Source organism: Mixophyes fleayi, chromosome 1, assembly GCF_038048845.1.
Source record: "Mixophyes fleayi isolate aMixFle1 chromosome 1, aMixFle1.hap1, whole genome shotgun sequence".
NCBI lineage: Eukaryota > Metazoa > Chordata > Amphibia > Anura > Limnodynastidae > Mixophyes > Mixophyes fleayi.
In genome coordinates, this window is record NC_134402.1 from 994,898 (window position 1) to 1,100,661 (window position 105,764).

The following is a 105,764-nucleotide window of genomic DNA, read 5'->3' on the forward strand; positions in this document are numbered from 1 at the left end:
ACTGTACAATATTAATTGACATGGAGAAAGACAGTTTGGGGTCACTCTGTCTCTCTAGGCCCCCCTCCACTTGTATAAAATACCAAAAAATTCAGCCATTATAGACTGTACAATATTAATTGACATGGAGAAAGCCAGTTTGGTTTCTGTCTCTCTAGGCCCCCCTCCACTTGTATAAAATACTAAAAAATTCAGCCATTATAGACTGTACAATATTAATTGACATGGAGAAAGACAGTTTGGGGTCACTCTGTCTCTCTAGGCCCCCCTCCACTTGTATAAAATACCAAAAAATTCAGCCATTATAGACTGTACAATATTAATTGACATGGAGAAAGCCAGTTTGGTTTCTGTCTCTCTAGGCCCCCCTCCACTTGTATAAAATACTAAAAAATTCAGCCATTATAGACTGTACAATATTATGAAAAATGGACAAAGCCAGTTTAGGGTCACTCTGTCTATGACACCCTACCCTTAAGGATAAATTGCCCTAACAGCAGCCTTTCAAGATGGTATGTGATATGGAAATGCCACAAGTCCCTTTCCTCTTTGGGGGTAGATTGCACCCTACACTTACATAGAAAGTTTTAAAAAGATGTTATCGGCATCATCTTCAGCTTCATCCTCACCCTCATCAGTGTGTACGTCATCATCACAGACTATCAATTCATCGCCGCTTGAATCCGCCATTAGAGAACAGTCAGTGCTTGGATGTCTTGGATGGTGAAGGCCTTCCTCGTGGAAGATGTAGTTCATTTTTATAAACATCATTTTCTCCACATTTTTGGGAAGTAACCTTCTACGGCGATCACTGACTAAGTTCCCTGCTGTGCTGAACACTCGTTCAGAGTACACACTGGAGGGTGGGCAGCTTAGGTATTGCAAAGCAAGTTTGTACATGGGTTTCCAAATGGCTTGCTTTTCTTCCCAGTAAGGAAAGGGACTGTCTGACATTTCCATATCAACTACCTCTTGAAAGTAATCCTCCACCATCCTTTGCATGTTTATACTCATATTGGATGGACTTATGGGCAAAGTGACACTTTTTTTTGAAAAATCCTTCAAACCAGCCCAGATGTTAAATTGTTCTCGTCTGCCCCCTGTGTCTTCCCTGCTTCTTTTTTGGAAATTTAATTTTTTACGAGCAACAGCTTGAGAAAGTGAAGGAGGACACGTCGTCAAGCCGAGGCCCAGTTCAGCGGCCAACTTGCTGAGCAATAGCTCCTTGCAAAAGTTCACATCTCGCTCATTTACAAGTAAAGACTCAATGTAGGTTTTAAACCTTGGATCAAGCACAGTGGCCAAAACGTACTGATCCGAGTTCAAGATCTTAATAACTCGAGGATCATTGTGAAGCGAATTAAGTACTTGATCGACAAGGCCAACATACTTTGCTGAATTGCTTGCTTTCAGCTCCTCCTTCATTTTCTCAAGCTGCTTTTCCAATAGTCTAATTAAAGGAATGACTTGGCTCAAACTAGCAGAGTCTGCACTGACCTCACATGTCACAACTTCAAATGGTTTCAGCACCTTGCACAGCACTGAAAGGATTCCCCACTGTGCAAGAGTGAAATACATCCCCCCTCCTTTCCCAATGTCATGACTTGTGCAATATGCTTGGATGGCTTTGCGCTGTTCCTCCATCCTCTGAAGCATGTACAGGGTGGAATTCCACCGAGTTACCACCTCTTGCTTAAGTTGGTGGCAGGGCAAGTTAAACTGCTCTTGGAGCTGCTGTAATCTCCTACATGCTGTGGCTGAATGCCTGAAATGGCCTGAAATTTTACGGGCCACCGAAAGCATCTCCTGCACCTCACGGTTATTTCGTAGGAAGCTCTGCACCACCAAGTTGATGGTGTGAGCAAAACAGGGAATATGTTGGAAATCACCCAGCTGTAATGCTCGCACTATATTGTTGGCGTTATCTGAAATGACATACCCTGGGGAGAGTCCGAGTGGTATAAGCCATGCATCAATCACATCTCTCAGTTTGCGTAACAAATTGTCAGCCGTATGCCTGTTAGTGAAGCCGGTGATACAAAGAGTGGCCTGCCTGTGACAAATGTTACGTAGTGGTGTACATGCTGCTGCTGTTCCTGCTGGTGAAGGTGAATGACCAACCCAGTGGGCTGTCACAGTCATATAGTCTTTGGTTTGGCCACTTCCACTTGTCCACATATCTGTGGTTAAGTGAACAGTGGGCAGAATGGCATTTTTCAGCGCAATCTCTACATTTTTACACACTTTTTGGTATAGTTGTGGAATAGCTTTACGGGAGAAATGGTGTCGCGATGGAATTCTGTAACGCGGACACAAAACCTCAATTAACTGTGAAAAACCAGCTGCGTTTATTGTGGAGATTGGACGCAGATCTAACACTAACATTGCAGCCATGGCGTCTGTGATTCGCTTGGCGACTGGGTGACTGCTGTCATATTTGCTTCCCCTCGCAAATGATTGTTTCACAGTTAATTGCTGAAATGTAGGACTGCTCATTTTATTCACCTGCCTCTGGGATGACGATTCACCCCCAGCAGCAGCAACAGCAGCAGCAGGACTAACGCTTTCTTCAGAGGAATCAATAATAGTGCCGGAGTCATCCAGCCTTAAGTGGGATGCCGGGCTAACTCCGAGCGCTACTGAGGATATTGATGAGGATGGTGTGGTGGGTGTATTTTGTAGCCGTCGGTATGTCGGTGAGCGGAGGGTCTTAGCTGATGAGGGAGTGCTTGTATTCTTTTGGGAAGAACTTTCAGCTTTTCCCAACACTTTGCCATGAACTCTCGTTAAATGGCGTAACATAGACGAGGTTCCAAGATGGTTAAGGTCCCTCCCTCGACTGACTGTGGCTTCACATACACTACAAATGGCTATACAATTGTTGTCTGGATTTGGGTAGAAATAATTCCACACATAAGAAGTGGATTTTTTTGTTTTATGCCCAGGCATGACAATGGCCTTTTTCTTGTCACGTGCCAGAACTGCTGCCACTGGTGCAGGACTTACACAAACAACCTCATCCTCATCAACATCCTCATTAGCGCCCTCGTCGCCTACACAAATCTCCCCCTCATCCTCTTCTAATTCCAAAGTGGCATCCTCAATTTGGGTATCACCGGCTACACTCGGGCTATTAAGGCACACATCAGCAGAATGCTCACGATTAGACATCCCACTGTTGGATGGACTCTCCACAGGGATTGTTGTCATTTGTGAATCAGAGCAAATATTCTCCTGTAATGCCTCACTGGTATCTTGCAGCTCAGCTTTGACGCGTAACAGTAGTTGTGCACCAATTGTAGCCTGGGTAACTTTTTGGGATCTGCCACTAATAGCCAAAGGTGAAGGCCTCATTCTCTCTTTGCCACTGCGTGTGTAGAATGGCATGCTTGCAATTTTTTTTTTATCGTCACTTAACTTTTGCTCAGTTACACTTCTTTTTCGCTTCAATACAGTAAATTTTTTTTTGGTTTTTGTTTTTTGCACTAATTTGAAAACACTCTGTTGTTTGACATCGCCTTGGCCAGATGACGTACTGGGAACACTAACATCAGGACTGGTGACAGAACCTGGTTGCTCATTTAGATCATATGTGGACTGCTTTGAATCCATTCTGAGCGCAAACCACTGAGGAGTGCTAAAAATTATTGAGTAGATACTGCTGACAGATATGACTTTTGACAGCCAGAAATATTAATGCACAATTAGGGAGGACACCCCAAAAACACTGAGGAGTGCTAAAAATTATTGAGTAGATACTGCTGACAGATATGACTTTTGACAGCCAGAAATATTAATGCACAATTAGGGAGGACACCCCAAAAACACTGAGGAGTGCTACAAATTATTGAGTAGATACTGCTGACAGATATGACTTTTGACAGCCAGAAATATTAATGCACAATTAGGGAGGACACCCCAAAAACACTGAGGAGTGCTACAAATTATTGAGTAGATACTGCTGACAGATATGACTTTTGACAGCCAGAAATATTAATGCACAATTAGGGAGGACACCCCAAAAACACTGAGGAGTGCTAAAAATTATTGAGTAGATACTGCTGACAGATATGACTTTTGACAGCCAGAAATATTAATGCACAATTAGGGAGGACACCCCAAAAACACTGAGGAGTGCTACAAATTATTGAGTAGATACTGCTGACAGATATGACTTTTGACAGCCAGAAATATTAATGCACAATTAGGGAGGACACCCCAAAAACACTGAGGAGTGCTAAAAATTATTGAGTAGATACTGCTGACAGATATGACTTTTGACAGCCAGAAATATTAATGCACAATTAGGGAGGACACCCCAAAAACACTGAGGAGTGCTACAAATTATTGAGTAGATACTGCTGACAGATATGACTTTTGACAGCCAGAAATATTAATGCACAATTAGGGAGGACACCCCAAAAACACTGAGGAGTGCTAAAAATTATTGAGTAGATACTGCTGACAGATATGACTTTTGACAGCCAGAAATATTAATGCACAATTAGGGAGGACACCCCAAAAACACTGAGGAGTGCTACAAATTATTGAGTAGATACTGCTGACAGATATGACTTTTGACAGCCAGAAATATTAATGCACAATTAGGGAGGACACCCCAAAAACACTGAGGAGTGCTAAAAATTATTGAGTAGATACTGCTGACAGATATGACTTTTGACAGCCAGAAATATTAATGCACAATTAGGGAGGACACCCCAAAAACACTGAGGAGTGCTACAAATTATTGAGTAGATACTGCTGACAGATATGACTTTTGACAGCCAGAAATATTAATGCACAATTAGGGAGGACACCCCAAAAACACTGAGGAGTGCTAAAAATTATTGAGTAGATACTGCTGACAGATATGACTTTTGACAGCCAGAAATATTAATGCACAATTAGGGAGGACACCCCAAAAACACTGAGGAGTGCTACAAATTATTGAGTAGATACTGCTGACAGATATGACTTTTGACAGCCAGAAATATTAATGCACAATTATGGGGGACACCCCAAAAGCGCTGGGGAGTGCCAAATATGAAGAAAAAATAATAAACCTCTATCCTCCTCTCTGCACTAGCGATTTTGGTTAGAGCAATTGCAAGAACAATATGGTATTCTCTGTCCCTGCTCTAATTAGCCTATGACTACACCCTGCTCTCTCCCTCTGTCAAATGGCGATGGATTGCTGTGGAGGCGTGTATTTATAAAGTTGAAGTATCGCGAGAACCGAGTCCCGAGATCCGACGACGTCACAATGACGTTCGGCCTCGATTTGGATTCGGAATGGGCGGGAGAGTACCGAGCTGCTCAGCTCGGTACTCGGATACCCAAAGTTCGGGTGGGTTCGGTTCTCGGAGAACCGGACCCGCCCATCTCTAGTATAAACACATAGATGGTAATATTGACTGTCACTGAAACTACAGACATAACAAAACAAACGTTTAACTCTAGTTCTCCATGTGGACTGCACAGGATTTATAATAAAGAAAATGCCCCAAGTTAATGTGTCACTGTTACACTCAAAAGACAATGATCTGGTGACTTCTGCCCAAATGTTTTGTCGTCATGTCCAGCGCTCCCATTCTTACTGGTGCATACAGGGTCTTCTGTCCAGTATGCCGGATAACGCAGCTCCAGCTTGCTGTGCTTCCTAATATCCGCACACATCACTTCTTATTCCTCCACACCACAGTCCAGCCCTGAACCTCCTGTGTCACTTCTTCGGGATCCCTGCTGTGCCCATCAGCCCCAGATACACTGGGTGCAGCAGGAACAGTTGGTGCAAAAGAAATGTTCATACTCGTCTCACAGTCCATTGCTTCATCCTCACATCATCAAGTCGCACAGCTGGTTAGTAGAACTGGCGCTGCGGGACGACTCTTTCATTGTGTGGCAAATAAGAATCAGCAACATAACGTGAAGTCTTGTGTGTTACTACCTCCATTTATGTGGAAAATTATTCTAGATGTGTCTGATGATGGAACCAGACATTACCAGTCCATCTACTTCTGGGTGACTTCGATGCCGAGTTCCTGGTGATTTTGGGGTCTGTCCTTGGGCACTTTTCTCTCTTTGCTATTCATGAGTTGGTGGGGATCGTACTCTTGTTGTGGACGTTCCCTTATGACACCATTAACATTCCCTTAATGAGGCCTCGCTGCTTTGTGCTGGAACAGGTAGATGGTGGACTTAAGTCCTTTTTTGACTGCACGGCACTTGATCCAAAATTCCTGTGACATGCATTGAGTTTAGGTGCATGATGCACAGTGGAAGGTTTTATTACAGGTGACCCTTGTGTGTTACATAGCTCGGAGCGCACCGGGATAATGGCTTCTTGGGCACAGCATAGAACAGGTTTGATGTGACTATATTCAGTGATAAATGTTCTTCTGATTGGTAGGAGGTGGTATAAATGTCAGTCCTTCCGTGCCGTGTGCTGTCGCTCTACCAAATCTTCTCACATTATTGTCTCTCTCTTCATAGGGTGTCTCTCTGAATACTACAATGGCGTAGAGTTTGTGGGCAACGTGCTCTCCTTCGGCTTTGTTGGCAGTCGTGAAGAGTGTGAGGCGTCTTGTACCCGGAACCCAGGGTGCCAGTTCTACACATACTATCCTTCATCGCCCCAGACTGATCCCGGCATGCAGTGAGTTCTTGGAATATTGATTATAGGTCAATAGTTTGGCTACAAGGACACAGGTACAACTCCTCCAAAATTGGGGCAGTTTGAGCAAGATTCTAGTATCCCAGAACAATGACTTATAGCCATACACTAGACCCATATATCCGTCCTGTCTCTCCGTTGAGGGTGTACATTACAATTAGGACAGAAGTTGGTTTACATGACTAAGGTGCTTTGGGGGAATGGCTGGCCAATGCTATGAGTTGTCATTCAATTACGTCTCAGTCAGTGACTCAGTAGATATTGTAACTTTATATAGAAGTGTGCTAGCATTTGTTATTGAGTTGGAGTTAGGGACTGTTATTGGGACAATTCTTACATTTTAGGAGATTGTGAGTGGCTGGATTACGTAGAAATAACATATTGTAGATATTTATTTTAATTAGGGGTACAGTGCATCCATGTATATCAGTGCAAATGTACTGATTTCTTTCTGATAATAGGGAAATAGAGGAAATTAGATTTGTTTCTTCTGAATGCAGACCTATCAAACTAATTAAGTATTTTCCTGTGAAGTGACCAACAAAGCAGGAGGTCGTTCCCTTTTGGTCCTGTGTAGATTTTTTTCTTGTATCTTAGAACCTGTCTGAACAATGTAGGATACAAGTAATTTAGGATATCATAGAATGCTGCGAGTTTTATAAGTTAAATTGTGTTAAATGCAAGATAATATTACATCCTGAACGGGAAACACTCAATGTAAAAAGGTGTTAAACCCCTCCAGACTGATTTATGTGGAGATTGCATGAAGCATCCTGGATTGATTACATAGTAACATAGTAACATAGTTGATGAGGTTGAAAAAAGACATCAGTCCATCAAGTTCAACCTATTTTGGATCTCCTGCGATCCTGCACTTATATTTGAAATTAATCCAGAGTAGGCAACCGCCAATCTGTTTAAATTTTGAAAATCCCCCCAGACTCAATATTGCAGTCCAATTTTTACCCTATATCCACTACTATCCTTTATTTTAAATTAACGGTCATATCCCTGGATACACCTTTCCGCTAAAAATTTGTCTAACCCTTTCTTAAACATATCTATTGAATCTGCCATCACAACCTTCCCTGGCAATGAATTCCATATCTTGACTGCCCTTACTGTAAAGAACCCCTTCCTTTGCTGGTTGTGAAATTTCCTCTCCTCTAACCTTAGGGGATGACCACGTGTCCTGTGTATGGTTCTTGGGGTAAAAAGTTCCCATGAAAGCTCTCTGTATTGACCCCTAATGTATTTGTACATAGTAATCATATCTTCCCTTAGACACCTCTATTCTAAAGTAAACATACCTAAACTGGCTAACCTTTCCTCATAACTTAATGACTCCATACCCTTTATCAATTTTGTCGCCCTTCTCTGAACCCTTTCTAGTTCCAAATTATCTTTTTTATAGAGTGGTGCCCAGAACTGTACTGCATATTCAAGATGAGGTCTTACCAACGATTTATACAGTGGCAAAATTACACTGTCTTCCCTTGCATCTATGCCCCTTTTTATGCATGCCAATACTTTGTTTGCCCTTGCAGCTGCTGCTTGACATTGAGCACTATTGAGAAGTCTACTATCTACGAGCACTCCCAAATCCTTTTCCATTATAGATTCTCCCAAATTAATTCCATTTAATTTATAGATTGCGTTCTTGTTTTTGATCCCTGAATGCATAATCTTACATTTATCTGTGTAAAACCTCATATTCCATTTAGCCGCCCAATCCTCCAGTTTATTTAAGTCCCTCTGTAGATAAGCTTCATCTTGCTCTGATTTTATTACCTTACAGAGTTTAGTGTCATCTGCAAAAATAGAAACTTTACTCTCTAAACCATCACCAAGGTCATTAATAAATATATTAAAAAGGAGTGGCCCCAGCACGGAACCTTGAGGTACTCCACTTAAAACTTTTGACCAATTAGAAAATGTTCCATTTATCACAACTCTCTGTTCCTTATTCTCTAACCAGTTTTCGATCCAAGTACAAATTTTGATTTCTAGACCCAGTTCCCTTATTTTGTAAACCAACCTCTTGTGTGGCACTGTATCAAAGGCCTTTGCAAAATCTAAGTAGACCACATCTACTGTCCTGCCCTGGTCTAAGTTCCCACTAACTTCCTCGTAGAAACTAATTAGATTAGTTTGACATGACCTATCCCTCAGAAATCCATGTTGATTCCCACTAATAATCTTATTGCGTACCAAGTAATCCTGAATACTGTCCCTTAAAATACCTTCCAGTAGTTTCCCCACTATTGATGTCAGGCTTACAGGTCTATAATTCTCTGGTTGTGATCTCATCCCCTTTTTAAACAACGGCACCACATCTGCTATTCGCCAATCCCTTGGTACTGAGCCTGATGAGATTGAATCTCTGAAAATTAAGAATAGCGGTCTAGCTATTTCCGAGTTTAACTCCATAAGGACCCTTGGGTGTTTGCCATCTGGACCTGGAGCTTTATTTATCTTAATATTCTTCAGTTGCCTTTGGACTTCTTCCTCTGACAACCAAGTATTAATTAATGGTACGGTTTCATTTCCATTTTTATGTATTACTCCTACCATTTGTTCCTCTCTGGTAAATACTAAAGAAAAGAACGTGTTTAATACCTCTGCTTTTTCCTTGGTATCATTTATCAATTCACCCATCTCACTTCTTAGGGGTCCTATATTATCTTTTTTAATCCTTTTGCCATTTATATACTTAAAAAACTTTTCGGGGTTTGTCTTACTTTCTTTTGCAACGTGCCTTTCATTTTCTAATTTAGCCAATCTAATTTCCTTTTTGCATGTTTTATTACATTCCTTGTACCTACGGAAGGACTCCTCTGACCCTTCAGACTTAAACAATTTAAATGCACGTTTCTTCCTTTGCATTTCTTCCCTTACCTTTTTATTTAGCCACATTGGTTTAGACTTAATTCTTTTACATTTATTTCCCATAGGAATGAACTTATACGTGTATGTTTCCAACAACATTTTAAAGACAGCCCACATTTCTTCCGTATTTTTTCCTTCAAAGGCTTTGTCCCAGTCTATGCTCTTTATAGACTCCTTTAGCATATTAAAATTTGCCTTTTTTAAAGTTTAAAGTCCTAGTTGATCCCTTATACTGTTGTTTCTGGAAACTAATTTCAAATGAGACCATATTATGATCACTGTTTCCCAAGTGCTCCTTTACTTGAATATTTGATATTACGTCTACATTGTTTGTTATTACTAGGTCCAGTATAGTCCGGTTCCTAGTTGGTTCCTCAACTAATTGGGACATGTAATGGTCTTTTAGCGTGCTCAGAAACCTATTTCCCCTAGCTGTACCACAGGTCTCAGTACTCCAATCAATGTCCGGATAATTAAAATCCCCCATAATTAAAATTTGACCTAGTTGTGTAGCCTTTTCAATTTGCTGTAGAAGTTGGGCTTCCTCAATCGTACTAATATCTGGCGGTTTATAGCATATCCCTATCAGAAACTTCTCTGAACTTTTTCCTCCGCTGGATATTTCCACCCACAATGCCTCTATATTATCACCAATATTCTCGTATATAACTTCCTGAATACTTGGTTTTAATTCTGGCTTAATATAAAGACATACTCCTCCTCCCCTTTTATTTACCCTATCCCTCCTGAAGAGAGAATAGCCTTCCAAGTTGACTGCCCAGTCATGTGTATCATCCCACCAGGTCTCCGTAATACCTATAATATCATACTGCTCATTCATTGCTACTAGTTCTAACTCCCCCATTTTACCTGTCAGGCTTCTTGCATTTGCAAGCATACACTTAAGTCTATTGCCTCCCTTAGGTATTTCTTTTTGCTTTAAAAAGGGCCGCTCCTTATCGGCTATGCTTCCCTTTCCCCCCTCTCCACCCCCTTTACTCTTGTTAAATTCCTCCTTACTACTCTCAATGTCTATCCCATAAATACTTGCTTGCCCCTCCCCCCCGGAGCCTAGTTTAAAATCTCCTCCAACCTTCTAACCATCCTCTCCCCTAGCACTGCAGCCCCCTCCTCATTCAGATGCAATCCATCACGACAATAAAGATGGCAACTGACCGAGAAATCAGCCCAGTGCTCTAAGAATCCAAAACCCTCCTTTCTACACCAATCTTTTAGCCACGCATTAACCTCCCTAATCTCCCGCTGCCTCCCTGGACTAGCGCGTGGCACAGGTAGTATTTCCGAAAATACTACCTTGGATGTCCTTGCCTTAAGTTTGCGACCTATGTCCCTGAAATCATTCTTTAGGACACCCCTTCTTCCTCTAACTCGGTCATTGGTGCCAACATGCACCAAAACCGCTGGGTCATTCCCAGCCCCTCCCAACAATCTGTCCACCCGATCCGCAATATGCCGAGCCCGAGCACCCGGGAGATAACACACTGTTCGGCATGCACGGTCCCGGTAACAGATTGCCCTATCTACCTTCCTAATAATTGAATCCCCTACCACCACAATCTGCCTGGGTCCCTGAGTAACTTTGGTCCCCTCTATGCTGGAGAGACCATTCCCCTGGTTGCTAGAGGAAGCAGTGTCATCCAACTCTACCAATTCTGAACTGCTTTCCACAGTATCTTCATCCAATCTGGCAAATCTGCTGGGATTGCCTAGCTCAGAACTAGCCTGCCTCTTCCTCCCTCTGCTACCCCTAGTAACTGTTACCCAGCTGCCTACCTGTGCATAATCCCTGCTCAGATAACGCATCAACGGTGAGCTGTAAACTCTGCTTCAGCTTGGCAATGTCTCTCAATGTTGCAATGGTCTGCTTTAGATCAGTTACCTGGGCTTCCAAAGAGACCAATTGCTCACATTTCTCACAGAGGTATAAACCTTGGAACACTTGCTCCAAGTGTGCATACATATGACAAGATATGCATTGAGTGAGATCATCAAGTCTGCTACTACTCATCTTATTATGGCTAACCTAACTTCTTATAGCCTACAGTGAACTTTAGTACTAGCCTTTCCTAGCCACTTACCAGATTAAACCCCTTCCTGGATTCAACTCCTTACTGGAACCAACTCCACACTTTAAACAAAAACAGCACTTGAAATCAAAAAAGCAGTGAAATCACAAGCTCCAATAAAGGGGCAGGAGGCTGGATTACCTCCTGCCAGGGTATGTGTGTAAATCTGTATAACAAGGAGCTCTGTTTGACCATGTAATATAGCACTATTCCATCTGCACCTTCTGGGATCACTAGTACTACTAACTAGTTTAACTGTCCTTATTAGGACACTTGTGCTAATAAACATCACTGCTTCAAGATCCTGCTTTGACGCCTACTTACCTGCTGTAATTCTTGTGACCTATAAATTAGACCAATGTAATCCGTTATCCGGCTGTTCTGAGGTTTGGACCCAGCATCCAGTACCAACGCTCTGCCCGCTACCCTGCAGCTCTGGCCAGTGTGATAGGTCAGGGGGGAACATCCACAGCACCCTGATCTGAAGGCAAGAGGTCAGGGGTACCAGTCCATGTGTACCAGCAATGGGGTACACTAGCAGCGACATTTACCCAGAAGGAAACGGTTCTAGGCGCCGGTGAATAAGCCTAGTGGTGGCAGCAGGGGCGCAATTTGGGATAATGAAATGGGATGGTGGCAAGGAAAGCCCAGCTGGTCCCCAGCAATAATGGACAGGGGGGCATAGGAGGTCCATCCTGTCACTTTGGGCTATTGGTGTGCTCTGTGGTACATCAGCTAGATAAAGGTCAGAGTACAATGAATCCTGCTCCATCTGCATGGAGGTAAAGTTTCTGTTTACTGATCAGCATGAGTGACTCGGGATGTGGGGAGGACGATCACAGAAGTATCAGTGAGCAGCTTCCAATGACCTTTTTGATCAACCAGAAATGTTCTAACAGTCGCAAAATAAACCCTGCTCTGCATTATATGAAATGCTTTTAGGATTAGTTCTGTTGTAGCCCCCTCTTTTTATTTCTATTTATCTCTTATTCCCAATATTTCTCTTCCTCTCTATTTACACTTTACTGTTTTATCCTTCTTGTCCACAGACAGCGCTGTTATCTGCAGTACTCAACATCCCTTCCCTCTCCCACGAATATCACTGCTACGGAAGGAGCGCAGTCTGGAATGAGCCAGAGAGATTGCTGTACCGGAAGTCAATGTGAGTAACCTGGTTACTCGGCCAGATGGGTTTTCTATTTGTTTCCTAATATATATACCAGGCACTGAGTGCCCACATTTGTATATTCACATTTATGCCAGGGACAATGGAGCAATTGTGTTTGGGGGAGAAGGAAGGGAGAGGTTTTGGGGAAGGGTTGGGTAGAATGAAGGCAGAGTCCAGATGGGGAGAGGTTGGGGGGAGAAGGAAGGGAGAGGTTTTGGGGAAGGGTTGGGTAGAATGAAGGCAGAGTCCAGATGGGGAGGGGTTGGGGGGAGAAGGAAGGGAGAGGTTTTGGGGAAGGGTTGGGTAGAATGAAGGCAGAGTCCAGATGGGGGAGGGGTTGGGGGAGAAGGAAGGTTGAGTGTGGGGGTAGTCGGCTTGGGGAGATGAAAGGAAGAGGGAGAAGTGTGTGGGGGGGCTTTTGTGTAGGTCTTGGCTTACTCTTTAGTTCCCTTTCGTTTCAAAGGATTGACCAGTTCCTATTAGAGATGTTCACTAACCCCCATGTTTTGGTTTTGGTTTTGGATCTGGATTAAGTTCGTGTTTTGGTTTTGGTTTTTGCAAAACCTCCAAATTTAAGAGAGCTTGTACACGAGAGATACACTGCGCTTTAGAAGAATAATAGAGAGGAGGCCCTGAGGCAGGATGATAAATATGTCCAGATTAAAGAACAGCTAAGAGACCTGAGAAAACAAATTTTTGATTGAAAAAGTAACTTTATTTGTATGAAGGTACTAAAAACACACATTACATTGCATTCAAGTGTACGCAGTACACTGTAAAGTATAATCATTCATACATTTAGTACAATACAAGGCATAAAGTACAAGATATGGCATCCTACACTATACATCGAGTACTGCATTAACCATGCAAACTCAAACAATATAACATTTAAAAAAACAATGGATGTGAGGGGGAGGTAGGTGAGATGGGTAGGATGGGGAAGTCACAAGCCCAAAGCTTTATTGGGGACAGACACAAATATAGGGAAGGGTGCATAAATAAGGTATGACATTGAATAACACTTCAAACAGTGATAGTGGAATGGGTTGGAGGGTGTAAGGGAGGGGAAGCACAAGCCAAAGGTTTTAATGATAAAAAAACACACATAGGGAGGAGAAGGAGAGGAGGGAGGCAACAATCAATCATCTTCCTCTTCCTCAGGACTGTCAAGGGTGTTATAGTCTCTTAGCATGCTGTGGATCAGCCTGTGACAGTCCTGGATGGTCATCTTCTCCCGCTTTAAGATGAGGCGATTCCTGGCAAGCCACATAGTATCCTTAAAACAGTTCATAAGATGCCAGGCCTCCTGGATTACCCCAATGGTGTGGACCCAGGAAATAATCCATAAAATACCGAATGGTATGAAAGGCAAGTCCTGGGCACACTGTCCTTGTGTTCATGTTCCAAGGCATCCAACAGTGCCTGTGCAGTGGGGCAGTCCCAAAAAATACGCTGTGCTGTTTCCCTTCTGGTGATACAAAAGGGGCAGTGGACATATCGGCACAGGTTCTGGGAGTGCATGAATGTTCTGAGAGGCAGACCCCCCTGGATAGCCATCCATGCAATGTCTTTGTGCCAATTAGTCAGCCTCTTAGAGGCCACATTCTCTCACACATGTTTTGCTGTAGCAACAGGGAGCCCTGGAACAGACTCCAGCTTTGATGAACTTGTGGACAGTTTTTGGCTTCCACAAGTCTGGTTTAAGTCCCTCCAGATGGTGCTCTCTCACAAATTGTCCAACATCCAGGTAAAACCAAGGTGTAGTCCAGTTGTAAAGGAAGGAGCTGTCCCACTCTGTCCATTTTGGAGTCCCAGATAAAGTGGAAGACTGTCCTCATGATGGTCTTGCAAACGACAACAAGACATGGCAAAGCTTGGGCCTTGTACTGCAGAACGGGACGAATCTCGTTGCGCAACACCAGTGCTTTCCCTTCGATGGTGAGGTCTCTGAGGCTCCACAGGCCAATCTTTTGTCTGACTGTTGCCAGTCTCTCTTCCCAACACTTCAGGGCCGCCTCCGCTCCACTAAAACTCCAAGAATTTTGATGAAGTCCAACTTGATTGTGAAGGGAAATGCAGTGGGGGATGACAGGTGCCACTGTCCGAACAACATCGCCTCTGACTTCCCAAGGTTGACCTTTGACCCTGAAACTCGAGGAAGTTCTCGCAGGTCTAGACGAGTGCTGTCACCAAATGCTGGTCAGAGCAGAAGACAGTGACGTCATCCATGTAGAGAGAACACTTCGCCTCTAGTAGGTCTGGACCTGGTGCAGTGATGCCTCTTATCTCTGGATTTCGCCTCATGCACATCACGAAGAGCTCTATACAACAAACAAAAAGAAGAGGTTAAACTTCTGCCTCACAGCACTGGGGTCATGAGTTCAATTCCCGACCATGGCCTTATCTGTGTGGAATTTGTATGTTCTCCCTGTGTTAGCGTGGGTTTCATCGGGTGCTCCGATTTCCTTCCACACTCCAAAAAACATACTTGTAGGTTAATTGGCTGCTATCAAAATTGACCTGTGTGTGTGTGTATATTAGGGAATTTAGACTGTAAGCTCCAATGGGGCAGGGACTGATGTGAATGAGTTCTCTGTACAGAGCTGTGGAATCAGTGGCACTATATAAATAAATGGTGATGATGATGATGATGAAAGAGGGCAGATTTGTCTGACCCCAGACATTATGGAAAAGGGATCAGTCTTCCAGCCATTCACCAACACCGAGCTGTAAAAATCAAGGTACATCAGGTTAACATAAGAACAAAACATATCACCCAATCCAAACCTGCACAGAACCTTACGCATAAAATCATGAGAAACACGATCAAAGGCCTTCTCCAGATCAAGAATGACCAGGGCCACGTGTGCATGGTGATCTTTGATGTAATGGATCGTGTCCCTCAGCAGCACAAGGCTGTCTGCGATCCTGCGACCAGGAATGCCACAAGTCTGATCCGGATGAACAATCTGCCCAATGACAACCTTTCGTCTGTTGGCTAGTACCTTGGTGAGGATCTTGTAGTCCACATTCAGGAAAGAGATGGGACACCATTTTTCAAGGTCACATCTCTCCCCCTTGCGCTTATACAAGATCATAATCATTCCATCTCTCAGAGTAGGAGGCATTCTGCCCTCCACCACCATCTCCTCATACAGCTCAAGCAGGTCCGGGCCAATAAGGTCCCACACGCTACTGTCACGGAATTTAAGAGATGGCTGCTAACCGGTATTAGTGCAACTGAATAGGAAGGTTTGGTGTCTAATGTACCCCCGGTATTCACCAGGGACCCCCGCAAGGGAGTTTGGGCTTAGCTGCAGAGGGTACGCAAGTCGCGGTTCTGCAAGACAGTCACCGGTGTAGTGACAGTAGTAGACAGGCGTAATCAGGCAGTCCAGGTCAAAGCCAAACGAGCGGTGTAGTATACAGGGAGGTTCCAGAGAGAAGTCAGGTCAAGCCAAATTGTCAAACCAGCCGGGCAGCGAGGTACCAAAATGAAACACAGGATAATAGTAACAGGAATCCGAATCGGAATCAAAGAACACTGGATCAAAAGTTCTAGAAGCGCTGGAGCAGAAGTAAACCAATACTCTGACACCCAACATGTGTCAGAGGGTGCTTAATATACCATATGGTGCATCCTGATTGGGTGTTGAAGATTTGGCGGTCAGCCACACTGATCGCTGACTGGTGAGCGGAGATATCGTCCCGCTGCTAGGCAAGGGGACGCGACTGACGAGAAAGTGCAGGCGTCTGTCTCCTGCACCAAGTGCCAGAGTGAAGACGGCTCCTGACAGCTACAAAGAGCTCCATTGGGAGACCATCACTGCCTGGGGTCCTACCTGGCCTAAAGGATCTATCGACAGAGTGCAGCTCCCCCAACATCAGGAGGGTGTCCATGGCTTTTTTACCTGCAGGATCAATAGTGTTAGTGTTAGACAGGAATTATTGAGAAGCATCAGTGTCGATTGTCTTAGGGGAGTAGAGGTTGCTGTAGTAGTCCCATGACGCCCTGTTTCCCCTTTCTGGGAATGCCGGACTCGTCCTGCAGCTGAGTCAGGGGGTGTGGCCGGAGTGAAGTTTTGTGAAAAAGAAAGAGTTACATTTCTCACCCTTTTCCATGTTCTCCACATTGGAACGGAAGAACGATGCGCCTGGACTCCTCCTCGAAGTGCCTTTTCAGGCTCCCCTTGGCCTCCACCAGATCATCCTTCATGTCCCAGCCGCGAAGTTGGAGATCCAACAGGAACTACAGCTGATGCTGCAGCCTCCTGAAGTTTCTCTTCCGCTCACACGCCTGTTGTTTTCCCTTAGCCTAAAAGAAACTGCAAATCTTGACCTTAACATATTCCCACCAGTTAGACACACAGTCAAAATACAAATTGTTGTTTCTCCAAGTGATGTAGGCATCCCTCAGCTCCTCCAACATATCCTCCCTCTCCAGCAGAGCACAATTCACAATTCAAAATGTTGTGCTGAATCATGTGCATCATCCTTGGGTCTCTTAGAAAAGCTTAGTTTTTTCCTAGCAGTAGTAGCCTGAGAAACTGAAGGAGGGGGCGCCGTTGTGTCATGTACCACTTGAGCTGTCAGCTTGCTCACCAGTAGCTCATTGCATCTCTTGAAATCTGGGCAGTTTGAAATAAAGTGAAGACATAGATCTTAAACCTAGGATCAAGCATAGTCACCAAAATGTATTGATACAGTTTTCAGAAGTTGATAACTCTTTGATCCTGGCAAAGCGATTAAAGTACTTAATCTACAAGTCCGACAAATTTAGCGTAATTTCTTTGTTTCATCCCTTCCTTCAATTTTTCAAAGTGCTTTTCCAAAAGTGTAATTAAGGGAATCACTTTGCTCAAGCTATCAGTGTTTGAAATCCGTTCACAGGTGACTACTTTGAATCGTTTCAGCACCTTGCACAACACGGAAAGTAATCTCCACTGTGCTGGACTAAAATACATTCCCCAATGTCATGGCTTGTGCAGTAAGCGTGGATACCTTTTCGCTTTTCTCCATCCTCACAAGCATATAAAGTGTTGAACTCCACCTTGTTACCACCTCTTGCTTCAGTTGGTGGCAGGGCAAAATAAATTGTTCTTGCAGCTGCTGCAATCTCCTACATGCTGCTGCAGAATGCAGAAAATGTCCCGAATTTTTTCTCCTGCACGTCCCTGTCATTTACCAAACAGCTCTGTAACACCAAGCAGATTGTGTGAGCAAAACAGGGAATGTGACACAATTCCTCCTGCTGTAATGCTCTCGCAATATTGGTGGCGTTATCATAAATAACACATCTCAGGAGAGTCTAAACGGGATAAGCCGTGTAGCAATGACATCCCTTAGTTTTTCCAACAGGTTGTCGGCTGTATGCCTCTTAGTGTAGCCAGTGATACACAAATGTAGGATACCACTTTGTATTTGCAACAGGATGAGGGTGATATCATTCTGGGATGTCTCACGCTGGTCTGACCACATACTAATGATCTACTTGTTTTTTTGGTTTGTTTTTAAAACATATTTGATTAGAATTTTTGCAGCATTTTTACAGTATAAAGATAAAATTGTATGAAACAACCTATGGTTAGAGAACCAAACATTTGAGGTTAGAGGAAAGAAAGAAAGGGATAGAGAGAGAGGAAGAGAAGCGAGGACTAGAAGTGTAAAGAAGGACGTATTCGTCCAGAGTGCTTCTAGGCACTTGATCCGTAGTAAGGGAGCCATTGGCTCCAAATGGCATGAAATTTGTTGGGGCGGTCATTAATGATACTCATGAGATACTCACATCGATAAGTCTGCCAGACCCTAATCGTCACTTCAGGAAGAGCAGGGAGCTCAGGTGATTTCTAGGCAGCTGCTATCGCGCACTTTGTCGGCATTGAATATATGGCCCACTAGTGCCATTGTTTATTTATCAACGTCCGTTACCAGTCCATGTAGGATGGAAGGGACAAGGAGGTAGTAGCATGGAGGTAACGTTTCGGATCAGATTATGAATAATTTGCTAGAACCTCACGATCTTGGGGCACGTTTGCGAAATGTGATGACGTTACCGTCAAGTTCACAGAGCCTCCAGCAGAGCTTAGAGGAAGCAGGTGATATGGCTTGTTGGTGACTGGGGACCAAGTACCAGCTATAAAGTAGTTTATATGAATTCTCTTTAGTGCGCACATAGGGGCACATAGTGCTCTTAGCTGATCTTGGACCATCGTCTATGGCCAGCTCCTAGCACAACTCTTCTTCCCATTTCAATTCGCAGTGATCTTTGGTTGGTTGACGAAATGCCACCAGTACACAATAATAGGTGGATATCAAGCCTTTAGGGGGGGATTTGCTCATACAGAAGGACTGTATTGCTGAGAGTTGATAAAGCAGCTGAAATGCAGGCGTAGATGAAGATATTGGTAATAACGGTCATGGTATATGCTAAAACGTTATTGGAGGTCTACAACTTATGGAAAAATTTGCATGGGCGCTATAACTGGGAGAAACTGAAGACCCTGTTTGGACCAATGCTTAAAGTTGGTGTGTTGCAGCCTAGGGGAAAAAAGTGGGGTTATCTCAAAGGGGGAACATAATATCAGGATTCTTTGGATTCTTCAGTAGATTGAATGCTATAGTCCCAGATCTAAAAAGAAAAGCGGGTTATGAATGAGAGTAGGGGGAGGGGTGGGTGGTGCTTAAGAGATATCCACAGTAGAGTGTAGGGGGAAAGTAAATGCAGAAGATTGTCGACCAATAGTCTCGATGCAGATGGTGAGTGAAATAGAACCAGCTGAGTGAGTTGAGTGGCCACATAATATTTAGAAATGTTTGGGACCCCAGACCCCTGTCCGGTCCTGGCAGCAGAGTGTAGAGGCTTGTACTCTGGGGCATCTACCTCACCAAACAAAATGGGCAATCTGTTTCTGCAGGATCTGAAATGTTAGGGAAGGAACTTAAACCAGCAAAGTCTGGAACAATTAGAGAATCTTTGGGAACAGATGTTTGTGTTAATTTTAAAGTTGGATACCACGCAATATGTAGAGAGTTTGGTCTGAATGGAAGGGAGGCCTGTAATGGTGGTTGTCAAAAGGATGTCATACACATACATGTAAATTATGCAAAACATGTAAAACTTTGTAGTTAAAAGACTCGCCTGGATCCCAGTGATGGCTGGATTATTACGGATACAGGGCAAAGAGCAGAGGGGAGAGCAGGCAGCAGTGTCGAGTGCTGTTTGCAATATTAAAGGGAGGTGATGCAGCCCCAATGATAGGAACACTAGCTGGGTGATTAAAATAAAGGGATGCCAGGCTGCATAAAAATCAGCCTCTGAATCCCATGGCAGCAAGGGTGGCCCCCATAAAAAGTCAGGAGACCCTGTCAAAGGCCTTTATGGCATCGAAGGACACTACCAGAGCAGGAGTCCAGCAATGATTATCTGCATTGATTAAGTCAATGGCCTGTCTTGTGTTGCCAGCCACCTAACATGTAGGGAAAAATTTGACCTGGTCCGGATGGACCAATGGCGGGGATCCCCAATATAAGCTTATTGGCGAGTAGCTTAGTGAGCTTTAAGTCCACATTCAAAAGCAAAATCGGCCGATAGCTCTCGCAGCGACTAGAATCACTTCCCTCTTTGGCAATAACAATAATGTCTGCTCTGGTGGGCTCCTCTCAAGTTTCTTTCACCTGAGAATCGCATTAATGAGGGGGAGAAGCATAGGTGTGAGAACAGGGGCAAATTTCTTGTATACAGCCATAAAACCGCTGAATTCCTAAGGGATTTAATGGTGTTCTTGATCTCCTTAGCTGTGACATCAGCGTACAGCGCTATTATCTGAGCTTGAGAAAGCATTGGAGGTAGTCGGTTTTCTGAGAGTATATGGAGTCTAGAGGGTCGATAGACGGAGGGAGGTTATATAGTGAGATATAATAGGAGCGGAAACTGTTAGCTATGTCGATGGGGTTTTAAAGATACAGTTGGGCTGGGTCCTTGATGGCCACTATACGGTTGCACTTATTTTGGAATTTGCGAGGAAGTAACTTACCTGCCTTATCTCCTTTTTCATAAAAACACTGTGTTAGGATTCGTAGTGAATTCAGGGCACAGCAATAGCAGTAGAGAAACCAAGTGTCTTTATTTAGGCAAAATATGTAAACAAGAATTCAGTTCATGGAATATGCTGATTTCAGGTAGCAGAATAGACAGGTATATTCCAATACACAAGTATGAGCAGGTGTGATGATTGGCAGGAATACTCCAATACACAAGTATGAGCAGGTGTGATGATTGGCAGGAATACTCCAATACACAAGTATGAGCAGGTGTGATGATTGGCAGGAATACTCCAATACACAAGTATGAGCAGGTGTGATGATTGGCAGGAATAGTCTACAGAAGCAACAGGTTCCAAGAAATGATTCAAATGGCAAATACAGTTCAAAATGCAGGAACAAGTAGATTAAGTTACCCAATTGCAAGGAGGCATGAGGCACCAGATTAGGGAGGCCAGGGAACACGATTCCAGTTAGCCAGAGGCAGGAGGCAGTCCAGGAAGGCATGACTAGCTGAGTCCACTGACCAGTCAGAGGTCAAGGCAACAAGCGTACAAGCAGAATCCAGCAGCCAGACAGAGGTCAGGGCAACAGGCAAATAAGTAGAGTCCGGTAATCAGGCAGAGGTCCAGAACAGGAGATCAGACAGCAATGAAGCAAACTGCAACAGGGTATAAACAGGCGACAAACAGCAGCCCGGTATGAACAATGAACTGCACAGAACACAGTGTTAGGAACCCCTCCAGCCAGTACATCAAAACCCGGAGTCTGCTCTGAAGTCAGGTGTTCACTGGAGCCCCTAGTGGTGGGGACAGACTTGGCCGCAGACAACAGAGAGAGAACCCAGCAATAGAATCAAACGGCAGAGTGAAATCCAGGCAAGGGTCGAGCAGCAGAAAACGAATCCAAGAACGAGCCGAGGTCAGACGTCACAGGCAATACAACAGGGTCCAGAAACAAGCCAGGGGTCATACACGGGAGATCAGGTCGAGCAAAAACAATCAAGGAGCAGAAACAGGAACAGGGAGCCTAGCTACACTGGGAGCTATAGCTGGCAGTGAGGCTCTGTCCTCACTGCCTTAAATAGTGAGGAACACCAATAGGAGTAGAGTGCCAGCGAGACTCCTCTCTGAATCTCAATAATACCTATAGCCTGTTAGAAATTAGCCATTGCTAAGTTGTTAGCCAGTGTGGGTTGTTACAAATGCATATGCAGATAATAAAGAAAGGTAACAACAAAAAGAGTCTAAATACCTCTGCGCGCATGCGCCCGACGGTGGGACCACTGGCCGGGCGCTGTGGCAGACGAGGCAGAGCTTAACTCCTACAGGAGAGGTGCAAAGTTCAGGGGCAATCAGTCCTAACACACTTTAAATAGGCGCTAATGATAAACACTTATATATGATATATAGTCTTTATATTCCAGGGAAAATGTTTACATCAATGAAGTGTTCTCACAGAAATAGTTCATCACAATATAAGGGATTTCTTTCCTGTAAATATTTTCACTCCTCTTCCACATTCATAGCATCAAGGCATATAGAGGGAAAGAAGAAAACATGGAAAATCCCATAGTGTGTTATCCTTTATAAAAACATTTATTGGAAGTACATAGTGCATATAAAAACAGAAAAGAGCATGGATCCTTGCAATCTCTGTTACTACAGGAGTGAGTCTATATGTGATTTTATCCCCTCCAGAGGGTGGAAATATTATACCAGTAAGAAGACATTTATTCCATCTCTCCTTGGACTGCTATGGGACATTCAGACTACCTAGGGCTCCCAGGATACAGACAAGCAGCAACCGAGCTAAAGAAACCAGCAGCCACAGGTGGTGACAAGAACACGTAGGAGAGAGCAGAACAGTCTGACAGCTGTCCTGATGGAGACTGTCCCGCTTAGTCAGGATTTGACTGCAAGAACAGTTGGGAGTTTGGTACTTTGACTGCTACAATAGGTGTGGGGCTGTACTATCCATCGAGAGCAGGGCCATCTTTTCCATTGGGCACGATGGGCAGGTGCCCGGGGGCCCCACGTGCAAGGGGGCCCCATAGGCAAGGCTCTTAAGAAGAATATATAAGCCTGCAAAAAAAAATCCTGCAAAAGAAAAACTTCAAGGGTCACTGAGCGAGTACATTTAAAAAAAGCAGTGCATCGGGGCCCCTATATATATATATATATATATATATATATATATATATATATATATATAGGGCCCTGATGCACTGCTTTGCCCGGGGGCCCGTAATGTTGTTAAGAGGGCCTGATCGAGAGGTGACCAGTTCAAAGACCCTATTATATGTGCAGATCGCCAGCTGGCTCTGGTAGGCAGACAATTTATACCTTTACAACCCATGCAACCCAGGATCCATGCACTTTTCTGTTTTTATATGCACTATGTACTTCCAATAAATGTTTTTATAAAGGATAACACATTTAATCTCCATCTGAAAATGTGTAGAAGGCGGCATAATGTCAATGTATACCATCACAGCTGATTGATGAGACCAGGGTATCGAGGCGACGGCTGCTGAGGTCAGAGCCCGGGTTGCGCGAGCATCGACAAAGAGCATATCTAATCTGCAGTATGTCCCGGGTGGCACTGAATAATGTGGATAGGTTCTATCGTTGGAGTATAAGTTCTGCCATGTGTCATAGAGATTGGTTTTTGGAGAGCAAGGATTGCAATTAGGATCTCTCGCGAACATTCTGACTGCTGCATGGTATGGATTGTAAGCGGTCCTGTGACTGGATCACCTATAAGTAACTTATGGTATAAATGTATTTAAAGGAAATAGCTCAGGGCGCTTATTTATATAATTGCAAAATTACTTATTTTTGATATTGTGTATATTTTGGTATAGGAAATCCTTATTTTTGAAACCAGGGACGAAAATTAGTTTTTTTTCTGTTTAACCTTGCTAGAGGAAATGCATTATTCCTGATATATATCTGATACAGTAAGCCCTTGTTTAGAAAGTCTTTTGTATATCTTGGTGTAAGGAAATGCCTTGTTTGGGGTTTGCATTTTTTTTATCCCCGGGAATTCTTTTCTTTGGAGGAAATGTGTATTCTGCAACTGTTGGAAGAAAGCACACATGCTAATCTCATGTTAGTTAGACCTTTTGACGTGAGTGTCCAATACCCCTTAAGGGAAAAGAAGGGGTAATTAGACTTGCTGTCAGATGTACACTGTGTCCAAAATAAGACGCAGGGAATCACAGCAAGGTTTTAGGAAATCACAGATCATAGATAAGCATAAAAATTGTTAGCTTTGCATTACATGTAAATCCATGTTTGGGTAAACAGGTTGCATCCTGATTCTAAAAATAGCCTGTAAGGCTGTGTCTAAAACTGTATAAAAAGAGAGCCCTTGTAAACTGAAATTTATCATTCTGATGTTCCATCTGACCTGGCCACTGATACCTTTAATCAGTGGAACTGTCTTTGTCAGGACACTTGAGCGAAATAAACATCACTTTATGCTTCAAGACTCTGCTTGACAACTTCTTCAATATTGCTGTAATCCTGTGACCTACAGATTAGACTCAAAATGTAATGCGTTTCTGGCTGTCTAAGGCTTGGACCCAGTTTTCCAGTACCAACTCTCTGCCCGCTACCCAGGCACTCTGGCCAGTGTGAAAGGCCAGGGGGAGCCATCCACAGCACCCTGATCCATAGTAAGTGGTCTGGGGTACCAGCCCAAGTGTACCAGCACGGGAATACACTAGCAGCGAGAATTATCCTGAAGGAACATGGTTCTGGATGCCATAAAGAAGTCCAGCGGTGGGAGCAGGAGGGGCATATTCTGAATAACGAAAGGGAACGGTGGCAAAGTAAGCCCAGCCGGTTCCCAGCAACAACAGACAGGGTGGCATAGGCGGTCCATCCTGTCACAGATATAACTGGTGGCAAGCAGTGGGATAACCCCAGGCGGTTTTTCGTGCACCAGTCGGGAGAGCCGAGTTATTCAGGAGAGCAATAACTACAGCCAGGGGAACGCACAGGATGTCTGATTACACCAACATGTCCAGGGTGAACCTCGAGACTCTGTGCAGTGCCAAGGGCATTTACATCAGCCATTCGCCAAACAGGGCAGAGATTAGAGAGGCGCTGATGGAATGGCACCGACAGTATGGTACCCAGGTAGAGGAAACTGATGGCGGCAGTGGCCAAGGTGGTGGTCCAGTTGATGACCGGGAATGAGGTGAACCAGACCCTCAGACAGCAGCGACCTCTACCTATCAGACTGCACCTGCACAACCAGTCCCTCTGTCCTATGATGATTGCAGGACTGCCGGGTTAAAAATCCAGATGGTGGCCTTAGGCGACAATGCATCTGCAGCTGAGCGGGCACAGGTCATCGAGGCATGGTGCCTAGAGGGAAGGGCACAAGCTATGCAGCCCAGATGGGAGGCGCCCCCTAGAGGATCAGGACTGTCATCTCTACCTTGCTCTAAATTTGAGGAATGTGTTGGGAATATTGATGAGCACCTGCAGGTATTTGAAAGGACCTGCAGTCAACACGCTGTACCCAGAGAGGAATGGGTTAAGCATCTGGTGTCCACACTGCAAGGACGTGCAGTGGAGGCCTACCGTGGGGTGCCCACAGAGGACTGTGCGGACTATGATAGAGTGAACAGGGCATTCCTTAAAAGGTACACTATTACCCCAGAGACCTATCGTCTAAAGTTCCGGGACCTTACCAAGAACCTCCACGACACCCATGAGGTGTTTGCCAACCGGCTGCGGGAATCTGACAGAAGTGGGTGCGCGGAGCAGGAGCCCAGACTGTGGAGGAGGTAATAGATTTGATGTGCCGAGAACAATTTCATCACTGGTGGTGACAGAATGGGTGCTGGACAGGAAGCCAGGGACTCTGGAAGAGGCCGCCCAGCTGGCGGATCAGTATGTGGCAGTGAGGCCACATTCACAGAAGCGCCAGGTTAACAGTCGGAAGGAGGTCCTGTTATCCTTCTGCTGCCATCGGAGATCTGTACAGTCGTTTTTAAGGTACGTCTGACAATATACCTGTCATTTTTTCATGAAATCGTTTTTTTATTGCAGCTGTGCTCTGTGTCGGTGTTATCGTCATCGGCTAAGCGATTACCACCGATGACATCACGCCCCGGCAGTCAGTGAGAACAGTGAGGAGGAGGATCCGACGCTGGATTGGTAAGTTCTTTTTTTTTTTTTTTTCTTCTTCTTTTGCAAGGGCGGGCGCGGCACCCCTGGGAGCCACGGCACACACTTTGGGAACCGCTGGATTAGACCCTAAATCTAATCCATCATCTGGCTGTTTCTGAGGTTTGGACCCAGTTCTCCAGTGCCACCACTCTGCCGCTACCCAGCCAGTGTGATAGGCCAGGGGGGATCCATCCACAGCACCCTGATCGATAGAAAGCGGTCAAGGGTACCAGCCCAAGTGTACCAGCATGGGAGTACTCTAGCAGCGTCAGTTACCCCGAAGGAACGTGGTTCTGGGCGCCATAAAGGAGTCAAGTGGGGGCAGCAGACTCCTCCTATTGTGGCAGGAGGGGCGTATTTGGAATAACGAAAGGGGATGGTGGCAAAGTAAGCCCAGCCGGTTCCCAGCAACAACAGATAGAGTGGCATAGGCGGCCCATCCTGTCACAGGTCCAATTTAACATTTAGGATGGTATTAAAATCCCCGCCTAATATCACCCGTCCTACCATAGAGCGTGAGCGTCTGGCAAAGAAGTGGGTAAAGAAGGAGCTCTGGGGGGTATTAGCAGCATAGAGTGAAGCTAAGGTAATGGGGGTGTACAGGAGGGAACCAGTCAGAAAGAAGAAGCGATTGTCAGTGGCAGGGAGTGGTAAAGGAGAATTTTATTGCCCTTGATCTTCTGTGGAGATGTAGAATACTAAGCATGAGGATAAGCGTTATGAGATCTGATGTCCACATATGATGAGAGCCAGCACGAACAGGAGCACTCTAGGACTGGTGTGGAGATAGAGCCAAGAGGCCAGTGTGAGGCCGAAACAGACCCACCGCCTGGATTACTTTATACAATTGGAGGGTCCACCCATTGCCGCTTTAAAAGTGCCGTTTTCACTCTGACCATTAAAAGTGAAATTATTTGTCACTGTAGATATTTGGGAAAGTCGCTAATTCAAACTGCCGGAAATACTGCCGGTCTCTTATCTCATAAGCCCATATTTCCAGGTTGTCGCCGTTAGTGCAATCATTATTTTTGCATTTGTGTAAAGTGTGACGGCTTTATAAGTGCCAATGAAATGACTACCACCGAACTGGAGGACTCCATACTAGTGGTATCATTATTATAGGCTGTCTTATGCTGGAGGACTCCATACTAGTGGTATCATTATTATAGGCTGTCTTATGCTGGATGACCCCTTACTAGTGGTATCATTCTTATAGGTTGTCTTATGCTGGATGACCCCTTACTAGTGGTATCATTATTATAGGCTGTCTTATGCTGGTGGACTCCATACTAGTGGTATCATTATTATAGGTTGTCTTATGCTGGATGACCCCTTACTAGTGGTATCATTATTATAGGCTGTCTTATGCTGGATGACCCCTTACTAGTGGTATCATTATTATAAGTTGTCTTATGCTGGATGACCCCTTACTAGTGGTATCATTATTATAGGTTGTCTTATGCTGGATGACCCCTTACTAGTGGTATCATTATTATAAGTTGTCTTATGCTGGATGACCCCTTACTAGTGGTATCATTATTATAAGTTGTCTTATGCTGGATGACCCCTTACTAGTGGTATCATTATTATAAGTTGTCTTATGCTGGATGACCCCTTACTAGTGGTATCATTCCCGATTTTTGCGGGGGCGCCGATTTTTTTCAAAATGCCTAGGGCGCCATGGACCCTAGCACCGGCCCTGGGTATCATTATTATTGGAGTAGTGAGACCTGATCTCTGCAGCTGTCACCATAAATGCACAATGTGACTACACCCGGTGAATACAGACAGTCCCACGTGTCCTCTCACTCTCCTGACTTATATAAGCTATAAATGAGGATTTTAGGAGGAAAATAGAAAAGTGTATTTAATTAAAGGAGGTTTTGACGTTAAGGAGGTTGGACTTGAGTGTGATAATTAACTCTCTGCCCATTGAGTGCTGTTTTAGTTTGTAGATGACACTCCCGAGTGCAGAAAGGAGATGTAGCTTGATGTATAATGCTGGTATTGTGCAGTGTGTCATGTGTGCTCTTTGTAAATGACCTACGTAGTTTATAATAAAGAGCCTGTGCTATTACAAACACTAGCAGACAATATGGAGAATATGACCTAAGGCCCCAATGGTTTAATGTAATTATAAGTTCTGTCACATGCTGGGGTTAGACCATAACACATTCTTCCTTTTCTGCAAATTACATTCCTTAGTATAGTAAGCTGTAGTTTTATAAGTTCCTCACCTGCTGGCACACAACTACCCCATACTCCACTTCCTCCATCTGCCAGGGACCAGTTACCTCCATAGGGTAAAACTCTTTCCACCATCAGATAGGAGATGTCTATATTACACCATTATAAAAACAAATGGACAAAAGTTATCTATAGAAAACAGGATTCCACATCACTCCCTGAATACGGAGCCGTTGTCTACGTTAAATAATGGTAGCGTGATAAGGACACAGTGACTGAAATTCCTTGTTTAGTTTCTCCCAGTTATATACAGACATCTCCTCTTTCTGGTTTCAGGTTTGAATGGATGTGCAGATTTTATTTTTCAAGACACCTTGTTTGTTGGGACAATCATTACAAGCGTGAAGACGTATGATCCGACCATCTGCCAGCAGCAATGTAACCAGAATCCTCTCTGCCAATTCTTCAGCTACTCTCTGCATGAGAATCTCTGGTAGGATTTGTTCCATGAGTTTTATACAAATTCATATCTCTACTCTGTCTTTTTTCAAGCATCTATAACTCCAAACATCTGACTTTCCAATTCCATGTAACCAGCCCTTTCCTCCTTCAATCTTAGCACTGTTTATTGTGTCATCTTTTTGTGTCTCCAACCTCCTGACACATCACAAAACGTCTAATACTTCCAAACTTCCCATCACTCCACTCATTCTCTTCAATCCTTCCATGTCTCCAATCTTCTCTCTCAGTTCACTCATCACTTAATGTGTCTCCTCTTTCTGGATCCTAGATCCATTCAATCCTCTGAAGTTCTAAACTTCCCATTCTTCATACGCTCCTTGTATCTTAAGAGTCTTAATGAGCTGCTGATATAAGACCCCATCTATATCTGTTGGCTACTTTGCTGCACTGATGTCTTCACTCTTCTCCATAAGAACTCTTCTGGTTCACTGCTGCCATGTGCTCATACTTTATTACTAAAATGAGTTACCCCACGAAGGATGTCACCTTTACTACCTTATAAACACGTCCTTTAGTTACTGAATATGTAGTTGTCATGTTCTGCTTTATCAATCACCTATAATGATAGCCAATGTATAATCAATGTATAATCAGTGCAGATGAACCTTATGGGACTCGATCCCTGGTCCTCTGGCCTTGGGAGCAGTAGTACTGTCTGGCGAGTGACTGTGTGTCTCAGGCCTCATTCTAGAGAGCTTGTACCCTGTGCATTTGCCTGGAGTATTTTCAGATCAGCCTAACACCAACTTCCTGTCTGCCGCGAATCCCCTGCATTCTGGGGGTTTATACGTCTGGCAAATATTGTGCTTCCAAGCCTAGCTCCAGCATTGACTTTTTGTGTATTACCCTGACACTCATTCTTGCTAAGAACATTCCTGATTCTCTGAACCATCTATCATGGATCGTCCTGGCTCTAATATTTGGACCACTATTGTCACCCTGCTCCCTGACCTCTAGTGAACTCTGGAGGAATGAAAAGTTCTACATCTCCAGAATGCACCAGACCTGACGGTGATCATGAGATGTGTAAACTCTCATGTAGTATTGTACATCCAGATGCTATTTAGAGCTTGGTTATAAAGTCATCCATTCATCATCATCATCATCATTTATTTATATAGCGCCAGCCAATTCCGTAGCGCTGTACAATTAGGAACAAATAATACAATACTGGGTAATACAGACAGAGAGGTAAGAGAACCCTGCTCGCAGGCTTACAATCTATGGGACAATGGGAGTTAGAAACACAAGGGCATGTGCTACATCATATTGCACAATGGACCAGCTAGAATGCAAAGGTAAAAGTACTGAGTGGGCTGTGTGATCAGTCACACTAAGTGAGTGGGCTGTGGGATCAGTCACACTAAGTGAGTGGGCTGTGGGATCAGTCACACTAAGTGAATGGGCTGTGGGATCAGTCACACTAAGTGAGTGGGCTGTGGGATCAGTCACACTAAGTGAGTGGGCTGTGGGATCAGTCACACTAAGTGAGTGGGCTGTGGGATCAGTCACACTAAGTGAGTGGGCTGTGGGATCAGTCACACTAAGTGAGTCCATTAAGCTGTAACAAAGGCCAGATGTATTTATATCTCCCTATTACAGGTAAATCCTTTTTAATGACGCAATATGTATTGTGGCTCCATTATGATTTGGTTTAGCACTGTCGTTGTATGACCCTCTCCTTCCTCCTCAGCTGGCCCAGTGACCCATAATATGTACATACTACCAGAGCCCTGAGAGGCTCATGAGGTGCTGCTTACAGCATGGTGCCTATGAGGGATGTTATATGCCCCTCTCCTTCCTCCTCAGCTGGCCCAGTGACCCATAATATGTACATACTACCAGAGCCCTGAGAGGCTCATGAGGTGCCGCTTACAGCATGGTGCCTATAAGGGATGTTATATGCCCCTCTCCTTCCTCCTCAGCTGGCCCAGTGACCCATAATATGTACATACTACCAGAGCCCTGAGAGGCTCATGAGGTGCTGCTTACAGCATGGTGCCTATAAGGGATGTTATATGCCCCTCTCCTTCCTCCTCAGCTGGCCCAGTGACCCATAATATGTACATACTACCAGAGCCCTGAGAGGTGCTGCTTACAGCATGGTGCCTATGAGGGATGTTATATGCCCCTCTCCTTCCTCCTCAGCTGGCCCAGTGACCCATATGTACATACTACCAGAGCCCTGAGAGGCTCATGAGGTGCTGCTTACAGCATGGTGCCTATAAGGGATGTTATATGCCCCTCTCCTTCCTCCTCAGCTGGCCCAGTGACCCATATGTACATACTACCAGAGCCCTGAGAGGCTCATGAGGTGCTGCTTACAGCATGGTGCCTATAAGGGATGTTATATGCCCCTCTCCTCCTCCTCAGCTGGCCCAGTGACCCATAATATGTACATACTACCAGAGCCCCGAGAGGCTCATGAGGTGCCGCTTACAGCATGGTGCCTATGAGGGATGTTATATGACCCTCTCCTTCCTCCTCAGCTGGCCCAGTGACCCATATGTACATACTACCAGAGCCCTGAGAGGTGCCGCTTACAGCATGGTGCCTATGAGGGATGTCCGCAACTTTACACCACTTTGAGTCCATAAACCTGGAGCCTGAAGAAAAGACTCTCACGTCTCTATGGGCATTCGGATGGGGCTATGGCCAAAAGAGCCAATCATTAGACCCTTTCCACTCCTCCTATCCATGTTCTGGGCCTTATCCTTTCTACATATGGACTTATCTATTGTGCTGTGGTGGACTCGCCCCTGCACCCGGGACTCCATGATGGGACATTAATCCTTTTACAGCTGCCTACATCAGACCATATCCAACCTCCTTCATCACATGCCTCATGCCTCCTCCCTCTGACACAATCTCCTGACACTGGGACATCTCTCACCAGTCAGCTCATTTCAAATCTTTCACTGCTCATTGCTTCATTCCCCTGACACAAATCTCATCTGTATTTGACCCTCACATTACAATCCACAATCCACATCCCGAACTTTACCTTGATGACATTTATCTTTACACTCTTTTCAAACCACATCCATGTTTTTACACTGCTTATATGCCCTCCACCATGTCTTCATGTTCCTGATACACCCTCCACCATGTCTTCATGTTCCTGATACTCCCCTCACCAGGTCTTCATGTTCCTGATACACCCTCCACCATGTCTTCATGTTCCTGATACACAATCCACCATATCTTCATGTTCCTGATACACCCTCCACAATGTCTTCACCTTCCTGATACACAATCCACAATGTCTTCACCTTCCTGATACACAATCCACAATGTCTTCACCTTCCTGATACACAATCCACAATGTCTTCACCTTCCTGATACACAATCCACCATATCTTCACCTTCCTGATACACCCTCCACCATGTCTTCATGTTCCTAATACTCATCTCACCATTTCATGTTCCTAATACTCATCTCACCATTTCATGTTCCTAATACTCATCTCACCATTTTCGCTCCTTCCTTATACTCATCTCACCATGTTATCCATTTTCCATATCTTTATCCTGATGGTCAGACGTTTAGTATTAGATTTTTAAAAACAGATACAATGTTACCTAATTCTGTATGCTGAAGCTAACATTTCTCTTGTCTTTCTGCAGGTGTGAGTGTTACCTGAAGCGTTCAGCATCTGGGCTCCCGGACAATATAACATCTGTGGCCACTATGTTCTCTGGTTTTGCAAAACAGGCAACAGAACCAGGTAAATGGTAAACGTTAAGAAGGTGCTAATCCTACGACACATAGAAGAGGGGCATAGTTGAGAGTATTTGGAATGGGTTGGATTCACAATTCAGCAAAGTTATGTGAAAGGAGGAAGTAATGTACATGGGATTGAATAATCAGCGGATACCAGAATGTTTACATGAAAGCACAAACTTCCGTGCTCATATAGAGACTGTAAATAAATCAAATTCCTCAACAGAAATTCTAAAACCACAGTGTCTCCAAGAAAGATCTAAGTAGCACATTCAATTCAAACTTTATTATATCGATAGATATTATAAAATTAAAATCAGCGCAGTAAGATAAAGATTAATCTGTTATCATAAAAACGTTCAATATGTTACCAATCTGAGCAGTTGTTGGCACATGCACTCAGTCCTTTGTTATAGTTAGATTTGTGCTCAGGCTTGGAACAATTGCATAATGTTAATTATAACAAATACACAGATACAAACATACATTAATTCATAAAGATCATTTTGATTAAAAGTATACTAAAATATGTAAGCATCTGCCAATCGTAAACAAAAGTTTTGAAGATTTATATCAATGATGGAGGATTAAATATATAATTTATAGTAGAGGTCGTCATGAATATGACTGAGTAAAGCTGTTCCAGGAGAATATATTAAGTCACCAGATATCACTGTTCGTACGGCTATATCTCCCTGATAAACCCCCGCCTCAGGTCATCCAGGTAGTTAGAGATTGTATAAGATTTATCTATTCTTCTCTTTAAATAATTATTGAGATGAGCAGGTTTCCAAAGTATAATATTTATATTCTTTATTTAAAGATATTATGCATAGATAAAGCTATTACTGGATGAAGCAGACATACGCACATGGTCTGAAATGCCAATAGACAGTTTATATTTGATTAAGTCATTCTTTTATAGAAAATGTTACTCATCATTACTTAAAACACATCTTCCCAGCTTACATCACTGCTGACACTATAAGTCTCTATCATTGCCATAAACATTACTTGTACCAAACCTCTTGGCCCAGGTCACAGGTGACATTTCATCATTAAAGTGACATGTTCTTGGAGGGGTCTTCTTGACCTTATTTGGAACAAATATTTCCTTTGGCCTCATATTGTGAAATGAAGAACATGTGACCATTATATAACTTGTTGTTCTGTATGTGCAATATGTAAGAGAAAGGTCAATACTTTTCCTTTTAAAAGCACAGACACATAAAATTAGATTAGTTCTGTATTAGTAATATATAAGTTTTTATTTGATATATATATTTTGTTAATTATGACTTTGACAAGACTTAGCAGCCAATGCTAGAATTCTTCCATTATGGGAGTAAAAACAGTTCAGTCAGCTAATAAAGCAGCTGACAAGTGTTAGGACTTTGATGTAAATAGCACAACCAAAGTTATGGAAGCAGCCAGTCGTGGTAAACTGATGACTGCAGGAACATGTATGTAACCACTGGGACGATTCCTGACAAACAGCTCTTTCTTTCCCTGGTCTGACCTCCCCTTTATCGCGTCACCTTCCACCTCCGTATCAAACTTTCATTTGTTTGGTGGCAAACAATTAGTTCAGCTGGAACTGTGTAGATCTCCTCCAGTCTACACACCCTGTTCCTCTGTTATATATCACTATGTAATAATGCTCAGTATCTGAAGAGAAAGTCTTAACTTCTCCGACTACTTTATACAACATGACTCGTTTCTTCTCCGATGCTGAGAGTCCCAGATTGTGCATATAAACCCTCTTCAGCCAATCAAAAAGCAAAAGCAATTACTTTGCTGAACTCCCAGACAACTAGCAGCTAAGAAATAACATCATTGTATAAAAGCAAAAATGTAAATGAATCAATTGAACCAAACCAAATTATCCAACTGTGACTGGATCACTATTAAATAACTTTTGGTAAAAATGTATTTAAAGCAAATAGCGCAGGGCACTTATTTATGTAATCGTACGTGCACTTATTTTTTAATATTGTTTATATTGTGAGATAGGTAATCGTTATTTCTGAGACCAGGGGAAGAAATGTGTCTCTTGTCTAACTTTGCTATAGGAAATTCCTATTTCTGATGTATATATCTGATATAATGAGCCTGTGTTTACCAAGCCTTTGGTGTATTGTGAGGTGGGGAAGTAGTTTGTTGTGGGTCCTTTTGCTGTTCTGTGGAAATGTGTATTTGGCGACTGTCTAAAGTATTAAGACCAGTGAGACCTTTTGACTTGCTAGTGAGTCTCCTGCCTCTGAAATGGGATCCAGGATGTCACAGCAAGGTTTTTAAGAATTTCAAAGCTAAGTATAAATATTAGTGGCTTTGCAATGCATGTAAATCTATGTTTGTGTAAATAGAGTATATCCTGATGCTAAAAATAGCATGTGTCTGAAAGGTATAAATATTCTGACTTGTACACTGAAATGTATCATTTTGATGTTCCATCTGACCTGACCACTGATACCTTAAATCAGTGGGACTGTCCCTGTCAGGACACCTGAGCAATAAACATCACTCTGCTTCAAAGACCTGCTTGAAAACTTCTTCAATATTGCTGTAATCCTGTGACCTGCCGATTAGACCCTAAAATCTAATCCGTTCTCTGGCTGATTCTGAGGTTTTGACCCAAATGTTCCCAGTACCACCGCTCTGCCTGCTACCCAGCCTGGTCAGTGTGATAGGCCAGGGAGGATCCATCCACAGCAACCCAGATCCATAGTAAGAGGTCCGGAGTTACCAGCCCAGGTACACCAGCAACAGGAGTACACTAGCAGTGACAGTTACCCAGAAGGAACGTGGTTCTGAGAGCCATAAAGGAGCTCAGTGGTGGCAGCAGGCCCCTTCCACTGTGGCAGGAGGGGCGTATTCGAAATAACGAAAGGGGAACGGTGGCAAAGTAAGCCCAGCCGGTTCCCAGCAACAACAGACAGGGTGGCATAGGAGGTCCATCCTGTCACACCGACCAATAGTGTTACCTCCCCATAAAATCTATATAGAAGAATGTTAATACAGCCAAAGCTTCTGAAGAGATAAATAATGAAACTATAAATATCTCTCGGGGTCTTAGTATCATACATTCGAATGTTAATATCTTCATACGTCTCATATACTCACTGAGTCATTAAGGCACAAATCCTGGGTGCAACGTGTGTTTAACACTGAGCATAACTCTTCTCTGCATACTCCAAAGTCAACAAGGAACGGATCTCAAGATACGTGTGGGTGTGGGTGTAGGTCTACTCTGCTGTACTAGACCAGATACGTATGACACGTGTGCAGGACACGTATGATACTTTTATCATGTGTACTGTACATAACAGATAGTTTTCTGATTGCAGACACATGCATACGATACTGACATAACTAGGACTCAGGACTTAGACTAGTCTTATAGCTGGTGCAAGAGATACGGCAGAAAGCCACCGTACTTCTGTGTGCGCCTGACTTAGACTTGGAGGTGGCTGTATGGGATCGTCCTTACTGTACATTCCCCCATAATCGTAGTCTGTAGTAAGTATCGTTTGCACTCGAAGATGATTTGGACGTGGCTGCGTTCTGTTGTGTATCTTCCATGCGCAGATTGATTTTGTGGACGATTCGCAATATCGTCAGACACGTTCCTTAATGACCAGACCCAAAAAGTCCTTGAACTAAACAGTCATAGGTCATTCCATTCTATTATCTCATCTAACCCTTCTGGGGATAAGTAACACAAACAGACAAAGTGTCATATACTGATCACCCCATGGATAATTGTTGTAATCTGTTCTATATTAAGCCCTTGAATTGTCCATTCTGGCAGACATTAAAGCGATGTGACACTGTTTCAAAACAGTAACGTGGGTTTTTTTTTTAAAACGCACATACATCAGTTATATGTGTCCAATTTCATCAAGGAGCGGATGTGAAGAGACGTCAGTTCTGTGTAGCAGACACCGCAGGATACATCCAATATATATGTCGAATATTCCAAACGAATGCACAGAACAAAAACTATTCCATAAATGTCATCTGTTAATAATATCGTCATTAATGACAAAACATTAAAAAATAAAAAAGTTGTTAAACATTTTTTCTCATAAAATACATTTATTAGGATATTATTAATATTATACTGTGCATGAAATAAATGTTTACAGTTGTTCCATACATACTATACACAGCCGTCATCACTAGTAATCAGCACTTACACCAGACCTGTAGGTGGTGCAAGTGAAACGACTAAAAATCACACCCCTTAGAGATGCCCAAAGCTTGAATTGGAGGCTGCTGTGTGCACTGGAGCTTGGCGCGCTTACTGTACACTGACTATGTGCATACGCCCTTACTGTACACTGACTATGTGCATACGCCCTTACTGTACACTGACTATGTGCATACGCCCTTACTGTACACTGACTACGTGCATACGCCCTTACTGTACACTGACTATGTGCATACGCCCTTACTGTACACTGACTATGTACATACGTCCTTACTGTACACTGACTATGTGCATACGTCCTTACTGTACACTGACTATGTGCATACGTCCTTACTATACACTGACTACGTGCATACGCCCTTACTGTACACTGACTACGTGCATACGCCCTTACTGTACACTGACTATGTGCATACGCCCTTACTGTACACTGACTACGTGCATACGCCCTTACTGTACACTGACTATGTGCATACGCCCTTACTGTACACTGACTATGTACATACGTCCTTACTGTACACTGACTATGTGCATACGTCCTTACTGTACACTGACTATGTACATACATCCTTACTGTACACTGACTATGTGCATACGCCCTTACTGTACACTGACTCTGTGCATACGTCCCTACTGTACACTGACTACGTGCATACGTCCTTACTGTACACTGACTGTGCATACGTCCTTACTGTACACTGACTATGTGCATACGTCCTTACTGTACACTGACTATGTGCATATGTCCTTACTGTACACTGACTACGTACATACGTCCTTACTGTACACTGACTATGTGCATACGCCCTTACTGTACATTGACTACGTGCATACGTCCTTACTGTACACTGACTATGTACATACGTCCTCACTGTACACTGACTATGTGCATACGTCCTTACTGTACACTGACTATGTGCATACATCCTTACTGTACACTGACTATGTGCATACATCCTTACTGTACACTGACTATGTGCATACGTCCTTACTGTACACTGACTATGTGCATACGCCCTTACTGTACATTGACTACGTGCATACGTCATTACTGTACACTGACTATGTACATACGTCCTCACTGTACACTGACTATGTGCATACGTCCTTACTGTACACTGACTATGTACATACGTCCTTACTGTACATTGACTACGTGCATACGTCCTTACTGTACACTGACTATGTGCATACGCCCTTACTGTACATTGACTACGTGCATACGTCCTTACTATACACTGACTATGTGCATACGTCCTTACTGTACATTGACTACGTGCATACGTCCTTACTGTACACTGACTACGTGCATACGTCCTTACTGTGAATTGACTACGTGCATACGCCCTTACTGTACACTAACTACATGCATGCGTCCTTACTGTACGCTGACTAGGTGCACACGCCCATTCTCCTCCCTGTTCCACCCCTGAAAGTTAAGGCCATAATAAGTGTGGAAGCTGCTGTGTTTTGTGGCGTATGGTCCAGTTCTGGGCATGCGCAGAGTAATAGTGCACATTAGGTTGTAAGCCTGTGAGCAGGGTCCTCTTACCTCTCTGTCTGTATGTATTACCCAGTACTGTTTTATTAATGTTGCTGGCGCTATATAAATAAATGTTGAAGATGTCGATGATTATACGCAACGTATCGCCATTTACGTTCCTTAATGAATTAGGCCCTCAAAGTTCTAGTTGGACGTCCCACACAGTGTTTGCCACAGACACAATCCAATAGGTAAATAATATACTCACATTGGCAATTAATAAAACTCTCTATCCTGTATTTATCCAATGTAGTATGTGATACAAAACTCTTGCAACCCTGTACCATGTATCTACAAGTAATAAAGACATTTATAGCATCCAATACTCTTCCACAAGATTCTCTCTATCGTTCTCCTCCTAAACAAACTTTGCACCAATTTTGTCCTAAAATTATCTGCCCTTTTAATAATAATTACAGGTTTATTAGGGAATATTGGTCTAAGCATTTGATCTAATCCAAGTAGGAAAATCCAGTTGAATTTTTTTTATACACAATCCTGTTGACATCATGCGAGAAGGAGTTATATTTGGATATATAGGACATAGAGATCTCTTTCTTAAAAAATAATTCTCTCTATTTCTATCTTTGTCCTGTAAAAGGAAATCACTGATCATTGATAAAACTTTTACAAGCACAACATTAAAAACTTCCTATGGATATACCGTCTTTCTAAATGAATTAACAAGCTCTTAGCTTGCTGTTGGAAGAGGATTTCATTAGAGCAATTTCTCTTAACTCTCATCAACTGACCCTTGCGATTATTCCTCTTCCAAGGGCCATAATGATTGCTGGAATAATTTAAGAAGGTACTACAAATGACCTCTTTGTGGAAGTCTTAATAACAATCATTCCACTCTCGTTTTAGAGGGTGATATCCAAGAGCATTATGTCAGTGGGTTGAGAAATGCTAGTGAATTTTAAATTAAAATCATTGCAATTAAGGTGATCAGCAAAAAGTACATATTCATCCCAAATAATAAACAATGATCAATGCACCTGCTGTAGAGCACTAAGTTTGCATCATAGAGGTCATTCCAGTTATACGTCTGTTCAAATGCCTCTATATAAAGATTTGCAAAATTTGGGAGCAAACCTAGTGCCCATGACAGTCCAGCCTGTCTGTAAATAATAAATCAAATAATAATTTTTAGAAAGTATAGCATCAATACCTCATAAAATAAACTCATGTTGTGTCCCTTTGATGGACACATCTCCCCTCAGACATTATTCCACCACTTCTGTTCGTATACAATGACGATGCGTCACAGGTGAGGGACAGATAATGATGTTTCCATTAAATTGTAGTAAAAAGATTTAAAAAATGAGTAGTGTCCTTACTATAGGACTTAAGTGACATGTGAGTTTGTAATTATGATCATCATGAAAAGACAAATTAGTATATAAGAACCCCACACCAAAAATTATAGACCTACCCGGTGGAGTGTCTGTTGTACTTTAGGCAAATAATAATAATAAGTTGGTATAATAGCGTGATTAATAATGTGCCAATAGTTCTTGACATTAACCCTACTTCCAAGGCCCAATCCAGTAGTGGTTTTATTTCTTTTTGGGATTTATATAGTCATTGTAGTTTGCGCTCTCATTTCACTATTTTGATTTACAATTTTTTGGTATTTCCAGGTCCCCTTTTTAGAGCTTTTGAGAATGGTGACATTTAAGATCATTTTTCATTATCGATTAGTAATTCTTATGAGTTCATAGCCATAGACTCTAACCATTTAGGTAATTTACCTTTTTGAATGTCTGTGTATATGTCTATTGAACACTAGCAGGTCTTCCATTAATTGCATAAGTTTGCTAAACCCTTTTGCTTTAAATATCTAAATTACTTACAATGAATATATATATGAATATATATATATATATATATATATATATATATATATATATATATATATATATATATTATCAATGCTTCTATGAAAACCAAAACGTGCTCGGAGCAGTGGAGCCAATGGTCCAGCAAGGCTGAAATCCCGTCATCTCTGGGCTCTATAGCTACAATAGTTGTCCCACCACTGCTAAGGAGCAGGCTTTATTGTTCCCAGTAATTAAGCACATGAAATGAAATTTAAAATATATTGATGTAGCTTATTTATGTATTTATTTATTTATTAAACATGAAAATATGTAGCTATTGTTTTTGGAAACAGCACATTAACCATCCTACGATTGATATCATAAAGACTCTATCTCCATTGGTTCATTGGTAGAGCCAACAACCTCACTCCTGACTGGCTACACTATCAATGCACCTTCTGTCAACCAACCTGATATTGTCCACAAAGAGGTCTAGCTGCTGGATAATGCATTGCATTGACTTTCACTGTTGATATTGCCCTTGACATGGACAACAGGTGTCCAACCTTTAATTCATGGACCTACTATTTAGAGGACATTGTCATATGAAGTCTCTGTGTCCTTTACCAACAGAGAAACAGGTCTCCAAGGCATGGCCTTCCCATTTTTCTCTCCTTTGGCTTTCAAACTGGCATTTCTATTTGCTTCATTTTCCAATTCAGCTGAGACCATCCTGGGCTTCCTCTGTTTAGTCTTGTCTGTGCTTTACAGGTGAGTTCTTATTGGATGTCTTTGTAAACAATAGATGGTGGGTCTTGGAAAAGTGCAGCAGGTCTAGAACAAGATTGTTGGTTCTACCAATGGAATCTCTATGATATCGCACATCTCTAACTCAGTAATTAGATATTTAGGGCCTTGGCGTGGCAGCTCTTAAAGTGTAAATAACTGTTAATATCAACAGGTTTAATAAAGTTCTTAGTGATAACACTATCATTCTGTGTTATGAGTATAAGATCAAGGTATTCAACGCTAATAGGGTCACATTTCATTGTAAATTTCAAATTGTAGTTATTATCACCAATATATTGAAAAAATTCATTAAGGGATTGAGTATCACCTTGCCAAACTATTAGAATATCGGCAATATATCTTTTAAATACAATAATGTTATCTGAATATGTGTTGGCACTGTAGATATACTGTTCTTCCCATACGCCCATTAGTAAATTCGCAAAACTGGGCACAACTTTTGAAGAAATGGAAGACAAACATCCCCTATTCCCAATTCTACCGCATCAAAAGGAATTGCAGTGTGGCTACCCATTGTAAAGAACAACTCAATACTTATTCTGAAAGATTTTTAAAGAGAGGTTACCCCCAGGAACTACTAGATAATGCGATGGTAAAGACAGAACAACTTAATAGACAAGAAATTATATCCTACTCAAGAAAGATGGATAATAAAAATGATGATGTCTCATTCGTCACCACATTTTGTAGTGAGGATAGGAAATTTAAATCAGTGTTATCTAAACATTGGAATGTTTTAAAAAAAGACCCTATTTTACATGACATTCTTCCCGCATCACCAAAAATTATTTTCAAAAAGAGTCTTAGTTTGAAAGATATGCTGCCCCTAGTCATTTGAAAAGTATTACTTCTACCAAGAACTCCTCTACTTTTCTAGACATTAAAGGGAGTATTAGATGTAATTAATGCAACATTTGCAAATATACAGCTCCCATGAATAAAGAGTTCTTTAACTATGATAAAAAGAAGAAATTTATAGTCAAACAATTAATGAACTGTTTAACCACTTCAGTTATATACCTTTTGGAATGCCCTTGTGGCTATAAATATGTGGGCAAAACTAAAAGACAGCTGAAAATTCGAATACAGGAACATGTAAGAAACATTAAAAGCCAAGTAACCAGCCACTTAGTTTCTCAACACTTTAAGGAGGTTCATCAATCGGATCCCAAATATTTAAAATTTATGGCCATAGAAAATGTGAAATTAGGAGATAGAGGTGGTGATTTGCATAAACTTCTCTCTCAGAGGGAGATGTTTTGGATTTACTCATTGGGCACCCTCACGCCTGTAGGGTTTAACGATAACTATGAAATAGCTCCTTTCTTGTAGTTTTATTGTTATCCTATTTAACCACTCGTATGAGGGTGGTATTTATATATATATTTTCTTAGCTAAAGGTAATTTTGGGCAATTTGCTACAAATTAATTTTTTTTGCATTCCATGGTGCTAGTTATGGGGCACAGTGTCTTATGTGTGTATGTATATATATATATTGTTGCTTTTTATATATATATTTTCTATATTCCTAGGATATGTATTTGTTCAATGTATGTGCATTTATATTATATATTCGGGTTTTCTACCAAGCTTAATGTATCATATGTCTTCTCTTTATGCTACAAATGCATCTATATTATATTTGCTGTTTTATATGTTATATAGCTGATTTAATCTGTATATATTGACGTTATGTATTTGGGTCTTGATATTGTCAATATGTATATTATTGAGAAAGAAGATTATGTTCGATTTATAATTATTACAGAATCCATTATACCACTTGTCATTCCATATACTCGAATGCCATTCTGCAGCGTTATCGCTGCTTAGTAATGAAAGAGTGTTCCGCTTGTCTCCAAAATATGTTGTGCATAAAGTTGGTTGATTGAGAAAAAAACAATCAGCTCTGACGTCTTCGACGTCCCCACGCTCAACGCCGGGTGACGCCACGTGTGCGCATGCGCAAGATGGCGCGGCGCATACTATTTATATCTGTGACATAGATAGTCACATATTCTTATTCCTCCTGGTGAAGTCTTAATTAAATTAGACGAAACGCGTTGAGGACCTTTTCCAATGAGCCTACTGATTCTAGCAACATGTTGGTGAGATCTCATCGATGTTTTTAATGGTTTGGCTCGGTGTAAAGAGACCCAGTTAAGCTCTTTTTAAAGTGTTTTATGTAAGTGTACATCTGTACTGTTTTACCAATAAATGTGTGGATATACAGTATCACACTATGGGAGTTTCTTCTATTTCTCACCTTACAATCCTGGTTATTACTGAGAATATATGAAGTGTCAGCTCTGTACGCTGTTTGAAGTATCCTATTGTCCTGAAGGGAAGTCTGAGCTCTTGTTGATGCAGGCAACTACCAGCTAACTCCACAGATAAGGCTTATTGGCTTGGTGCTTGTATTCCTGAATGCACTCTTTCTATAGATTCACCCTACATCTGTGTGTTTGTACCCACGTGGTGATCTCTACATTTGCTATTTTGCACATCAGTCTGTATTGTTATATACAGTATTATACTATGTGGCGCCCCCCCCCCCACCCGCTTATTTTGTTTTAGATTTATTCCAGTCCACCATCTGGCCTTGCGGGGATTTGGCAGCCGCCTGAACATAGGACTATTGTTATCCCAAAGGGACATTAATTGAACGTGATCATCTGCTCAGAGTTACGCGCTGTACTATCTATTTTTTGTTATCTATCTATATATATATATATATATATATATATATATATATGTGTGTGTGTGTGTGTGTATATATATATATATATATATATATATATGTGTGTGTAAGTGTGTGTGTGTGTATATATATATATATATATATATATATATATGTAAGTGTGTGTCTGTGTGTGTGTATGTATGTATGTATATATATATGTATATATATATATATATATATATATATATATATATATGTGTGTGTGTGTGTGTGTGTATATATATATATATATATATATATATATATATATATGTGTGTGTGTGTGTATATATATGTATATATATATATATATATATATATATATATATATATATATATATATATATATGTGTGCAAGTGTGTGTCTGTGTGTGTTATACACATATCTATCTATCTATCTGAGGTGTTCACTGACCTCCATGTTCTGGTTTTGGCTTCGGTTTTGGATCTGGATTAACTTTGTGTTTTTGTTTTGGTTTTGACAAAACCGCCCTTGCGTGTTTTTGTTTTAGTTTTGGTTTTGCATCCCTATTTTTTCTAAAATCCCTATTTTGTTTTGCTAAAATCACACAATTTTGCTTTTTTCCCCCCTACATTATTATTAACCTTAATAACACTAATTTCAAATCATTTGCAGTCAACTTTGACCACCTCACAAGTCACAGTATTATTTTCATACAAACAAAGACAGCAGCAGTTTCTGCCAGTGATAAGAAGGCCATTGTCATGCCCGGGCATAAGACCAAAAAATCCACCTCTTATGTGTACAATTATTTTTACACAAATCCTGACAACAGTTGTCTAGCTATTTGTAGCATTGTAAATCCACAGTCAGTAGAGTAGGGACCTTAACCATCTAGGATCCTCATCCATGTTACGCCATTTGAGGTGAGTTCATAGAAAGCTTTTGTGAAAATCAGAAACTTATGCTAAAAAATAACAACAAGCAGCCCAGCGTCAGCTACCTCCCTTCTCTCAGCTAGATCCCAGCACCTGCAATCTACACCGCCAACATCTTCATCATCAACATCCTCACAAGTGATCGGAGTTAGTCCTACATCCAAGTTTCTAAGGCGAGATGACTCCTCCCCCTCCAGGACTCAAGAATCCTTGAGCATTAGGCCCACTGCTGCTGTTGACCAAGCAGATCAAGAGGAAGACTACTAGTAGTTTAGAACAATTGACTTTTAAACAATCCTTTGCAAGAGGAAACAAGTATGAAAGGTGTCCCCCAGTTGCAAAGCGGATCACAGACACCATGGAGACTATGCTAGTATTAGATCTGCATCCAATATCCACTATTAATGCAGCTGGCTTTATACAGTTACTTGAGGTCTTCTGTCCCCATTACCAAATTCCATCACACCATTTTGCTAGAAATGCTATTCCTCACCTCTACCAGAAGGTTCGTAAACATGTAATTATTGGGCTACAAAATGCCATTCTACCCACTGTACACTTAACCTCAGATATGTGGACAAGCGCAGCTGGGCAAACTAAAGATTATATGACTGTGACAGCCCACTGGGTTGGTGATTCGCCTTCACCAGCAGAAGCAGCAGCATGTACCCATGGTCACACAATCACTTTGTGGTACAGAACTTTTTAAAAAATGACAATGACATGCTGGAGATACTGTCTGTGTCCCGAAATATTTAGAGTCATTTTTGGGATTCTGCAACAGCATGTAGGAGAATGCAGCAGCTGCAAGAGGAATAGAATTTAGGGGGAATGTACTTTAGTCCAGCGCAGTGGAGAATACTTTCTGTGTTGTGCAAGGTGCTGAAACCACTCGAAGTAGTCACATGTGAACAGATTGCGGATACTGTTAGCTTGAGTCGAGTGATTCCCCTAATTAGACTTTTGGAAAAGCAGCTTGAGAAACTGAAGGAGCAGATTAAACAAAGCAATTCTGCTAATGTTGTCGGACTTATGTTGGTAGCTTAAGTACTTTATGTGCTTCGCCAGGATCCAAGAGTTATCATCTTGAAATCGGATAACTACATTTTGGCAACTGCACTTGATCCTAGGTTTAAGAGCTATGTCTTCTCTTTGTTTCCAACTGACCCAGATCTGAAGAGATCATCATCATAATCATCATTATCATTTATTTATATAGCACCACTTATTCGGCAGTGCTGTACAGAGAACTCATTCACATCAGTCCCTGCCTCATTGGAGCTTACAATCTAAATTCCCTAATATATATACACACACACACACACTAGGGTCAATTTTGATAGCAGCCAATTAACCTACCAGTATGTTTTTTCAGTGTGGGAGGAAACCGGAGCACCCAGAGGAAACCCACGCAAACACAGGGAGAACATACAAACTCCACACAGATAAGCCCATGGATGGGAATTGAACTCATGACCCCAGTGCTGTGAGGCAGAAGTGCTAACCACTAAGCCATCAGGCTGCCCCTGGTCAACAAGCTGACAGCTCAAGTGGTATATGACACAATGTTGTCTCCTCCTTCAGTTTCTCTGGGAATTGCTGCTAGGATAAAACTTAGCTTTCCCAAGACACCCAGCGGTGCTGCAGATGAGTCTGCATAACATTTTGAAATTTGGTCTGGTCTAAAAGAATTGCCCAAAAATCGTGACAGTTCTTCCGTAAAATGAACTACAAATTCTATAAGGAAGGCTATTACCGGCAATTACATCAAAGTACACAGACTTCTGTGATGGTGGATGACAGCAGGGATGAATTAGTATTGTTTGAGGATGATGAGGGTGAATATGATGACAGTGTACATTGCAGGTGCTGAGATCTAGCTGAGAGAAGGGAGCTACCTGATGCTGGTATGCCTGGTAATATTTTGGGTAGAATAGCATGTTGGCAATTTTATGTTTTTCTACAGTAAACTTTCACCTTTATTAGAGAGGTGTTTTTTTCTTTAAAAAAGTACAAGTTTTTTATTTACATTTTTGTTTCCCTGACTTAAAACCACTATGCACTTGAACATAGGCTTTAGCACATGAGGTAGAGGGATTAGTATCATCATGACTGAGACTGGAGAGTGACAAGAACAATGTCAGCCCTCCTGTTTCTGTATGAGCTATGGCACAGTACAATGTCGCTGGAGACTTTGAAGAACACTGACAGCCCTATTATTACAATTTCTGTTTCAGCACTGAACCCTGCCACCTCTCCTGTTTCTGAGTGAGCTATGGTACAGTAAAATGTAACTGCAGATTTAGACCAAAACTGCCAGCCCTATTATTTCTATTTCAGCAAACACAATTAGCAATGGAGCTCTCCTGAATATGACTGGAGACTTTGAAGAACACTACTACCCCTCCTCTATCTTTTCTACCTATAACGCTGCACAACTACACTAGAGACTGCCAAGAACTGTGCTACCCCCCTTTGTGTCCCTCTGTGAAATGGCGCCCGATTGCTGTTGAGGGCGTTATTTGTAGAATCCAAAACTTGCAAGATCCAACGACGCAACAATGAAGTTTTTCCTCGTTTTCAATTCCGAGGGTGCGTGAAAGTACCGAGCCGACTCGGCTCGACACTTGGATCTGCTAAGTTCGGGTGTGTTTGGTTTTCTGGGAACCGAGCCTGAGCATCTCTAATATGTGTGTATATGTGTGTGTGTGTGTGTGTGTGTATATGTGTGTGTGTGTGTATATATATATATATATATATATGAGCCAAATGTCAACAAATATGGCGCTCAGTTCGAGATTGTGTAGAGACAGTTCAGTAATAGTTCACACCCGACCACCTCCTCCCTTCAAACTTCAGGTGGTAACACCGACAATAAGCAAATCTATAAAACAAAACAGAGGAAAAGGCAACTAGGGTGTAGTATGTTAAAGCAGTATAGGTCCCAATTTATGGAAGTGGGCATCAACATTTTTAAGTATTGGTTCTAGTCTATAACCTCTCCGTGGGGTCTCCTCATGCCAGGTTTTTAGAATAGCGACATGTTTAACTTGTCGTTCTTAACTTTTATTGTTATACAAGAATGGGGCCCTGTAATTTTCATCACAGATCTAAATGCAGTTTCCAGGTTAGCAACATTATGTTGATTCCTAGCAAAGTCCTGCAATGAAATGAATCTTGGAACTGGGAAACAGTTCTCAGCTTCCTCTGCTGGCCCCAAAGTCTCCATGACAGGGTCACTGGTAAATGATTGGCTCATTTTCCCTTTTCGTTTCCTTGGGTGAGGCTTGGGACAAGTAGCGGTCATGGTCCTGTATTCATCATCCATGGGCAACAGTTCTGTTGTCTCTTTTCCTGGGCCCAGTGAGAGATGGACAGGTTCCTTTAAGATTGGACTTTCGGACGGTGTGTCAGTTGCCGATATGTCAGCCGGATCCGGTCACTAAGAACCTCCTGTGTGTATATATATATATATATATATATATATATATATATATATATATATATATACATACACGCACACAAGCTTACACATATATATATTTTTGGTAGAATACAATTATTAGGGTGATCTTAATGTGGTGTCTATGTATAGTGTATTGTGACCTGTGGTGTTTCCTTTACTTCTATTCTCAGTTAGCTCAGTGCCTCCACCTTGGTCTGAGTGCAGTGGGCTCTTCGTTGGGTAGTGTTGTTGACAAGTAACACCAGAGGGGGACCAAGGACTAACAAAACCACAGACACACGGACAATTTTATTGGCGTGTTCTCTCAAAGGATTTTTATGTCTAATTAGACTTTATATATATATTTCAAAATAGAATATTTCTTATTTAAACTGTATTTTAAAAGTATCCCTCTAAAACAGGTGAAATATAGTGAATGTACAAGAATACAATGTAATAACTTACCCTTTCTTTCCCTAGCTAAGAGGTACCTCTACCTTAAATCCTTACTTGTCATTATTCTCCAACTGTAATAATGTCTAACAATAGTACATTCTACACTCAACACATTTCCACTAACGTAACATGTTACACATCAATATATACATATTTAGCAATAGAATGCAGTTAAGTGGTCTTATAAGGAAATTAATGACAAGTAAATATCTCTCCACTTCTCTATCCCAGAAACAGTGGACTATGGTAGAAAAGGCTCCAGAATAAGGTGGCCGCTGGTGTCAGTGTCCCTTAGCTTTGTCATGGTGACACTCTGTGGTATCCCTTACTTTTCTCTAGTCTGAATATGAAGAAGTTAGACCTGTACACACTTTCCTCCTGGTCTCGTCCTATTACACAGGCCCAGTCATGCAGTCAGCTATCTCTCCTCTGTACTTCACTGTAACTAATGTCACTGGTCTGAGGTAAATGTTGTTTAGTGCAGATTCTCACAATATATCTCAGTCTCTGATCCCTATCTTTCCCTATCACTATCCCTGATAATTTATACACCCCTTTGCAGGACTTTTATGAACTATCTACAGGTCTCCCCATCAAGTCCCTATCTACTTAATATCAAGATTCACAATACACAGTCCCATCAAATAATAAACAAGGGTTACTTATCCATTTAGATTTGGTTTTCTCCTCAGACCTAAACAAGGAGATTTCAGCTGTTTCTCTCACAGGACAGATGACCAGTCTGACCGGGCTCTCCCTCTTGTCAGAGCTGATACTCCTCTGTTCCTCCAGGCTGTTTCCTCATGAGATGATTTTCTTCAGAGACTCACAGGGCTTCTTCACTTTTTTTTTTTTTTTTAATTATTTTTTACCATTTTTTTTTACCACCAGTTTTCCCATTAATGCTTATATTTTTAACAGGTGACTTTTGGGTGTTCGCTGTATGAGGTCACACAATTCCATCCCACAGTCTATCTCTACCTATCACACAGGTTATAGACCTACTAAATCACCCCCACACAGCGCTCTTACACCCCTACACACTTCAGGTTCTGCCATTACCTATTGAATACGGTCAATAGGACCCCAATATACTGTCCCACACTGGTACACAAGGCTTCTAGCTGCTCACAGACTAACAAGACCCACACCAGCGAGCAAAGGGTTAATTCTTCACACCTCCAGACTGTTACACAGATGTACATACAAGCACACACAGCTTGTTAATCAAATGTATCAACAAATCACACACTGGCATTCAAAAGGATAACTTGGTCGAGCTATCTTCTTCTTAACAGGCTAATGGATTTGTTAGAGTATCAAGGATGCCACTTATTAATTTATAGATTTAATATACAAAGTGCATTCAAATATAAAAAAAAACAATTAATAACAATTGACATAACATACACAAGCAAAATAATTTAAAATTAAAAGGATTAGATTCAGAGTATAACTTACATCGAAGTGACATATTCTAACCCAAGGGAAATTGGCTTGGAGATGAACAGCTTATCTATGAATGATTGATTTCCCAAAAGAACTGACAATTTGTTGTAACTGGTCTCAGCTTTTTAAAGACACTTCCACAACTGTCCCCACCCCCAGGGGTTGTGGTTTGTGAAAATTTTTTCAATCACCATTTGCATGTTGCCTGGTTTACTACCCAATTCTATTATGTAACGTAACTTTTCTGTGGAGCGTCACATAGACCCAAGTTTATTATTAATATGTCCCCTATGAATTTACTCATCTATTGATACCAAACAGGCCTATGTACAGGGTATCAGCTTGCACTCATTTCCTTATCTTCTCTGTGTGGCAGAATTCTTAATTTGATATATGAGCTGCCCTTCATAATGCTATTGTGGTTGATCACTACTTTTATTGATTTTAAGGGGCAATTTTAAAACTGACTTATTTTCATATATATAAAATTATAGCCAAGTCAGCACATGGTCTCCTTGAGCCAGACACCATGCTGAACGGTTCCTAAAAGTCTATTCAGGTGTCAAAACTCCATCCTAGGCCAGGATATATCTGACCGCAGGGGCCTATTGAAGCTGCTACAGGTGACACTGCTATCTTCTAACACTGGGATGTGCAGAGCCACAGAATACACACACAACAGACTCTCTGACTTCACACTTTACACTTTAGTAGCTCAACTTATCAATGGATTCATTTGATATACCATATTAACACTGCAGTTATGATATAGGCCTTATTCCCCACAATTATGTGATGGGTTATCCTTATAAATAACTGTAAGTTCTCTCTGTTCACGACAAGTGACATTAATAGTTTTTCTGTGCGCTCCTTTGTGAATTTACAATTCACAGAGGTATTGGACTATCCTGCAGGGTCTTGTGTTGTAGAGCACAGCAGACTTACACCCACATCCATCAGCGCACGTAACCTCAGATCTGCTCCTTGCTGTACACAGAGCTGATTCACCTGCACTTTACAACAAACGCATGTAGTGCTCAGTATGTTTATCTTGATGGATCTGGCCCATGGCCTCTATGATGGCGGTAGTAAGTTATTTCCTCCATGGCCGGTATATGCCTGTAACGGACTTACCTGATCCCCTCCGCTCCGTCCAGAAGCCGCACTTCCGCATCCAGGACCACGTGACCGCACCCGGAGGCGGTCACATGACCGCAACCCAGAGGCGGGTGATTTTGAATCCCCTTCAACATAAAAACCTCACTCTGACACTCGCTGAGTGTCAGAGCAACACTTACCTGTTCCTGGCTCCTGTTCTTCATGGATTGCAGTGTCTTCCAGTTTCCAGTGTCTTCCTGTGTGCTGATCTCTGCCTGTTTGACTTCCCTGGCTCTCCTATCCCTGTGTACCGACCCGGCTTGCTGACCATTCTTCTATTCTTGTGACCCGTGTACCGAACCTGGCTTGTTGACTCCGAGTTGCCTTCTGATTCTGCCTGACTCCATTCCTGTGTACCGAACCGGCTTGTTTGACTTCTCTACCTCCGCTTCACTCCACTGTACTACATCTTGGGGCGAACCTGGGGACCGTGACCTGCGACTCCTGGCAGCGAAGCCCACCCCGCCTTGCGGCGGTTCTTGGTGAACACCGGGGAGATCGTTAGACTCTGCACCTCAGGTAAGCCAGCGCTAATCAAGATTAGTAATAGAAGTATCCAGAATCTGTTACAGTTTGCTCTGACCATGGATACCACAGCTAAAGATCTGTTGGAGTATTTAGTAGGAAGGATGGATAAGCAAGAAACTAACCAAGAGCAACTTTTAAAATTCCTCAATAGTCTATCTACTCGGTTGGATGTTGTCCAGAACACCCTAGTGGCTGGTGGACCACCTGGACCGGCAGTGGCCCTTGTACCTCAGGCTGCAGCAGCAGCTTCTTCCTCACAGTTACGGTTACCTAACCCACCCAAGTTCGATGGAGACCCCAAGTATTGCAGAGGATTTTTAAATCAATGCTCCATACAATTCGAGCTTCTACCAGGGAACTTCCCTTCCGAAAAGACGAAAGTGGCCTATGTGATTTCGTTATTGTCCGGTCAAGCCTTAGCATGGGGTTCCACCTTATGGGAGAGGGACGACCCCATTCTACATAATTTCAGCGTCTTTTTGTCCACTTTCAAGAAAATATTTGATGAGCCAGGAAGGGTGTCCAATGCCGCTTCCGGCTTATTACGTCTCGGCCAGGGAAACCAGTCTGTGGGACAGTCTGCGGTCCACTTCAGAACTATGGCCTCTGAACTTCGCTGGAACGATGAGGCCTTAGTAGCTATGTTCTGGCAGGGCCTTTCAGACCGAATCAAAGACGAGCTGGTATCTCAGGAACTCCCTACATCTTTGGATGATATTATCTCCCTCTGTGTCAAAGTTGATTTGCATTTCAAGTAACGTAATTCCGAGAAGGAACAGTCTCGGCGTAGTATGATTCGCTTGGCCCCCAACTTCCAAACACCTGTTCTTCCTCCTGAAGAGCCCATGCAACTGGGGAGGACCCGCCTATCAGCCGAAGAAAGGGAGAGGAGATTTCGGAACAAGTTGTGTTTATATTGTGGAGAGAACGGCCATCTTCTGAGTTCTTGTTCTAAACGCTCGGGAAACGACAGGGCCTAACGAGTTCAGGAGCTGTATCGTTGGGCCTCTTTTCTCAGTGTCAGTCAGTTCCCAGTAGTAATGATTGCCTGTCTATTCCCATTTCCCTTCAGTTAGGACAAAAGACTTTTCCGCAGTCGGCTCTTCTTGATTCCGGAGCCGCAGGAAATTTCATCTCTGCCGCAGTAGTTAAACAATTTGCTATTCCCACACAAGCTTTGGAACAACCCATCTCTCTGATGGCCATTGATGGGGGAAGAATTCCTGAGGGGTCCACTCTGGTACGCACTATTCCCCTACTGCTTCAGATAGGAGCGCGTCATCGGGAGAAGATTTCTTTTCTAGTAATTCAGAGATCTACCAACCCAGTCATCCTAGGACTTCCATGGCTTCGTCTCCACTCCCCCACCTTGGACTGGAAATCAGGTCACATATTGTCCAGGGGACAGTCCTGCTTCTCTCACTGCCTACAGAGAGTGGTTCTTCCGAATAGTCCCAGACGTTCCCAAGAATTTCCTGTGACTCTTTTGCCTGAACCATACCAAACCTTCTCTGATGTTTTTTGTCAACAAGAAGCCACTAGACTTCCCCCTCACAGAATCTGGGATTGTGGCATTGATCTGATACCTGGTAAACCCATTCCCAGGGGCTGTGTTTACCCCCTTTCCCTCCCGGAGTCTAAGGCTATGGAGGAGTACGTCCAAGAAAATCTACAAAGGGGCTTCATCCGCAAGTCTGCCTCCCCAGCTGGGGCTGGCTTCTTCTTCGTAAAAAAGAAAGATGGGGGCCTCCGCCTTTGCATTGATTACAGAGGCCTGAATGCCATTACCCTTAAAAATCGGTATCCACTGCCACTGATTTCCGAATTATTTGACCGGATTAAGGGTGCCACCATCTTTTCTAAACTTGACCTCAGAGGAGCGTATAACCTCATACACATTAAGGAGGGGGATGAATGGAAGACGGCGTTCTACACCCGAGACGTCCACTTTGAATACCTGGTCATGCCCTTCGGGTTATGCAATGCCCCGGGCCATCTTTCAGGGCTTTATGAAAGAGCTGTTTCAAGACCTCTTGTACCAATCCGTAGTCATCTACTTGGACGACATTCTCATCTTTTCTCAAGATCTAGTATCCCATCGCACTCATGTATTGGAGGTCCTCTATTGTATCCGAGAAAATCATCTATTTTGCAAATTGGAGAAATGCACCTTAGAGCAGAAACAAATTCCCTTCCTGGGATATATTATTTCGGGCACCGGTCTACAGATGGATCCCACAAAATTGAAAGCCATACTTGACTGGCTCCAACCTTCGGGCCTTAAGGCCACTCAACGCTTCCTAGGATTCTCCAACTATTATCGTCAATTTATCAAAGGGTACTCTTCTCTCGTGGCTCCCAGCACAGCATTATCCAATAAATCTGCTGATGCTGGTATTTGGTCCACTGAGGCTATCCAAGCCTTTATATTATTAAAGTCTCTTTTTTCATCTGCACCCATTCTTCAACAGCCGGATTGTTCACGTCCTTTTGTCCTGGAGGTAGATGCCTCTTCTGTTGGCACAGGAGCCGTACTATCACAGCGAAGCCCTTCTGGAAAACTTCATCCCTGCGAATTCTTTTCCCGTCGCTTTTTACCTGCTGAGAGGAATTATGGGATTGGCGACAAAGAGCTCCTGGCCATCAAGTTGGCTGTCTCCGAATGGAGACATCTACTAGAAGGAGCGCAATTTCCTATCACCATATATACCGACCATAAGAATTTGCTTTACTTACGCACTGCTCGATGTCTAAACCCTCGACAAGCAAGGTGGTCCTCATTCTTCTCACGCTTTGATTTCAACATCACTTTTCACTCGGGATCCAAGAATACGAAGGCAGACGCCTTATCTCGCTCTTTTGATCCAGCCGACATGGAATCCTCGGAAGATAATAAATTCATTGTAAATCCATGTCAAGTATTGGCAGCTACACACCTGAAAAAGGGTTGTCCTCCGGGCAAAACATTCATCTTGCCACATCTACGCACCCGGCTCCTTAACTGGGCTCATCACTCACTCTTCTCTGGGCATGCCGGCATTCGCAAGACCTGGGACTTATTGTCCCGAAGTTACTGGTGGCCTTCCTTGCTGGAAGATGTGAAGAGATTTGTTGCTGCTTGTTCCAAATGTGCTCAACACAAGACCTCTAGGAAGAAGCCTTATGGATGCTTGCTCCCATTACCCATTCCTGATTACCCGTGGTCACAGATCTCCATGGATTTTATCACAGACCTTCCTCCTTCCAAATCCTGTACTGTGGTGCTTGTGGTCACGCATCGCTTCTCTAAAACAGCTCACTTTATTGCTCTTAAAGGCCTTCCTTCTTCCTCCTCCTTAGCCGATATTTTTATTAAAGAAATATTTCGCCTCCACGGCTGTCCTCAACATATTGTCTCCGATAGGGGATCACAATTCATATCAAAATTTTGGCGGTCTTTTTGCAATAAATCCGGGATTAAGCTTGACTTCTCTTCCGCATATCATCCCCAGTCCAATGGGGCTACTGAGAGAACCAACCAAGAATTAGAGAAGTTTCTAAGAATATTTATCTCAAGTAACCAAGACAACTGGGTGGACCTTCGCCCTTGAGCCGAGTTCGCCCATAACAACCATTTCCATGAGGCCATCTCTAACTCCCCCTTTTTTGTTCTTTATGGCTGCCATCCTAGGCTACCCACCTTCTCTCAAATCTCATCTTCTGAAGTTCCGGCGGTGGACTCTCGGTTTCGTAACTTCTCCGCTATTTGGGAACAGACCAAGATAAATTTAAAGAAAGCAACCATTCGTTCCAAGAAATTCTATGATAAAAAGAGAAGAATGACTCCAAGTTTTTCAGTCGGTGACAGGGTATGGCTATCCACCCAGAACATTCGTTTAAAGGTTCCCAGTAAAAAATTTGCTCCCAAGTTTATTGGCCCATTCCCTATTTCTGAGATTATTAATCCCGTAGCCTTTAGATTGAGTCTGCCTCCCTCTTTACGCATACCCAATGTCTTTCATGTCTCCTTGTTAAAACTGATGGTAACCAACAGATTCTCCACCTTGTCCAGAACTCCTCCTCCTGTTGTGGATCGGGATCAAGTCGAATACGAGATTAAAACTATCCTAGATTCTCATAAAGTTCAAGGTGCCATACAGTTCTTGGTGGATTGGAAGGGTTACGGCCCTGAGGAGCACTCATGGGTAAGAGCCATTGATCTGCATGCTCCCCGTCTACTTAAATCCTTCCATAAAAAATTTCCTTTGAAACCCTATTAGGTGTTCGGAGTCCACCTTTTATGGCAGGGGGTACTGTATTGGACTTACCTGATCCCCGCCGCTCCGTCCAGAAACCGCACTTCCGCATCCAGGACCACGTGACCTGGATGCGGAAGGCGGTCACATGACCGCAACCCAGAGGCGGGGATTTTGAATCCACTTCAGCATAAAAACCTCACTCTGACACTCGCTGAGTGTCAGAGCAACACTTACCTGTTCCTGGCTCCTGTTCTTCGTGGATTGCAGTGTCTTCCAGTGTCTTCCTGTGTGCTGATCTCTGCCTGTTTGACTTCCCTGGCTCTCCTATCCCTGTGTACCGACCCGGCTTGCTGACCATTCTTCTATTCTTGTGACCCGTGTACCGAACCTGGCTTGTTGACTCCGAGTTGCCTTCTGATTCTGCCTGACTCCATTCCTTTGTACCGAACCGGCTTGTTTGACTCCACTACCTCCGCTTCACTCCACTGTACTACATCTTGGGGCGAACCTGGGGACCGCGACCTGCGACTCCTGGCAGCGAAGCCCACCCTGCCTTGCGGGGGTTCTTGGTGAACACCGGGGAGATCGTTAGACTCCGCACCTCAGGTAAGCCAGCGCTAATCAAGATTAGTAATAGAAGTATCCAGAATCTGTTACAATGCCAAATTATTTTTTTAAGTGCAGATAGAGACAGAGGGTAAGAGTTCTTCCAATTTAGAGCTAAGGGGCATTTGGCTTTTCCTAGAACATGTATCTAGATCTTAGGGCAGGTAACACAGCAAGAATACCCGAGGATCCTTATCTACCGGTGCTTCAAAGAGGGTGTTCAGGAGTTTATGTACTTTTTTCTAAAAGTGAGCGATTACAGACATGTCCACCAAACATGTACCATGGAGCCCCTACAAGCACAATCACGCCAAGAGTTAGGTGAGGAACTGGGAAACATTGTGCTGAGTCTTGCTGGGGTATAGCACCATAGATAATAGATTTTGTAGGAAGTTTCGATTACCATGGTTGAGATAGAACTTTTAGCAATTTCCAGTCTCATGTCCTCCCAGGCTTCTACTTCCAGGGATTCCCCAGTCCATCTCCCACTGTCACACATCGGAGTCCGGTTCTTACTTTTCCAACCCACTGTACGGCACGTTCCCTCAGCTCCAGGCACAGAACCTTGTGACACAATAATAATACTTTGTACAATAGAAGGTACATGGCCCATGGAGAGCTCCGAACCTGTAATCATGTGTTCTGTTCTGTGACCCTGTTCAGCTATTAACCTGCAGTGTGCACAGGCCTGTACCAGAGTATTACGTTCTATACCTTTACTCCGGCATTCCAGTACTTGTGGCTAATCTCTGCTTCTGATTATTGCTGACCTTCCTTGTTCTTCCACTCCTTCTGTTTGCTGATTTGGCGCACTGCAGTCTGTTTATGTACCAGTCCCGGCTACGTTGACCAGTCTCTCATTGCTGTTTGATACCAGCTCATCAAACCTGGTCCGAGACCTGTGAACCAACCTGCAGCGAAGCACAAACCTCCTTGCGGGGGTTCCTGGTGAAAACCGGGGGTCATTAGACTTCGTGCCTCTATTACTACCAGCACTAATCCAGGTTGGCGAAAGGGAATCCACGTTATCTGCTAGATTTGTGACACCCACTTGGCTTTGTGTTTTTTTTTGTGAGGAAAATGTATGTATATAATGTTAAAAATATACTTTGTTTTAAAAAAACACATAATTTTGGTAATGATTCTAGCATTAAGAGTTGTTCATTTGTTTTATAGAATATATATATATTTTTTCTTGCATGTGTTCTCATATTGGACATATGTTTGTATCCTGCACTGTGTTCTGTCTGTCTACATACAAGAAGTAACGTTTAGGCAGAGCGTACCCAGATTCAAATGGAAATGTATATTGAGATCCACTTGGTGTATGTATGTGCATGTTTTTAAACGCATTTTGTGTTCAGGTTACATCTGAAAATGATTGAGGCCCTAAAATATTGCGCTTTCTTACAGGGTAAGGGTACAGATATATTGGGGGCAAAACTTATACTTTGTAAATGGGCTCACTACAATACTCACGGGAAGTATAAACATCTGAAGACATTCAGCAATGAGGAAGAAGATATTTGGGAGTGAGGGCGACACCGGCTGGTTCTTTAGGAAACACCCAGGGTTCCTTAGCCTGGTGCCTCTTGGGTTGTGCTCAGGAGATGTATTGTACAACAGTTACATGTAGAAATACACCAATAAGCCTTAATACATTTCTAACAATATCCCAGAACCTTCCAGATATAAAGGATGATCAGTGACAGAACTGAATGCAGAAATGTCAGATATGGACAATATTCTTCTCTCTCAACCATTTTTAATGACTCTAATCACACAAACTGACGTTTACAGATGTTAGCAAATATGGTCTTTGAAAACGGTGGCTGAAATCCGGTGGGTAAAACACATTGTGTATTTGGGAGTAAAGCTCTACAAAGGACCATATGTTGCAGGCTTCCTTGGTTGTGCTGACCTTGTCCTTCCGGACTCTGAATACGCGGGAATCACGGTGCTGGACGTTGAGGTGCAGAGCGTGGAGCAATGTCAGCAGATGTGCACTAGTGACGGTCTGTGTCAGTTCTTCACTATGCTTCCCGGGGACACAAACACAGCAAATGGCATGTAAGTGACTTACTGGGATGTCCTCTATCCACATATACCCTATATGCCTCTATATAGCCACATCAAGTCACCTGTCACATACCTTTCCACTCCCTATTGTTGGAACACAGATAATTCCTGCTATTCATTAATTAAGGAATTACATATAAAATTAATGTATTATACCATTCAATGAACAGAGCTGCCACCTCTGTTTTACTTAATGGACTCTTGCTCTTGTTTTCCCAGGAGTATTTGCCGTTTTAAAAATGCTCCAGGAAACATTCCCACCATGATGACATACCTGGAAAATGCTGTGTCTGGATTCTCCATGCAATACAACACAGTGCAGAAAAGTGGGTGAATGTGAATCAGTATAAGTTTGGGTTTTGTATTTCATCTGTTCCCCTGCACCATACACTTCTGGACACAAGTCTCCGCAGGTGGACAGTGCATAGAAATCTTCTGTAAATATTGTGATTAGGTGAATCCCTGTGGGTGTCCAGTGCCTGGACATCTGGGTGGTAGATAGAACCTCTGATTGGTGTGGATGGATTGGAGAGTGATGTGACTCAACATCTGGGGAAGCATATAGAAGCCTCTGTAAGTGATGTGGCCGAATATCTGGGTGATAGATAGGTCAGCCTCTATGGGTGGTGGCTTGATGTCTGACTAAAGGATACGAAATGTTGTAAGTGGCATGGCTGGATATCTGGGTAAGGAATAAGAGGTGTGGATGGACAGAAGAACCTCTCAGTGGTGGGGCTGAATGATGGTTAGAACTTATTAGTGTTGCTGATGATGATGCACAGAAGAACACCTATGAATAAGAGCACTATAGAAGGTGTGGCTATATATCTGTGTGATGGATAGGTGAAGCAATATGTGGTAAACATGGAAAGCTCTATAAGTGGTGTGGCTGGATATCTGTGTAAGGAATAAAAGCCGCTATGCTAGGTGTGGATGAACATAGTGGCTGAATGATGTATAGGAGATCTTCTAAACAGTGTGGATAAATAACTGGATGATGGGATAGGTGAACCTCTGATTGGTCTGGATAGATAACTAGTGATTGGGTAGGTGAACCTCTGATTGGTCTGGATATAGAACTAGTGATTGGGTAGGTGAACCTCTAATTGGTGTGGATAGATAACTAGTGATTGGGTAGGTGAACCTCTGATTGGTCTGGATAGATAACTAGTGATTGGGTAGGAGAACCTCTGATTGGTGTGGATAGATAACTAGTGATTGGATAGGTGAACCTCTGATTGGTGTGGATAGAAAACTAGTGATTGGGTAGGTGAACCTCTGATTGGTGTGGATAGATAACTAGTGATTGGATAGGTGAACCTCTGATTGGTGTGGATAGATAACTAGTGATTGGGTAGGTGAACCTCTGATTGCTGTGGCTAGATAACTAGTGATTGGGTAGGTGAACCTCTGATTGCTGTGGCTAGATAACTAGTGATTGGGTAGGTGAACCTCTGATTGGTCTGGATAGATAACTAGTGATTGGGTAGGAGAACCTCTGATTGGTATGGATAGATAACTGGATGATTGGGTAGGTGAACCTCTGATTGGTGTGGATAGAAAACTAGTGATTGGGTAGGTGAACCTCTGATTGGTCTGGATAGATAGCTAGTGATTGGGTAGGTGAACCTCTGATTGGTCTGGATAGATAGCTAGTGATTGGGTAGGTGAACCTCTGATTGGTCTGGATAGATAACTAGTGATTGGGTAGGTGAACCTCTGATTGGTGTGGCTAGATAACTAGTGATTGGGTAGGTGAACCTCTGATTGGTGTGGCTAGATAACTAGTGATTGGGTAGGTGAACCTCTGATTGGTCTGGATAGATAACTAATGATTGGGTAGGTGAACCTCTGATTGGTGTGGCTAGATAACTAGTGATTGGGTAGGTGAACCTCTGATTGGTCTGGATAGATAGCTAGTGATTGGGTAGGTGAACCTCTGATTGGTCTGGATAAATAACTAATGATTGGGTAGGTGAACCTCTGATTGGTCTGGATAGATAACTAATGATTGGGTAGGTGAACCTCTCATTGGTGTGGCTAGATAACTAGTGATTGGGTAGGTGAACCTCTGATTGGTCTGGATAGATAACTAATGATTGGGTAGGTGAACCTCTGATTGGTGTGGCTAGATAACTAGTGATTGGGTAGGTGAACCTCTGATTGGTGTGGCTAGATAACTAGTGATTGGGTAGGTGAACCTCTGATTGGTCTGGATAGATAACTAGTGATTGGGTAGGTGAACCTCTGATTGGTCTGGATAGATAACTAATGATTGGGTAGGTGAACCTCTGATTGGTCTGGATAGATAACTAATGATTGGGTAGGTGAACCTCTGATTGGTGTGGCTAGATAACTAGTGATTGGGTAGGTGAACCTCTGATTGGTCTGGATAGATAACTAATGATTGGGTAGGTGAACCTCTGATTGGTGTGGCTAGATGAATAGATTATAATTAGGAGGAAAAATTCTATGAATTGTGTGGCTGCATATTTGGGTGATGGATAGAAGAACCTCTGAGTAGTTTGGCTGGCTAGATAATAGCGTTGAGGATAAAAAATGGGAATACCTCTAACAGAAGTAGCTGGATGAATGAATAATGGGTCGAAGAAACTCTGAGTCATGTGCTGGATGAATGCATGATGAATAAGAAAATTGGTACAAATAATATGGCTTAAAGAATAAATGTATGACTGTGGAGATGGCCTAGTGATTAAGAGCAATCAATTATGCTGATGTAGATGTAAAATCCACCTATTCATCTACCAGTCTTCCACCTAACTTCACCCTTGTCCAGCCTTCCTCCACCCACATTGTCATTCCATGGCACCCCCTCCTGTATTAGATTGTAAGCTCTCACAAGAAGGGCCTTCTTTTCTCTTGTCTTCTTGTCTGCTCCTACTTGTCCTCCTGTGTTTCCTTGGATCATGCTTCTTGCATGTTCTTCACAACACTTCGTTATATACCTTGCCTATTACTGCAGTACGGTATAATGCTACTTATAGTCTCCAGTACTCTGTCAGTTGATCCCCCTACGTCTTTGTTCTATGATTTACTTCCCCATTGCATGGTACTGTGGATTTCTTGGACACCTTGATAAAGAACTTGATTCGAAACGCGTTGGAGAGAGTGTGGATCCGAGAGCAGTTGTAACAGTTCTGTGTGAGCAGAGAATGTTGTTGTATAACATCCTATCTGAGTTATAACATCTTTATACCCGGGAGTAAAAGAAGAAATCACACTTCACAAGAAGAAAAGAATTTTACTTCAGAGACATTATTATTGTCTGTTTATTTGTTAATGTCACATCAGCACAATTGTTGCACTAGTGTATTTATTGTACCATTTAGTATTTACCACGTGTGGGTGATGCTGGTATAGGGCTGGGAAGCGCGGGTTAATTAGTAACTTATTTTCTTTTTTTTGGATTAACCTTAGGATCTATCAGAATGGAGGTCTCTGACTGAGCTACACAAAAAGGATATTGCAAAGGGTTAATAGATCAGGGGAAATCTTGGTGTAAACAAGTCCTTGTAGAAGATAAAGTCTGGGGGTACAGGCTGATTAGAGAGCTGTGTATGGCTGAGGAAGAGGCAACAGTGCCACTCCGAGAGGATAAAGTGAAAGATCTAGATGAGTCTCATACAATTAAATTGTACAGATCGCAGTCTCACATAAATTACATGAGAAATTTGTCTTATATGTATCTTCTAAGTTTACGCTACACTTATCCAGCTTTACAGAATTGCTCCGATCTCTTATATCCCGACATTGAGTTTTCCGGTGTGGATGTTGTCCAAGTCCTCGCTGTAGATGCCGACCGCTGCCGTATTTCCTGCACTCAGAATCTAGACTGCAAATATTTCACTTTCCTCTGGGATGAAACTCAAAACAGGTAAAATCTAAAAAAAGACCTTCAGTAGAACACAATCTTCTACCATACCCGGCATAATAGAGACCACAACACCACACTATCTGTTGATATCTCCTTCTAGCACATACACAGGATGAGGCCTTATATAAACACATATCCACAACCAATAATTATCAACAGTATAAAGGTGACAAAGATATAGCACAAGCACACAATAAGCTCACGATTATTTCTTAAATCTATAATTGTCTAACTAAATGCTCTTCTGGGCTCCACAGCTTCATCTGTAAAATGCGAACAAGCTTCCTTGGGATTCCAGATAACATATTTCTGTTACCAAATGCTACATCTGGATTCAGTCTGAATGCAGAAAGTAAGTGAAGTATAAGACCTGGCTATTATTATTATTATTATTTATTTATAAGGTGCACAGGTTCCGTAGCGCCGGATACAGAAGCAAATAACAATTAGATGAGGAAATACACATAACTAGCACAGATTAGTGGAGTGAATTCTGAAATGGATCGGTAGCCAATTAAGGGATTTACTCAGAGGAGTAGAGGAAGAAGAGCGACTGGAGAGGAAGATGAATCTAGCCGCAGCATTCTGTATGGATTAAAGGTCAGAAAAGTGAGAGATAGGAAGGCTAGTGAGAAGGGGGATGTAATAGTCGAGATGAGAAATGATTAGTGCTGATAATACTGAGGTAGGGTGGAAAGTAGGAAGTAAGTAGGGGGAGTAGAAGGGCTGGGAATTGAGGTTACTCTGAAGCATAAAAAAGTATTTTAAGATGTAGGTAGTGAGCAGGTGTCAAAAGTATTCCTTTAAAACCAGGAAATATGTGTATTTCTACCATAGCCTAAAGCCCATGGATTACTACTGGGTGTATGGCACCATTTGGTGGCAAAATGTGAGTGAGGCAGAAGATGTTTTCAGGGTTGAATTTACTATTAAACGTAATGCATTGGTTTAGGGGTAGATTGTTAGTGTGGGAGAAAATGGTCAATGGGTCAAAGTCACAGGATCAGGATTACTGCAGTAGTTTGTAGAATGTAAGTGCAATAGACGAAGGCCTATGGGTTGGAGATACTATTGGGTATGACATTAGTTTAGGGATAGAATCTAAAGATGGTAGAGGATGGTCAATGGGTTGGAGATACTATTGGGTATGACATTAGTTTAGGGATAGAATGTGAGTATGGTACACTATGGTCAATGGGTTGGAGATACTATTGGGTATGACATTAGTTTAGGGATAGAATGTGAGTATGGTAGAGGATGGTCAATGGGTTGGAGATACTATTGGGTATGACATTAGTTTAGGGATAGAATCTGAGGATGGTAGAGGATGGTCAATGGGTTGGAGATACTATTGGGTATGACATTAGTTTAGGGATAGAATGTGAGGATGGTAGAGGATGGTCAATGGGTTGGAGATACTATTGGGTTTACTGCAGTAGTTTGTAGAATGTAGAATAGTTTGTAGAAAGGGCAGCACAGTGGCCTAGTGGTTAGCACATCTGCCTCACAGCACTGGGGTCATGAGTTCGATTCCCGACCATGGCCTTATCTGTGTGGAGTTTGTATGTTCTCCCTGTGTTTGCGTGGGTTTCCTCCGGGTGCTCCGGTTTCCTCCCACACTCCAAAAACATACTGGTAGGTTAATTGGCTGCAATCAAAAATTGACCCTAGTCTCTGTCTGTCTCCCTCTCTGTCTGTCTTTGTGTGAGTGTGTGTATATATTAGGGAATTTAGACTGTAAGCTCCAATGGGGCAGGGACTGATGTGAATGAGTTCTCTGTACAGCGCTGCGGAATTAGTGGCGCTATATAAATAAATGATGATGATGATGATGATGATGAATGTGAGTGGGGCAAAAAAATGGTCTCGGGATTGGAGATACTATTGGGTTTGGAATTAGTTTGGGGTAGAATGTGGGTGGGGCAGAAGATGGTCAGTGGGTTAGAGATAATGGGCCTGATTCATCAAGGGATGTAAACGTATCATCCAGAAAATCACTCTGCACATGCCACAGAACCGGACCGGACCATACAACACAGAACACAGCAACATTCAATTAATCTTTGAACACAAAGGAAACTTAGTACAGTCTACAATTTAATGGAGGGAACGGTTAAGGGTCATTTGGACGTAGCCAATGTATGGTAAAGGCATACGGGTACGGGAGCACGTAGCAGCGTCTGATCCAGGCTCTGGGCAACTGAAAAGTATCTTGCTTCAGCTACAGGTCTAGTCTCAGTACCACTTACGAATGATGACGGCAGTGTATGCATGCTATTACATGTGTATGCATGCTATTACATGTGTATGCAAACAATAGTAATTGTAACAATGCATTGTATGTACAGTAGCCATTCATAAAATCTAATAAATGTATTTAATGTTTTATTAATAATGCCTATATTACAGGAGACCTTATTTGAATAGTTTTGGGGATTTTTATGTGTGTTCTTTTTAAAAACTATGTGTATACTGAAACAAACGCACAGTGAGCCTGATTCATTAAGGAACTTAGGCAAGAAATTGAGTAAGTTTTCTTAACTAAGTTGTCTGGACAAAACCATATTGCTATGCAAGGGGTGCAAATGAGTTTATTATTTTGCACATAAGGAAAATACTGTCTGTTTTTCATGTGGCACACAAATACTTTATAGCTTGTACGCTGAAATTTAAAGTTGATCTAGGAAAAAAAAGCTAGTATTTTTCTTATGTACAAAATAATAAACTAATATACACCCCTTGCATTGTAACATAGTTTTACCCAGGAGTAAACTTAAGTAAAAAAAATGAGTACTTTCCTTAATGAATCAGGGCCACTATTGGATGCATGGCAGCAATTTGAGTTGAGATGAGTTAGTGTTATTAAAGGGTGGGGTTGGTATTTTGAGCTACATTAGCTGGTGACACCATGCACCTGACTCTCAATCTAGTGATTTAATCTTTATTCCAAGTTTATATTCAGGACTCCAATAAATAATTTAATTATTTATCTTGTAATCTTACCCTAATTTTGTAACAGTGTCCTTCACCCAATTGTTATGTTCCTCTCTCCCATAACGTCCTGTTTCTCCATATACACTACACCCAATAACCCTGTCTCTTCTGCACCTCACCTATTTCTCCCAGCCCCCTCTTTATGTACTCCTCTTCTCTCCCCTCTGTATGTACTCCTCTTCTCTCCCCTCTGTATGTACTCCTCTTCTCTCCCCTCTGTATGTACCTCCTCTTCTCTCCCCTCTGTATGTACTCCTCTTCTCTCCCCTCTGTATGTAACTCCTCTTCTCTCCCCTCTGTATGTAACTCCTCTTCTCTCCCCTCTGTATGTAACTCCTCTTCTCTCCCCTCTGTATGTACTCCTCTTCTCTCCCCTCTGTATGTACTCCTCTTCTCTCCCCTCTGTATGTAACTCCTCTTCTCTCCCCTCTGTATGTAACTCCTCTTCTCTCCCCTCTGTATGTACTCCTCTTCTCTCCCCTCTGTATGTAACTCCTCTTCTCTCCCCTCTGTATGTAACTCCTCTTCTCTCCCCTCTGTATGTAACTCCTCTTCTCTCCCCTCTGTATGTACTCCTCTTCTCTCCCCTCTGTATGTACTCCTCTTCTCTCCCCTCTGTATGTACCTCCTCTTCTCTCCCCTCTGTATGTAACTCCTCTTCTCTCCCCTCTGTATGTACTCCTCTTCTCTCCCCTCTGTATGTAACTCCTCTTCTCTCCCCTCTGTATGTAACTCCTCTTCTCTCCCCTCTGTATGTACTCCTCTTCTCTCCCCTCTGTATGTACTCCTCTTCTCTCCCCTCTGTATGTACTCCTCTTCTCTCCCCTCTGTATGTACCTCCTCTTCTCTCCCCTCTGTATGTACTCCTCTTCTCTCCCCTCTGTGTGTAACTCCTCTTCTCTCCCCTCTGTATGTAACTCCTCTTCTCTCCCCTCTGTATGTAACTCCTCTTCTCTCCCCTCTGTATGTACTCCTCTTCTCTCCCCTCTGTATGTACTCCTCTTCTCTCCCCTCTGTATGTACTCCTCTTCTCTCCCCTCTGTATCTACTCCTCTTCTCTCCCCTCTGTATGTACTCCTCTTCTCTCCCCTCTGTATGTACTCCTCTTCTCTCCCCTCTGTATGTACTCCTCTTCTCTCCCCTCTGTATGTACTCCTCTTCTCTCCCCTCTGTATGTACTCCTCTTCTCTCCCCTCTGTATGTAACTCCTCTTCTCTCCCCTCTGTATGTACTCCTCTTCTCTCCCCTCTGTATGTACTCCTCTTCTCTCCCCTCTGTATGTAACTCCTCTTCTCTCCCCTCTGTATTTACTCTTCTTCTCTCCCCTCTGTATGTACTCCTCTTCTCTCCCCTCTGTATGTAACTCCTCTTCTCTCCCCTCTGTATGTACTCTTCTTCTCTCCCCTCTGTATGTACTCTTCTTCTCTCCCCTCTGTATGTAACTCCTCTTCTCTCCCCTCTGTATGTAACTCCTCTTCTCTCCCCTCTGTATGTACTCTTCTTCTCTCCCCTCTGTATGTACTCCTCTTCTCTCCCCTCTGTATGTAACTCCTCTTCTCTCCCCTCTGTATGTACTCCTCTTCTCTCCCCTCTGTATGTAACTCCTCTTCTCTCCCCTCTGTATTTACTCTTCTTCTCTCCCCTCTGTATGTACTCCTCTTCTCTCCCCTCTGTATGTAACTCCTCTTCTCTCCCCTCTGTATGTACTCCTCTTCTCTCCCCTCTGTATGTACTCCTCTTCTCTCCCCTCTGTATGTACTCCTCTTCTCTCCCCTCTGTATGTACTCCTCTTCTCTCCCCTCTGTATGTACTCTTCTTCTCTCCCCTCTGTATGTACTCTTCTTCTCTCCCCTCTGTATGTACTCTTCTTCTCTCCCCTCTGTATGTACTCCTCTTCTCTCCCCTCTGTATGTACTCCTCTTCTCTCCCCTCTGTATGTAACTCCTCTTCTCTCCCCTCTGTATGTACTCCTCTTCTCTCCCCTCTGTATGTAACTCCTCTTCTCTCCCCTCTGTATGTACTCCTCTTCTCTCCCCTCTGTATGTAACTCCTCTTCTCTCCCCTCTGTATGTACTCCTCTTCTCTCCCCTCTGTATGTAACTCCTCTTCTCTCCCCTCTGTATGTACTCCTCTTCTCTCCCCTCTGTATGTAACTCCTCTTCTCTCCCCTCTGTATGTACTCCTCTTCTCTCCCCTCTGTATGTACTCCTCTTCTCTCCCCTCTGTATGTAACTCCTCTTCTCTCCCCTCTGTATGTAACTCCTCTTTTCTCCCCTCTGTATGTAACTCCTCTTCTCTCCCCTCTGTATGTACTCCTCTTCTCTCCCCTCTGTATGTAACTCCTCTTCTCTCCCCTCTAATCACTATCTTCCCTCCACCCACTTCTTTTCATCTGCCCTGCACCAAATAATCAATGTCTCCCTTCTACCTTCATCTTCATTTACTTCTTCCTGTTTCACCATCCAATATTCTCCCAATCTTTTCTCCGCCTAAATCTCCTGCCTTCTCCACCCAGGTTACTTGGACTGCTCTGCCCTTCTGCTTCCACACACAACATTTTCTGGTAGTCTGATTGGATATATGATGGCACCAGATGTTGACCAATGCCAGCGACTGTGTACCCAGAATCCACCATGTCAGTTTTTCACCTACCTTAGTGCAGATTGGACTCTAGATGAACGGAGGTGAGTGTAACCCTTCCTCTATCAGGCCATGTACTGCACAGGTTTGTAGGACAGACACAGAGGTTTGGGATTCAAATTGAATATGACATCTGCACATTGGGTTGTGTTGTGTCACAAAGACATTCAGTTTAAGGCAAAATAAGATGTGTTCCAGAACTTGGGAATCAGGATATTTCCAAAGATTACCTAAAAATCCAAGAGCCAAACTTCACCTTATGCTTTCACGTGTGGTTGTGATGCTGGACATCGCCAGAACTTTAGTCATTTACTGGAATAATATCCAACAGAAATATCAGGCACTGTTAGGGCACAGAGTCACATGGTTGTCCATGTGAGCAGTCTCATCAGATAAATTGTAGAATATTGCAGCAATAATAACAAATTACACTTTTCCAAACACTTTACAATCAACCAAAACCAATATGCTAAGGTAGAGCTCGCTCACCAGATAATTGATAGGAAATGTTATGACTGGGATGCTGTGTATAATGTAAGGGGAATAGTCCAGTTATTAGAGATCTGGTGAGGGAGCTCTGCACTGGTCACATGTCCACTTCTGAGGGAGCTCTGCACTGGTCACATGTCCACTTCTGAGGGAGCTCTGCACTGGTCACATGTCCACTTCTGAGGGAGCTCTGCACTGGTCACACGTCCACTTCTGAGGGAGCTCTGCACTTGTCACACATCCACGTCTGAGGGAGCTCTGCACTGGTCACATGTCCACTTCTGAGGGAGCTCTGCACTGGTCACATGTCCACTTCTGAGGGAGCTCTGCACTGGTCACATGTCCACTTCTGAGGGAGCTCTGCACTTGTCACACATCCACGTCTGAGGGAGCTCTGCACTTGTCACACGCAGGGCCATCTTTTCCATTGGGCACGATGGGCAGGTGCCCGGGGGCCCCATAGGCAGGGCTCTTAATTAGAATAAATAATCCTGCAAAAGAAAAAACCTGCAAAAAAAACCTTCAAGGGTCACTGAGCAAGTACATCTATCTATCTCTATCTCTATATATCTATATCTGTATCTCTATACAGCTATATCTATCTATCTATCTATATATATATATGTAGGGGCCCCGGTGCACTGCTTTGCCCGGGGGCCCATAATGTTGTTATGATGGCCCTGGTCACACGTCCACGTCTGAGGGAGCTCTGCACTTGTCATACGTCCACTTCTGAGGGAGCTCTGTACTGGTCACACGTCCACTTCTGAGGGAGCTCTGCACTGGTCACATCCACGTCTGAGGGAGCTCTGCACTGGTCACACGTCCACTTCTGAGGGAGCTCTGCACTGGTCACACGTCCACGTCTGAGGGAGCTCTGCACTGGTCACACGTCCAAGTCTGAGGGAGCTCTGCACTTGTCACACGTCCACTTCTGAGGGAGCTCTGCACTGGTCACATGTCCACTTCTGAGGGAGCTCTGCACTTGTCACATACACGTCTGAGGGAGCTCTGCACTTGTCACACGTCCACTTCTGAGGGAGCTCTGCACTTGTCACACGTCCACTTCTGAGGGAGCTCTGCACTTGTCACATCCACGTCTGAGGGAGCTCTGCACTTGTCACACGTCCACTTCTGAAGGAGCTCTGCACTTGTCACATCCACGTCTGAGGGAGCTCTGCACTGGTCACATGTCCACTTCTGAGGGACCTCTGCACTGGTCACACATCCACGTCTGAGGGAGCTCTGCACTTGTCACATCCACGTCTGAGGGAGCTCTGCACTTGTCACACGTCCACTTCTGAGGGAGCTCTGCACTTGTCACATCCACTTCTGAGGGAGCTCTGCACTTGTCACACGTCCACTTCTGAGGGAGCTCTGCACTGGTCACACGTCCACGTTTGAGGGAGCTCTGCACTGGTCACATGTCCACTTCTGAGGGAGCTCTGCACTGGTCACATGTCCACTTCTGAGGGAGCTCTGCACTGGTCACATGTCCACTTCTGAGGGAGCTCTGCACTGGTCACATGTCCACTTCTGAGGGAGCTCTGCACTTGTCACACATCCACGTCTGAGGGAGCTCTGCACTTGTCACACGCAGGGCCATCTTTTCCATTGGGCACGATGGGCAGGTGCCCGGGGGCCCCATGGGCAGGGCTCTTAATTAGAATAAATAATCCTGCAAAAGAAAAAACCTGCAAAAAAAACCTTCAAGGGTCACTGAGCAAGTACATCTATCTATCTCTATCTCTATATATCTATATCTGTATCTCTATACAGCTATATCTATCTATCTATCTATATATATATATGTAGGGGCCCCGGTGCACTGCTTTGCCCGGGGGCCCATAATGTTGTTATGATGGCCCTGGTCACACGTCCACGTCTGAGGGAGCTCTGCACTTGTCACACATCCACGTCTGAGGGAGCTCTGCACTGGTCACACGTCCACTTCTGAGGGAGCTCTGTACTGGTCACACGTCCACTTCTGAGGGAGCTCTGCACTGGTCACATCCACGTCTGAGGGAGCTCTGCACTGGTCACATCCACGTCTGAGGGAGCTCTGCACTGGTCACACGTCCACTTCTGAGGGAGCTCTGCACTGGTCACACGTCCACTTCTGAGGGAGCTCTGCACTTGTCACACGTCCACTTCTGAGGGAGCTCTGCACTTGTCACATCCACGTCTGAGGGAGCTCTGCACTTGTCACACGTCCACTTCTGAAGGAGCTCTGCACTTGTCACATCCACGTCTGAGGGAGCTCTGCACTGGTCACATGTCCACTTCTGAGGGACCTCTGCACTGGTCACACATCCACGTCTGAGGGAGCTCTGCACTTGTCACATCCACGTCTGAGGGAGCTCTGCACTTGTCACACGTCCACTTCTGAGGGAGCTCTGCACTTGTCACATCCACGTCTGAGGGAGCTCTGCACTTGTCACACGTCCACTTCTGAGGGAGCTCTGCACTTGTCACATCCACGTCTGAGGGAGCTCTGCACTTGTCACACGTCCACTTCTGAGGGAGCTCTGCACTGGTCACACGTCCACGTTTGAGGGAGCTCTGCACTGGTCACATGTCCACTTCTGAGGGAGCTCTGCACTGGTCACATGTCCACTTCTGAGGGAGCTCTGCACTGGTCACATGTCCACTTCTGATGGAGCTCTGCACTGGTCACACGTCCACGTTTGAGGGAGCTCTGCACTTGTCACAGATCCACGTCTGAGGGAGCTCTGCACTGGTCACACGTCCACATCTGAGGGAGCTCTGCACTTGTCACACGTCCACTTCTGAGGGAGCTCTGCACTTGTCACACGTCCACTTCTGAGGGAGCTCTGCACTTGTCACATCCACGTCTGAGGGAGCACTGCACTTGTCACACGTCCACTTCTGAGGGAGCTCTGCACTTGTCACACGTCCACTTCTGAAGGAGCTCTGCACTTGTCACATCCACGTCTGAGGGAGCTCTGCACTTGTCACACGTCCACTTCTGAGGGAGCTCTGCACTTGTCACACGTCCACTTCTGAGGGAGCTCTGCACTGGTCACACGTCCACGTTTGAGGGAGCTCTGCACTGGTCACATGTCCACTTCTGAGGGAGCTCTGCACTGGTCACATGTCCACTTCTGAGGGAGCTCTGCACTGGTCACATGTCCACTTCTGAGGGAGCTCTGCACTGGTCACATGTCCACTTCTGAGGGAGCTCTGCACTTGTCACACATCCACGTCTGAGGGAGCTCTGCACTTGTCACACGCAGGGCCATCTTTTCCATTGGGCACGATGGGCAGGTGCCCGGGGGCCCCATGGGCAGGGCTCTTAATTAGAATAAATAATCCTGCAAAAGAAAAAACCTGCAAAAAAAACCTTCAAGGGTCACTGAGCAAGTACATCTATCTATCTCTATCTCTATATATCTATATCTGTATCTCTATACAGCTATATCTATCTATCTATCTATATATATATATGTAGGGGCCCCGGTGCACTGCTTTGCCCGGGGGCCCATAATGTTGTTATGATGGCCCTGGTCACACGTCCACGTCTGAGGGAGCTCTGCACTTGTCACACATCCACGTCTGAGGGAGCTCTGCACTGGTCACACGTCCACTTCTGAGGGAGCTCTGTACTGGTCACACGTCCACTTCTGAGGGAGCTCTGCACTGGTCACATCCACGTCTGAGGGAGCTCTGCACTGGTCACATCCACGTCTGAGGGAGCTCTGCACTGGTCACACGTCCACTTCTGAGGGAGCTCTGCACTTGTCACACATCCACTTCTGAGGGAGCTCTGCACTTGTCACATCCACGTCTGAGGGAGCTCTGCACTTGTCACACGTCCACTTCTGAAGGAGCTCTGCACTTGTCACATCCACGTCTGAGGGAGCTCTGCACTGGTCACATGTCCACTTCTGAGGGACCTCTGCACTGGTCACACATCCACGTCTGAGGGAGCTCTGCACTTGTCACATCCACGTCTGAGGGAGCTCTGCACTTGTCACACGTCCACTTCTGAGGGAGCTCTGCACTTGTCACATCCACGTCTGAGGGAGCTCTGCACTTGTCACACGTCCACTTCTGAGGGAGCTCTGCACTGGTCACACGTCCACGTTTGAGGGAGCTCTGCACTGGTCACATGTCCACTTCTGAGGGAGCTCTGCACTGGTCACATGTCCACTTCTGAGGGAGCTCTGCACTGGTCACATGTCCACTTCTGATGGAGCTCTGCACTGGTCACACGTCCACGTTTGAGGGAGCTCTGCACTTGTCACAGATCCACGTCTGAGGGAGCTCTGCACTGGTCACACGTCCACATCTGAGGGAGCTCTGCACTTGTCACACGTCCACTTCTGAGGGAGCTCTGCACTTGTCACACGTCCACTTCTGAGGGAGCTCTGCACTTGTCACATCCACGTCTGAGGGAGCACTGCACTTGTCACACGTCCACTTCTGAGGGAGCTCTGCACTTGTCACACGTCCACTTCTGAAGGAGCTCTGCACTTGTCACATCCACGTCTGAGGGAGCTCTGCACTTGTCACACGTCCACTTCTGAGGGAGCTCTGCACTGGTCACACGTCTACGTTTGAGGGAGCTCTGCACTGGTCACATGTCCACTTCTGAGGGAGCTCTGCACTGGTCACATGTCCACTTCTGAGGGAGCTCTGCACTTGTCACATCCACGTCTGAGGGAGCTCTGCACTGGTCACACGTCCACGTCTGAGGGAGCTCTGCACTTGTCACATCCACGTCTGAGGGAGCTCTGCACTTGTCACACGTCCACTTCTGAAGGAGCTCTGCACTTGTCACATCCACGTCTGAGGGAGCTCTGCACTTGTCACACGTCCACATCTGAGGGAGCTCTGCACTGGTCACACGTCCACGTCTGAGGGAGCTCTGCACTGGTCACACATCCACGTCTGAGGGAGCTCTGCACTTGTCACACGTCCACTTCTGAGGGAGCTCTGCACTTGTCACACGTCCACTTCTGAGGGAGCTCTGCACTTGTCACACGTCCACTTCTGAAGGAGCTCTGCACTTGTCACATCCACGTCTGAGGGAGCTCTGCACTTGTCACACGTCCACTTCTGAGGGAGCTCTGCACTGGTCACACGTCTACGTTTGAGGGAGCACTGCACTTGTCACACGTCCACTTCTGAGGGAGCTCTGCACTTGTCACACGTCCACTTCTGAAGGAGCTCTGCACTTGTCACATCCACGTCTGAGGGAGCTCTGCACTGGTCACATGTCCACTTCTGAGGGAGCTCTGCACTGGTCACATGTCCACTTCTGAGGGAGCTCTGCACTGGTCACATGTCCACTTCTGAGGGAGCTCTGCACTGGTCACATGTCCACTTCTGAGGGAGCTCTGCACTGGTCACATGTCCACTTCTGAGGGAGCTCTGCACTTGTCACATCCACGTCTGAGGGAGCTCTGCACTTGTCACACGTCCACGTTTGAGGGAGCACTGCACTTGTCACACGTCCACTTCTGAGGGAGCTCTGCACTTGTCACACGTCCACTTCTGAAGGAGCTCTGCACTTGTCACATCCACGTCTGAGGGAGCTCTGCACTGGTCACATGTCCACTTCTGAGGGAGCTCTGCACTGGTCACATGTCCACTTCTGAGGGAGCTCTGCACTTGTCACATCCACGTCTGAGGGAGCTCTGCACTGGTCACACGTCCACGTCTGAGGGAGCTCTGCACTTGTCACATCCACGTCTGAGGGAGCTCTGCACTTGTCACACGTCCACTTCTGAAGGAGCTCTGCACTTGTCACATCCACGTCTGAGGGAGCTCTGCACTTGTCACACGTCCACGTTTGAGGGAGCTCTGCACTGGTCACACGTCCACTTCTGAGGGAGCTCTGCACTGGTCACACATTTACTTCGTCTTATACTGTAGAATGTGTCAGGAGAATTGTCGTCTGCTATTACGCTGTGTACGAGACAACATCTGCTGATTGCTACTCGATATAACTAGATATCGCTGGTTGATATTTTAGTTAATTTGAATTGCCAGAATTTTCTCACATATATTAAATTCTTATAGCTTCTAAGATTTCAGAACATAAAGGTAAAAGTGAATATTTGCCTATAGAAATATGAGAATTATGTCAGCAGCAACAAGAGGTTCCTTTTGTCTATGAGGGGTTGTAAATATGGTAATTCCTTCTGTCTTTTAAAGATGATGGTGCAGGATGGCCACCAATGAGAGGTCTTCTTACTCCGAAATCGCTAATGAATCATTCTTTTTATCAGAAATACATATCGGGCCTGAGTCATTAAGGAGACCAAGGCAAACAAAGGAGTAAATCTGATCCTGGACAAACCATGTACAATGCAAGGGGTGCACATTAGTTTATTGTGCACTGAAGGAAAATACTGGCTGTGTTTTCATGTAGCCCATAAATAGTTTATCTGGGAAATGCCTTACCCCAATTATAAATCTGTCCCCACACCTCCCCCTGCAACGCAACATGATTTTGCCAAGGTGTAAAGTTTCTCCTTTTATTTGCTTCTCCTTAATGACTCAGGCCCGGTATGTTTTGACACTCATCAATGTTCTCATCTATCTTTCTAAAACATTGAGTAGAAAATGTACCTCATTACAGACAAGATTGAATGGAACCAACTCATGTATAAGAAGATCCTCGGTTCTAGCTGTGGTGTTTATTGTTATTATTATCTTATATTTATAAGGCACCACAAGGGTCCGCAGCGCTGTACATAACATATACAGAAAGCAGTGATCCATAACACGATACATGATACATGAAGAACAACATACAAAGACCAGACATACTGAATGAACAGAAATACAGGTAACACAGTAATGTAGATCAAATTATATGAGGGACAGAGAGTGAGACTGATGGAAGTAATCAGAAGTAATCCTGAGCTTAAGAAATCAGGGCTAGGGAAGCAGACCAACAGGTACAGAGGGTGATGGAATATTAGGAGAACACAAGGAAAGAGGGCTCTGCCCCTGAGAGCTTACATCCTACAGGAAAGGGGAGACACAAATAGGGTGGTACTAACTGCTGGTGAAAGCAGGGACAAGGGAGTTGTGAGCAGGGTTTTCTTACCTCTCTGTCTGTATGTATTACCCAGTATTGTTTTATTAATGTTTGTTCCCAATTGTAAAGCTCTACGGAATTTGCTGGCGCTATATAAATAAATGGTGATGATGATGATGAAGGCAGATAGGCTTGAATAAAGAAATGAGTCTTAAGGACACACTTGAAGCCTTTGAGAGGAGAGACTACCCTGATGCAGAGTGGGAGATCGCTCCACAGCTCAGTAGCAGTCCGGGCAAAGTCCTGGAGGTGGGAGTGAGAAGAGGTGATCAGTGAAGTTGTGAGGCCGTGGTCAGAGGCAGAGCGGAGGGGGTGGCGAGGAGTGTAGGTAGAGATGAGATTGGAGATGTATTGGGGGGATTGATTGAGAGCTTAGAAGGTGAGTTTGGGGAGTTTAAATTTAATTCTGTAGGCCATGGGGAGCCAATATAGGGACTGGTGGAAGGTACAGCAGAGACAGAGCGGTGGGAGAGATAAATTAGGCGGGCAGCAGCATGGTGGATATACCTAAGAAGGGCAAGGTGAGAATCAGGTAGGCCAGAGAGAAGGAGGTTATAGTAGTCAAGGCGGGAGACTACAAGAGAGTGAATAAGAGTTTTGGTGGCTGCCGTGGTGAGAAAGGTACATTCTGGAGAAGGAAGTAACAAGAATTTAATAGGGACAGAATGTGAGGTTTGAAGGAGAGGGAGGAGTTGAGGATGACCCCAAGGCATCGGACTTGGTTTCACCTTAACTGACCGTTCTACACCCCATCACAATCTACATAAAGGCTCTTAAAACAAATTCATTAAAATCTCCAATAAATAAATCTTTGTTTCAATTAAACACATCTTCAGAAACAAATATTAATGTCTTTGTGACTGTACCACAGCTCATTACATGCAATAATGGCACAGTCTGAACTTGTCCAGCTCATGTCATCTCCATGGTGTTCAGCTCCCTCCATATATACAATCTTACTCACTAAGCTCCCAGTCTACTCCAACAAAAGCTGTGTTGTCTGCTTTAGGTTTTACTGTTTCCTCCAGAGTGGTAACGATGGCATACCGGGTTCAGTCATCCACCTTCCCAACACCACATCCGGATTCACCAAACCCCTCTCCGGTCTTCAGTTTGGTGAGTGAAATGTGATCTGGTGGGTGAGTGATAGATGATCATTCAGGTAAGTGATAGGCACATTAATCAGATGGGTGAGTGGAAGTTGATTATATGGGGGAGTGATAGGTGATCATATAGATGAGTGAAAGGTGATATCAGATTGATGAGGAACAGAGGTTCAGATGAGCGAGGAGCAGGGGATCAGATGGGCGAGGGATAGATGATCGTATTGATGAGAGTCAGGGGATCGGATGGGCGAGAGACAGGGGATCAGATGGATGAGGGACAGATGTTTGGATGAGCGAGGAGCAGGGGATCAGATGGGCGAGGGACAGGGGATCAGATGGATGAGGGACAGATGTTTGGATGAGCGAGGAGCAGGGGATCAGATGGGCGAGGGACAGGGGATCAGATGGATGAGGGACAGAGGTTTAGATGAGCGAGGAGCAGGGGATCGGATGGGCGAGGGTTAGGGGATCGGATGGATGAGAGTCAGGGGATCAGATGGGCGAAGGACAGGGGATCAGATGGATGAGGGACAGATGTTTGGATGAGCGAGGAGCAGGGGATCGGATGGGCGAGGGACAGGGGATCAGATGGATGAGGGACAGATGTTTGGATGAGCGAGGAGCAGGGGATCAGATGAGCGAGGGACAGGGGATCAGATGGATGAGGGACAGATGTTTAGATGAGCGAGGAGCAGGGGATCAGATGGGCAAGGGATAGGGGATCGGATGGGCGAGGGACAGGGGATCAGATGGATGAGGGACAGATGTTTGGATGAGCGAGGAGCAGGGGATCAGATGAGCGAGGGACAGGGGATCAGATGGATGAGGGACAGATGTTTAGATGAGCGAGGAGCAGGGGATCAGATGGGCAAGGGATAGGGGATCGGATGGATGAGGGACAGGGGATCAGATGGATGAGGGACAGATGTTTGGATGAGCGAGGAGCAGGGGATCAGATGGGCGAGGGACAGGGGATCAGATGGATGAGGGACAGATGTTTGGATGAGCGAGGAGCAGGGGATCGGATGGGCGAGGGATAGGGAATCGGATGGGCAATTGGTGGGTGATTATATGGGTGAGTGTTATATCTGTGACTTGTTTCCTTCCAGAATGTATAACTGAAGAGTACAACAATCTGAACTTTCCCGGCTCTGATGAACGCAGTCTGAAGACGGACTCTTATGAAGAATGTCGGTCTATCTGCACTAAGGACCCGTTATGTCAATTTTTTACATTCTTCAGCCAGACAAATATCCTCTCTGATCAAACGTGAGTACAAGCTGCCATCTGTGGTAATGAGCGTCCGTTCTCCGTGTTCCTGGGTAAGGCCACCAATTACGGATATATATAAAAGTTTCAGCTCCCTGGTAAAATGTTATCTCTCACCGAATTTTTAAGCGAAAACTGAAAAGTAGATACTGGAACCTCTGCAGGGTACGAACTTAAACATGAATTATTAACGCATAATTATGTGCTGAACAGACTGAAACAAATAAACCAGTGAATGTGGAGAACTTGGTATCACCTCATTCGCCACAAATCTAACTAAACAGTAAGAAAAAGACCATGAGGTCCGGCCACCAAATTAAAGTATCTGGGCTCTAGGTTCCATTTGCAGATATTCACCTTTCTAACCTTACAGTGATTATAGGCCCCTGTCTGTAGATTGTGGAGAGCACGGTACATCCAGGATTATGCTCCTGGTCATTGTATTGCCTGTTACTATCCTAACTACACAATATGCTCTGAGACGCACGGTGAGGTAGTGGTGCACTCCGTCTGTCTGTCTCCTGGGGAATGTACCCAGATGTCTCTATCTGTCTGTCTGTCTCCTGGGGAATGTACCCAGATGTCTCTATCTGTCTGTCTGTCTCCTGGGGAATGTACCCAGATGTCTCTATCTGTCTGTCTGTCTCCTGGGGAATGTACCCAGATGTCTCTATCTGTCTGTCTGTCTCCTGGGGAATGTACCCAGATGTCTCTATCTGTCTGTCTGTCTCCTGGGGAATGTACCCAGATGTCTCTATCTGTCTGTCTGTCTCCTGGGGAATGTACCCAGATGTCTCTATCTGTCTGTCTGTCTCCTGGGGAATGTACCCAGATGTCTCTATCTGTCTGTCTGTCTCCTGGGGAATGTACCCAGATGTCTCTATCTGTCTGTCTGTCTCCTGGGGAATGTACCCAGATGTCTCTATCTGTCTGTCTGTCTCCTGGGAAATATATCCAGATTTAGGTTATGCATTTAGGGATCAAAAAAAAGAACACAATCTATAAATTAAATGGAATTAATTTAGGAGAATCTATAATGGAAAAGGATTTGGGAGTGCTCGTAGACAGTAGACTTAGCAATAGTGCTCAATGTCAAGCAGCAGCTGCAAGGGCTAATAAAGTATTGGCATCCATAAAAAGGGGCATAGATGCAAGGGAAGACAGTGTAATTTTGCCACTGTATAAATCGTTGGTAAGACCTCATCTTGAATATGCAGTACAGTTCTGGGCACCACTCTATAAAAAAGATAATTTGGAACTAGAAAGGGTTCAGAGAAGGGCGACAAAATTGATAAAGGGTATGGAGTCATTAAGTTATGAGGAAAGGTTAGCCAGTTTAGGCATGTTTACTTTAGAATAGAGGTGTCTAAGGGGAGATATGATTACTATGTACAAATACATTAGGGGTCAATACGGAGAGCTTTCATGGGAACTTTTTACCCCAAGGACCATACACAGGACTCACGGTCACCCCCTAAGGTTAGAGGAGAGGAAATTTCACAACCAGCAAAGGAAGGGGTTCTTTACAGTAAGGGCAGTCAAGATATGGAATTCATTGCCAGGGAAGGTTGTGATGGCAGATTCAATAGATATGTTTAAGAAAGGGTTAGACAAATTTTTAGCGGAAAGGTGTATCCAGGGATACGACCGTTAATTTAAAATAAAGGATAGTAGTGAATATAGGGTAAAAATTGGACTGCAATATTGAGTCTGGGGGGATTTTCAAAATTGAAACAGATGGGCGGTTACTTACTCTGGATTAATTTCAAATATAAGTGCAGGATCGCAGAAGATCCAAAATAGGTTGAACTTGATGGACTGGTGTCTTTTTTCAAACTCATCAACTATGTTACTATGTATCCATCTGTCTGTCTGTCTGTCTGTCTCCTGGGGAATGTATCCTGGTGTCTGTCTGTCTGTCTGTCTTCTGGGGAATGTAGCCAGATGTCTTCATCTGTCTGTCTAGTCATTATCACTGGATATATCCATCCGTCTGTCTCTTGGGAAGTTTTGGGTGAATGTTCCTATCTGCCTGTCTCCCACAGGGATACCTGTTATCTGAAGAGTCTGCTGTCTGTCCCGTTACCACAAATCATAAAATATTCCCCAGAGGTGGTGTCTGGCTTTCCACAGAGGAACTGTAAGGGTCACACTTCCGGTGAGTGACTGTTCATCAGGTATCGCAGTATTCACAGTGCCAGGAAAGGTTTATAGAGTCTGCCAAGCTGTCGGTCACTCTCTGTCTGTTCTGTCAGCTAAGCTCCAACATCCTAACATGGCCACCTTCTGAGGGGTGAGAGGGCCATACTTGCCTAATCTTTCGGAGCATCTGGGAGACACTCAAATTTCAGTGACTACTCTTCCCCAGATCCTCCCAATCTCATCACCAACATTTTGCAACCCATTGTCACATGACCACTCAATGTGTATTCCGCCTCTTTCACAGTGTAGTAATGGGACACATATACAGTGGTGGAAGTCGGGTGTATACGGGGTATGTCATTCCGCCACCTCTCCTACTGTCTTCACTGTATCACTATCACATTCCAGTCACTTACATTATATATGTATATAAGGGATAAGCCCCTCTAGCTTCCCCCTAATTTAATATTTTTTCATATATTCCAACAGTCATACAATATATCACCTCGATTTAGTCAGGAAACCGCTCCTGAACCCCTTTATCTGTCACAAACCGCCCTCTGCGCCCTCGTGACCTGGAAGCTTACTGTAAGGGAACACAGGATTCCAGCCTAAATCTCACACTCACCTCTCTCTCAGGCTACAGATTTCACCGGTCCCTTTCCAAACACAGACGCCTCACACCTCTCAGCAACGGCCACCAGCTACGTATGAGGCCCGTAGCAAACCTATGACTCAATTATCCATTTGCGCACACTCGGTGCTCAGGTAGATAAACAGTTAATCCTTCACACTCTGGTTTCTAAAGAGTTAACCCTAGCCAAGTAATCTCTCTCTTCTAAACAGGCAAAGGATTTGTTTAGAGCAATAAGGACAGAACTATTAAATTGTTATATTTATTATACAAAAGGTACAATGCTTATAGGTAATAAAAACAATTAGATAAAGATTTGACATACAAATAAAAAATTGCAAATAGTTAGAAAAACAAATGGAATGAAAGTACAGAGCATAAATTACATATAATAATCTGTATGCCTGGGGGTAGGCAGAAAGGATGGACAGTCCTTCAATTAGATTGATCCCCAAGAAGTTGACAATTTGTTGTAACTGGTCTCCGCTTTTTAAAGACACCTTTACACCTTTCCCGACCTTCAGAGAGGTTGTGGTGTGTGACACTTTTTACAATCACCATTTGCATGTTGCCTGAGTTACTACCCAAATCTACTATGTGACGTAACTCTTCTGTTGAGTGTCACAAAGGCCCAATTTATTATGAATACATCCCCTATGAATTTACCCATCTATTGATACCAAACAGGCCTAGGTACAGGGTATCAGTTGAACTTTTACTCATCTCCTCAACTTCTCTGAGCAGTTCCTAAAAGGCTCACCGCAGGGGGCTTTGAAACTGCCACAGGTGACACTGCTATCTTGTTACACTGGGATGTGCAGAGTCACCAAATAAACATGCAATTGTCCTCCTGACTTCGCATTGTACACCATAGTAGCTCAATTCATTAATGGATCCATTTGATATACCATATATATATATATATATATATATATATATATACATACATATATACACACACAGTGGTGGAAGTGCAAGGTATACAGGGTATGTATGTATGTACCACCACTTCTCCTACTACCTTCATTGTAACACTATCAGGTGCCAGTCACATGTATACATATATATATATATATATATATATATATATATAACTGTAATAATTTCACTCCAGAAACTACAATTGTTAGTGTACTGTTCTACAAAGCTACTGATGCAATGCTAGGACCGCCCTCTCTACACCCTGCTCCTCCCCTAACTCGCCATCTTGCACTGCAGACTCCATGCACTCTGCTGGAGAACTGGGCCCACACACCACAAATAGTAAAGTTTGATCATCTGTATCTGTTGAGTTTCTAAAATGTTTTAATTTTAAGTATTTGTTAATTTTCTTATTTTCTATCCCAGATTCTCCAACGGATACACTGCCATCATGTGAGTATCATTCCTATCAGCCATTATAAATCCTTTATCTATAAAATTCCACACTTTGTCTCTTTTTCTCTCTAATATCTGTAATAACAGCCACCTCAGCTCTTTCTTTTATCTCACTCACTTTTTGACCCACTCCAAACTGGATTTTGCTTTCTCCACTGCCCCCAATAATGCCACTAACTTCCTTCTCTTTGCTAAATCTAAGGGACACTTCTTCCTTCTTGACCTCTGCTGCCGTCTATAACGTTGACTACTCCATCTTTTTACAAACTCTCCAATCTATAGACCTCTGTAACGCTGCCATTTCTTTATCCGTCAGAGTTCCCCAAGGACTTGTTCTAGGCCCCCTACTCTTCTATCTCTACTTCATCGGCTCATTTCACCTCCAGTACAACTGGTATGCTGATGAAACCAAAATCTGTTTCCTCTGCTGACCTCTTGCCTTGTTTTATGTCATCATCATCATCATCATTATTTATTTATATAGCGCCACTAATTCCGTAGCGTTGTACAGAGAACTCACTCACATCAGTCCCTGCCCTATTGGAGCTTACAGTCTAAATTCCCTAACATACACACACAGACAGACAGACTAGGGTCAATATGATAACAGCCAATTAACCTATCAGTAGGTTTTTTGGAGTGTGGGAGGAAACCGGAGCACCTGGAGGAAACACACGCAAACACGGGGAGACCATACAAACTCCACACAGATAAGGCCATGGTTAGGAATTGAACTCATGACCCCAGTGCTGTGAGAGGCAGAAGTGCTAACCACTGAGCCACTGTGCTGCCCTCCTGCTATCTCTCAGTTATGTCATCTTGGATGGCCCAGTGATTTATTAAACTCAATATGTAAGACTAAAATAACCATCTTCCCCCTTCCACTGCTCCATCTCTGCCAGTTGCAGCATTTTCTTCCCGTGACCCATAGAAATAAATTTAAACTGCTTACCCTCAAATACAAAGCTCTCAACCGATCCTCTCCCCCCAACATCTCCAATCGCACCTCTACCCACACTCCTTCCTACCCCCTCTGCTCTGCCAATGATCATGACCTCACTACCACACTGATGAGCTCTTCCCACGCCGGCTCCAGGACTTCCCCATGGCTGCTCCCCACCTGTGGAACGATCACCCACACCCTATGCCTCTAGTCTCCAACTCTATTGTCTCTGCTATCACCCACACTATCGCACATGGTGTCTCCCCCTTCCCTTTAGGATGTAAGCTCTCATGAGCAGGGCCCTCTGTTCCCCTTCTACTGTCCCATCTACCTCTGTACCTCTTGGCTGCCTCACTAGCCTGTTTTCCCAGGGTTAGGTCTACTCCACGTTGGACTTTAGCATCACTCTCACTTACTGTCCCGTAAACAGCTTGATCTGCATTAACCGTGCAGTCTGTTAGTTAGTAGATTTCTGATCTTTTTATAATTATGTTTAGTTTAATAATGTATTATGTAATGTACTATGGGTCGTTGCTGTATCTGTATTGTATAATAATTATATTGTAAAATTCATGTACAGCCCTGCAGGTATTTTGTAGTGCATTATATATATCTATCGCTACTTTATATAAACCCACTCCCCAGGTTGTCGCTTGTCTCTCTTATTCCTCTTTTCATTCAGTAATATCCCTACTCCGACTAATGTCTCCTTTTCTCTTTTCAGGTTAAACCAGAACCACATCTGGGATGAGACAAGATTGGACCAGTTGCTATATTGCTTTATCTGCTCTTAAGAAATTTTTACGCATTCCGTCTGAGAAGCCTTCTCATCTATCAATCATATCTACTTACACCCTTATCTCCTCCTAATACCCTGACCTCTCCTCCCCCTCCTAATACACAGATATCAGGACACACTGACCTCTCCCCTCCTAATACACAGACATCAGGACACTGACCTCTCCTCTCCTCCTAATACACAGACATCAGGACACTGACCTCTCCTCTCCTCCTAATACACAGACATCAGGGCACACTGACCTCTCCCCTCCTAATACACAGATATCAGGACACACTGACCTCTCCTCCCCCTCCTAATACACAGACATCAGGGCACACTGACCTCTCCTCCCCCTCCTAATACACAGATATCAGGGCACACTGACCTCTCCCCTCCTCCTAATACACAGACATCAGGACACACTGACCTCTCCCCTCCTAATACACAGACATCAGGACACACTGACCTCTCCCCTCCTCCTAATACATTGACCTCTCCCCTCCTAATACACAGACATCAGGACACACTGACCTCTCCCCTCCTCCTAATACATTGACCTCTCCCCTCCTCCTAATACATTGACCTCTCCCCTCCTAATACACAGATATCAGGACACACTGACCTCTCCTCCCCCTCCTAATACACAGATATCAGGACACACTGACCTCTCCCCTCCTAATACACAGACATCAGGACACTGACCTCTCCTCTCCTCCTAATACACAGACATCAGGACACTGACCTCTCCTCTCCTCCTAATACACAGACATCAGGGCACACTGACCTCTCCCCTCCTAATACACAGATATCAGGACACACTGACCTCTCCTCCCCCTCCTAATACACAGACATCAGGGCACACTGACCTCTCCTCCCCCTCCTAATACACAGATATCAGGGCACACTGACCTCTCCCCTCCTCCTAATACACAGACATCAGGACACACTGACCTCTCCCCTCCTAATACACAGACATCAGGACACACTGACCTCTCCCCTCCTCCTAATACATTGACCTCTCCCCTCCTAATACACAGACATCAGGACACACTGACCTCTCCCCTCCTCCTAATACATTGACCTCTCCCCTCCTCCTAATACACAGACATCAGGACACACTGACCTCTCCCCTCCTAATACACAGACATCAGGACACACTGACCTCTCCCCCCCTAATACACAGACATCAGGACACACTGACCTCTCCCCTGCTTATAATGTACTGATGTGAATTGGTCATGCATATTTTCAGCTTTTTATGATTTCGTCAGATAAAATGACTAAACTTTCTGTTTAATAATGTCTAACAATACAACAATATACCCTGAGTGCTTCAGCATCTATCTGTGTCTTCATTTAATGGACCTGGATTCTTGGGGTAGACTGTGGCACCTAGTAACAAAAGCAGAGAGTAACAGAGATGAAAGACCAACTGTTTTTTACGACTACTCCACACAAACAATAAAGAAACAACAATATAAAGCCTAAACCTGCCTGATTTACAGTGTTTGTGAGCAGCAAGTTTTATTTAAGAACAATTAGTCTCCCTGATATTCAAACCATGTAGGAGACACAGCTAGAAGGCTGTCATACCTTCTTATTCACTTCTCTTAGCTTGTTCCTACTAATCAGCCAGTTACTGGTACAATGTAATAGTAAGTTCTTTCTCCAGCATTCACTCCAGGGTCCGTTAAGCCAGCTTTTACTTAAGGCCAACAAATGGATAGACAGCTTTGTTACACATACTCAAATTCACATGCAAAAATGTGACGTCAAGGCTCTTTATACAAGCATTGAACATCAAGTGGGGATAAAAGCGGAAAATTATTTTCTTCATATGGAGGCGAAAAATTATTTTATTACATTTTTGTTGAAGCTTTTGGACTTTTATTTGAAAAAAAAACACATTTTTTTACATATAGAGGAACCGCCATGGGGACAATGTGCGCACACAGTTATGCCAACATAAGGGTAATGAGAGATATGCTAACCACATTAGTATATGGCTGAGGAATAGCAAGGATATCCTCATTATTTGGAAATTGAAGAAATGCGAGGAAATAATGGGTCATCCACAATATCAATAATTTCCATCTCAAATTATCATCGGAAATAGGATAGAACCCCAAGAACATTTTAGTCATCGTCAGAAATCCTAGAGAATGGCTTCTTAAGAACAGACATTATTCTCAAAAAACGACAGATAAAGAATTAAGTCAGAGATTATCAGTCAGGGGTTACAACAAACAGGTGTTAAATCAAACATACACAGCATCTAAGGCAAGAGATAGACACCTTTTATCTTCCCTATGTTAAAGGTAAAATATTTAGTACAACTTATTTAAGACATTGATAAGATGGAATTGTTAAAATGTTTGTGATGCAAATAAATCTTAGATTTTAATATCTTGCTAAATGAAAATAAAATGGGATAACATCAGATATCTATCTATTCATAACAACCTGAAAGATAACCGGTTTGTATATATATGAGAATGGAGCTGGGACCACAGCAGGAGGTCATTACCTCATGGTCATACGTTATGTAGTATGAGACGCGTCCCGTACTGACAGAATCCAGATGGTGGACTCATAGAATCCAGAGTGTGTTGGTTCCCTTTGAGGTCCAGACCTATACAGACCTCCTGGCTCCTCTGGCACCAACAGTCAGTTTTAGGAGTAAATTGAATATTTTGGAGTTATTAAGGAAAGTAAAGCAAAATAAGGAGTAAGTTTTCCCTTGGACAAACCAGCATGGTTCTCAATGCAAAGGGTGCAAATTAGTTTATTATTTTAAACATAAGTTAAATACCGGCTGTTTTTACACTGAAACTTAACGTTGATCTAGGACACGCCCGACCCCAACTATAAATCTGCCATCACATTATAAATTTACCTCCCGCTCCAAAGCAACATGGTTTTCCCCAGGTGCAAAGTTACTCCCTTTTTTTGCTTTACTTTCCTTAATGAATCAATGAATCAGGCCCTTAATCTATACTGAAACACTGACCCCCCAGGATTGTTTTAGTCCTGTCTACATAGGAACTTTAGATATATTAAATTACCCCAACAGATTTCTATGTATGTATATATGTATGTATGTATGTATGTATGTATGTATATATATGTATACATGTATGTATATGTATGTATATGTATATATGTATGTATGTATGTATGTATGTATGTGTATATATATATATATATATATATATATATATATATATATATATGTATGTATATATGTATGTATGTATGTATGTATATATATCTAGAACAAAACATATGGGTGTCGAAGTCAGCAAATTGGATAAAGTCATTTCAATGAAAGTCTAGCAAACTTGGTTGTCTTTGTCTGAAAAGATGCGTACGGTACGCTATGTCGTACAAGGGCACGCTACGGCGTGAAAGGGCGTACGCATCCACTACACGTGGCAGCAACAGTAATTGGTCTTTTACCATACATTTGCACAAACACGCATACTTATAAAATAGTACACATTATTGGTAGTTGCAACACATAGTCAGTTATGTCGAAATATAGTAGTATTTATATGTTATATCAGAGTTACATGCATATTAGTGAAATACACAGAACGGGTTAAAGGAATAACATCATGAGTGGTATCATAATGAACCTTGTTACATATCCTACTGTTTGGTGCGCTCTGCGAGGGAATCGCAGAGTGCATACGCAAGTTATGAATGATAGGGAATTATGAACTACTTAAGAGTAAGGAATTCTGGCGGGAAGAGCAGAGCATACCCCCTGCAGAGATGACCCCCTCCTTTGGATTCCTTAGGATGAACCAGCCAATGATTGACGACCCCTTGGACATTCCTGAGACCCGGACCAATAGATGCAAGCCATACCATCTTCATTGTATTACTGTACTTGATTGTGTATATAAGCAGCAGCTTGTGATCCAGAGTGCAGACTTCTTGTCCCCAGACTTCAGGATTGAATGACTGCACTGGATCCAGAGCGCCTGCGTTAAGTAACGGCTGTATTTACTATTACATCGCTTGAGCATATTTTTTCAACTTATTGCGAATAAATATTTGTGCGTTGGAAACACAAATCGAGGTTCGACAATCGTTATTGGTTAGCGACAATACGCACATTACAATTTGGGGGCTCGTGAGCTTTGGAGGTTTCGTTGCCGATGATACGCAAGACCAACGGATTTCGGTTCCTCAACAAAGGGTGGAGACGCGTCATAAACGGGTAAGAACGCATTGTGTTCAAAACCTGAAATTTACTCTGTGTTGTGAAACCGAATGTCCGTTTTGCATTATCTAGGGCACGCTAACTAGAACCTAGGGACAAAAGAGAAAACTGTTTCTTTTTTCTGTCATTGTGCGTTTTAACTGTATTGCATTGTTTAGCGTATGTGTACTTCCTGCTTTGCGTACGCGAACTTCCGGTAAACTTGCCACGTGGTTAAACAATCGTTTTGATAGTTATTATACATGCATAGTATAATTACTTGTGAAAGCCTCTGAGACATTATTACTATTGTTGGGAACTTTTGATTTTCTGCGCAGAAAAAGGTGTATAGTGTGTGATGTTGTAACGTAGATACACTGTTTTATTGTTGAGGTGCTCAGTTGCTGTCTGACGAGGCGGATTGCCCAACTGAAGGACGGTATACAGGGCAGGTATACCGAATGCGAAAACTGGGTTTTCGCAAAGCGCTACCAATAGATCGCAAGGTTTGCTAATAATTAGTATTGGTAGGCAGTGCGATCCGATCGCACCGTTAGTGCGAATTGGTGAAGCAGCTAGGAGGAATTATACTGGAAAGGCAGGTTGATTGTATCGACTTTGCGCTCCCAGCGATAATAAACTCAGCAGATTTTGTGGTTTAGCCAGGGTATCGAGGAGCTGATAGCCCTTGGGGCCCACAGTGATATTTCTGTATTAGGGATCCTCGCCAGGGGCGAGAAAAGCGAGTGAACGCGGCTAAAGGAAATACGTTCACCGAGGATTATAGATCTCTAGCGGTGAGTATAGCAACAGAGTTGAAATTATTAGGTGGAAAGAACAGAGCATTGCGGTGTGTCTGTATTTCACATTTGGCCGGAAGGAACAGAGCATTGCGGTGTGTCTGTGTTCCGGGTAGAAGGTATATTGTTCAACATGGGTGCTAAGCATACGCTAGAGATGGACAGTGTACTGCCTAAGGAAGGCCCTATTGGTTCAGCGAGGTTTCTCATGTGTAAGAAGTATGGTGCATATGCAACTGTGTATTGTGACACGTGGGTCGGGATGACCAAAGCTTGTGATAGGCCTTTCCCAACAATAGGGAGTTTTAATGCAGAGGTACTGAATACTGTAAAAGATAAAATATGGTTGATCAAGTCAACGAAAAAGAGAAATAGACATAATGATTGTTTAAAATTGTGGCAAATGGAAGGTAACACGTGGCAGAGCAGCGAATACAAACCGGAAATAGGCGTGGCGAAAAGCGTGCGCAAGGCGGATGTAACCATTGAGAAGCGTGGCGAACTCAGCGCAAGCGCGCCCCCCGCCACCTTATGTGGCGGGAGGGGTAAGTACAGCCGTTGTTAAAACTGAAAATAGAAAAATTACTAAGTTGTACCCTGTTTTAAATCAGTTTCAATCAAGTGTATCTGAAAACGAAGATGAACCCACTGTGATTTCGGCCATTGCCCATGCTGTTAATGTACTAGAGGCTCAGCGCAAGTATGAGAAAATGGCTGAGATAGGTGAGAGTAGCGTGATCACTAGGAGTGAAAGTGTTCTAAATCTAGGGCCTGTAAATCCTGTAGCGTCCCCTGAAGTTAGTGTACCAGAGGGTGTGTTCCCGGTCCGCACAATATCAGTTCCCAATGGGAAACCGGATAAGGATGGTGTAGTTCCTTTAAGAAATGTTACAATGCATTGTCCCTGGACTAGATCAGAATTACGTTCCATTATGACTGAATTCCCAGATCCTAGAAAAGAGTTAGCTAAATGTCAAAAATTTGTTAAAGACTTAGGGAATGCTCATGAACCAACCAGTAAGGATTGGCGGGTAGTGTTGAGGGCGTGTCTTCCTCCCAATACTAACATACAAAAATTTATTGGAGATTGTTTGTTGGAGGAAGATGACACCCTGACTGATGAGATTAACCAACGGAATATAGAACAAATTGTCAAACACTTAGCCATCTGTTTTCCAGTAGTAGTAAATTGGAGTAAGATTTTCACCATCAAACAAAAAGATAGTGAAACTGCCTCAGATTACTTTGCTAGAGCTATAACAGCGATTGCACGATTTACTGGGATATCCAACATAAGTGAGGACCCACATCACAGAGAGGTAGCTGTAGGGGTACTGATGGATGGCCTTAGGGAAAATTTAAAGACGAGAGTACAAATCACATTACCTAATTGGAGAGGCGTCACGGTAGACTTCCTTAGGGAGTCTGCTGTGGAGCATGACAAGAACCTTTTTAGAAAAAGGGAAGAGAAAAGTGATAGGTTAATGACGGTAAGTATACAGGCTCTAGAAGGGGTGCATACACGACCACCAGCATACAACCCATATAACAGGAAACCTAAAGTGATCAGGTGTTTCAACTGTAACGAGGAAGGACATTACAAGAGAGATTGTAATAAAGAAAGACCCAATACACATAGGGGTGGGTCACATAGATATCCTCCAAGAAAGGATTCACATAGACTAGAAGACTCACATCTACCCGCGCATATTACGGCAGCAAATGCTGCGCGGGAAATCAATAGTCAGCGCTAGGGGTCAGCTCATACCTGTAGTCTACAGCCAGTGAGGTTAACTGAGAGTCAGAGTGAAGAACCAACAATGATAGTTGACATAGCTGGCAGGAAACAAACTTTTCTTGTAGATACAGGGGCGGCCCGATCTGTGATAACCTCTCCTTTCAATCTACAGGTGACCAGCAAAACTATTCCAGCTATGGGGGTAACAGGAAAAGTGTTACATTATCCTCTAACTAAACCCGCCGAAGTTACTATCGGGCCTCTGCATACTAAGCATTCGTTTCTCTTGGCTGCAGCGGCTCCTACTAACTTGCTAGGGAGAGACTTGTTATGTAAAATGGGATGTGTCATATACTGTACTTCAGATGGTGTGTTCCTAGATATACCCGAGAAGGTTGCACATGAGGTACAGGACATATTGGACACCCCTCCAAGGTTAATGTTACACTCTCCTGTTATAGAACAAAGTCCATCTCAAGTAAAGGGGATGTTGCTGGAAATACCAGGTTCCCTATGGACCAGAGATGGACAGGACACTGGACTGATGGCAAACGTAGCCCCTGTCATGGTCAATCTAAAAAGTGGTAGGATAGCCCCAAAAATCCCACAGTATCCATTAAAACCGGAGGTGGAACTAGGGGTATATCCTGTTATTGAGAGGCTGTTACAACAAGGGATTTTAATTCGTACAGCCAGTACAGCAAATAGTCCCATTTTCCCTGTGAAGAAGAGTGGGGGGAGGGGCTATAGATTAGTCCAGGACTTAAGGGGAATTAACAAAGTTGTTGAGAGCCAATTCCCCGTAGTGCCGAATCCAGCTGTCATCCTCATGCAGATTCCACCGTCTGCCAGTCATTTTACTGTCATTGATCTATGTTCTGCTTTCTTTTCAGTCCCTCTTCACCCTGACTGCCAATACCTTTTTGCATTCTCCTACAGGGGAGTGCAATACACATGGACCAGACTACCCCAGGGGTTCATTGACAGCCCCAGTATTTTCTCCCAAGCCTTACATGACTGTTTGCAATCCTTTCAACCCCACAATGGGTCTGTTCTAATTCAATATGTGGACGATTTGTTGTTGTGCTCTGATTCCTTTATGTCATGTTTACATGATACTAAATTGTTGTTGCTTCATCTTTCACAAACAGGGCACAAGGTGGCAAAGGATAAATTACAGCCATGTCAGACTAAGGTCAAATACTTAGGACACTGCCTCACTAAGGGGCTAAGACACCTGACAACCGACAGAATTGAGGCCATACAACACATGACCCTGCCGCAGAGCCAGAAGCAGATTCGTACTTTCTTGGGGATGTGTGGATACTGTAGGTCCTGGATCCCAGGTTTTTCTATTCTGGCATTACCATTGCAGGAGCTAGTCTCTTCCTCAAAACCAGAACGTGTCATACACACAGAAGAGTCGGAGCAAGCGTTCTTTAATCTTAAAGATAGTCTGACAACAGCACCTGCATTGGGAATACCTGATTATGAAAAGCCTTTTGAGCTATTTTGTACAGAAGCTGATGGCTGTGCAGCAGGTGTCCTCACACAGAAACATGGTGATGCTAGCAGACCGGTAGCATACTACAGTGCACAATTAGACAATGTGGCAAGGTCACTCCCAACATGTCTCAGAAGTGTAGCAGCAACGGCCCTTCTAGTAAGTAAGAGCGAGGATGTAGTATTAGGACATAATTCAACCATCTATACACCCCATGCTGTATCAGCTCTGTTAAATTCAGCCCAAACCAGACATGTTTCTTCAGCTAGATTCACAAAGTAGGAACTAGCCCTGATGGCACCCTCGAACATCACCATCAAACGATGTAGCACCCTAAATCCAGCTACATACCTTCCGTATGTGTCTCAAGAGACACAAAGGGTGGGAGGTGAGGAGACCCTGGTTGAGGATGAGTTAGGCAAGAATACTGACACGCATGACTGTATGGAACACCTGAATCAGACCTTTACTGCAAGGCCCGACATACGTGACACCCCCTTAGAAAATGTAGATTTTACGTTTTATACAGACGGAAGTTGCCATAGACAGACAGAGACAGGAGAGCTATGTACTGGTTACGCTGTTGTAGACGATCAGGATGTGGTAGAAGCTGAACCCCTTGGTCCACCTCACTCAGCCCAGGTGGCGGAACTAGTAGCACTAAGGAGAGCGTGTGAATTGGCAGAGGGTAAATCAGCCAACATATACACTGACTCTAGGTACGCCTTCGGGGTAGTGCATGATTTTGGGGCCCTTTGGCGTCTTAGAAACTTTACGACAGCAGCAGGTACACCAGTGGCACACTCACAACACATAAAAGGACTTCTGACAGCGATACAGTTACCCAGAACAGTAGCCGTCATAAAGTGCAAAGCCCATACCTTTGAAGAAGACCCAGTGTCATTGGGCAACAACAGGGCAGACGAAGCTGCTAAATGGGCAGCAGGGCAACCTATGACTGTATCGACCGAGACTATGATGGTTTTTCAGACATTAGACACGCAGAAATTAATTGAAATGCAAGATTTGTGTTCCCTGCAGGAGAAGGCGGTCTGGAAGGCGAAGGGATGTGGTCAAGAGTCCTCAGGACTCTGGAGGGATGGACAAGGTAAGCCTGTAGCTCCCCGAACATACTATCCAAGCCTGGCTGAAGCAGCACACGGCCTGACTCACCTGGGTAAAGAAGGTATGTGCAAACTGGTGAGAGCATACTGGTGTGCTCCCGGATTTTCCTCTCAAGCTGGTAAGAAAGCAATGTCATGTCTTACTTGTTTGAGGAAAAATGTTGGGAAAACTATTCCAACTGAGCCATCCCACATCCCTCCTACAGACGGACCTTTTCAGGTAATACAAATTGACTATATCCAACTACCACCGTGCAGGAATCTGAAGTATGTGTTAGTGTGTATTGATGTGTTTTCCGGTTGGGTAGAAGCATATCCGGCAGCCACTAATACTGCCGTGTTCACTGCAAAGAAAATTGTACAAGACTTTGTGTGTAGGTTCGGTATCCCTAGAATCATTGAAAGTGATAGGGGTACCCATTTTACTGGTGATGTCTTCCAAAATATGTGTAAACTCATGGGAATCAGTAGCAGACTTCACACCCCTTACCGACCACAAGCCAGTGGTAAGGTGGAGAGAGTAAACGGTACTATCAAGAACAAACTAGGTAAGATAATGGCTGAAACTGGGTTGGCATGGCCTGAGGCTTTGCCGTTGGTCCTCCACAGCATTCGAACCACTCCTAGACCTCCTCTTAATCTGTCCCCCTTTGAGATACTGTTCGGACGACAACCTCATTTGATCGTGAGTCCACAAGACGACTTAAAGTGTAATAATGAAGTGACTGTACAATATCTTATAAGAATGAGTAGACAGCTGAAACAACAACAACAAAAACTAAAAATGCTGTCACCTGGTATGCCAGAAACGAACTGTCATGATGTTGAACCTGGAGACTATGTTATGATCCGCAATTTCTTACGTTCAGGTTGTTTAACAGACCGTTGGGAAGGCCCGTACCAAGTGCTGCTGACCAGTACTACATCACTGAAGGTTGCAGAGAGAGACACTTGGGTCCATTCCACCCACTGCAGGAGAGTCCATAATCCGGAGAAAGTGCAAGACAAGACTCAGACCGACGACATAGAGCTGTCACTTGTGAGCCTGTTCCGGGAGACCTAAAGCCTGCAGTTAAGACACCTGAACCAGAGACGTTGCCTCAGAACTATCTTTCCAGCGATGGAGTGGCGGTTTTTGTTTTTCTTTTGTTCCAGGATTTTCCTTGTTTTTACTTTTTCTAGGACATTCTATTTTTGTGAAGGAGAATGGAGGATGGAGGAGAGTTCTGGGAGTGATACGGATGAAATGGAGGCCGAAGAAAAGTTAATAGGATATCCTGAGCAGCCCATTATCAAACTTGGTCCAGGGGTTATGAAAAGGTCTGCTAGCTCAGGAACTCGGAGGCAGTGTGAGGGGCTATTGTCTGATGAGTATTGTATCTGCAAGTTCTGCAACTCCCTAGTTGACGAGAGATGCATCCAACGATGCCAGTCCCCCAGTACTCTGAATATAGGCGGGCATCCATTGGAGGATTATCACTCCCTGGTGGGTAAGGTGCTAAACCAAACTGAGTGTTGGGTGTGCTCTCACGTGCCTCAAGGGCAGCATAACATAGGACTAGTGCCATTCCCGCTAAACATATCCGAAGTACTCGAATTAAGGGGTGGGAGGCCCATAGAAGGGAGGTACAATAACACTAGGTCCCCTAGTCTGATGCTTCGACAATACTCCATAAGCAGATCGTTGCTGTGCCTAAACATATCTCATGCAAAGCGCCTGGAGAATTGGGAGGCTGACCTATCAGATCAGACAATGGCTCGCCACACTCATTTTAGAGAGAGACTCACAAGGTCACTACTAGGCAGGAATATTGATGGAAGTCACAAGTTAGGGCGTATAACCAAACATAAGAAGGTATCTATTGGAAAAGTCTCTACAGATAAATGTGAAAATATCATTAATGCCGACACGTGTCTAGAACAGATGGAGACACTAGGCATGGGTAGTTTTATCAAAACTCTGTGTGATATAATTCATGGGCATACTGTTCCTTATGTTCTCCCTGATGATGTGTATTTTGTTTGTGGGAGGAAAGCTTATTCCTGGGTGACTCCGAGTTCCAAGGGCTTGTGTTTCTTAGCTAAACTGGTTCCTGAAATCATGACTATTACTCATGAAGAAATGGTAGATATTCACAAGACTACATCACCACCATACATACACACACAGTATGAACACCGTGGCAAGAGAAATATGATTCCTGGTGAGGAACCCATAGCTACAAAATTGATTAGTGAAACTGCTGGTTTCCAAGTTATGGTTGCTCTAGATCTCACCAGGACCGCTCGGGGAACATTAAACTTTAAATATATCCAAGACCTAGCTAAATTAATAGATAATATCACCGAGATGTATGATGACACTTTCAGGTATACTGGAAGGGAGCTACAAGCGTACAAGAAGGAGTTGGTGCAACATAGACTGGTACTAAATTATCTCACCTCTATTACTGGTGGGTACTGTGTGACACTGGCCACCCAGTTCGGTGTCAAATGTTGCACGTACATTACTAATAATACGGAAGACCCTAAAGAGGTTATAGACCGGAAGATGGATGAAATTTTGCAGCTGAAATGGGAATTTCGAAAGAGCCATAATTCTTCGTTATATGAGGTCGGGGAAAAGGTGGCGGGTTGGTTCTCATGGTTGAACCCAGCAAAATGGTTCTCCGGTCTGGGGGAGTGGGTACAGGAAATGATTGCGAGTGTAGGTAAGCTCCTTCTCCTTATACTGGGTGTCATCTTAGCAATTGGTTTAGTTGTCAAATGTGTTCCTACTGTGTTGAAGTGTGGAAAACGGTCTCATAAGAGTAACACTGAGAAAGAGACTGAAAGGGTGGTACCAGATACCGAGATCATGGTCTGTGAAGAAGTATTGTATAATCCTGAACTTGAAACGGTGATTGGGTGATAGTTTATTACACTATCAAAGGGTGAAACTGTCGAAGTCAGCAAATTGGATAAAGTCATTTCAATTAAAGTCTAGCAAACTTGGTTGTCTTTGTCTGGAAAGATGCGTACGGTACGCTATGTTGTACAAGGGCACGCTACGGCGTGAAAGGGCGTACACATCCACTACACGTGGCAGCAACAGTAATTGGTCTTTTACCATACATTTGCACAAACACGCATACTTATAAAATAGTACACATTATTGGTAGTTGCAACACATAGTCAGTTATGTCGAAATATAGTAGTATTTATATGTTATATCAGAGTTACATGCATATTAGTGAAATACACAGAACGGGTTAAAGGAATAACATCATGAGTGGTATCATAATGAACCTTGTTACATATCCTACTGTTTGGTGCGCTCTGCGAGGGAATCGCAGAGTGCATACGCAAGTTATGAATGATAGGGAATTATGAACTACTTAAGAGTAAGGAATTCTGGCGGGAAGAGCAGAGCATACCCCCTGCAGAGATGACCCCCTCCTTTGGATTCCTTAGGATGAACCAGCCAATGATTGACGACCCCTTGGACATTCCTGAGACCCGGACCAATAGATGCAAGCTATACCATCTTCATTGTATTACTGTATTTGATTGTGTATATAAGCAGCAGCTTGTGATCCAGAGTGCAGACTTCTTGTCCCCAGACTTCAGGATTGAATGACTGCACTGGATCCAGAGCGCCTGCGTTAAGTAACGGCTGTATTTACTATTACATCGCTTGAGCATATTTTTTCAACTTATTGCGAATAAATATTTGTGCGTTGGAAACACAAATCGAGGTTCGACAATCGTTATTGGTTAGCGACAATACGCACATTACATGGGATAAGGCACTAAAATAGTGTAGTATTGTTAAATGATAGAGAATATTACAGTGACTCAGAAAACAGAGTAATCCTTCTTGGTACATGGTTACAGTCACTGTAATATTCTCTATCATTTAACAATACTACACTATTTTAGTGCCTTATCCCATATGTTTTGTTCTAGATATCTTCCAGACCCCCATCTGGTGTAATGGGAATTGGCAGCAGCCTGGACATTGGAAAGTGTTCTCTAAACACCGACTTTTGGGACAATTATCATTGCTGAGTTATGGGCCATTTTATATTTATTTTTTGCTTGTGTATATATATATATATATATATATATATATATATATATATATATATATTATATATGGGTACACTATTAATACGATAGGCTATCACTATTGGAGGCTGTCCTGACTGTCAGTTTAGTGCAGCAATATTTGTAAGGACGGTTGTAACTGTTTGTACTCTGGATCAATCTCATATAGAACCAACATCTTTTCAACATTCAGCAATCAGACAATCTAATCACTCTGAAGATATCAACTCCTAGAAAACCAAAAGGAAGAGATGATAAAATAAGGTTCATTGTAACCGTTTGCTATGAATTGGTAGACATAAATAAAAAGGTTGACTGGGCTGCAGGTGGGAGATTTCCTAGCCAAAGGTGGGAGAATGCTGGGCCAAAGGAGAGGTTGTCGAGCCACAGGTCAGAGGTTGCCTGGCCGCAGGTGAGAAGTTCCCGGGCCACAGGTCAGAGGTTGCCTGGCCGCAGGTCAGAGGTCGCCTGGCCGCAGGTCAGAGGTTGCCTGGCCGCAGGTGAGAAGTTCCCGGGCCACAGGTCAGAGGTTGCCTGGCCGCAGGTGAGAAGTTCCCGGGCCGCAGGTCAGAGGTTGCCTGGCCGCAGGTGAGAAGTTCCCGGGCCGCAGGTCAGAGGTTGCCTGGCCGCAGGTCAGAGGTTGCCTGGCCGCAGGTGAGAAGTTCCCGGGCCACAGGTCAGAGGTTGCCTGGCCGCAGGTGAGAAGTTCCCGGGCCACAGGTCAGAGGTTGCCTGGCCGCAGGTGAGAAGTTCCCGGGCCGCAGGTCAGAGGCTGCCTGGCCGCAGGTGAGAAGTTCCCGGGCCGTAGGTCAGAGGTTGCCTGGCCGCGGGTGAGAAGTTCCCGGGCCGCAGGTCAGAGGTTGCCTGGCCGCGGGTGAGAAGTTCCCGGGCCGCAGGTCAGAGGTTGCCTGGCCGCGGGTGAGAAGTTCCCGGGCCGCAGGTCAGAGGTTGCCTGGCCGCGGGTGAGAAGTTCCCGGGCCGCAGGTCAGAGGTTGCCTGGCCGCGGGTGAGAAGTTCCCGGGCCGCAGGTCAGAGGTTGCCTGGCCGCGGGTGAGAAGTTCCCGGGCCGCAGGTCAGAGGTTGCCTGGCCGCAGGTCAGAAGTTCCCGGGCCACAGGTCAGAGGCTGCCTGGCCGCAGGTGAGAAGTCCCCTGGCCGCAGGTCAGAGGTTGCTTGGCCGCGGGTGAGAAGTTCCCGGGCCACAGGTCAGAGGTTGCCTGGCTGCAGGTGAGAAGTTCCCGGGCCACAGGTCAGAGGTTGCCTGGCCGCAGGTCAGAAGTTCCCGGGCCACAGGTCAGAGGCTGCCTGGCCGCAGGTGAGAAGTCCCCTGGCCGCAGGTCAGAGGTTGCCTGGCCGCGGGTGAGAAGTTCCCGGGCCGCAGGTCAGAGGTTGCCTGGCCGCGGGTGAGAAGTTCCCGGGCCACAGGTCAGAGGTTGCCTGGCCGCAGGTGAGAAGTTCCCGGGCCGCAGGTCAGAGGTTGCCTGGCCGCGGGTGAGAAGTTCTCGGGCCGCAGGTCAGAGGTTGCCTGGCCGCGGGTGAGAAGGTCCCGGGCCACAGGTCAGAGGTTGCCTGGCCGCAGGTGAGAAGTTCTCGGGCCACAGGTCAGAGGTTGCCTGGCCGCGGGTGAGAAGTTCTCGGGCCACAGATCAGAGGTTGCCTGGCCGCAGGTGAGAAGTTCCCGGGCCGCATGTGAGAAGTTCTCGGGCCGCAGGTCAGAGGTTGCCTGGCCGCGGGTGAGAAGTTCCCAGGCCGCAGGTCAGAGGTTGCCTGGCCGCGGGTGAGAAGTTCTCGGGCCGCAGGTCAGAGGTTGCCTGGCCGCAGGTGAGAACTTCTCGGGCCGCAGGTCAGAGGTTGCATGGCCGCGGATGAGAAGTTCCCGGGCCGCAGGTCAGAGGTTGCCTGGCCGCGGGTGAGAAGTTCTCGGGCCGCAGGTCAGAGGTTGCCTGGCCGCGGGTGAGAAGGTCCCGGGCCACAGGTCAGAGGTTGCCTGGCCGCGGGTGAGAAGTTCCCGGGCCGCAGGTGAGAAGTTCCCGGGCCGCAGGTCAGAGGTTGCCTGGCTGCAGGTGAGAAGTTCCCGGGCCGCAGGTCAGAGGTTGCCTGGCCGCAGGTCAGAGGTTGCCTGTCCGCGGGTGAGAAGTTCCCGGGCCGCAGGTCAGAGGTTGCCTGGCCGCAGGTGAGAAGTTCCCGGGCTGCAGGTCAGAGGTTGCCTGGCCGCAGGTGAGAAGTTCCCGGGCCGCAGGTCAGAGGTTGCCTGGCCGCAGGTGAGAAGTTCCCGGGCCGCAGGTCAGAGGTTGCCTGGCCGCGGGTGAGAAGTTCCCGGGCCGCAGGTGAGAAGTTCCCGGGCCGCAGGTCAGAGGTTGCCTGGCCGCAGGTGAGAAGTTCCCGGGCCGCAGGTCAGAGGTTGCCTGGCCGCAGGTGAGAAGTTCCCGGGCCGCAGGTCAGAGGTTGCCTGGCCGCAGGTCAGAGGTTGCCTGGCCGCAGGTGAGAAGTTCCCGGGCCGCAGGTCAGAGGTTGCCTGGCCGCAGGTGAGAAGTTCCCGGGCCGCAGGTCAGAGGTTGCCTGGCCGCGGGTGAGAAGGTCCCGGGCCGGAGGTCAGAGGTTGCCTGGCCGCAGGTCAGAGGTTGCCTGGCCGCAGGTGAGAAGGTCCCGGGCCGGAGGTCAGAGGTTGCCTGGCCGCAGGTCAGAGGTTGCCTGGCCGCGGGTGAGAAGGTCCCGGGCCACAGGTCAGAGGTTGCCTGGCCGCAGGTGAGAAGTTCTCGGGCCGCAGGTCAGAGGTTGCCTGGCCGCGGGTGAGAAGTTCTCGGGCCACAGGTCAGAGGTTGCCTGGCCGCAGGTGAGAAGTTCCCGGGCCGCAGGTGAGAAGTTCTCGGGCCGCAGGTCAGAGGTTGCCTGGCCGCGGGTGAGAAGTTCCCAGGCCGCAGGTCAGAGGTTGCCTGGCCGCGGGTGAGAAGTTCTCGGGCCGCAGGTCAGAGGTTGCCTGGCCGCGGGTGAGAAGGTCCCGGGCCACAGGTCAGAGGTTGCCTGGCCGCGGGTGAGAAGTTCCCGGGCCGCAGGTGAGAAGTTCCCGGGCCGCAGGTCAGAGGTTGCCTGGCCGCAGGTCAGAGGTTGCCTGTCCGCGGGTGAGAAGTTCCCGGGCCACAGGTCAGAGGTTGCCTGGCCGCAGGTGAGAAGTTCCCGGGCCGCAGGTCAGAGGTTGCCTGGCCGCAGGTGAGAAGTTCCCGGGCCGCAGGTCAGAGGTTGCCTGGCCGCGGGTGAGAAGTTCCCGGGCCGCAGGTGAGAAGTTCCCGGGCCGCAGGTCAGAGGTTGCCTGGCCGCAGGTGAGAAGTTCCCGGGCCGCAGGTCAGAGGTTGCCTGGCCGCAGGTGAGAAGTTCCCGGGCCGCAGGTCAGAGGTTGCCTGGCCGCGGGTGAGAAGGTCTCGGGCCGGAGGTCAGAGGTTGCCTGGCCGCAGGTCAGAGGTTGCCTGGCCGCAGGTGAGAAGGTCCCGGGCCGGAGGTCAGAGGTTGCCTGGCCGCAGGTCAGAGGTTGCCTGGCCGCGGGTGAGAAGGTCCCGGGCCACAGGTCAGAGGTTGCCTGGCCGCAGGTGAGAAGTTCTCGGGCCACAGGTCAGAGGTTGCCTGGCCGCGGGTGAGAAGTTCTCGGGCCACAGGTCAGAGGTTGCCTGGCCGCAGGTGAGAAGTTCCCGGGCCGCAGGTGAGAAGTTCTCGGGCCGCAGGTCAGAGGTTGCCTGGCCGCGGGTGAGAAGTTCCCAGGCCGCAGGTCAGAGGTTGCCTGGCCGCGGGTGAGAAGTTCTCGGGCCGCAGGTCAGAGGTTGCCTGGCCGCAGGTGAGAAGTTCTCGGGCCGCAGGTCAGAGGTTGCCTGGCCGCGGGTGAGAAGTTCCCGGGCCGCAGGTCAGAGGTTGCCTGGCCGCGGGTGAGAAGTTCTCGGGCCGCAGGTCAGAGGTTGCCTGGCCGCGGGTGAGAAGGTCCCGGGCCACAGGTCAGAGGTTGCCTGGCCGCGGGTGAGAAGTTCCCGGGCCGCAGGTGAGAAGTTCCCGGGCCGCAGGTCAGAGGTTGCCTGGCCGCAGGTCAGAGGTTGCCTGTCCGCGGGTGAGAAGTTCCCGGGCCACAGGTCAGAGGTTGCCTGGCCGCAGGTGAGAAGTTCCCGGGCCGCAGGTCAGAGGTTGCCTGGCCGCAGGTGAGAAGTTCCCGGGCCGCAGGTCAGAGGTTGCCTGGCCGCAGGTGAGAAGTTCCCGGGCCGCAGGTCAGAGGTTGCCTGGCCGCAGGTGAGAAGTTCCCGGGCCGCAGGTCAAAGGTTGCCTGGCCGCGGGTGAGAAGTTCCCGGGCCGCAGGTGAGAAGTTCCCGGGCCGCAGGTCAGAGGTTGCCTGGCCGCAGGTGAGAAGTTCCCGGGCCGCAGGTCAGAGGTTGCCTGGCCGCAGGTGAGAAGTTCCCGGGCCGCAGGTCAGAGGTTGCCTGGCCGCAGGTGAGAAGTTCCCGGGCCGCAGGTCAGAGGTTGCCTGGCCGCAGGTGAGAAGTTCCCGGGCCGCAGGTCAGAGGTTGCCTGGCCGCAGGTGAGAAGTTCCCGGGCCGCAGGTCAGAGGTTGCCTGGCCGCGGGTGAGAAGGTCCCGGGCCGGAGGTCAGAGGTTGCCTGGCCGCAGGTCAGAGGTTGCCTGGCCGCAGGTGAGAGGGTCCCGGGCCGGAGGTCAGAGGTTGCCTGGCCGCGGGTGAGAAGGTCCCGGGCCGGAGGTCAGAGGTTGCCTGGCCGCAGGTGAGAAGTTCCCGGGCCGCAGGTCAGAGGTTGCCTGGCCGCAGGTGAGAAGGTCCCGGGCCGGAGGTCAGAGGTTGCCTGGCCGCGGGTGAGAAGGTCCCGGGCCGGAGGTCAGAGGTTGCCTGGCCGCAGGTGAGAAGGTCCCGGGCCGGAGGTCAGAGGTTGCCTGGCCGCAGGTGAGAAGGTCCCGGGCTGGAGGTCAGAGGTTGCCTGGCCATCTGTTGCCCACTGCTGGCTTAGACTCTGCAATGAGAACGGATTTTCATAATTACACTGTCAGCCAGAGAGTCAGAGCACTATGGTTATACTGCTAGCAATCTATTTAGATGCAGAATATATGTAAGAAGATAGAGCAAACTGACAGCCATTAGTAAAGTGCGTGTGTGTAAATACTATCACATCACTAATGTATATGAAGTGTGTAAATGTCACCTGAGAGAAAGTATATGATTGTGAGAGGACAATATGTATCACAGTAACAAACTGAATAGGTCGCTGTTTAACAAAAAACAAATATCATTGTATCAGTGAACACAAAGAAGTCTCAGAAAAAGACTCAAATCATCAAGGGAAATTGTTACACCCAATGACAAAAATAATATTAATATAAGAATTTAAATCATTATTAGAAAGATTTATGCTCTGAATTATAGTGGTCTACTACTAACACCAACGTGTGTCTATTTTCTCAGATAACACAAAAAGGAATCTAATTATGTAACTCGCTGTCACTTTGTGGGGTAATAAGGTGCATGGGTTAGACAGGATACCTCTATATCTAGCACTGATTAACTCTTAGGTGTGACCAGAGGCTCCACGCTCATGCAGGTTTGGGAACTTAGGATGCAGAGCAAACAAGAGGTCTCAACGATTTGGGTGTCAGACACGCTCTAAAAAACGGAACTCTTTTATTAAAACCCCTTCATAGTCCAGTACATTGCAATAAAATAAAGAAAATATATATCTAATTATTCCTCTCGCCAAGTCATCATCGTCATCACCGTTATCAGCAACATCGTCATGATGCATGAGAACACACTAGGCTGCTTGCTACACATTATCATTGGATGTGAGTGAGGTATGAGGTACACTCTGCCCCATGTTATACAGTATTACTGTAGGTGAGGTATGAGGTACACAGTATTACTGGAGGTGTGGTATGAGGTACACAGTATTAATGGAGGTGAGGTATGAGGTACACAGTATTACAGGATATTAGGTATGCGGTACACAGTATAACGGGAGGTGAGGTATGAGGTACAAAGTATTACTGAAGGTGAGGTATGAGGTAAACAGTAATACGGGAGGTGAGGTATGAGGTACACAGTATTACAGGAGGTGAGGTATGAGGTACACAGTATTACTGGAGGTGAGGTATGAGGTACACAGTATTACAGGAGGTGAGGTATGAAGTACACAGTATTACTGGAGGTGAGGTATGAGGTACACTCTGCCCCATGTTATACAGTATTACTTGAGGTGAGGTATGAGGTATGAGGTATGAGGTACACTCTGCCTCATGTTATACAGTATTACAGGAGGTGAGGTATGATGTACACAGTATTACGGGAGGTGAGGTATGAGGTACACAGTATTACTGGAGGTGAGGTACGAGGTACACTGTATTACTGGAGGTGTGGTATGAGGTACACAGTATTACTGGAGGTGAGGTATGAGGTACACAGTATTACAGGAGGTGAGGTATGAGGTACACAGTATTACTGGAGGTGAGGTATGAGGTACACTCTGCCCCATGTTATACAGTATTACTGGAGGTGAGGTATGAGGTACACTCTGCCCCATGTTATACATTATTACTGGAGGTGAGGTATGAGGTACACTCTGCCCCATGTTATACAGTATTACTGGAGGTGAGGTATGAGGTACACTCTGCCCCATGTTATACAGTATTACTGGAGGTGAGGTATGAGGTACACTCTGCCTCATGTTATACATTATTACTGGAGGTGAGGTATGAGGTACACTCTGCCTCATGTTATAATGTATTACTGGTGGTGATGTAAGAGGTACACTCTGCCCCATGTTATACAGTATTACTGGAGATGAGGTATGAGGTACACAGTATTACGGGAGGTGAGGTATAAGGAACACAGTATTACAGGAGGTGAGGTATGAGGTACACAGTATTACTGGAGGTGAGGTATGAGGTACACAGTATTACAGGAGGTGAGGTATGAAGTACACAGTATTACTGGAGGTGAGGTATGAGGTACACTCTGCCCCATGTTATACAGTATTACTTGAGGTGAGGTATGAGGTATGAGGTACACTCTGCCCCATGTTATACAGTATTACTGGAGGTGAGGTATGAGGCACACTCTGCCCCATGTTATACAGTATTACTGGAGGTGAGGTATGAGGTACACAGTATTACTGGAGGTGAGGTATGAGGTACACAGTATTACTGGAGGTGAGGTATGAGGTACACTCTGCCTCATGTTATACATTATTATTGGAGGTGAGGTATGAGGTACACCGTATTAATGGAGTTGAGGTATGAGGTACACAGTATTACGGGAGGTGAGGTATGAGGTACACAGTATTACGGGAGGTGAGGTATGAGGTACACAGTATTACAGGAGGTGAGGTATGAGGTACACAGTATTACTGGACGTGTGGTATGAGGTATGAGGTACACAGTATTAATGGAGGTGAGGTATGAGGTACACAGTATTACAGGAGATTAGGTATGCGGTACACAGTATAACGGGAGGTGAGGTATGAGGTACAAAGTATTACTGGAGATGAGGTATGAGGTACACAGTATTACGGGAGGTGAGGTATGAGGTACACAGTATTACAGGAGGTGAGGTATGAGGTACACAGTATTACTGGAGGTGAGGTATGAGGTACACAGTATTACAGGTGAGGTATGAGGTACACAGTATTACTGGAGGTGAGGTATGAGGTACACTCTGCCCCATGTTATACAGTATTACTTGAGGTGAGGTATGAGGTACACTCTGCCCCATGTTATACAGTATTACTGGAGGTGAGGTATGAGGTACACTTTGCCCCATGTTATACAGTATTACGGGAGGTGAGGTATGAGGTACACTCTGCCCCATGTTATACAGTATTACTTGAGGTGAGGTATGTGGTACACTCTGCCTCATGTTATACAGTATTACTGGAGGTGAGGTATGAGGTATGAGGTACACTCTGCCCCATGTTATACAGTATTACTGGAGGTGAGGTATGAGGTACACTTTGCCCCATGTTATACAGTATTACTGGAGGTGAGGTATGAGGTACACTTTGCCCCATGTTATACAGTATTACGGGAGATGAGGTATGAGGTACACTCTGCCCCATGTTATACAGTATTACTTGAGGTGAGGTATGAGGTATGAGGTACACTCTGCCCCATGTTATACAGTATTACTGGAGGTGAGGTATGAGGTATGAGGTACACTCTGCCCCATGTTATACAGTATTACTGGAGGTGAGGTATGAGGTACACTCTGCCCCATGTTATACAGTATTACTGGAGGTGAGGTATGAGGTACACAGTATTACTGGAGGTGAGGTATGAGGTACACTCTGCCCCATGTTATACAGTATTACTGGAGGTGAGGTATGAGGTACACTCTGCCCCATGTTATACAGTATTACTGGAGGTGAGGTATGAGGTACACAGTATTACTGGAGGTGAGGTATGAGGTACACTCTGCCCCACTCTGCCCCCTGTGGTTATTACTGGGAACTGAATGTCAGTAATGAGACCTTACCGT

General features: G+C 44.6%; 1 protein-coding gene across 1 annotated transcript; it reads left to right on the top strand.

Moving 5' to 3' along the window:
* Positions 1 to 6,335: 6,335 nt before the first annotated feature.
* On the top strand, positions 6,336 to 83,896 carry LOC142110698 (coagulation factor XI-like). The gene is made up of 15 exons (XM_075193777.1): positions 6,336 to 6,363; positions 6,493 to 6,655; positions 12,699 to 12,811; positions 28,573 to 28,729; positions 32,386 to 32,486; positions 58,276 to 58,444; positions 58,673 to 58,779; positions 62,189 to 62,348; positions 62,606 to 62,700; positions 67,858 to 68,026; positions 76,556 to 76,662; positions 77,762 to 77,921; positions 79,967 to 80,079; positions 82,045 to 82,071; positions 83,742 to 83,896. Exons 1-15 carry the CDS (start codon positions 6,336 to 6,338, stop codon positions 83,744 to 83,746), a joined length of 1,674 nt encoding a protein of 557 aa, XP_075049878.1. The 3' UTR covers positions 83,747 to 83,896.
* Positions 83,897 to 105,764: the final 21,868 nt, after the last annotated feature.

What these genes read in the sequence shown, in the direction of transcription:
- LOC142110698 (XM_075193777.1), top strand. Translation starts at nt 6,336, where the DNA reads ATGGCTTCTTGGGCACAGCATAGAACAG. An exon ending in TTGGGCACAGCATAGAACAG is followed by an intron (nt 6,364 to 6,492) that starts GTTTGATGTGAC and finishes CTCTCTTCATAG; the next exon opens with GGTGTCTCTCTGAATACTAC. An exon ending in TTGCTGTACCGGAAGTCAAT is followed by an intron (nt 12,812 to 28,572) that starts GTGAGTAACCTG and finishes TTCTGGTTTCAG; the next exon opens with GTTTGAATGGATGTGCAGAT.